The sequence below is a fragment of the Rattus norvegicus genome, chromosome 5 (genome assembly GCF_021556685.1).
Source record: "Rattus norvegicus strain SHRSP/BbbUtx chromosome 5, alternate assembly SHRSP_T2T, whole genome shotgun sequence".
NCBI lineage: Eukaryota > Metazoa > Chordata > Mammalia > Rodentia > Muridae > Rattus > Rattus norvegicus.
Genome location: NC_141538.1, coordinates 159,731,848 through 159,873,445, shown reverse-complemented (window position 1 = coordinate 159,873,445; position 141,598 = coordinate 159,731,848). Strand labels below are relative to the sequence as shown.

Below are 141,598 nucleotides of genomic sequence, written 5' to 3'. Positions count from 1 at the left end.
GCGGGCCTTGAACTCACAGAGATCTGTCTGCCTCTGCCTCCTGAGGGCTGGGATTGTAGGTGTGTGCCACAGAAAAAATGCAAGAAGCTTTTCTGATTCTCGGCCTTTTTCTTCCAGTCACGTGCATAGCCGTTAAGTTTATCTAACCAATTCTGTGCTCCTGACCGGCCATACTCTAGCACCCGCCCAAGAGCTACCTGGATTCCAGAATGAAAGACTCTCTCTCTCTCTCTCTCTCTCTCTCTCTCTCTCTCTCACACACACACACACACACACACACACACACATACACATGCACGAGTTAATTTATTTTTTGTTGCCCTGGCTCCTTCTGGGTGACCCTCTAGTCTTTGCTGCCCAAGACCCTTCTGGGCAGCCCTTCCGGCGGCCGCATTCCTTCTCACCTACATTTCAGATAATTTTCCTTCTGCAGCTTTAAATCTAATCCATCTCCCTCCTTCCTTTCTCTCAGTTCCTAGCCCTCACAAATCTAAAGGTCTTGCCTCAGTCTATCTGCCCGGATATTGGCCCTTGGCTCTTTATTGATCGATCAAAAACCAATTGGGAACAAGGACTGTTTGGACGCGCAGATTCCCAATTTCGGGGCCCTGATTAATTCAAAGCATTAGATTCAATCCCCAACATGTGTGGTCACCTCCCAGTGTGCGGTTTGTCTCTGAAGGGTCAGACTTTATGGTCACTCATACTGGAGACAAAGTCAGAGAGAAGGCCAAAGTATGTCCTCTGAGCCTTCCGGGGAATAAAGGCAATGTCTTAAGTCCTATTTTTTTGTATATTGGTGTTTGGACTGTATATATGTCAGTATGAGGGGTGTCGGATCCCTTTGTAACCATGTTGAACTATTTAGGGTCTTCCACCAGGCAAGTGTGTGTGCAGCCACAGGGGAAGAGGGCAGAGGCTGGAGAGATGGCTCAGTGTGCTGCTCTTCCAGAGGACCCCAGTTCAGTTCCCACCTGGCGGCTCATATACGTAACTCCTGTTCCAAGGGACCCGGTACACTCATCCTGACATATATACAGTCAAAACACCAATATACATGAAATAACAATAAATTATTATTATTTTTTTTTCGGAGCTGGGGACCGAACCCAGGGCCTTGCGCTTGCTAGGCAAGCGCTCTACCACTGAGCTAAATCCCCAACCCAATAAATTATTTTTTTAAACGAATAAAGGAAGGCCGGCTGCAATGCCAGTTCTCGGGAGGCAGAGGCAGGTAGATTTCTGTGAGCTCCAGGCCAGCCACTAGAGCTACAACAGTGAGACCCTGCCTCAAAAAATCAAACCAAAAAAACCAGCGTGTGCTCTCCACCCAGAGCCGTGTCTCTTCAGCCCCAAGTAGGGCAGATTTCTAAAACTATTCCTGCACCATAGGCCATGCCTGGGGCATGCCAAGAGCTAAGTCCCAGTCCTGTGTTTTTCCTTAATCTATTGAGGAGGAGGGTGACTGGGGAAGTGACCCTGGACAAGCCACTCTCGTCCCTGCCTTCTATCTTGGGGCTCCTGGCAATCTGAGGAGCCTTCCTCAAACCTACTCATTGAGGTTGATCCTTTCCCCAGAGGCAAACTCGGCCTTTCCCCAAAGGGGTGGACTCCATTGGATTAGCAGGTTCTAGGAGTGGACGGCTCATCACTTTAGGCCAGTGGTTCCCAACCTTCCTAAGGCTGCGACCCTTTAACACAGCTCCTCAGATTGTGGTGACCCCCCCGACCAGAAAGTTATTTTGGTTGCTACTTCGTAACTGTTCTTTTGCCAAGGCTTCCAATTGTAAGTTATCTGTGTTTTCCCACGGCCTTAGGTGAAAGGGATCAGTCATTCAACACCCTCATACCCTATGGAAGGGGTCCCAACCCACGGGTTGATGGCAACAGCTTAGGAGTGTAAACACTGGTAGACTTTTTTTTTTACATTGCTTTTCTTTTTTTTTTAAATTTTTATTTATTTCATGTCTGTGAGTACACTGTCACTGTCTTCAGACACACCAGAAGAGGGCATCAGATCCCATTACAGATGGTTGTGAGCCACCATGTGGTTGCTGGGATTTGAACTCAGGACCTCTGGAAGAGCAGTCGGTGCTCTTAACCTCTGAGCCATCTCTCCAGCCCCTACATTGCTTTTCTTTTTCCTTTTTTCTTTTTTTTTTTTTCCCCGGAGCTGGGGACCGAACCCAGGGCCTTGCGCTTGCTAGGCAAGCACTCTACCACTGAGCTAAATCCCCAACCCCTCTAGTTCTTCTCTTAATATTAGAAAGGCTCTCCTGTGGCCGAGGTTGGCCTCAGACTCACTAGGAGGTCCGAGATAACTTTGAACTTCAGTTCATCCGGACGGAGCCACCACCCAAGTGCTTGGACCCCTACCGGGAGCGCCCCAGCCTGTCTAGGGTGGCCTTTTCTAAGGGAGATGAGGGAAGCTGAGGCTTTGTCATTCACTGGTTCCAGAGAACAGCGGGAACTGCTGAATCACAATGGGTGGATTACTGCCCTAGCCGGAGCTGGCAGGAAATGTCGCCCCACCCGGCATCTTAAACCAAAAAGTTTTCTGTTCTCTGGGAGCTCCTTCTTGTGCTCTGTGCAGTCACCCAAGGACTGGGGAAGTGTGGAGGGGAAATAGCATGAATTCCACAGTTCTGTAATTAGCATCTTCTTAGAAACCCTGGTTGAAAACTAGATTTCTTTTTTTTTTAAGTTTTTATTTTTAATTATGTGCATATCTGGAAGTGTATGCATGGGAGTACGGTGGCCTTGGAGGCTGGAAAGGGTGTCGGATCCCCTGGAGGCTTGACTGTCTGCATCATCGAATGGGTGCTGGGAGCCAACCCAAGGTCTCCACAAGAGTGGCCACCAAGTCCCTCCAGCCCGTAAACCAGACTAATTTAGGTAGGAGACCTAGAGAGGTTGGGTTAATACTCGTGAAGGGGGCCCCTCCAGGTCTAAAGTGGCAGGAGAGGATGTTCTAGATAGGCACTGTGTAGCTAAGGGAGAGAAACCCCAAATCTGCACACGTGTCAGAGAGCGCTAAGACAGGGAGCCCCGGAGAAAGACTAGGGAAAGAGGCTTCAGCAGGGGAAGCTCTTTGAGTTTGGGGGCGGGAGTCTTGATCCCCATTGGGCAGGGCAAGACAGAACAGAGGATCCTCCATCTTGTGCTTGCTGAGGTCATTCCAGGTTTTACTAATTGGATCTCCTTGCTGGAGAATCCCATGGAAAATGACCCAACTCTGTTCTAGGACCTGAGGACAAGATACCCCAGCGAGGGCTGAGGAGATAGTTCTGCAGTTAAGAGTGCTGGCTGCTGGGGCTGGAGAGATGGCTCAGCGGTTAAGAGCACCCAACTGCTCTTCCAGAGGTCATGAGTTCAATTCCCAGCAACCACATGGTGGCTCACAACCATCTGTAAAGAGATCCAATGCCCTCTTCTGGTGTATCTGAAGACAGCTACAGTGTACTTATATATAATAAATAAATAAATCTTTAAAAAAAAAAAAAAAAAAAAAAAAAAGAGTGCTGGCTGCTCTTCCAGAGGACCTGAGTTCAGTTCACAACCGTCTGTAACTCCAGTTCCAGAGGATCTGGCATTCCGGGACAAACATGCAGGCAGAACACCAGTGCATGTACACATAAGTAAGTCTTAAAAAACAAAACAAAACAAAAAAAAAAAAAAAACTCAGGGAGGTTGGGGATTTAGCTCAGTGGTAGAGCGCTTGCCTAGCAAGCCCAAGGCCCTGGGTTCGGTCCCCAGCTTCGAGAAAAAAAAAAAAAAAAGAAAAAAAGAAAAAAAAAAACCCAGTTAATTCTATTAACTCACCTGCTTAGGTAAAGCTCCCCTCTCCCCCTAAACTGCTGAGCAGGATACCAGGAAGTGCATTAAGGGCCTTTAAGAGCCCTTTCCCCAAATACCTGGGGCTGCTGCCCTTAGTTCTGAATTCCCTACTGTACTCCCAGCCTTCCTGAATAAAGGCTTTCTTTCCTTTTTTCCTTCCTTCCTTCCTTCCTTCCTTCCTTCCTTTTGATTGACTGTTTCCTTCTGCTTTGGTTTTCAAGACAGGGTTTTTCTGTGTAGCCCTGGCTGTCCCAGAACTCTAGATCAGACTGATCTCAAGCTCACCTAGATTCTCCTGCCTCTGCCTCCAGAGTGCCAGGCTGAAGGTGTGTACCAGGACACCTGGAGAGGAGAAAGGTTTTTTTTTTTTTTTTTTTTTTGGTTCTTTTTTTTCCGGAGCTGGGGACCGAACCCCGGGCCTTGCGCTTCCTAGGTAAGCGCTCTACCACTGAGCTAAATCCCCAGCCCCAGGTATTTTTTTTTTTTTTTTTTAAAGAGGCGTGTGGTTTAACCCATATAAACACTTCCTTCAGTGTGGCTGACTAAATCAGGCTATGTAATCTGGAGTAAGGAAGGGTGGAAGGGTTGGGCCAGCTGTTGCTAATAAAAGGGTGGATCCCTTGATTGGCAGATGACAGCCAAAGAGATTTTGGGGTAGAAGCTGCTGCTCCCTTGCAGCGGAAGGCCAGGGACAGAGCTTGCCAGCCAGGATGAACCCAGAGGCTGCTAACCAATGCAGCAGGAGACTCCGTGGAGCTCCTGGAGGGCCTTGAACTTACAGATATCTGCCTCCCGAGTGCGGGAATTAAAGGCTATTTGGCTTTTGAGACAGTCCCACACTGAAGCCCAGGCTTTCCCAGAAGCAGTCCTCCTGTCTTGGCTCTCCCAGCAATGGGTTTGCAGGAGTAAGCCACCACATGGCTGTGCAGGGTAGATGCAGGCTTATCTGAGAGTTACAAACAACTTTACACCATGGGCTACTGGTTGGTCTTGAACCCTCGACCTTCCTGCCTCAGCTTTCGGAGGGCTGTGATTACAGATGCGTGTGGCCATGCCTGGTTTGGGGGGGAGATTAAGCAATTAATTTGAAATCTTTAAAACTTTAGTCTGTCTGTCTGTCAGAGAGTTTATGATCCACATACCCATGTGGAGGTCAAAGGCCAGCCCTGTAGTGTTGAATCTCCACCCCCCACAAACATGCACACCTTTGGGTGAGGCCCAGAGGTCAACAGGCTTGTGAGGCTAACACCTTTACCTGATGAGCCTTCTCACCGCCCTACCCCCACCCCCAGTCTCCTGGGAATTGCTAACAGGCCTGTTGAATCAGCAGTGGAAATCTTCAAGATACTGGAAAACAGGGGAAGAGGAGTCTTCAGAGAAAACAAAGCAGAAGCCCAGAACATTCTTAGCATTTTTTGGTCAGTGTCCAGAGAAGTCACACTTTTTGAGCTAGAACTCAGAGAAATCAGTCGGGCTTAGAGGCAGAGAATTGCGTAAAACTGCTGACTGGAATGCTGTGGTTGTTTTACTTGATTAATTCTCTGTGTGTGTGGGTGCCGTGCGCCCTCATGAGAGTGTCCGTAGAGGCCAGAGGAGGAAGCCGGGTGTCCTGCTCTACCCACTTGAGACAGGGTCTCCCACTGAGCCTGGAGGTAAACTGGCAACTCCAGTGAGCCCCACCCCCACTGCTGCCTGCCCCATGCCAGGGTCAAGTGGTGTTACATGTATACACAGGTATCCATGGTGACCTTCGTGCCTTTATTTGGGTGCTGTGGTTTCACCATTGTCTTCTCTGGGGCTATTCTGAGCCCAGCTCTTACATCACTTAGGCTGGTCTCAGTGGCACTTTTCAGCTGAGGAGGGCCTTGAGTTTACTTCTGATCATGCGTCCTCTGACTTGGAAGACTGACAGGATTTATTCTTGGGTTTGTTCTTTTTATATATTTACTTTTACCAGGCAGATGGAGCACATTTTCAATGCTGTTTGGTTTGGGGCGGACTGAGGTGCATATTTTACATATCAAAACAGACCTAGCTTCCAGGTTCTCCCAGTATCCCTCAGTCCGGACCTGGCAGACCCCACCGCCAACCTTGAACTTTCCAGCCCAGTGCCTGGGCTACCCTTCCCCCAGAGGCTCCTCCCTATATAATCCGGATTTAGTTTTGGTCTCTCCCTCTCTTCTTTCTCTGTGTGTGCCTGAGGGAGCAGGAGCCTTTCTCTCTTTCCCCACCTTTAGGGCCATCGAACTCGCCTGAGAACAGCTTTCCAATAAACCTGCCTTCGATGTATTTAATCTGCCTTGAACTGGCTCATTTCTCCGGTCGAGAGATAGCCTATCAAATACCAGCAAAGGCGGGCATATCTCTGTGAGTTCGGGGCTCTATAAAGAGGGTTGGTTCTAGGCCAGCCAGAGCCACTGAATGAGAGGGAGAGACTTTACTTTTAAAATATATAGGTATGTTGCTGGGTGCTGGTGGTACACACCTTTAATCCCAGCACTCCAGAGAAGAGGATCTTGGTGAGTTCGAGGCCAGCCTGGTCTACAGAGCAAATTCCAGGATAGCCAGAGCTGTTACACAGAGAAACCCTGTCTCAAAGAGGGGCTGGGGATTTAGCTCAGTGGTAGAGCGCTTGCCTAGCAAGCGCAAGGCCCTGGGTTCGTTCCCCAGCTCCAAAAAAAAAAAAGAAAAAAAAATAAAAGAAGAAAAAAAAAGAGTGTACGTATATATCTGGGTGAAAGTGCACCTGAGTGCGGGTCCCCTTGCCCCCTTGCAGTCCTGCAGCTGGATTGTTAGCATTGTAGGAGTGTGTCTTCAAGTCTGGCAGTATCTATGTTTTCTTCTTTTTTTTTTTTGGTTCTTTTTTTTCGGAGCTGGGGACCGAACCCAGGGCCTTGCGCTTCCTAGGTAAGCGTTCTACCACTGAGCTAAATCCCCAGCCCCCTATGTTTTCTTCTTAATAACACAATAAAAAATCCAGCTCGACAGTGGCACAGAGGACTAGCATTTGGAAGGCAACGACAGGCGTATCTCAGAGTTCAAGGCCAGCCTGGTTTACAGAGTGAGTTCTAAGAAGTCAAGGTTTATGTAGAGAGATTCTGTCTCAAAAGAAATTAATTAATATAACACACACACACACACACACACACACACACAGAGGCTGGAGAGATGGCTCAGTGGTTAGGAGCACCTGTGCTTGCAGAGGACCTGGATTCAGTTCCTACCACCCACCCAGTGGCTCACGACTGTATCTCCAATTGCTGGGACTCCAAACAACCCCTTCTGGCCTTTGAGGGCACTAGGCAGGCATGCAGTGCGCATGCACATATGAAATAAAATAAAATAACAAATCTTAAAAAAGGCAAAGCCATAAAAGGAGTGAAGCTGGGCATGGTGATTTGTTCCTGAAATCCCAGCTTTCGGGGGTTTGAGGTCAGAGGACTGCTTCAAGTTTGGGGCTAGCTGGGGAGACTACTGGGCTACACAGGGACTTCCAGATCACCCTTGAAAACTTGTCTCAAAAAAAAAAAAAAAAAAAAAAAAAAAAAAAACCAAAACCAGAAAGTAGACGAACGAAAGTGTTTTGCATTACCACGACAATGACCTCTTGTGTGTCGCATGCATCACATGATTCAGCTCCTTTCCACTTGGCTACCTGGGTTCTTCCTCCCGCAGGTACATCTGCTACCTCCAGAGGGCAGCACCAGCCAGCTTGAGTCCAAAGTCCACCTTTGAATGGCAACAAAAATGGTTACGGGGTTTTATCTCGAGAGTAAAGGAAAAGAGAAAAGGCCAGAAAGGGCTGGAACTGCCCGTGATGACGGCCTATTGCACTCGCGCTAATATAAATGCAACGATTTTCCTAAAGACATTTAGCCCGACTAAAGGCAAAGAAGCCGAGTCAGTGGCAAAAGCCAGCCCAGGCTTTCAGAGACGCCCACAGACACTTCTGTCTGCAGAGTCCTCGGGACGCACGGAGCCGGGGCCAATAGTCTCACGGGCTCAAAGCCAAACGGTAAGCAGGTGAGTGGAGCTGCAAACCTGATCCAGGTTTGCCCTTCCTCTGAAGACAGAAGAGATGTCCAATCAGAAAACGGGACTAGCAGGGCTTGCAGCTCCGTATCAATGAGGTGTTGGTAGAGCATAATTAATGCTCGCAAAGTCGCTGAGGTCCTTCAGGTGACAAAGTGCCCTGTGCACAAAGCAAGGTGAACTGGTGTTGCTCTGAGGGCAGCCATGTTTTGTGGGCGTCGCCGTAGCTGTTATTTGCTGAGGCACCGGGGGAAACAAAGTAGGTTAAGATCACGTGGGCACCGTCTTACAACGTGACCCAGAATTGGGCCACAGGAAGCCACGCAGACTCTCACATCAGGTGGTGGAGGGAAATTTCACAGTAAATAGCCGAGATCCCCAGAGGCTAAATGCTTGGCTCCGGCGTTACACAATCGCCTAGAAAAATCTGCTGGGGCCAATTAGAACACACACCGGGCTTCTGGCTTTACGGGAAGGGGACCCATCAGCATTACTCAGCAAACCTCTCCCCTCAGCCTGCGATTGGCTTCGGCAGTTTTCTGAGAACTGGGCGTTTGTTTCTAATTAATCCTAAAAGGCCTGGTGCTGGGTAACAGCAGGTAGTCTAATTAAGCATCCCCGCGTTGCCACACTTAGGAACACATATGGGAACCCCCAAAGAGTTCCTAATGTCTCCTTCCTAAATTTAATCCTAAACTGTTCCACAGAACCCTCTCATGTGATTTGGGCTAATTGTATAATGTCTTATTCTCCGGTGCAGAAAGGGGGGAATGGGAAAACCGTGCCCTCGGTCGCTTCTCGCAGGATCGCTCAGGACGCGACTCCTCAGAAGAGTAAAGGCTCAGCAGACAAGGAAGCAGCCTGCAGAGCTCAGCACTGAGGACTCCGGAATGCAGGACGTGGGAATGCACTGACTCTGTGTGTGTGTGTGTGTGTGTGTGTGTGTGTGTGTGTGTGTGTGTGTACGTGTACATGGGAACCCACAGAGGTCAGTCAGGGATCTTGCTGTATCACTGTGACCTTTACTCCTTTTTTTTAATTGGATATTTTTTTTATTTACGTTTCAAATTTTATCCCCTTTCCCCGATTTCCGAACACAAACCCCCTATCGCATCCCCTTTACTCCTTTTCTTAAAGATTCGCTACTGAGCAGGTCACCATTAATCCCAGCACTCCAGCCTCAGGAGGCAGACGCTGGCGGATCTCTGAGTTTGGGGCGAGCCTGGTCTACAGAATGAGTTCCAGGACAGTTGGCCCCACATAGAGACACCCTGTCTTGAGGGGGAAAAAAAACCCATAACACCCCGTGTCCTCAGGGACTGAGTTGTTGATGCGCTCACTTTCCTGCTAAATGTCTTCCTGACCTTTAACGTCTGTTTGTCAATTCTGTTCATGGGGCCAAACCATTCTTTTTTCCTTCGCTCTGTGCCCGAGGTGCCTGTATGTGTGAATGCCCCATGTGAGGGTGCACACATGCTTGTGGAGGCCGGAGGACAACCTTGACGTCGTCATTCTTTAGGAATGCGTGTCCACCTTTACCACACTCATTACCATGTGTGCGCATACCGTGGCCTGTGCAGGGGGTCAGAGGGCAGCTCTCAGGAGTCAGTTCTCTCCTTCCACTGTGGGACCACTGTGGGACCTGGGATCATACTTAAGCTTCACCTTCTGTATTTGAGACAGTGTCCAGAACAGTTGGATCGCAGAGGTGTGCGTCGACACGCCCAGCTTGTCTCCTAGGTCATAGGGAATCGAACTCGTGTCCCTGTGCTTGAGAGCTAAGGGCTTTTTTTTTTTTTTTTTTTTTTTAAGATTTATTTATTTATTATATATAAGTACACTGTAGCTGTCTTCAGATACACCAGAAGAGGGCATCGGATCTCTTTACAGATGGTTGTGAGCCACCATGTGGTTGCTGGGAATTGAACTCATGACCTCTGGAAGAGCAGTCGGGTGCTCTTAACCTCTGAGCCATCTCTCCAGCCCGAGAGCTAAGGGCTTTAACTAGCTGAGCCATCTCTCCAGCCGGAGCCAGACTGCACTTGGTCCTCGAGTTTCAAACCAATTGCCAGATCTTTACGTATCGGTATATCCCTCTAATCTAAAAAAAAAAAAGGACAAAGTAAATCCACATACAGAGTCAAGAGTCTCGGTGGACAATCTCCTTATGCTGTAGAACACAGGGACCTTATCCACATTCTCACTTACGTAACCGAAACCTAAATAACATTTCTGTTGCGACAGAGCGTTTCTACGTCATTATCTCGTGTGACTAGATAAAAATAAAGACAACCCTGTGAGGTATTAGATGATTAAAGCACATAGAGTATAGTGTTGCCATGACTGTGGAGACAGGGTCTCGTGTAGTCCAGACTGACCTGAAACTCACTGGGGAATCGAGGCTGGTCTTGGACTCTTGGCTCTCCTGTTTGCCTCCGTCCTAGTCAGGGTTTCTGTTGCTGTGATGAAACACCATGACCAAAAGCAAGTAGGGGAGGAAAGGGTTTATTTGGCTTACACTTCCACATCGTAGTCCACCACTGAAGGAAGTCAGAAAGGAGCGTAAGCAAGGCAGGAGCTGATGCAGGGGGGCCATGGAGGGATGCTGCTTACTGGCTTGCCCATCACAGCCTTCTCGGCCTGCTTTCTTTCTTTTTTTTTTTTTTTTTTTTTTCTTTTTTCCGGAGCTGGGGACCGAACCCAGGGCCTTGCGCTTCCTAGGTAAGCGCTCTACCACTGAGCTAAATCCCCAGCCCCTTTCGGCCTGCTTTCTTATAGGAACCAGGACCACCAGGGCAGGAGTAACACTGTCCATAATAGTCTGGGCCCTCTCCTATTGGTCATTGATTAAGAATATTCCCTACAGGCACGCCTGCAGCCCAATCTTAAGGAGACATTTTCTTAACTGAGGACCCCTCTTCTCTGATGACTTGAGCTTGTGTCAAGTTGACATAAAACCAGCCAGCAGAGTCTCCCCCATACTGGATCACAGGTGGACACTGACCCGCCCAGCTGCAGTACAGCACTTTTGTGGAATTGGTTTTTTATTGGTTCCTTTGAGATGTAGCCATTTAAGATGATCCTTGGGGTTGGGGATTTAGCTCAGTGGTAGAGCGCTTGCCTAGGAAGCGCAAGGCCCTGGGTTCGGTCCCCAGCTCCGGAAAAAAAGAACCAAAAAAAAAAAAAAAAGAACCAAAAAAAAAAAAAAAAAAGATGATCGTTATTTTGTGTGTCTTTTGCCTGAACGTGTGTATCTGTGCACTGTAGGCAGACCCAGTACCTATGGAGGCTAGAGGAAGGCTTTAGAGTCCCTGCAACTAGCATCATGCAAAACCATGAGCTGCCATGTGGGTGCTGGGAATCAAAATGGAGTCTTCAGTCAGATCAATCAGATCAATAAGTGCCTTTAACTGCCGAGCCATTTCTCTAGCCATAGCAGCCCAGGCTAACCTGAAACTCACTGCATAGCTAAGGATGAACTTGAACTCGTGGTCTTCTCTGTGTGTGTGTGTGTGTGTGTGTGTGTGTGTGTGTGTGTCTGTCTGTCGTCTGTCTGTCTGTCTGTACTTTATTTTTTTTTTTTCGTTTTTTTCCCTGTTTTTTGAAGCAGGGTCTTACGTAACCTAGACTGCTAGCCTTAAACTCCGTACGTAGCTCAGGCTGGCTGTTTCACCCTCCCTCGTGCTGTTGGCATTTTACAGGCTGTACCATAAGCAGCACAGATAATGGATTCCTTTCTAAAATCCAATGAATACTTAATGAGTAACCGCTGTTTGCCAGGCATTGGTCTAGAAGGAGCTCGTTTCATGTGGAATAAAACACACCGAAAACACAGCCAGAAACACTTACATAACCTACCCGGGGATATAAAAATGGGAAATCCAGCTCCTTTGACCACTGGAGTTGTAAGAGTGAAGACACATGATCATCGGGACACTCTTTTAGCCAATTAATGGAGCTTCTTACATGGATTCACTTGTCCACATCTGTGCACCAACATCTGTTCAATGCATTCTGCTTCCAGCCTTCCATGAGCGAGCTAGCAAGCTATTTATATTCCCATCTGAGGCCAGGTCCTTCCTGTAGCCAGCCCGTCTCCTTAGGACATGGACCGAGGAGCCAACTTTTTCTACTCTCACACTCAGATTAGCTCCCTTGCTCCTGTGCACTCCAAATCTGTTGTTTCTCATATTTTCCTTAAGAGCAAATGGATGCTCAGAGTGAGGAGGACTGCAGAGGCTGAGGTGAGAGATCTCTTGTTCCTAGATGGTTGATAGTAGCCTGGGCCATATAGCAAGGCAACTCTACCTCAAAACAGCAGGACAAAAACCCAAAGCAGGCGTCTGGAGGCTGGAGACTGTCCTCTTAGTATTCTGGAGGCTAAGGGAGAAGGATCCAGTTCAGAGCTACTGGACTATAAAGCCTAAATAAATATTTAAAAACTGCTGCTGAGATACATTCCCAGCCCTGCCGTTTCTCTCTCTCTCTCTCTCTCTCTCTCTCTCTCTCTCTCTCTCTCTCTCTCTCTCATTTTTCCAAATGTATTTTTTTGAATTATTTATAACAGTACACCGTAACTATCTTCAGACACACCAGAAGAGGGCATCAGATCTCATTACAGATGGTTGCGAGCCACCATGTGGTTGCTGGGATTTGCACTCAGGACCTCTGGAAGAGCAGTCAATGCTCTCAACCACTGAGCCATCTCTCCAGCCCTGTACCTAGTACTTTTACCTACTGTCTTAGTTACTTATTATTATGAAGAGACACCTTGACCACAGCACCTCCTATAAGGAAAACAGTTAACTGGGGCTGGCTTTCATACAATTCAGAGGTTAGTGCATTGTCATCATGGTGGGGAGCATGGTGGCACACTAGCAGACCTGCTGCTGGAGAAGCAGCTGAGAGTTCTACTTCTGGATCTGCAGGCAGCAGGGAGATAGATTCAATGAGCCACTGGGTGTGGACTGAGCTTCTGAAACCTTAAAGCTCTCCTCCAGTGACACACTTCCTCTAACAAGGACACGCCTCCTCATGGTGCCTTTCCCTAGAGCCTATAGGGATCGTTTTCATTCACACCACCTCGCCCCCTCAGTCATCTCCCTGGCCTGTTCCCCCCACTCCCACCCGCTCCCCTTTGAGACAGGGTATCATACATCCCAGGCTGGCTTCAACCCACTAAGTAGCTGTGGCTTACCTGCACCCATCCTCCCCCTCCCCCAAGTTCTGAGATCAAAGGTGTAAGGCACCACACTTGGATAAAGAAGTGGTTTTTCCTTTTCTGGGATGTGATGTTCATGTGGGTATGTGCCGTTGTGGACACACATCTGTGTCAGGAATCTTTCTTGACAGTGATACACTTTTATGTCTTGGTTAGTTTTTTGGTTTTTTTTTGTTTGTTTGTTTTTGTTTTTTTAAAGATTTATTTATTTATTTATATATGAGTACACTGCAGCTGTCTTCAGACACACCAGAAGAGGGCATCAGATCTCATTACAGATGGTTGTGAGCCACCATGGGTTGCTGGGATTTGAACTCAGGACCTCTGGGAGAGCAGTCAGTGCTCTTAACCGCTGAGCCATCTCTCCAGCCCGGTTAGTTTTTTGATACACTTTTACTTCTTGTTTGTTTCTTGAGACAGTCTTACTCTGAAGACCAGCTGGCCTAACACAAAAATCTGCCTGTCTCTGCTTCCTCAGTGCTTGGATTCCAGGTGTGGGCCCCCACCAGACATTGTTTCTAAATTTTTGAGACAGGATCTCTCAAGTCATCATAGTGTCTGACCTGTGAGCTACAATGTATCCACCAGCACTGCCCTTCCCCCTCCTGCTCTCCCTGTTCGTTTCCCAGTGCAGTTCACAGACAGGACTTGCTCTGCCCTCCTTTTACAGGGATGCTGGGCACCCGAACTCATATCTTCATGCTTCTGCAACTGGCACTTTACTGAGTCATCTTCCCACCCTCCAGAAGTAGTCTTTAAAAAAACAAAAACAAAAATGTGCATTCTGTGCATGTGTGTGTGAGGGCGTACACACACACGCACACACACACACACACACACACACACACACACACACACTCACCTGTGAACCTAGTAAGTACCTGGGAGGCATAGGCAAGTGAAGAATCTCTGAAGCTTAAGCCTTGCCTGCATAGCAAATCCCAGGACAGCTAGGACTACATTATAAGGCCCTGTCTCAAAACCAACAACATTCTGGGCTGGAGAGATGGCTCAGTGGTTAAGAGCACTGTCTGCTCTTCCAGAGGTCCTGAGTTCAATTCCCAGCAACCACATGGTGGCTCATAACCATCTGTAAAGAGATCTGATGCCCTTGTCTGTACCTCGTGTGTATCTGAAGACAGTTACAGTGGACTTATATATAATAAATGAATAAATCTTAAAAAAAAAAAAAAAAACCAACAACATTCAAACAAAAACCAACCCCAACCCAATGTGCACCGACTTGTAGTGGAGCTAGACCACATCCTGACGGTGGGCCATTCCTTCCAGCCTGGCTCCTATGCTGGTGCACATGTTGTTTTGAAATCAAAGGAACTGCCCAGTATCACAGGCTCAGGTATCTTCCTCTCTGAGCCCCTCTGTAGGACTTTTCTAGAGAAATTTGGGGGCTGGGGTGGGTTGATGACAAGGAATGGTAGCACGTTTATAATCCCAACAGTCTGGAAGTAGAGGCAGGCATGAGTTCAAGGCCTATCTATACAGGCCTAAACAGTGAAACCAATCCTATTTCAAACAAACACAAGCCAAATGTCTACAGATTTCCTTTTATATATGTGTTTGTGCATATGTATTGTCACGTGCATGCAGGTGCCCTCGGAAGAGGGTATGGGATCCCCTAAAGTTGGAGTTATAGAGGTTTGAGTGGCCTGCCCATGGTGCCAGATGCTCTCACTTCTCCAGCAGAATGATCCCATGACTTTCCCCCTTCAGTTTATCCCAGTGAAGGTCTCTGCCTACCTCACTAAATGCCACACCTGGCAAAGCCTTGGCCTTCCCTTTGCTCGGCAGCATCCTCGTTTCTGGGTAACAATCTCTCCGTGTTGTTCCACAGCAGATGCTGCTCTGCCCTCTCTTTCAGCAGAGGCGCTGGCCCCTACTGTCCCTTGTGGCTCCTCCCAGACAGCTCTGCTGATCCTCAGCTGCCATATCTCCCAGAAGGAGTGGGTCTAGGCGTCCATTCTTCCTTTAGCTGTCTCGATGTTGATGAGCTCACGCAGTTCCCAGACCTTCGTGCTACCTACTCAGGGAGAACGTCTTTAGACACACCCACAAACACACCCAAGCCTAAGATGTTAGATGCAGAGGTGGTGGTGGGGATGTGTCTCTGTGACCACCACTGCTAGCGGAGTGACAATCCACAGGAGGTATGAAGGTGGTTTGTTTCAATACAACTAAGTAGCTGGTGTTGGTTCAAACCTCAGACGTCTGACCTCGAGTAGTTTATTTTAGGCATATTTAATCATAGCACAATCTGATAGAAAGCTTCCTGGTGTTAATTAACTTAATAAAACATAACACCTGAGTATATTGAATTTGTAAAGTACACACAAGACATCGTCCATACACATGGGTTCTGTAGATTTACAACAGGTGGCACCTTCCATGAAGATAGGTTCTACTGAATGACAAGCTCACATAAGGGTCAGGGGGAGGAGCTAGTGAGGTCTCAGTCACACCAATAGTTCAAAGGTCACTGGATTATTAACTATACCAGCCCCCAGCCTTCTGGGCAGGTAAGTTACACATCCCTCCCTTTGAGGAGCAACCTTGTGTGTCTAACATTCTTGGTTCTCCTAGTGTTTAAGTGAGCACAGGGTGTTCCATGCATTCCAGAGCTGGTAAAGGGTGACTACAAAGGTGGCCCTAAAGATGGGCATGGAGTCCCCACCCGTAGGAGGCAAGAGGATCTCTGTGACTTTGTGGCCAGCCTGGTCTGCATAGCAAGTTCCAGTATAGCCAGGGATATGTAGAGAGACCCTGTCTCAAAAAGCCAAGAAAAAAAAAAAAGGTGGTCCCAAAAAACATGACATGGGAGTAGCCGTGCCATTTGAATTTAAGAGGGGGGGGTATTACGATGCTTCAATAGACAAAATGAATGTCCTCTCAGAATGTGTTCCCCCAGTCACTGAAGCATGAATTCGTGCATATCAGACATACACACATACAAAATATTTTATATATATATATATATATATATATATGGACATATGTACATGTATGGAACTTGCTTGAGAGCCCGGTGTGGCCAAGCACGTCTATAATCCTAACACTTGGTAGGTAAAGCCAAGAGGCTCAGTTCAAGGTCAGCCTTCACTACAGGGCGAGTTATCATCCCCCCCCACAAAAAAAAAAAAGAAAAAATTAGCCGCTGCATCCGTCCTACATGCTATCCCCGGCTTGCTTTTCTCTGTCACACTGTTTCTGCTTACATTCCCACTTGAAGGCTCTGGTTAGGAACTTTTCACTAGCCACCCACATGACTGCTCTCTGGGCTCCTGCATAAACATATACTTGCTAATAAGGTTTACCTTAAAGACCATTTAAGACCACAGGGCGCACATTACCTTTTATCCCCTGTATTCTTCCCACTACCACTTAACGTTTTGTGGGGGAAGGATACAGGGAATCAGACCCAGAACAGTGAGCACTGCACCTTACGACTGAGCTACAACCCCAGGCGCACCTCCTCCTTCTGTTGGCTTGTGGCCTCCTCCCAGTGCTCATTAGGAGACTCTGGGAGAGATCCTTGTATTTTTATGCTGATGTATTCAAAGCACCAAGGGGGCCAGGCACGGAGTGGATGCTCAAGTTATAAAACGGAGGAATTTAAATCTTGGCTCTTAGGGAAGGCTTGTTTAAGAGCAGGGTTGGTTTTTTTTCTCCAGAGGACCTAGGTTTGATTGCCAGTCCCAACTACTGTCAGGAGGCCGACAACCTTCTAACCTCGTTCCAGGGGGTCTGATTTCAATCATGTCCCCCATGGGCACGAGGCACAGAAGTGGTGCACAGCCATACATGCATACCTGCTGTTTAACGTTTGGAAATCTGTGACGATCAACTAAGTCTATTGAAACTATGGGATTTCGCTGTAGGGATGACCAATTTGCACTCAGACGGGAGGACAAACCTAGCAGGCTATTTCTATTAGATTGTCGGCTATTAAAGATTTATACTTAACTTCAGGACTTCTGAAGTGCAGGGAGGCATTTTACAACTAACTTGATGTTTTGCCTCAAAGGAGGAAAACTATTACAGCATGTAGGAAGACTAGCTGCTGCCAACGATATTTTGAAAGACTTCCCATATTACTAAAATCTCTAAAAGAGCTCATTTAATTTGATCAGGAAAAGGTTATTATTGTTAGAATTTTAAATTCCCTCCCCTGCCTGGCTTGGCATGAAAAGTTGTCTTTTCTAGAATAATGAGAAACTTAAGTGTTTCTAATGTTCAAAAGCACACACAATTTCACCAGATGCAGAAAGGGAAATAAAAAAATCCAAAGGCATGAGCTAAAGGACATAGCAGTTCTGCTCGGTAGGACTGTCTTAAAGACCTGGGTACAGCAGACTCGGAGATGGCTTAGTGGTTGCGGCCCTTTCTATCCTTGCTCAAGACAGTGGTTCCAAACTGCCTCTAACTCCGGCTCCACGAGACCCACTCATACACATTAAAAACCCCACAGAACAAAAACAACAAAACCTTGGGTATAATAATAAACAGAGACCAGAGGATCTTTAGTTCAAGTTTATCCTCAACTGCAAAGCTGAGTTCAAAGCCAGCTTGGGATACTGGAGATTTTCTCAAAAACAATGAAAAGTCCAAAAGGAATCAGAATTCAAAATTCCATCCGACCCTCCTCATCTGAACAATGAGGTGCTGGGCAATCGGCGTTTCCATCCATTAGTTAGTAATATAGTTTCCTTGCCATATTTTCTAACGTCCCACGATAAGATTTTACTGATTTCCGGTAGCTACATAGAGAAACTGTCTCGAAAACCAACTAAGCAAATAAAGAACAGAATGATTTTACCTGGTTACAAGATAAGAAAACATGACAAAGACAACATATTTTAAGTAATCACTACTAAAGGTTTCAGACTATTTATGTAATCTTAAAGACACAGTATACAATTTTATAACTCTACCCAGCCCACCCATTCATGAAATGAAATTTGAAATCTAAAAGTCTCTGTTAAATTTCTCTCATCTGGAAGTCATCAAAATCCTGATTGGTTCCCTCAACAATGTTTTTAACCTTTTCAGTCTGTCATCATAAGCTTTACCCGACTATTACAGAAAACATAATTATACATAGTGAGGGGGAAAAAAAGAGGTTTACTGTAGCCTAGACACAAATAGATGAGTCAGGATGGGCTGGTTCCTTTATGATATCAGGCTGTTGTAAAGAAAAACCACGTCAACCATTAAAGGAAAAAAAAAAAAAGCTGTCCCAAAAGTTGGAAGTCAAATTTAGCTGCGTTTCTCAAGTTTTCTGGCTTTGCTGAATAGTGCCAGAATTCTCAGCATTACAACCAAGACTCAACAATGTTTTTATTTAATATTTAAATATTTCCTAAGAAGCCGATTGCTTTTTCAGAATGTGAAAGGGCGATGCCAGGCACGTTATTATATTGTTTTTTTATAAACTCATAAGGCTTTTTGAAAATAAGTTAAATGGAAATTGATGTCGACAGACAGAAGAAAGCCATCACAACCTATTTACTGTTCAGGCTTCGGCGTCGGAGAGAATGGGCCCTGGAAGCCTTGTGCTGGAGGGCCAGCCAATGGAAGCCAAGCTCTCAGTGCTCCTCCACCTCGTGGGCTGCACGAGCCCCGCCTCCTGGTGCTCCGCTCCTCCGAGTTTCTGCACCTTTGTTAGTTTCCGGACCGAACTTGACTTTGTTTGCAGAGGTGGAGGATGCGGAGCCGGGCCCGCCCGTAGCCGCTTCCCACCGCGGCTCCCCACGCAGGACGTTATCCCCGCCCAGGGACACACCCCGCTTCCAATGGGCTCCGGGATCCCGCACGCCTCCGAGTTGCCTCTCACTGTGGTTCACACGCTGCGGCGAGGAGGAGGCGGCGGAGCCCCAGGGGCCCCAGGACCCCAGGCGAAGAACAAAGGGGCCGGGGCCGCGCCCGCCGTTGGCCACGCCCATGGCGAGCCGCGGGGCCGCGCCCCGAGCCCCTCCCCCGGGCCGCGCGAAATGGCGGCCGCGTTACAAAATGGCAGCTGGGTGGGCTGCCGAGTGAAGACCCGAGGCCTCGTCAGCCGGGTCCCCGCGGCCAGTGTTCCTTCCCACGCTGTCCCTGCGCCCTTCGCGCTCTCGAGCGGCAGGGGAAGGAGTTCGGGCGCGCGTCCCATCCCCGTTAGTCCCGGGGTCCCCGAGTGAAGACTGGCATGTCAGAGCCCCCACGTGAGCGGAGCTAAGGAGAACGGGGTTCGGGGCAACCCTAATCCAGCGCCTCCCCCGCCACCATGATCCTATCCTTCTGAATCCCGCGCCCCAGCGGCTCCTTCTCCTTCTTTCAAACGTCCCCGCCATTCCCGGTCTCCCAGTCCCGCTCCCTGTCCCCATGCTTCCTCCTTGGCTGGGAGTGTGTCGTCGGCCGTGGGCTCTGCTCAGGCCGTGTACTTTGGACTTTAAGCTGTCTTCTCTCAGACAAGGTTCGCTTCCCGTCCCCAGGTCCCCTTTGTATCCGTCTTTTCCAGAAACTTCTCAGGGTAACTCAGCCAGGAGCCACTAGGTCCGCGGCCTTCACCCCCCCCACACACCCCGCGCATGCGCCTGGCTTCAGGCACGGACCGTGGCGCGCGCCCGTGAGACTGTGAGAGTGCCGCGGGCGCGCGCGGGCCCGCGGGGGCGGTCCTCTCTCACAATGGACAGGTTTCCTCCCCCTCCAACGTTTCCCTCCGCGAGTCGCGCAGGCGCGTTCGGGCAGCCTCGCGTTCCTTTGAGGGACTGGGAGGGGATGGGGAGAGAAATGGGTGGCCTTTCCGCGCGCGTGCGCAGTTCGGCCGTGTGCGGTTTTCCGCGTTGCCTCCGTGACGAGGAGAGCATTTGAGGACCTCCCTTGTCCTGTCTTCCTTTTCTCAACACCCTCCCACCCCCACCCCCAGTCTCGGAACGGGTCGCTAGCTTGGAGGAAAGCTAAACAAAGCCGAAGCTGGGGTCTTCTTGCCCATTCTCTCTCCCGCGTCTTGTTTGAGAGGTTCCCGACTGGACTCGGGGGCCGGGCAGGCCCCGGGTGGTGCGCTGTCGCTTTGTTCTCGCTTGGGAAGCCGAGGCGAAGGTGCCCTTGCCGCCCTCGTGGGCAGGCAGAGGTCGCCGGGCAGCTCGGGTTCCCTCCGCAAAGGGCTCGCGCCGCGGTAACCATAGAGACCGCGTTCGCACTTCCCAAGAAGTGTAGTGGAAAAGACTATGGGGCTGTGGGTTCTTAGGGGGCGGGGAGGGGGGAGACCAAGAAATCCAAAACCCCACTTGTCATGGAATCCATCTGTTTGAACCTAGAGTTTGAAGTGCAGTCAGAGAAGTTGCCTTTAAAATCACTGGCCTGGGACGGAGTGTGGGATGGAGTGTTAGCTGGGAGTCTTCGTGAAGAAGGCACCCTGGCTGTGACAATCACACATCGGGGAGACCCCAGCCTGCCTTTGGCCCTGCTGCTTCCCTGGGTCGGGTGGGGTTGGGGTGGCGGAGCGGCCTGCAGGTGTGCGAGCGCCCTTGACCTCCGTGAGGTCAGCCGACCGGGCTCTGGGCGGAGCCGGATCTGCCTTCCCGGTGGGAACCTTGAGCTGGTGACCGGTTCCTCCCGGAACGATTACTGTGGAAAGCCAGTCTAGAGGCAGAATTCTATAGCAAAGCTGTAATACACGGGTTGCAAACGAACACTGAATCATGCATTCTGTAAATTTGGACAATTCCTGCCGCACATTTCTCTGAACAGAAATTATAGTCTTTTTTTTTTTTTTTTTTTTCTTTTTTCTTTTTTTCGGAGCTGGGGACCGAACCCAGGGCCTTGCGCTTGTTAGGCAAGCACTCTACCACTGAGCTAAATCCCCAACCCCGAAATTATAGTCTTTAATAGGGTCTTTCAAATCACTCTTCCTCCAGTAGGAAAATAAAGCAAATACTGAGTTTTTAAAGTCTCCTAAAACCTTTAAATTTTTTGATTACATTGGCTTTTTTTTCTTTTTTTTTTTTTCTTTTTCTTTTTTTTTCGGAGCTGGGGACCGAACCCAGGGCCTTGCGCTTCCTAGGCAAGCGCTCTACCACTGAGCTAAATCCCCAACCCCGATTACATTGTTTAATAACTAGGATTTCTAGAAATATCCTTTGAATCTTTTGTTTTATTTTTTAAATTAGTGTCTCACTGTGTAGCTCTGGTTGGCCAAGCTAGACTGGTCCCTCTGCCAGGTGGTGCAACTACTAAACTGATCTTAAGGGGACATGTCCTTTCAGGACAACATTTTTAAGACGAGTTTAAAAAAGGGGTGTTTGTGTGTTAAAATTCAGATGTGCAGAGATGGGGAAAACACACTAGATTTAGGGCTCTTTTTTATTTTATGTGCATTGGTGTTTTGCCAGCGTGTATGTTTATGTAAGACCGTCAGATCATGCATGCACAGTTTTGAGCTGCCGTGTGGGAGCTGGCATTTGAACTTGGGTCCTCTAGGAAGAGCAGTCAGTGCCCTTAATCACTGAGCCATCTCTCCAGCCTCTATTTAGGGCGTTTTTGTCAGTGACATTATAAATAATAACTCATTGTTTTAAAACTCTTTGTTTTAAGTATTTTGAAGTTAATCTAGGCTCCTCAAAGAAAGTTATCCTGAAACATCTTTGCATCCTTCAAACTAGAGTCAGCTTTCTAAGAGGAGGAATAGAGCTGAAAAACTTTAAAACTTCAAGAAACGTCAGCACACACCGTAAGCAGCTGACTACATTTTAGTTGATACTTTGATTTCTGATATTCCATCAAGTACACTTGGATAGTCTCTGAATGGGTCAAAAGCCATGATTTGCATGACTTATATTCTGTTTGTTTTTCTTTTGGCTTAAATGTAACAATTTCCTAGATCTGAGGTATTTGGACAATATGTATCATTTATGGCAAAGAGTTTCTTTAGAGTTTGTTTGTTTCAGACAGGGTTTTTCTCTGTAGCGCTGGCTGGATGTAGACCATTCTGGCCTTAAACTCAGAGATTCACCTTCCTTGGTCTCCCCGAGTGTGTCTATCACCACTGCCTGGCTTCCTTGGTTTTGTTTTGTTTTGTTTTGTTTTGTTTTGTTTTGTTTGGTTCTTTTTTTTTTTTTTCCGGAGCTGGGGACCGAACCCAGGGCCTTGCGCTTCCTAGGCAAGCGCTCTACCACTGAGCTAAATCCCCAACCCCCTTGTTTTGTTTTTAACATGAAGATTAACACTACTTTTGGGGTTTTAAAGGATAAATGAGGCAGCATGCGGTAAGATGCCATTAATCCCAGCAATGGCAGAGGCAACTGGGAGGGAGTCCAGGCCTGCTCAATCAATCAATCAATCAATAAAATAAAAAAAAAATCTATGAAAATGAATGTTAGTAACATTCCTTTGTTCATATGGGATCTATTGTACATAGTGATTAATCACAGTCAAGTATTAACATTTCAGAGGAAATTTTAATTGATTCAGATGCTGACTTCCAAGGGGGAAAAATCATTTAATTGGGCTGAGGGCAGAGATGAAATGGCAGGCATGGAAACTCTGGGTTTGGTCCCCAGCACTACACTGCAAAATAAATAATCCCAAGGTATATTTGTTATGACTTTTCCGATTATAAAAGTGAAGTTTAGGGGCTGGGGATTTAGCTCAGTGGTAGAGCGCTTACCTAGGAAGCGCAAGGCCCTGGGTTCGGTCCCCAGCTCCGAAAAAAAAAAAAAAAAAAAAAAAAAGAACCAAAAAAAAAAGTGAAGTTTAGAAAATACAGGAGAGCCTAGCAAGCGCAAGGCCCAGGGTTCGGTCCCCAGCTCCGAAAAAAAAAAAAAAAAAAAGAAAAGAAAATACAGGAGAGTATGTATCTATGTCTCTCTCTCTCTCACTCATCTATTTTGATATTTTAAAATGAATTTCTTTGTATAACTCTGGCTGTCCTGGACCTCCCAAGTGCTGGGACTAAGGGTATGTGCCACCACACTTAGCCAAATAGTTTATTTTATTTATTTTATTTATTTATTATATATGAGTACACTGTAGCTGCCTTTAGACACACCAGACAAGGGCATCAGATCTCATTACAGATGGTTGTGAGCCACCATGTGGTTGCTGGGATTTGAACTCAGGACCTTGGGAAGAGCAGTCGGTGCTCTTAACCACTGAGCCATCTCTCCAGCCCCTGTTTATTTAACTTCAAATTCTAGCTGATTAAAGTGGCTCACTCCCCACACTTGAGAAATAGAGGTCATCCTGGGCTACATGGAAACTTTTGGCCATTCTGAGTCATGGGAATCTATTCTAAAAGAAACAAGAAAAATTCAGATTCCCTTACCTAAAACAGCAACCACGATTTACATTTATAAGTATCCCTCTAGTGTATTTCAGTTTAATTCTACAAATATTAGTTAATTAATATTCTGGATATTAGACACAGCCACAGCATTTGTACACAGAGAAATCTCCCCAACAACTGTCCTGGATAAAGAAGGGAAGAAAGTTATGAACCAATTCTCTAATAAATTATTAAGTTATTCTATTTTTCTGGAAAACTAAAAACAGAGAATACATTATTTAACTCTCTTAGAGTCATGGACAGCAGACTATGACGTGTTAGTTCTTGTAAAGTCTATAGGTCTAGGTAGACAATGTCCAATTATGGTGGTTCTGGTAACTATAACAATAATTTCCTCACACCGTTTGCTAGTTTGGCAATAGATTGTGCTCTCTCTTACCATTAGACTCTCAGAAGCATCAAGGATTCAAATACTTTTAATTATTGATTTTATTTTGTTTCTTTTTTGGGGGGGGGGACTCTGATCATAACAGGCTTGTCTGAAATTGTCATTGCCCAGTTTTCATGTGCTTAGGGCTTTGGTCATTTTAGCGCTGGATAACATTTTTTTTTTCCGGTGCTGGGGACAGAACCCAGGGCCTTGCACTTGCTAGGCAAGTGCTCTACCACTGAGCTAAATCCCCAACCCCAGGAAAACATATTTTTAAATGGTGGCTTTTAGAAGAAATACATATATTTTAAGTACATGTCTTCCAGCATTTGTAACTATTTTTTGTATCAATTTGTTGTTAAATATCCGGTGACTACTTTGTCCTTCTGCCTGAGCAGGTATATTAATTTGCCCACTCTAGTGACGAGGTTAATGCTCAGAGCCTGAGTCTGAAGCTCAGAAGCCTTCCCCCTCTCAGCCTCCATTCCGCATGACTGAACTCTTTGAGCATGTCTAGCAAGCTAAATACAGCAGCTCTTCACAGTGTGAAAATAGGAGTTGATTAAAAGCAAATCTATTTTAATTCCCCTCTGCAAATGGCTCTGCTTTAATGTCACCTTCCTGAATTCTCTTTAATATTCAAATGAGATGCACTTGATCCATTTTCCACAGTTAAATCGCAACCTACATTTTTGTGATTTGCAGTGACGGGGATGGGCGGTGCATCATGGATAAATGGCGTTAGGACCTAGAAGCCTTCTGGTTATTCTTTTGCCATGAGTATCAATTGCTGCTGCTGCTGCTGCTGTTGTTGTTATTACTATTATTATTTTATTTTGAGACAGGGTTTTACTATATTGCCTTGGCTACTGTAGAAGTCAACTTGTAGACTGGATTCTAACTCACAGAGACCTACTGGCCTCTGCCTCCCAAGTGCTGTGATTAAAATTGTCTACAACCATACCTAGCCATTACTAAGCATTTTTTAAAGTTTTATTTTTACCTTATAATTTTTTTAAAAAGTATATTTTTGTGATAGGATCTTTCTATGTAGCCCTAGCTGTCAGGGGGGACCCACTATGTTCACCAAGCTGGCCTTGAATTTACAGAGATTCACCTGCCTCTGTCTCATCCTGAGTACTGATATTGAAAGTGTGCACCACCACGCTGGTCTCTGTTTTTATTTCTGTGTATGTGTGTGTGTTTCCTTTTTGGGTTTGTGCAGGAAGGGTGCAGATGTTCTTAGAGGCCTGGGCTAGCTGGGGAGTTAAGACTTACAGGTGGTTGACTGGGAGCCATACTGTGCTAAGACTCCAACTCAGACTTCTGAAAGAACAGGAAATCGCTCTCCACTGCTGAGTCATCTTTCTATCCCTGATCCCAGGTTCTTTTTAAAACATCAGAAGATTAGATTGTCTTTCTGTCAGCTCCTCTCTGTTTTGTTTCTTTCTTCTATAGAAACTCACAAAGATACAGGTTCATGAAGAAAACTCCCTTAAATATTTTGTAACATAGTTGGAAACAAGGAAACAGCTTTACCTGTTTCCTGATGTGTTGCCAGCAAAAATGCAAAGCACCGAGAGAAAGAAACCCCCGATTTGGGCTAGCAAAAGGCACTTGCTTGTCTCTTGCCTTGTGATCAACAGCATTTGCACTAGAAATGGAAATCAGAAAGCAGGGATTCCTGAGCCCACTTATCTCTGTGTTTTGTTGCCTGGCAGCATCCATTTCCCAGGGTGTGTGTGTCACACTCTGTGGGCTTCTCTCCTCCCATGGTGTAAGGTTTGGGGCTTGATGGCAAGCCAACTTTACCTGCTGAGTTTTCTTATCTTACAGATTTTTTTTTCTGCTTTTTTTTTTAATTTTTTTTTAAGACAGGGCATCACTATGTAGCTATGGGATTAAGGGCCTTGCCACCAGGACTGGCATCAGTACCACAATCATAAACCCTCCAGCTAATCTAGAAGGATATTTTGTAAAATAATCATCATCATCATCATAATCATAATAATAATCATCTAGTTTTGGGGCTGGAGAGAGGGCTCAGGAATTAAGGGCACTGGCTGCTGTCCCAGAGGTCCTGAGTTCAATTCCCAGTATCTACATGGCAGTTCACAACTGTCTATAACTCTATTTCCTTTTTTTTTTTTTTTTCCTTTTTCCGGGGCTGGGGACCGAACCCAGGACCTTGCACTTCCTAGGTAAGCGCTCTACCACTGAGCCAAATCCCCAACCCCTCTATTTCCAGAGGATCTAACACCCTGGGACAGACACATGTAGGCCAAATGCCAATGTACATAAAATAAATTATTTTTTTCAAAATCTAGTTTTAGGGGGCTGAGGCAAGGAGATTACTGGGGTTATATAGTGAGACCCAGTCTCAGAAACGAAAAAGAAAGGGGTGGGAGGATGGCTAATGCTTGAGAACACTGTGCCTCTTGCAGAGAATCCGGGTTTGGTTGCTCACATCCACATGATGCTCACAACCACCCCTAACTCCAGCTTCACTGGTTCCCTTTTCTGAACTTCATGGGCACCAAGCGCACACACGATGCACATCCATGCAAGCAAACCAAGTAAACCAACACACACACACACACACACACACACACACACACACACACACACACACACTCAATGACCAAATAATAAAAAGGGAAACTCTACTAAGTTCACCTCTTGTGGAACAAAAGAAACTATTATGTGACCCCAGATATTATTGCCATTGCTTATGATTTTTCCGATTCAAAATATTGCCTGTTCAGTTGGTGCAGCAGTATGGTAGCCCAGGTCTACAGTCTCGGTACTGGGAGGTGGGCGTAGAAGTTTGAGATTAGCTTGAGCCTATATGAGACATTTTCTCAAAAACATAAACTGTGGGGGCTGGGGATTTAGCTCAGTGGTAGAGCGCTTACCTAGGAAGCGCAAGGCCCTGGGTTGGGTCCCCAGCTCCGGAAAAACAAACAAACAAACAAAAAAAAACATAAACTGTGGCTCCGGAATACCCTTCCAAATTAAGCTAAATAAATAAAACACTACCGAGAATTGGGAATGTAGCTCAGTGATACATTACCACTCCTTGTCAGACGTGGGGGATGTCCTTAGTTAGAACCCTAATTTGTGTGTACTTGCACTTTGTAGTACCTAAGGGCGCTATGAAAAAAAAAATCTATAGGCTGTACCTAAAGCACCATTTTTTTTTTTGTGTTTGAAAAACTAAAGTACGAGTTGCTGACGGTTTTAATGAGCTAGCTGTTGTTGTTGTTGTTGTTGTTCTACAGTTGCCTTTTGCGGTTTTATCTTTCTGTAAACCGGCCTTATATAAAAGGTCAACTGCAAGTTTCAAAGGTCTGGAAGGCCCGGAGGTCTAATCCTGTTTAAAAAATAAACTATTCCAAACCTTCTGAGGGGAACGGTGTGAAATGTCTGTATCCTTTCAGCTCTAGTTCTTGTACACCGTAACCATGAGCAAAGGCATCTTACAGAAGGTTTCGCAAGCTCCTATATAAAAAGTTGCTTAATGTTACAAGCCAATGATTTTTGGGAGGGATAGGTTTCTCTGCAGCGCTGGTCCCTTGTCTGGGCGGTGAAAAGGGCGGCCTGGTTCGGACCACTTTCCCAAGCAGGCGGGGAATCTAGGCGTCCGGAAACGGTCAGGGGCGGTCCGTAGGGCGGACAGGCTAGGGACTTTGTCCTCTAGAAACCGCTTGGCCTCGAAACTAACCGGGTTCTCTTGTGTTTCCCCAGAGCAACGCCTGATCGCAGGGAGAAGCGGCCCCACGCTCCCCCCCCCCCCCCCCCGATGCCTCGGGCGGCCGGCCTCCCGCCCCCCGTCGCGCCTGCGTACTAAGCTGACTGCGCGAACGCCGCTTCCCGGCTCCGCATTCCTCCCCCTTCGGGACTCCGCGCGCCTGCGCGCCAGCTGGGAGGAACTCGGCGTCGGGGCGGGAGGACGCGCGCGCGCCCGCGGCCAGGGGGCGGCGGCCAGGCGGCGGGAGGCGGGCCGCGCGCGCCGGTGGGAAGCGTCCGGCAGCCACAGCGCCGGCTCCGTCGTAGTCGCGGCCGCCCGGGTCTCGCTCGCCCCTCCTCCCGCTCCCCCGCCCGCCGCCGCCCGCGCGCATGCGCCGCCGGAGCGCGAGGGTCGGCTTCGGGTGTTTGGTGGCGGCAGAGCGGAGCTGCGAGGCCCGAGAGTCAGAACCTGGGGGAGAGGGATGGTCTCTGCACCGGGGGGAGCCGGAGGAGCCGCCGCCGCTGCCGACGCCACCGCCGCAGCCGCCGCCGCCGCCGCCCCGGCGCCCGCCTCCCTGCGCTGACGGCCGCGTACGAAGCCGGCGAGGGGGAGCCAGCCACGGCGGTCGCCGGCACACCGCCCAGCATGGTCCGGGAAACCAGGCACCTCTGGGTGGGAAACTTACCGGAGAACGTGCGAGAAGAGAAGATCATCGAGCATTTCAAACGGTGAGTGACACGAGGCCCGGGGCCGCGCTGGCACCTCGGGCGCCTCTCCGGCCCGTTGCTGGCCACCGGCAGAGCGGCGACGCGCGGCTGGCTCCGGCGCTCTGGGCGGGCGGCTGCTGTGCGGCCACCGAGGGAGCGGGAGCGCTAGGGGCTGCGGGGTCGCCTCTTTTTGCGCGCCGCCTCGCCGTCCAGCGCGGCCGGCCGGGGCCCAGAGCGCCCGCAGAGCCGGGGCTGTGCGGACGCCGCAGCCGCGCCTGGCATCGTGCGGCACCGGGAGGTGGCAGGCACCCGAAGCCGGGGCCGCTCTCCGAAGATTCGTGCAGCGGCAGATGCTTCTGTCTGTGCGACTGGGCGGAGCGGGCTGCCTGGCGCTCGGTGGCGGCTAGATGGGCTGCCCGTGTCCTGGGGCTCGCGGAGAAGGGAGCGCGAACGCCAAGGCGCTGCGGATGCATTCCCGCGCCGCGCTGGTGACCGAGCGGTTTTTACAATAGATCCTCCACCCTCGAATTCGTTAATGAAGTAGCGAAAAAGTGCAAATCTTTAGCGGTTGGGTGTGACTTTTCTGTTTCTCTAAATACTTTTTTGCTTGTGTAAGATGAAAATAAATGTTGCTTTTTATACGCGTTGGTAGCATTCCGCGCTTATTTGCTCCCAGAAATGCGTGTCCCGTAGCGTGTCCCGTAACTGCTAGAGGCCTCAGCGTGCAACCCCACTTACAATGAGAATTTATTCATACTTTCACACATCGAGAAACAACAGCATATCTGCGATCGCCTGTGAAAATTCATTTCTCCTGATAATCCAATACCCTGGAAGGTTCCAAGTTGGTCGTACTCTGAATTCCCACTATCCAGTGGGTGCAGAGAATATAATTAGGAAAACGATCGTCCTCATTAGAGTCAACCGGAGAAAATGGGTTGTGTCGCCCGGTCTGGTCTGGAACCTCTTTGGTGAGGCCTGGGAAGCGTGAGCGCCTTTCTGGAGGGCCATTGATTCTGTTGGCCGTTGCTGTTACCGGGGTATTAAATCTTCGCCTCTGGGGCGCGCGTGTGCGCGTGCCCGCGTGTGAAAAGGAGCTGGGCATAGTGAGGCCATTCATAACCTGCCGGGATGTCCTCCGCAGGCCTGGGGGAGGTGCGCGCTGCCTGGGACTCCGGGTGTTTACTACGTTGTGCTTGAGACACCGGAGAGGAGGAGGTCCGGAGTGATGGCCAGGGTGCCTGGGGATGAAAGGGGACTGCGGCCGCTGGAGCGCCAGCAAATGGGAACTTTCTCTGCCGGTGCTGCTCCACCCCTCCTCTCAGCCTGGGTCCCTGCCCTCTAGTAGCACATCCTCAGCGTGGAGGAGATAACACTCAGCTTGCTTAGGTCTTGGAGTGGAAACCCTCAGCGCTGTACCCCCTTTAATCACCTGGTGGCTCGTCTGTGGGTCTTTGCATGGGAAATTGATACGCACCGACATGCAAACACGTGCACTGCCTCATTCGCTCTGCTGTGTTGGGTGGTCAGACTTGACATTTCACATTATGCAGATTTCATCACTGCTTGCCTCAGACCTGGAGTTTGACCCCCTGTGCAAGACGAGGGAGAGGGAGAGCAGCGAGGGAAGTGGCTGGGGGCAGTCCTGGGAGGCTTGCACGCGTGGTGCCGCGGTCCGGCTGGTGTGAATGACTCTCTAAGATGGCGGCCAGGACCCACTTTATGTGGGAATCTGCGGAGCCGCTCAGAATGCAGGAGAGGGAGGGAGGAGGCGCACAGGAGGGCTGTCTGGAGAACCCGAGGAACGCGGCTCTAGCTGAAGGCTCACGGGCACATTGCTGACCCTGCGTTTACAGCAAGCAGCGTTTTATCTGTGGTAGAGCAAAAGCAGATGCTCTTGGTAAAAAGATTATTTGAAGCCTCTGCAGACATGTGTCCCCAAAACAACTCTATCGTAAACGCGACAGTTCTCACTTTGAAACGAATGGATTTTATTTGGTTAGTACACCTTTAATGGTTGCAGAGCAGGACAAGGTAACAGAAAGTAATCTCCCCTCACCCTTGACCCTGGAATTCCCAGTTCTCATGCCCCCTCCCCCACCGCCCCCAAACAGGTACTCTCTGTTTCTGGTCTCTTGCTTATCTTTCTACCTGGAAGAATGTTTTTTTGTTTGTTTGTTTGTTTGTTTGTTTTCGTTTTTTGCCGATCCAGTTTTGGAGCCAAGTATCTATTTATCCATATAGAAGAATGTGTTTTGTTTAATATGTGATCGATACTAGGAAGGAAAATAGAATTTTAATCGTTTAAACGAAAGGGATGAAAAGGCACTAAAATGATAAGAAAACTTAATGGCGTTCAACCTCTGCCCTGTGGACCTCAGAATGAGAAGAACTGTGAGAGATGCCTGTATTAAACCGAACCTGAGTGCCTTTTCCTACCCTTTTCCCCAGCTGATTACAACTAATAACTGTTTTACAGGATTAAGAGGTGTACACTGGGAATACATTACATAGAACGCGTCAAAGATGAATGTTCTTTTAACAGTGGTTAGGCTTTTGCAGTAGGTATTTAGATAAAAAGGACAACAAAACACCGTGGAGGCTAAATCAGACAGCTGCGGAGGCAGAAATAAAGGTCTCCCTCCTGCTCGCTCGGGGTTTTGACCGGTGCTTTCACTGCACAGCAGATGTAGGAAGGGTGTCGATCCCTTCCCCTCCCCTCCCCTCCCCTCCCCACCAGTGCTGAAGAAAGGCCGCCCGAGAACATAGAGTATTTTTAAAAATTGGCTGTACCTTCCTGCATATAATAAGTCTACTGTGTTCATTTTCTTTACAGCTTTCCATTTGCTGAATTAAGAAAAACCAAACGACTGTTTCTGAACAGGGTTTTAGCTAACAAAGATCCATTACAGAGCCACAATGGAGAAAGCCCTTCCTTCCCTTTGTATGTTAGCCGAGCTGAAGGGTTGGAGGGGGCATCACACAATTGCTTGCTGTCTTGTAGAGCGAGGTGTGTGCCAGGGCTCCCTGAGTTAACAGAGGAATAGAATCCCTCAGAGACTAGCCCTTCTCTCTGCTTCACTTTCAGGGTTAAATACATTGCATTTTCCTTGCTCACCTATCACTGGTACTTTGCAGATAGATAGGGTAAATATTATATAGTAGTTGACTAGGGGAAGTCTTTTTTTAAAATTGTCAAAGAACGAAACTGGATAAAAATCATATATATATATATATATACACACACACACGCACACACACACACACACAAGGTTTCTTAGAAAAAAATTGTTTTAGCACAGCGGTTTTCCAGTTAAAAGCCATTACATATACTTTTTGGTCACAAAAATTAGATAATACCACAGCTTCTTCACCGTTCCGCTCTCACTGAGGATCTGTTTAGAGGCCATCCCTGCTGTGTCCTTTCTTTATTGGAGCCCAGATGATGTCTATGAAGTCACCTCTAGTTTTGAATGTTGTGCTTCTGAGTATATTTTTTTTTCTTTTTTTCGGAGCTGGGGACCGAACCCAGGGTCTTGCTCTTGCTAGGCAAGCGCTCTACCACTGAGCTAAATCCCCAACCCCCTGAGTATCTTTTTTTTTTTTTAAAGATTTATTTTATTTATATGAGTACACTGTAGCTGTCTTCAGACACACCAGAAGAGGGCATCGGATCCCATTACAGATGGTTGTGAGCCACCATGTGGTTGCTGGGAATTGAACTCAGGACCTCTGGAAGAGCAGTCAGTGCTCTTAACCACTGAGCCATCTCTCCAGCCCCCTGAGTATCTATTTTAATGATAGATTTTGTTGCATATTTTAAAATCTCAGGAAAATTCAGTCATCTTGAAATAGCATTAAAATTAATACAAAATCCTTAAAATGTATTTTATTCCTTGAAAAAAAAAAAAAGAATGTATGTGGCAGACCTCAGGGAAACATGGGGCTCCTTTCAAGGAGCGTCCCCTTCTGTCTTGGAGAAGGGACCTTCACAGCCACCTTTGTTTCAGCCTCCGGGTTGCTTGGGATTCGACTGCTTAGTGTGCTTACCTAGGAAGAGGTTTCGGGCCGGGTTTATGAGACAGCTTTAGCTCTGTTAACACTGAAGCGTGGGGAAATGTATGTAGAACGCTATAAAGATGGCGTGATGAAGCATGGCGTGGTGGCGCTCACCTTTATCCCTGTCCTTTGGAGGGCGAGGCAGGTGGACTCGAGTTCAAGGCCAGCCTAGTCTACAAAGAGTTCCAGGATAACCAGGGCTACAAAGTGAGACCCTGTTTCGAAAAGCCAAAGAGAGACAGACAGACAGACAGTGGTGAAGGCGGCAAGCCTTTCTATAGCCCAGGGCGGTTTCTCTCCCCCCTGGTTCCAGGACCCCGCACCTGATCATTTACCCTCCGTTACTTTTTAAAAAAAGTATTCACACTATTTCAGGAGGACTCGGAACGTGCAGTTGGAGATTATGTATTTCCTTTCTACTATTTCTACCCCCCTCCCCTTTATTGCAGCTGAGGATGGAACCCAGAGTCTCACATGGCAAGTTCTTGCTGATGGGTCCTTGGGTTTAAGCTCTTGCACCCAAGGAAGTAGCGCTGGTTTGAGCTGTAGCCAGCTATTCCAGTGTTTAGAATGAGCTACGAAACCTGTGTGGTAACAAAAATTGAACTCCTAGACTTGGCTATGGGATGATTTTTATTTTATTGTACTTCTTTGTGCTCGCAGGGGTGTTTGTCTGTACCACATTTATATCTGGTGCACATGGAGGCCGGAAGACGGTGTAGATCCCCTGGGACTGGAGTTACAGATAATTGTGAGCCACCATGTTGTTGCTGGGAGCTGAGTTCCAGTCCTCTGGCAGAGCAGTCAGTGCCGAGCCACCTCTTCCTGGGTCCCTGCTTGGGATTTATTTTGAGTGATAGGTAGCTGGTTTTCAGTGTGTGGAAATATGCTCTGTGTAGTTCAGATTGTTCTCCCACATGTGTCCCCGTCCATGATGTCACATGTCAGTGTCAGGGCCGGGTGTGGTGCTGAACTGCTTTAGCCCCAGTCATCTGCAGAGGCAGGCAGGTCTCTGAGCTCCAGGCCAGCCAGGGCTGCTGCACAGTGAGACTTTGCCTTAAAAAACAAAACCCAAAACCAAAACATGTTTGTGTCTAAATAGTCTACAGGAGAATGACTAAAATCCTAACTTAAGTTGGGTGGAATTTTGTTTGCCTTTTTTTTTTGTTTTTGTTTTTGTTTTTTTGTTTTAGATTTATTTATTTTTCATGTATATGTGTACACTGTCGCTGTCTTCAGACACACCGGAAGAGGGCATCGGATCCCATTACAGATGGCTGTGAACCACCATGTGGTTGCTGGGAATTGAACTCAGGACCTCTGGAAGAGCAGCCAGTGCTCTAACCACTGAGCCATCTCTCCAGCTCCACCTTTTGGTTTTTTGAGACAGGGTCCCTTTTATATACCCTAGGTTGACCCTGGTATTTGATAGATAGACCAGGCTGGCCTTGAAGGCAGGGATTCCCTCTTTCCTCTTCCTCACAAATGCTGAGCCGTCATGCTGGGTTGCTTTTTAGTTTTGAGACACGCTCTCCCGAATCTTAGTCTACCCTTGAATTTGCTAGAATTCTTGATCTTTCAGCCTCTATCTTCTGAAAGCTGGATCATAGTATGACCTATCAGACTGAGTTTACATGGTGGACTTCAAACTTAGGGCTTCATGCATGGTAGGCAAGCAGTCTATTTAAATGCAGCTACCTTTCTGACTTGCGAATCTGGATTGGATTATTTATGATTTTAAGTGTAGAAAACTCACGTTTAAGTATAGTAAAACGTGTGTTTTTGAGAGTCTCACTATGTGGAACCAAGCTGGGTTTTCATGGAAACCCTTTCCTCAGCCTCCCTCCTCAATGTCGGGATTATAATCTTTCAGCTTGTGTGTTTTCATATCTCAGGAAGTTAGAACATTCTGAGATAATGCCTGAGTAAAAATGGCCTGCCTGTCTCACTGTAGTCTTGTTAGCTTTGAACTCCCCACGAGCCCTGGCCTCAGCCTCCTGAGTGCTGGAATTGTAGGTGTGTGCAAACATGCCCTCCTGTGCTCTCTTTTGATCCAGACTATCCAGTATTGTGGCCTCCTCCTTTTAGTTGTCTGGGCTCTATAGCCTCCGTAAGTCTCCAGCGTTAACCTCCCTCCTCCGAGCACCCTTATCTCTGAGCTCAGTTTTCTAGTCCACCCGCACCTTAGTGTTAAAGATCACAAATTCTCCTTCAGGATAACTGGGTTTCTCTGGCCCTTGGCTTGTGCTGTACTTGGCTCATCACTGGTTTTTTTTTTTTTTAAGGTTTATTTATTTTTTATTGCATTTGTGAGTGTATGTGTGTGTGTGCCTGGTGCCTGAAGAGGTGGGAAGGGGGCATCAAGTCCCGGGAACTGGAGTTAAAGATGGAAAGTTAGCCCTATGCACAGGATGATAAGTGTGTGTGCGCAGCCAGCAGCACTGTGCTCTTAGGTTTGCCAGGCTAGGTGAGGCGTGGTGACACTCTACTGTGACCCCAGCTCTAGGGAGGCAGAGGCAGAGGCAGAGGCAGAGGCAGAGGCAGAGGCAGAGGCAGAGGCAGAGGCAGAGGCAGAGGCAGAGGCAGAGGCAGAGGCAGAGGCAGAGGCAGAGGCAGAGGCAGAGGCAGAGGCAGAGGCAGAGGCAGGTAGATCTCTGAGTTTGAGGCCAGCCTGGGCTTCAGAATGAGTCCTAGGAACTCTGTAGTTCTAGGACTATGCAGAGAGATCCTGTCTCAAAACAAAGAAAACAAAGTTTGCCTCTGGGAAGGTTGGTGTTGTTCGTGGTGTCCCCACCCCCTTGGTTTGTGACAGGTGTTTTGTGGGAGATTCCCTGGGACTGACTATCCTGGCCCTCTCTCTGTCAGTCTCAGCCTTAGCACTGGGTGAGATTCTCCCTCTGCTCCCTGCCTGCCACTGTGACTGCCTTCCTCGGAGGCTGAGGCCAGAGGATGAATTGGCGCTCTGGACAGGCTGTGAAGAGAGCCCTCCCTTTGGGTGGTGATCAGCTGCTGCCGCTCCTTAGCCTTCATGGCCCAGGCATGGCAGGAGCTTCTGTTCACCACAGCTTTCTACATTTCAGTCCTGGAAGAAGCCTTTTTTGCTATTGGTGTAGTTAGGTAGAAATCAAAAACCTTAAAGGTTTATTTTCAGTTATTTACTGCGAGTGTCTCTGGGAGTCTGTGAAGTGAAGGTGTTGGCGGAGGCCAAAAGCATCAGATGTTCTCTGGAGCTAGAGTTGTATGCTTAGTTGTGAACTTCCTGCCTCAGGGAGCTGGGAATCAAACTTGGATCTTTAGAACACCATGCTCCGTTAACGGCTGAACCATCTCTTCAGCCCCAGAAATCAAGGTTTAAGTGCTCAGAACTGTGATTTTCTTTTTCAGAGCTGAGATGTGTCATTTGTACATGCATGTATGAACACGAAGGTGCTGTTGTGTCTTAATTTACATTTGTGTGTGCTCATGTGAACTTACAGTGGCAGTGGTCAGGATGGCTTGCTGTTCTTTCCTCTTACCGTGGGAATTGAATTTAGGTCGTGTAGCAAGCACCCTTTCCTCACTGAGTCATTGCACCTGTAATCATATATACTGAGTTGACCTGTTCAGTTAATCAGAAATTTTATTCTACCTATTACCAATTATTTGTATCATTATCGATATTTTATAGGTGTATGCTATGTCTGAGTACAGGTCTGACCATGGTGTGGAGTGTGTGTGTGTGTGTGTGTGTGTGTGTGTGTGTGTGTGTGTGTGAGAGAGAGAGAGAGAGAGAGAGAGAGAGAGAGAGAACACGCGCGCGCGTGTGGGCATATGTGTAATATATAGGTCAGAAGACAACTTTTGGGGTTATCCCCAAGCTCCCACAGCCCCTTTACCCACTAATTTGTCTCAAGGGGATGATGAGGTTTCTAGCTTTTCCCTTTCATGTTTATAACCCTTCTAAAATAGTGAGAGACCTGACTCCCGTCCTTTCATGCACAGCGCTGTTCAGTAGTTACTGTCCTTTGTAACTCAGTTCCCAGGGGCTCTGCCGTCCACTCCTGCCACTTGTGAGGACATGGCCCTGGTGGCTCTTAGCAAGTTCTTGGAACCCAACACAGTGAAGCTGGCAGAGTAAAGAAGGTGGCATTGGGAGTGGCTTTGCTGGTTTTGCCCTTTTCTCTTCTGTCAGAGGTGTTCCTCTGGGGCGTGAACAACAGACTCACCACTACCTCACTCACGACCTCAGGGTCTTGTCTCTGCTCGAACTGCTGCTATTAGGTTTGGACCTAAATCAGTCTGAGGTGTGGTTTTCTCCTGCTCGTCATAAACTCATTCGTCAACTTTCTTACGTCAAGTGGAGAACAGGTTTTAGGATTTGTTGTGGTGAAGTAGCCTTACACTGAATCAGGCAAGCAGCAACCTTTAATGTGGACGTGGGAAAACGGTTTCCTGAAGTTTATACAGAGAGTATAGAGCGCTGTAGCCCCTGGTGGCTTAGAGCTCACTGTGCTCTAAGAACATGAACTCTTTTTTTCCTTTCCTTAACAAACCACCCCACTTCTCTCAGAGACAGGGCCTCACTCTAAAGACCAGGCTGGCCTAGAACTCATAGAGATCCCCTTGCCTCTGCCTCGCATACTGGGGTTTAAGAGCGGCACAAACCAAAAGAGAGGTGCCACTTTTTAAGAGGATGTATTTGCTTTAAGTTCTGCATGGGTATTGCCCGCGTGTGTGTATGTGCACCGTATGCATGCTGGGTACCCATGGAGGCCAGAAGAGGCCATTGGATCACTGGAAATGGTGTTATAGGTGGATGCCGGGAACCGAACCCAGGTCCTCTGGTTTGGTAGATGCTCTTAATAGATTTTTCTATCTCAGCCTCCCAGAGTGCTGCTGGGATTTTAGCTATGAGTCATCATGCTTGGGTTGGGGCGGTTTTTTCCTGCAATATTGGTACACCTGTTCCCTGGCATAAGCCTCACAGTGGGGGTTTGTTGCTTCATCGTCATCACCACCATCATCACCATCACCATCATCGCCACCATTACTGTGTGTGCCAAGGTCTTGAGGGTTGTCAGATCCCCTGGAGTTGGGTGCTGGGACTTGAACTCCCAGTCCTCTAATGCAAGAACAATCTACTGTCTCTTGTTTAGATTTTGTTTTTGAGGCAGGGCTACACAATGTTGCTCTTGCTGGCCTGGAACCCACTGCAGAGACTAGCCTGTTCTCCCTCAGAAATCACCTGCCTCTGCTTTGTAAATGCTAGGGGTTAGAGGCATGGGCTATTGTGCCCAGCCAGTGCTTGCTCCTAACCGAGAAGTCTTCTCTCAGGTCTGGATAACGGTTGTTCTGAACCAGGTCTCAGTTGTCTCGTTTTCTCCACTAGTATTGCAATACTTCCAGAAGGTCAGACTGGTTAAAGAGAGCACGGAACTAGTATCATAATCACACCACAATGACCGATTCTTGCTTGTTTTCAAACAGCAGTTCAAAGCTCTCATACCTTAAAGATCACGGCGCTGTAGTGCAGGTGTCTGAAGAGGCCAGAAGAGGGCGTCAGGTCCCCAGAGTCGGGAGCCTCGGGACGTGGGTGCTGGGAACTGAGCAGCCGTTCTTCTCTGCTGCGCTGTCTGGCCAGCCCCAAGTGCAGTTTCCCCCTCGCATGCTGGTGATTAAACCCAGAGCTTCACACACAGACTCAAGCTCCTTCGTGGAGTCCTGCTCCCAGACCTGTTGTCTTCTGTGGCTGACTTATTTAGTCTCTTCCTCCTTTTCCTTGGTGGGGGTGGGCGGGGTCACTTTTCCTTTGGAGGTAGGGGTTTTCCTGTATTATCATCTTAGCTGTTTTCCCAAGGTTGTGCACTGCAGCCCAGTGGCTTTGCCCTGGCAGAGGGACATACATCACAGACAGTTGTAAATCCTGCTCTGTTCTGTTCTTTCCTGTCACTCCAAGGGCAGGGAGCTCCGGAGCCCGGAGGGAGGCCAGGAGCCCAGTTTGTTAGCTCACACTTGTAACCCTGACACCCAAAGGCCAAGAGGGGAAGGAAGATTGGGTAATTAAAGGCCAGCTTGGTCTCCATGGTGACCTCTCGAAGCCAGAGCTATACAGCCAGATCTGTCCCAAACCCAAGAAAAAGAACCAGGGCTTATGGTGGACATTGTGCTGGATTTAGGGATTTTGAGGAGGGTGGTTGTTGTTTTTTGAGTCAGGGGTTTCTATGCGGCACTGACTGTCCTGAACTCCCTCTGTAGACCAGGGTGGCCTCCAATTTAGAGATTGCCCTGCCTTTCCCTCCTAAGTGCAGAGATTAAAAGGGTGGGTACCACCATTGTCTGTTTTTAACCATCTTTAGTAATTAAGTTTTATGAATCAATTTTATATATAAATTAATTGCACATTGGATGTTTTTAATATCACCATGAAATAGTTGGCCATTATCATAACAAATTACTACTGTAATCAGGTACACTTGAAGTCGAAAATGCCTTTCAAGTGTGTCCAGTTTCAGAAAGTGTGTCAGTTGACATATAGTGAGGTAAGGTAGAGCCTTTGCCTGCCTGCCTTTCTTTAATTTCTAGTGTTTTTTTTTTTTTAATTTCCGTATTTTATGTGTATGAGTGCTTTGCCTGCATGTATGTCTGTGTGCCATGTGTGCACCTGGTGCCTAGGGGGTCAGGATCAGGTTCCCCGGAACTGGAGTTACAGATGGCTGTGGGCCACCTTGCGAGTGCTGGGAACCAAAACCTTCTTTTCTGCAAGAGTAACAAGTGCTCCAGCCACTGAGCCCTCTCTCCAGCCTCGGAATCTTGTCTGTAAAGTGAAGCCTTTCAGGGCTTGGTGAGCTCCCATTGGCACCCCAAGCACTCAGAAGGCTGAGAGGTAGGAGGGTCACTGAAGTCAGCCAGGCTACTTTGGAAGGTCTTGTCTCAAAATAAATAAATAAATAAATAAATAAATAAATAAATAAATAAATAAAGCATCAGCAATCAAAAAAAAAAAAAAGTCTTGTTTTGCCAGACAAGATGATCCCTCCCACCCCTCTTTGATCTATAATAGGTTATCACGCAGCCCAAAGTTTGAAGTTTATGTCGCCAAGGGTGGAATGGCCGGCCTTCCTGCTCGTGCCTTTCGAGTGTTGTGAGGTGCACTTTCACTACTGTGTGGGTTTGTTCTTCCACTCCTTTTCCACCCCTTTAACACCCTTTAAACCCCCTAACACTAGATAAGAGAGAAGATGGGAGGGGGCAGGGCACTGTTATCGGTAGATTACTTCCTGCCGATTAGGGCCTTCACGGTTCAAGTTCCTTGGGGGAAGTTTGATCTTCCACGTCAGGATAGCTAGTTTCTTCTTTGCACATCTACTCCGCCATCTAACAACCCATCAACCATCTTGGGGCCCCGGCATTTATATGTCTTCTCAGAAAAAGTCCCCAGAATGCTCAGGGTCACACAACTGCAGAAACTATGCAACCGGCAAAATCACTCCCCTGCTAGAGCATGCGGCAAATCGCTGTGGACAGTCTGAAGCAGCCCATAGCCCCACCCCGGGGTTAAAGAGCATCATTCTTACCTGCTTTTTTAAAGGAACCAACGTTTTCACTACAGCGTCGAGGTCATAGATGTGCATCATGTTGGGCGTTTTGTTTATTTTGAGAGGGTCTTGCTGTAGCACCGCTCATCCCTACCATGTTGACCGTCCCACTTTAGCTTCCAGGGTACTAGAAATTAGAGGGGCAAGGCTGTGCTTTTTAAAACTCTCTGTGTGTACACATAAATATATACACATACATGCTATTTAACTATATATACTATATAACTATAATATATATGCAGACACATTTAATTATTTTAAGTGCAGGAGTGTTTTGCTTGCCTGTTTGCTTGTATGTCTGTGTACCACTTGTGTGTCTGGGGCCTGTGGATGGAGACCAGAGGAAGACACCAGACACCCTGGTTGTGAGCTGCCCTGTGGGTGCTGGGAACCAAACCCAGGTCCTCTGCAAGAGCAGCCTGTCCGCTTACTCAGTGGACCATCTCTCTAGCCTCTAAAAATGTAAATTTAATTTTAAACTATATGTGCATAGTGTATGTGGGTATGTAATGCAGGTGCCCATGAAGGCCAAAAGAGGCCACCAAATTCTCTGAAACTGGAATTATAGGCAGTTTTGACACAGGTTGTGGGAGCTGAGCACCTGTCCTCTGTAAGAGCGATGCATGATTTTAACCCCTGGGCCGTCTCTCTCCAGCCCCACAGTATGACTTTTAAAGGCATGCTGTCACTGGACCATAGATCCAGTCACCTCTTATTGTCTCTGGCTTTTCTTCTATGTTCCTGAGTTCTCAAATACATAATCTGAGGTTATTAACATACTGAGGTGACGACATTCCTCAGGGCATCTCTAAGGACTGCTAATGCTTACTGTAGACAGTTCAGAATGTTGAAAGACTAAGCTTGACAAAACTTGACAGGATTTTGGGTAGTTTTTCATTCTGCCCCGAAAACTTAGATGAATAGTCAGCCCTCTATGTTCAGCCAGCTAGGGGTGGAAAATGGTGTGTGTTAGGGAAAAAAAAGTCCTCTCTCGGGGTGGGAGAGCCAGTTCAGCAGATAAGAGAGCACTTGAAGATACAGGAGTTCAACTCCCAGCTCACACCCATCAATAGGTGCCTTCTTAACCCTTCTTCTAACCTCTGCAGACACACACACACACACACACACACACACACACACACACACACACACACACCCTGTACTGCCGTCTTATCCTTTCTTCTAACCTCTTCAGGCACCAGGCACACACATACTGCACACACTGCACACACATATATGCAGGCAACACACACACAATAAAAAAATCAAAACATGGCTGAGAAAACATGCTCAGTCTCAGCACTCAGGAGGCAGAGGCAGGTGGATCTCTGAGTTGGAGGCCAGCCTGGTCTACAGAATGTGTTCCAGGACAGCCAGGGCAACACAGATAAAAAACCCTGTTTCAGAAGACAAAGAAAAAAAAAAAAAAAAAAAGAAAGAAAAAGAAAAGGGGGGAGAAGAAAAAGAGAAAAGAAAAAAAACTTTGTTTGGGGTTGGGGATTTAGCTCAGTGGTAGAGCGCTTGCCTAGCTCTACCTGGGTAAGGCCCTGGGTTCGGTCCTCAGCTCTGAAAAAAAGAAAAGAAAAGAAAAAAAAAAACAAACTTTGGGCAAGGTGTCACCTTTTTTTTTTTTTTTCCCTTTTTTTTTGGAGCTGGGGACCGAACCTAGGGCCTTGCGCTTGCTAGGCAAGCACTATACCACTGAGCTAAATCCCCAACCCCGGTGTCACATGTTTTTAGTCATAGAACTCAGGAGGCAAAAGGAGGGCTTGAGTCTTTAGAAAAGTCAGGAGCCAGCTGGATAATTACAGTGAAACATCTAAATTTCTCCCCTTCTTCCCTCTCTCCATACCTCCCTCCCTCCTGTCCTCCCCCCTCCCTCCCCTCCCCTCCCCTTTTCTCTAACAGGCTCACCTGGAATTGAGGCTGGCCTGGAATTTACCATATAGTGAAAGTGATTTCCAGCTCTTGCCCCTGTCTCTACCTCCCAGGTATTGGGATTACAGGATCAGGATTATTCTCGTGTGGCACCCATAGGAAGTCTATTTTGTCAAAGTCTGTTTAATAAAAACGTGAGTTTAGCCATGCATGATGACACGTGCTTTATAGTCCCAGCCCTTGGGAAGCAGAGGCAGGCAAGAGTTCAAGGCTAAGTCTGGTTTACATAGCAAGTTCTAGACCAGTCAGGGCTACCTACTGAGTCTCCCCTCCTCCCCCCCTTTTTTTAAAAGTTAAATTGTATGGTGAGTTTTTTTTTTTGTGTGTGTGTGTGTGTGTGTGTGTGTGTGTGTGTTACAGACTCAAGTCTCTTGTCATATATTTAAAAGGTATTTTGTTTGTATGGGAAGACTCATATAAATATCTATTAAACTTTCCCCTAAATCACAAAGAGCCCAACTCTGTTCTCTCAGCTTACGGGTGTCTCCCCCCCCCCCCGTGTGTGTGTGTCCATGTGTCCGTGTGTGTGTGTGTGTGTGTGTGTCCGCCCTCGCACATGTGCTTGTGCAGCACAACAGAGGATAGCCTTCTGGAGTCAGTTTTCTCATTGTGTCTTGTGGTTCTTGGGTCGAATTCAGGTATGTGACCAGTCTTGGCTAGCTTTGCCTGCTGAGCTGTCTCACTGGCCCTCATCAGTCAGTTGTAACAAATAACTTGTTCACCTGTAGAACAGTTTTCTGAGAAGACAGATTTTGGTACCACAATTCATTTTTAAGAGTGACTCAAATGATCATAGGACTGGAAGAGATCTGTTTTCTGGTAATGTTATTCTTTTTGGGGAAATGTCAACTGATGGTTGGAGATTGTCAGCAAGTTCATGCTGTGTGAGAAGTGCCGTGCCTGCCTCTTTTCTGTGGAAAACACACAGAAGGCTGGTGTTCAGTTCCCAGAGCTGCCCAGAGTCACGGAGGTGGTGGTGGTGGTGGTGGTGCCGGACAAGCAGGAGTATTACAAGCCCCCCTCTTCCACCCTCAAGAAGAAGCCGGTGCGATGGCTGAGTGGGTAAAGTGCATGCAAGCCTGACAGGCTGCATCTCCTCAGAACCCACACAGCAGACAAAGGAAAACCGACTCTGGCCATCACCTGCTTATGGTGGCCTGTGCACATCTACAGGAACACAGAGACTGAATAAGCAGGAGATTGTCTTGGTCATTGATGAAATTCAGGCTTCCCGTGAGTTCTAGAACTTGCCATGTAGCCAGTCTGGCCTCTTAACTCTCTCTCTCCTGCCTGTCCCCAGAGTGTTGGAACTGCTGCCACGAGCCACCACATCCCACTCCGGTGTTTTAAAGCCACTGTGATTTTATTTTAGGTTTACTCATCTTTACAATCTGTGAGGACAAGCAGGAGTATTGTGTGTGTTTTAAATGAGAGTTATTTAAATAGCCATTTTGGGGACCTGGGAGATAACTCAGTTTGTAAAATGCTTGCTGTTCAAACATGAAGACCCATATGTGTTCAGTCCCCAGCATCCTCACGAGAGCTAGACACACTCTCGTTACCCGGATCACGTCTAGCCAGATCACGTTCACAGGGCTAGCCTGTCTCAGCAGTGAGGAGGTAGACCAAGGCACGTGACACAGAACGCTGCCTCTCCACACAATAAGCACATAGAAACAGTTACCTCCAACAAAACTACTTTGTAGGTTATGTTCTGTAGATATATAATAAATTACCTTAAAAGGAAACATGTTAGAAAAAAAATTTTATGGAAAATTATTGATATAAATAATTTACTTCTTTTTCCCTCCTAGATATGGCCGCGTGGAAAGTGTCAAAATTCTCCCCAAGCGGGGGTCTGAAGGAGGAGTGGCTGCCTTTGTGGATTTTGTGGACATCAAAAGTGCACAGAAAGCTCACAACTCCGTCAACAAAATGGGAGACAGAGACCTTCGCACGGATTATAATGAACCAGGCACTATTCCGAGTGCTGCTCGGGGACTGGATGATACAGTTTCCATAGCATCTCGTAGTAGAGAGGTTTCTGGGTTCAGAGGAAGTGGTGGAGGGCCTGCTTATGGCCCCCCACCATCACTTCATGCACGGGAAGGACGCTATGAGCGGAGACTCGATGGGTAAGTTCCAAGGTTTCAGTAGGCAGGTATTGTATTTGATGTGGTGAGAAACAGAAACTCGTATTTAGGGGCCCCAGATGGATTTAAAGTTTTGGGCATTCTCAATGTTTCCTCTTTTGGGTTGGAAACGGAAGTTATTTCTATCCCAGTGGCTGGCACCTCACTGAGGAATATCATAGAGGATATTTCCTGCAGCAGATTGGATATCCCTGGTGAGATCACATGGCGGAAGGAAGAGTTCCTGAACAGCTTCAGTTTTGGGGTTACCTGGCTTCCAGAAGGACGTGTCCTCCTCTTGGATATTATCAAGGCTTTCCTTGGATATATCCTTACTACAGATGGAGCTATTTGGCTGCCAGCTTTGTCTTCGGGCTATTTGGAATATATCCGGAGTATCAGAGCCTACAGAGCTTTTAGAAGCTGATAAACACCTCTCGGTTTTCAGTATGTGAAGCTTCCACAGATTGGATTGTCACAGAATGTCTCGCAGGCCACTGATTCAACCACTTGGATACTACAAACAGTGCTCCAGGGTGGAAATGTGTGCGTGCGTGCGTGCGTGCATGGGTGAGGAAGATCAAAGGCTTCGCTTGGTTTCCCATTTTGGATCTACTCACTTTCCGTGGAATTACACTTGATGGAATTGGGGAAACAGGCGATGGACGTTTATAAATCCTGGATATAGCTGCTTCTAACTGCCGGGATGTATGGGATGCTATGAGCTCAAGACCCAGTAGCCAAGGGGAAGAGGATTACTGTCGCTTCTTAAGCAGGTTACTGCCCTGCTGAGGGGACTTTAGCTTTGGACTAGATGGTCAGTTGTGGATACAGCAGTCAAACTGACTGGGCTGGATGTCTACAAAAGCGAACAGCTCCCAGCGACTTTGTTCCTCATTGGTTGGGATTATAGAAAAATGTTCCTCGTTGCCAGCTGCTTGGTTCCTCTTTAGGGATGCAGATGTTTATGAATGTGGATCAATTTATAATTGTCTACTCTCTCAAGAAAGAAGTCTGGGGGTTTAAGAGTTACACTTTGTTTGGGACTACTTGCTTCCTGTGGAATTATTTGTCTGGTCACTAAGATTTTTTTTCTTGTGGTTCATCTAAATATCATTTGACACCCTTGCCCACTAAGAAGGTGGATTACCCCTGTAAGAGGGGCCAAAATTGGGGAAGTTATGTTCACAATTCTCTCCCTAGATTTAATTGGGATTATAGGTCGTGTTTCCACAGTGGAAAAGGTTGGTATGTCCTGACCTGTGTATATCAGCCCCTCTTCTAACCCAAGTCCTACTCTCTTCCCACTAACTCTAGATGCACAGCACTAACAGATGACTGAGACTAGCAGTTAGCCGCCAGCTCTGCTCCTCCCGTGCCTGCCTCTGTCTCTTCCTAAGATAAGAACTGCACATACTGTCGAGTAGCAGCTGTAGCTGTGACTGCCCAGAAATGTTGCTTATGGCTTCACCGATTAACACTTGGCAGCGTGCAGAAACAAATGTTTTCTTGTACATCTCAAAGAAACCTTCTTGTTAGACATTGGAATAGTCAAAATTTGGAATTATGGTTAATGAAAAAGCAAAATAATGTCATTTAATACACTTAAAAAGGAAATATCCCCCCCCCCTCTCTCTCACACACACACACACACACACACACACACACACACACACACACACACTCTCACACTGTACCAGCTTCGAAGTTTTCCCATGATGGCAGCAGAAGCAGCCAGAGTAGCTGATTGTAGTCTGAGGGGACGGCTCGTCCGTGAGATGCTTTCCATGCAACCAGAGTCCTGAGTTCAGATCCTATGCCCAGTGACAGCCTGGCACAGTGATTGGCAGCTGTTGCCCTCACTGGAAGCTGGAGACAGGGCGCCCCTGAAACTTATTTGCTTGTCTGCCTAGCTCAGTTGGTTGGCTCCACCAGGTTAAGTGAGAAAATAAGGTCTGGGTTGGGTGTGGTGACACACACACACCTTCAGTCTCAGCACTGGAGGCAGAGGCAAGAGAGAGTCTCTGAGTTTGAGGCCAGCCTAGTCTATACGATGAGTCCTAGATCTTACAAAGTGTGAATAAAGAGTAAGGGTCAGAGTGGTCAAGGAAAACGCCCAGCTTGCCCTCCATGTGATCTTGAATATGTGCAAGTGTACATGCATGCACAGATGTGTGCACGCACACAGCCTGCACATGGCACTGAGTGAACCAGAAGATGACCAGCCCTGTTGGAGAGGCGGGAAGTCTAGAGGGGACTGAGAAGATGGCGTAGGTTGTCACAGACTTTGAATCTAGCCTCGTAGGAGAGGTTCTAATTCTTTATCTTTCATGATTCCTTATATCTTTGATAGATTATTGATAGGGGTCGAGGTTGCAGAGAAGCTCCAGTGGCCTGTTCCCTGCAGAGTAGAGAACTTAAAATTTCTTAAGAGTAGGGTCTGTCTGTCCTTCGTTCATCCTCCCCCCTCCCTCCTTCCCTTCCTTTCTTTTCCTTTTCCTTTTCCTTCTTTTTTCTTTTTTCCATTTTCTTTTTCTGAGGCTGGGTTTCACTGGCCTCACACTGAGACTCACTTATCTCTGCCTCCATAAAAGGGTGTGGGCTGCCATGCCAGATGCCTTAAATTACCACAGAAGTGCGTAAGTGCTGTCCTACACGCACACGCACACGCAGTACTGTGCTCTTGAGTTGGTGACCATTCACATCTTAACTAAGAATGTTAAGGGGACTGCAAATGTCGCTCAGTGGTAGAACATTGCCCCAACATGTACAGGGTTCTGGATCAGATCCCAGTGCTGCAAAACAAAACCAGTGATGTCAGCTCATTGCTGATGGCTGCTCAGAGTAGCTCTCAATCGCCAGCATGACTGGTTTCCTCTCAGGTACATTGAGTGCAGTAAAAGCCAAGAAGACCCGTTTCCTTCAGTCACTGAGCACACATATGAAGAAAATGAACCATGGAATACATATTTAAAAATTATGTAACGGTGGCTGGGAGCAGAAGGAGATAAAACACCTTTTATTCTTAGCTAAAGTTGTGCAGACTCTGTTAAGTAACATCCCAGGATTTTGATGTCCTAATTGCTCTTAAGATTCCTTTTCATTTTTAAATATAATTATTTGGGCAATTGATGTAGCTTAGTGATTTATTTAGAGTACCTAAGCAGAAAAAATGGCTGAAAGGCCTGAAGGTGGCTCATGCCTTGGAGTTCCAGGTCCTGGGGAGACTGAAACAGATGGCTTGAAAGTTGCAAGTCTGTCCTGGGCTACACAGGAAGACCCTGTCTGTCTCCAAGGGAAGGAAAGTTCAGGAGTAAGAAAATGTTACATCTGAATTTTTTTCTCTTTTTGTTTGTTTGATAATCCTTCCACTGCAGACATGGGCTGTCACAGGCCCCAGCGTCTTCCCAATGCAGTATGCAGATGTGTCCCAAAGCAAACTGCAAATAATTAGAAGCATAGTACGTTTTACTCCGATGAAACTGCAAAAAACCGTTAGCATTAGGTGGGGCCTGGCGGGTACACCCTCTTAATCCCAGCGCCCACAGGCAGAGGCTGGCAGATCTTTGAGTTTGAGGCCGACCTTGTTTATATAGATCTAGGCCAGTCAGGGTCACACAGTAAGACCCCGTTTAAAAATAAACCTCAGCTAAACATATAACAAGGAGCTTTCGCATTAAAATCAGGGTGCAAGCTGGGCGTTGTGCATGCATTGTGGCACATGCCCGTCATCCTGTGTCATCCTGTTGCTTAAGATCAGAAGTTCAAGGTCATGCTTATCTGTATAGGGAGTTTGAGGTTACCCTGAGCTATAGGAGACTAAAAAACAGAAAAAAGGCTCGTGTTACAACACACGCACACACTCGCGCACACACCCACACCTTTTAATACAAGTTGGAAAACCCCCAATAAAGGGATTACCACCAGGGAAGACCCATTATATAAAGGAAGTAGCGACGCTCATTAGTGAGGTTATGGAGTCAGGTAAAATGGCGAGCATGTCAGTGTTTGCTTATACTAAGGCTTGTGCTGTCCAGAAAGGTGAGGCGTAAAGGCAGCTCTGACGTGAATGTTTGCATGATTTGCACTCAGTTTTGCTTGCTTCTTTCTGATGAAGTATTTTCCCCTCCTAAATGCAGGGCTTCAGATAACAGGGAGCGTGCTTATGAACATAGTGCCTATGGACACCATGAACGGGGGACAGGAGCATTTGATCGGACAAGACATTACGATCAGGATTACTATAGAGACCCTCGAGAGCGGACTTTACAACACGGGCTCTATTACACTTCTCGGAGTCGAAGTCCAAACCGCTTTGATGCTCATGACCCCCGATACGAACCTAGGGCCCGGGAGCAGTTTACACTGCCCAGTGTGGTACACAGGGATATCTACAGGGACGACCTTACCCGGGAGGTACGAGGCAGAAGGCCAGAGCGCAACTACCAGCACAGCAGGAGTCGCTCACCACATTCATCCCAGTCTAGAAACCAGTCCCCGCAGAGGCTGGCCAGCCAAGCGTCCAGACCCACCAGATCCCCCAGCGGCAGTGGCTCCAGGAGCAGATCCTCCAGCAGCGACTCCATCAGCAGCAGCAGCAGCAGCAGCACAGACAGGTAGGTTCTCAGCTGCTCACCGGCGAGCTCGCAAACGCTCAGCATGGTTAACTTAATACTTCCTGTTTAACCAAGCCATCCTGGATTTTGTGTTTAATGGGCAACACGGTGATACCGAGTTAGCCAGAGTCTAAGCGATGGTTTGTCAGAGCTGTTGGGAAAATTCAGTTGCTGGAAAGGAAGAGAAACAGTGATGGAAGTCTGGTGAGACAGACGGGATCCTGGATCTCTGGAGTTTCGTTGTAACTTAAGAGTGAGGACTCAGCTTCTCCATGGGGCTAGTGTTTCTGAAAGCTGTTGGGTAAATGTATTGCTGGAATACATCATGGTTTATTATCAGCAAGCGAATCAACTTTAAACAGACTTGAACACCGCAGTGTGCGTTACCGGTTTTATAAATGCGTTCTTAACTCTTGTTCGTTGGGCTGTTTTGGATATGAAGGAGTTTTATGTTAGAGACAGCAACAGTAAATTGTTGGTAATTAACAAGGAGACTTAGAGCTTAGGCTGTAAGCAAACTGCTCTGGCACGTGACGGGTTGAAAGCAAACCTTAGGTAATACTGCGTAGTTTTCCTTGCGACTTCTGGGCCCCCACTTTCTCATTGCTTATGTGACTCTTACTGTAGAAGTAGGAATGGCAGGAGGCCATGGCAAGAGACTCTGGATCCTGCCTGCACCCCCTCCCCATAGCTGAAGAACTCCAGATTCCCAGAAAACAAATAGTACTCTCATTTATTGTGAATAGTGAGACGAAACGGCTCTCGACTCGCTTACTGCGCGTCTCTATAGTAACCCCCTTCCTAGTGGGCAGGTGCCACTTGCTTCATGGCCGAGGCAGGCTTTGTGCATTTCTCCTCTCTGTTTCTTATTCAGACTTTAAACAAGGAGCCCTATGTTTAAATTTGGGTGGCATGTATTATGAACCTAGAACACACAGCTTCTGTGACCTGATTAAGAAGTCCAGAATTTTCTTTCAGTATTATGTGCTTACATTTAGGAGAAGCAAATGATCATGTGATTGGATAGCTCTCTTAGGTTTCCTAGATTGCCTAATAGTGAAGTGGGAACTTTTAGCCCCATTTTTTTTAAAGATTTATTTTATTTATTTTATATATGTGAGAACACTGTCTCTGTCTTCAGACGCACCAGAAGAGGACATCAGATCCCATTACAGATGGTTGTGAGCCACCATGTGGCTGCTGGGATTTGAACTCAGGACCTCTGGAAGAACAGTTGGTGCTCTTAACCACTGAGCCGTCTCTCCAGCCCCTAGCTTCATCTTCTTAACTATTAGGAAATTGTCACGTTAGTGAACTGGTGCTTACTGTAGGAAGCCAGAGAAGTCGGACTGGCCTGCCAGCTGGATGAAGAGTGGATGAAGTTCGCTTGAATCCTAGGAGCGGGCTATAAAATCTTGCCGTGTCTCACTCTCCTTTATAACTTCTCTAGGCCCTGCCCATTAAAGGAACCCCTCAGCATTTCAGGGGTCGGTGCCTGACTGAAAGTGTATGCGGTGTGGATGTTGGTGTGGTGTCAGGCCCTGTGCCAGCTCTATACTGAAGGCCATGGTTACAGTCTGGACGAGACACAAAGCTGACACACACGTGTGATCTGATATGCTCACCAAGCTAATCTGCTCAAGTAGATGTTCAGATCTGTTATCTGACAGTCTGAACATGAAGAAGGGCGGGATGTACCTGGAAAAGTCCTGCGGACCAAGTCTTAGGGAGAATGTGGGTGAGCAGGGAGATTCCGAGGTGACTGCTGCTGGTGACCCTGTCCAGGATGTCCTGATGACAGAGAGAACAGGAGCTGGAGGGTCAGAAGGTCATGTCTGACCGACTGAGTTGTTGAATTGGCCCTGTTCATGAGGTGTTCTGTGAGTGTAAAATGTAAACTTTTGTGCTCTTTGTACTGCTGAGGCACATGTGAGCAAGGAGGTAGGGATTCTAGCCTGCCACCAGAGGACAGCACCCCATGGGCTTGGGAATGTTGACATTACAAGTGTGTGATACCGTGCCCTGGTTTATGGGGTTCTTCAGGTTGAGCCCAGGCTCTCTGTGTGCAAGGCAAGCCGGCTACCAACTGAGTCCGGTCTTCAGCCTGTTTGTTTAACCCCTTTGAAGACGTTCTAATGCATTTCTTTTCTTTTTCTTTTTTTTTTTTTTTTTTTCCCCCGGAGCTGGGGACCGAACCCAGGGCCTTGCGCTTCCTAGGCAAGCGTTCTACCACTGAGCTAAATCCCCAACCCTGCTCTAATGCATTTTTTGACTTATTGCTTCCTTTTCATATGTAGTAATACGCAAGTGTGCATGAGGGTGTGTATACTTACAAATATATACATACATTTATTGTGTGTGTGTGTGTGTGTGTGTGTGTGTGTACATGCATGCACGAGCACACATACTTTTCTTTTCTCTAAGCAGAGAGAACATAATTGTGGTTACAATTCCTTTCTGAACCTGGTGTATTTCAGCCTTGCATATTTTGCTTTTAGTTCATTACCTGAACCTAACGTGTTAGCTTTCTATTGCTAGCAGTGTGACGGCTGCTTTGTGATAAGTGCCGGGTATCTATGTATAGAATGGTGGGAGAACCCCGAGACCTAAGAGGGGGCATTGGTCAGGCTGTGCGGAGTATGTAGCATGTAAGGAGAAAGGCATTGTATGTAGCATGTAAGGACTTTTGTGGGCAGAGGAATGATCTGAATGTTTTGAGATCAGCAGATAGTTGTGTGTGACAAGGTCTCCCTACATAGTATTGACTGACCTGAAACTCACTGTATAGATCAGGCTGGCCTCAAATTCAGTCACCGCCTCTGTATCCTGAGTGTTGGCATTAAAGGTGTGTGCTACTATACCTGGCTAAGACCAACAGATAATTTAAAAATGGTTAAACATGTTAATAGTTTAGAATTGTATTCTTTAAAATGTAAGTTTTTAGGTGTACTTGTTTTATGTGGATGAATGTTTTGCCAGCATGTATGTGTGTGTGTCGTGTGTGCCTGTTTTCCACAGCGATCAGAAGATACAGACAGCGCTGTGTATCCTGGAACTATAGCAGCGGACAGTATACATCATGGTGTGGGTGCTCAGAACTGAAGTCAGGTCTTCTCCAAGAGCAGGGAGCCGTCTCTCCAGCCCCGGGGTTTTGCTCCATGTGCAGGGATAAGCGCTGAAGGATTCAGAAGGGAGAGAGCTGGTAAAAGCAGCCGCTGGGCCCGCTCACTTGGTAGTGCTCGCCTAGAATGCTTCAGGCTTTGTTCTGTAACACACAGCAAAAAACAAAAAAAAGACCCCCACACCCGTAAACCTTTACTACCGTGCTCCATAGAGAACCCAGTCAGCCAACCAAACAACTCCATCAAAACCATGGGAGGTGCCTGTAAGCTCAAAGTAGAATTCCAGTGTTAGGTCCTTGGGGAAGGAGAACAGGCTGTGCCGGAGAGTGCCTGACTGGGGATGGGCGGGCGACAGTGTGCTAAGGTTGAAGACTGAGAAAGAGCCTGAGCCAGTCATGAGCAGCACCACAGGCTCTTTGCCCTTTCAGAATCATCTGGAAGACTCAGATGGGGTTCTTCGCTAACATGAAGAGGAACGCAGAAGCCTTGGAGATAGGTGGGACCTTTGGTCCTGTGGTCACACATGAAGTTAGGGTTGGTGATACTGAGAGGCTCTTAGCCTCCTGTTCCTTCATCCGATGCTCCTTTCCCTCTAGTTAACATGCAAAGTACTATTTTGAAATGTTACACAAATTTATAACGGCTTAATTTCTTTTTGGGAAGAAATAGCTCTTTTAAGTCAGGCGTGGTGTACACATTCATCATTTAAACAGGAGACTCAGCAGTTCAAGGGCATCCTCAGCTGCATAGTGAATTCTGAGGTCAGTGTGAGATGCGTAACCTGTTGGGAAACAGACTGAAGACCTGCCTTCCTTTAATTCAAGTACTGGGGAGGCAGCAGCAGGCAGATCTGTGGAGGTCCAGCCAGCTTGGTGTGCAGAGTGAGTTCCAGGACAGCAGGGTGTATAGCGAGACCTTGTCACACCTTCCAACAAATGCAAAACCAAAGCCCCAGACAGAAACAAGGCCTTCCCTCTCCCTTCCTAGATGATTTTTAAGTGTAATAGTCCCAAAAGCTATTTAAAGATGTTTGAAATTAACATTGTTTTGCATGTTGTACAGTGTAAGTTGTCCACACTGTAAACAATTTCTCTCCTGTCATTTTGGCTGACTTGGAGACCCACCTTTGACTTCTGTGATTAGGGGTGGCAAGACTTCTAGCAGCCACCTGGAGCGAGCCCGCCCTGCTTAGTGACTATGGTTGTGCCACTTTCCTGAAGAGCTTTTCTCACAGCTTTCACTGCAGTTGCTGGTGAGAAGCAGCCCCCTGGGTAAGCCCCACCCCCGGGCTGCTGCAGGCGCCTTTCTTTATTGTAGCCCCACCCAACACACCGCTTTTCCTTTAGCAGAACACTACTGGTTTTAAATTTGGTGTGTGCGCATGCCTGTGTGTGAAGGCTGTGCGGCCTAGGGTGCTTGTTGAGGTGTTGAGGTCAGAGCACAGCTCTGTGGAGTTGGGTCTCTTCCCCTTCATGTGGGGGCCAGCAGTGAACTCCAGTGCTCTATCCAGCCACTCTGTGATGCCTCAACAGAATTCCATTTGTTCGTTTGTTCGTTCGTTCTTTTTTTTAAAGATTTATTTATTATATATAAGTGCACTGCAGTTGTTTTCACACACACCGGAACAGGGCATTGGATCCCATTACAGATGGTTGTGAGCCACCATGTGGTTGCTGGGAATTGAACTCAGGACCTCTGGATGAGCAGTCATGCTCTTAACTGCAGAACCATCTCTCCAGCCCCCTCATTCATGTTTTTAAGGTTTCTCTGTATAGCCCTGGCTATCCTGGAACTCTTGGAAGACCAGGCTAGCCTCAAACACTGAGATCCACCTGCCTCTAACTTTCCATGTGCTGCAATTAAGGGCCTGCAGCACCACCTCGGGCCAGAACACTCTGTCTGTCTGTCTGTCTGTCTGTCTGTCTGTCTGTGGGTCTGTGACTTGGCATGGGTCTTTATTGGCCATAGCTACTTCATGGGGATGAAGCAGGAGGAGTGGCTGGCATCACTTTGAGACCAGCCTCGATTCAGATTCATGGCTTCTAGCAGATCACCCCCCCCCCCCCCCCCCCGGAGCTGGGGACTGAACCCAGGGCCTTGCGCTTGCTAGGCAAGCGCTCTGCCGCTGAGTTAAATCCCCAACCCAGCAGATCACTTTTAAATGCATTAAGTTACTTGAGTGTTTGAAACCAGAACATTTACCACGTGACCTTCTCAAAATGAACTGGATGCTACAGTCACTGCCCACCGAGGTGTGGGTGCCTCTTCACTAGGCCCATGGCCAGGTCTTCATGAGACAGCGTTGGGTGCTTCGTTGGGTACTGTGGTGCTAGAGACACAGACCAGCAAATCAAGCTTCTGGGGAACCTTAAGTCCTGGGCAGGCTCATTAGTGAAGTGTTTGCCAGGCGTGCACAAAGCCCTGGGTTTGGTCCCTAGCATCTCACCCCGGCGGTGGTGATGTCACTTCCCACCCTGGCTGTGGTGCTGACACCTCCTTGCTTGACACATTGCCTTGACAGAAGAGTAGTTTACTTTTTCTTGAAAGGAAAATTGAAAGAAAAAATGTTTTGGTTGGTTTTAAATTGATATAGAGTTTTACTGTGTAGGCCAGGCTGGACTCAAAGGCAGAAAGATCTGTGTGTCTCTCCTGAGTGCTGGGATTAAAGGTGTGTGCCACCACACTTGGCTAAAAGTGTAAATTTCACGAGATTAACTTCATGTGTTCGTATGTATGAGCACATGTATGTGCATGGCCCAAGGGTGCCAGAAGAACCTCAGATTGCATGGAGTGGAGTTACAGGTGGTTGTAAACTTTTAAGAAGCAGCTGGTTGTGTGTATGGGAGTGGCGTTTGAGCAGCACAGCTCCTGTGGAGCCCTGAGGAAGCCACACTTGCAGGGTGTGGATTTTATCGCTCCTCCCATTGAGCTTGTGGGGTTTGGAGCCAACTTTTGTTTAACCACATTAGTGGTTTTGCTGTCCTGGAAACATTTTTAAAGTTTTTTTCCCCCTAGGGATATTTATAGATGTATTTATTTATTTATTTTTTAATACTTTATTTATTTATTATGTATAAGTACACTGTAGCTGTCTTCAGACACACCAGAAGAGGGCATCAGATCTCATTACAGATGGTTGTGAGCCACCATGTGGTTGCTGGGAATTGAACTCAGGACCTCAGGAAGAGCAGTCGGTGCTCTTAACCACTGAGCCAGCTCTCCAGCCCCTAGATGTATTTATTTTAAATAAGAATGTTAAAAGTTGTTTATGAGTAGCATGGTCTTGAATGATGTTGTCATCCTAGGACTTGTGGGGTGACCAGGCATTCAAGGCCATCCTCTGTTTACATGTACACTTGGGGTCAGCCTAAGGATACACGAGCCCCTGTCTGAAGTGTAAAGCTGTCTGTGATACCACTGAGCTCCTCTACTGTTGGACAGTTTGGAATTTTATCTTACCTGAATTTTGGGTAAAAAAGTTTATTGAATACATTTTAGATCCTCCCACCCCATCCCCACTGTTGGGGAGCTGAGAAGACCTTGTACCACTGAGATATATTTATGGCCCCTCAATGCTTCGACACCAGGCATAAAAAGGTAATAAAAAAGAAGGCTGTTGGCCCTAGAGCATAGCATGCTAGCATGATGTAATCCCAGTACTTTGGGGCTCAAGGCAGCTTAAATGCAAGGCTATTCTGGCCTGTATAGTAAGATATTGCCTCAAAAAACAGCAGAAGCCGGTCGTGGTGGCACATGCCTTTAATCCCAGCACTTGGGACACAGGGGCAGCAGATCTTGAGGCCAGCCTGGTCTACATAGCAAGGTCCAGGACAGCCAGAGCTATACAGAGAAAGCCTGTCTCAAAAAACAAAACAAAGGCCAGAAATGACCCTGGCATATAATCTTATTTACCTGTGAGGACCGAGTCTGCACAGATCACAAGTGGCTTTGTAGTTTTACCCCTACAAACTCTTAACGTTCACTGATTTAAGTTGTGAACGACAGCTTTCTCTCCAGCTCACATAGACACGCACGTGTCCAAATTTGCTGTCTCTTGTAGAAAGGATGTGTGGGGAACCCTGGGGTTGGTGACTGGTCTGTCCCCTGACACCTTTGTTTTGCTTTGGTAAGTGTGCTTTTTTTAGGGTTAGTTAGGAGGATGAATTTGTGCGCGCGCGCGTGCCTGTGTGTGTGCGCGTGCGTGCGTGCGTGTGTGTGTGTGTGTGTAGGTACACTCCTGCCACAGGGGACATGTCTGTCCTTCCTTGTGTGTGTGTGCGTGTGTGTGTGTGCGCGTGCGTGCGTGCGTGCGTGCGTGTGTGTGTGTGTAGGTACACTCCTGCCACAGGGGACATGTCTGTCCTTCCTTGTGTGTGTGTGCGTGTGTGTGTGTGTGTGTGTGTGTAGGTACACTCCTGCCACAGGGGACATGTCTGTCCTTCCTTGTGTGTGTGTGCGTGTGTGTGTGTGTGTGCATGCGTGTGTGTGTGTGTGTAGGTACACTCCTGCCACAGGGGACATGTCTGTCCTTCCTTGTGTGTGTGTGTGTGTGTGTGTGTGTGTGTGTGTGTGTGTGTGTGTGTAGGTACACTCCTGCCACAGGGGACATGTCTGTCCTTCCTTGCCTTCCATCTTGTTTGAGGCAAGATCTCTTGTTCCCACTGCTCCTGCTGCTGGCCTTAGAGCTTGCTGGCTTCTCCTGTCTCCACGTGACAGCTCTTAGGGATTAATACATCCATGGGGATGTCTGGTTCTCGGATGTCTGGTTCTCGGGATCGAATCTAAAGTCCTCAACCCTGACGTCTCTCCAGCCCTTGTTTGGTTTTTGGAGGGAGGCTCTTGCAGTGCCCCACTCCTGTGTGCGAGCACATAGGTGTGTGCGAGCATCATGGTGGGCTTGGGTAATGCTTGTTATGACAGTATCATAGATAACATACCATTATAGTTATATGAGTGTTTATTTTACCTGGTCATGCAGTTTGCTATGATAATGTATAGTTTACTAGAAAGTACCATGTGTGGGAGCAGCTTCCTAAGTGTGTGAACTAAACGTTTCTTGCCGCGTGACGGTACACACCTTTAGCCCCAGCACACTGAAGGCAGAGGCAGGCTAGCCTGTACTATGTAGTGAGACCCTGTACCCAAAATAAAAATAAATAAATAAATAAATACTAAGTTTAAGATGAATTGCTTAGGTTGGAATGTTATTTTTCCATGTGGGTGTTATGGAGACAGATGCCTGTGTTGGGACCATTGAAACAGCCTTGTCAGTTGCAAAAAGAACTACACACGTGAATTTGTGAAAGTCAGTAATTAGGTTTGTATTGCTTATTTTGGACTAACAAATGAAATAATGTGTATTTTGGAGCACTCAGGAAGGTTTCAAGTAAAGGTTTAGAGAATTCTTATTTTACGCCGCCAGTGTCAGAAACTAAAGCTAGAGGGTTGTTTTTTTTTTTTTTTTTGGTTTTTGTTGTTGTTTTTGAGGAGGGGATATTGGGTATGGAGCCCAGACCCTTTGCGTGCTCTCACACGAAGCTCCACTCTCTATCCAGTGCACACTCTTAGAGGGGTAGCTCTTAGTTTGTCTCCTGGCCTGCGTTTTCACCTAGAATGCAGATATCTGCACTCATACAAGCCCAGGTAAAGCGCTACATTCCCTTACCCATATTACTGGAGCCTCTCCAAGGTTCAGAAACCGGTGTCAAAGAAAATGCTGTGAACAAAAACCATAATCTTGACTGTGGGCCTTTAGCTATTAGGGGAAGTTTCTAGCTTGCAGCTTCCTACTGTTGGTGATGGGATGCGGTAAAAGTCCGTTCATGGTATTATGCGGTAAAAGTCCGTTCATGGTATTACCCATCAGTTAGTCTGTTTCTTTGAAGTATGGTATCCAGATTTCCCTGGAAGTTCTCGTCAGAGCTGATAGTCAGTGCCTAGAGCTGAGGGGCAACAACTCCTTGCCTCCCTGACTCTCCACCCCTACCAGAGTGTTTGTGAACTGTAGGGCTGTTTTTTCTGGTGCAGACGGGCTCTGCAGGTTTTCCCTTCCCTTCCATGCCAGCCTGCAGGGGTCGCAGCAGAGCCAGTTTGCAGATGTTCTGTTTTGGCCGCTGCTTGCTTTGCTTGCCACACAACCTTGTGCCTTAAGGCGGTGGGCGTGGCTGGGCTGGGAGTGGTGTGTGCTAAGTGTGGAAGGAAAGGTGGGTGCCTAGTTTGGACTGTGGTGATCCGGGAGCAGGCGCATTTCCTAGCTGGTTTCCCAAAAATGATGTCAAGTCTACAGTTTTAGTAACGCTTAAAAGGGGTGCATGTGTGTGTGTCTGTGTCTGTCTGTCTGTCTCTCTGTGTGTGTCTGTTTGTCTCTCTCTCTGTGTGCATCTGTGTCTGTCGGTCTGTCTTCTGGTGGTTTTAGGGCCAGAAGAATAAATAGGTCTTCAGTTTGGGGCTTAGATACTGAGCTGACTCGGGTTTGCTCTGCCACTGGGGAAAAGAACCCGCAGTCTGTGGCCGAGTTTTCTTTGAGAAGCTAGGAACTGTGTATTTTGAACCAGCCTGAACTGGAATTATCCAGTTTGAGTTGGCTGTTTGCCACCTCCTGAAAGCTTCCTTGTTTTGCCAGTGTTTGCCTTGTTTGTGGCGTTGCTGGGCGCAGTGGGCAGAAACTGCTTCTGGGACAAGCCAGCCTGGTGGTGTAGGTGTGGCGTGGGCATGCTCACAGGGGGGTGGTGTCCACCAAGCCCAGAGGTGGGGCCACCAGCCGCAGTTGTACTTCAGTGCTCGGTCTTCTTGTGCCCCCCCCCCCCACTGTTCCAAGCCCCAGCAGCTAGGGCGTCCTAGCCGCTGCCTTGCCGCACCAGTGCATTCTCTAGAGCTGGTGACTGGAGCTCCCTAGAGCCGCTCTGGCCTTGTCAGACTCTCAATTCTTTGTACCTTGGACTGAGCAAGGGTTGATTCTGGTTAGGTTGAAAATAATTAAAACAAGTTAGGGTAAATCTGTGTGTTGATAGAGTGTGGATTTTAACATTGATGTAATTTATTTTTAAAAGATCTATTTATTATATATAGTGTTCTTTCTGCATATATGCCTACAAGCCAGAAGAGGGCACCAAATCTCATTATAGATGGTTAGAAGCCACCATGTGGTTGCTGGGAATTGAACTCAGAACCTTTGGAAGAGCAGGCAGTACTCTTAACCTCCGAGCCATCTCTCCAGCCCCTAAGATTGATGTGGTTTTTGTTCACTTGTTTGTTTTCGAGGCAGGCTCTCACTCTGTAGCCCTGGCTCTTGGAACTTACTGTGTAGACCAGGCTGACCTTGGAACTCAGAGATCCACTTGCCTCTGCCTTAGGTGCTGGGATTACCATGTCACCTTTGTTCTATTCTCGATACGAGGTCTCAAGTAGCCCGAGCTGGCCTCCACTTTCCAGAGGATGTTCTAGAAATTCTGGTCCTCATCCCTACTCCTGAGTGTTGGCCTACAGGTGTGAAAAACCTGCCTCGCAACTCTTTTTTTTTTTTTTTCTTTTTTTTTCGGAGCTGGGGACCGAACCCAGGGCCTTGTGCTTGCTAGGCAAGCACTCTACCACTGAGCTAAATCCCCAACCCCGCCTCTCAACTCTTTATGTAGTAATTCCTTGCCACATTTTTCTTTTAAAAAAATTTAGTGCTCAGTGGTAGAGCGCTTACCTAGGAAGCGCAAGGCCCTGGGTTTGGTCCCCAGCTCCGAAAAAAAGAACCAAAAAAAAAAATTAGTTTTCTTTTGTGCGTTGGTGTTTTGTTTGGACGTATGTCTGTGTATGAGGGCATCAGATCTTGGAGTTACAGACACTTGAGAGCTGCCGTGTGGGTGCTGGGGATTGAACCTGGGTCCTCTTGACCCGGAGGTATGTATGTGCTCTTTACCTCCGAGCCCTCTCAGTGACCCTAACTTTTTTTTTTTAATGATGGGGATGGAAGCTAAGATTTAATACCTGCTGAGCAGGATTAACAGTATAGTTGCCATGTCCCCTGACAGAACCTCACTCTGTAGCTTGGACCTGCCTGGATTTGTGTGCGTGCATGTGCGTGTGTATGTATTCGTGTCTGCTTGGGGGCTAGAGGAGGCATCCGACTCCCTGGAACGGGAGTTAGGGTTTAGGGTTGTCTGCAGGATTCCTGGCTTACATCAGTCCTGAGGTCTGAACTGTGGTCCTCAAGCTAGGGCCGCTAACCATTGAGCACCTCTCCACTTCTGGGCCTCCACACCTGGCTAAACTTACTGCTGATCAGGAAAAGGTTAACGTGAAGGTTATTTTAAAGTGATGACTGACGTCGTCTTCTTACTGTGTGTCTGTGACTGCAGTGGAGTTGTCTGTGCTGCTCCAGAACTCGGTCCTTACATCAAACCCGAGGCGCTCCATGGGTCTTCTTTATTCTCAGCAGGCGCAGCTGCTTTTGACTGGGCCGTCACAGCGCCACGGCCATGTACACCATTGCTTTGTGTCTGCGGTGAAATTCTAAAGAAATGGTTGCATTTAAAGGGAACAGCTGTAGGCTGAGGTTTCTCAGTAACAAGCCAGCACCCCAAGTTGTAAAGCTGAGCTGTCTCTGAGTGCTTCAGTGCCTTTCAGACTCTTGGGCCTGAGGCTTCTTCTAAAGACTGTTCAGAAGCAGCCACTAGCAAGCCGCTCTCGTGTTCTGGACAGGACGGAGAGGTAGCTGTAAAGTTAAATTTGGAAAGAATGAAACCTCAGAGTATATTGACGGGCATTGGCACAGGCTGCATCAGGCGTGCCCAGTTGGATTTCATTTGGAATTAAATATCCCACATTTTGGTGGGTATAGTTAGTGGCTGACACCTGAAATCATTGTACTCAAGGGCCTAAGGAAGGAGGATCTCATTCAAGCTTGAGCTGTAGAAGGAAATCCTGAATACTTAAAAAAAAAAAAAAAAGGTGGGTCATGGCAAACAGCATGGGAGAGTCAGAGGCAGGTGGATCTCTGTGAGTTCAAGGCCAGCCAGGGTTAATTACAGAGAAAGCCTCAGTGCTTTGGATGAGAATAGTCCCACATAGGCTCATGTGCTCGGATGCGTAGTCCCCCAGTTGGCGGGACCATTTGGGAAGGATTAGGAGGCATGGCCTTGTGGGCGTTGAGGTTTTGAGAACCCTCTGCAGGCCCAGCCTTGTTCAGTTTTCTGCCTGCGGATCGGGGTGTGAGCTCTCCGCTCCCGCGGCAGTGCCGTGCATGCTGCCTGCCTGCCTGCCTGCCTGCCTGCCTGCCACCATGCTTCCACTGTGGTCTTGGATTGACGTTTACTCTGAAGCTATGCGCAAGCCCCCAGTTAAATGCTCCCTTCTGTAAACTGCCTTGGCCATGATGTTTCATCACAGCAACAGAAAAATAACTAAGACAGACCTTGGTATAAAACAAAACAAAACAAAAGACACCTTCCAAAAGAACCCCAAAGCAAAAACTCTCCCCACGTTCTATGTGATCTGTGCGCTGCCTTGGTTCAGGCTTTCTAAGCATTTTAGTTGATTTTACACTTTACATGGTCAGAGAATAAGCAGATCCCACTGTGAGAGTCTTATCTGTCTCCTGACTGTCGGGTCCAAAGGAAACTCCCACTTCCCCAAACTCTAAAAGGCAGCCTGAGTGTCCAGAAATAAGAGTCCTGACCTGGCTACAGAGGGTTTCTGGTGATTAGATAAAAGCCAGCTTGGGGACCTGTAAAGCTGCTTCTCACTTAGCAAACGGTCATTTTTCTTACCTCTGGCAAAGGGACATGGCTCTCCAATTAATACCTGCGTTGTTTATCAGTGCATCAAGGTTCATGTTAGCCCCCAGGCTCCCTCAGTCCCTACTTACAAGTACTTGCTACACATTTATTTCAAAGACCCCGTGGCAGCCCCCTGCCTCTGCGCTCCCTCCCAGCTTTTCACCCAGCTCTTCTCAGCTCCTGCAGTTCTCACTCCAGGTCCTCCAGTCTCCATCCCTGCTGGTCTCCCCTTTCTCACAGATGGCCACGGGTCATCTTTTTCTCACTCCACTCTGCACTCTTTCAGATGATGTCTCTGGCTGTTCTCTCTTTCCCATCTACCATAAGAACCATAACCATTACTGGCAGCAGTCCTGTGGGCAGTTTCTTTACTGCACACCCACGATGCACTGTCTACCCTGGCACCCTTTGGATGTTCTAAATGCTGCTGCTGTGAAGATGGCTTTTCTTGTTCTTCAGGCGGACTTGCTTTGACTGTGGAGAGAGCAGTTGAGCTCCATGCTTTTGTAACTTTGTTTTTCTTTTCTTTTTTAAAGTTTATTATTATTATTATTATTATTATTATTATTATTATTATACAAGTACACTGTAGCTGTCTTCAGACACACCAGAATATGGCATCAGATCTCATTACAGATGGTTGTGAGCCACCATGTGGTTGCTGGGATTTGAACTCAGGACTTTTGGAAGAGCTGTCAGTGCTCTTACCCACTGAGCCATCTCTCCAACCTCTGTAATTTTGTTTTTTAATTTTCTTGAGACAGGGTCTTTCCTTATAGCTCAGGCTACCCTCAAACAATCCTCTCACCTCAGCCTTCTCTAAGTGCTTGAATTCTAGGTGTGTTTCACCATAGTGGGCTGTACTGGGGTCTTTTGCTTTGAGGGTACCCGAGAAGGAGCTTTTCTGAAGAATGCACGGCCTGGTGCAGGCCAGGCAGGTGCTGTGGCGTGCTCTGTGCTCCTAACCTGCTTTCTGACTCTCAAGAGGGATTGCGACTACTTTTGTCCGTCCTCTTTGGAATTTAAACTGAAAATACTCCAGGAACAAGGTTGTTTGTTTCCCAAAAGTGAGACAGTGCTCTTAACCACTGAGTCACCCCTCCAGCCCCACTTGTTTTGTTTTTGTTTTTGTTTTTGTTTTTGTTTTTGTTTGAGGCTGGATTTCTCTGTGTAACAACCCTGGCTGTCCTAGAACTCACTCTGCAGACCAGGCTGGCCTCAGACTCAGATCCAGCTGCCACTGCCTCCTCCTGGGTGCTGGGCTTAAAGACGCACACCACTGCCGCCCTATTGGAGCCTTTTCACTCAGTTCATTTCACCTAGCTTACTTTCAAGACGCCTCACTCTGTTCTATGTCACTCCTCTGTAAGGCTGGACAGCATGTTGTTGTTGTTGTTGTTGTTAGAAGATCTTGCTGTGTAGATCAGTCTGGTCTCAAGCTTGCAGTCCTTTTGCCTCAGCCTCCCCAGTGTTAGACTGTTACAGCTGTGCCCAGGTATAAAGATACCTGCTTGCCTGATTCCTCCAGTCCCCTACTTCCTTCCTTTGATCTATTTCAGCGAGGCCTGATGGGAGGCTAAAACAGAAGGTCCAGTGTTCCACCTATGTATGCAGGAAGTTCAAGGCCAGCCTGAGCAGTATAATAAGACTGTGGCTCAGAAAGGTGCCTGTGGGAGGAAGGCTTGTGGCTTAGTGGTGGAGTGTCCCCTAGCACGCAGCAGTGCTGAGCTCAGTGTGCGTGCTCAGGGCTCAGAAGGGGATCGTGGTTCATTCATTCTGTTGTCTTGTGCTGCTAGAGGTTAAGATCCGGGTCTTGGCTCTTCTGGGCGGGGGAGGGAGGGAGGGAGGGAGGGAGGGAGGGAGGGAGGGAGGGAGGGAGGGAGGGAGGGAGGGAGGCAGGCTCCATTGCTGGGCAGCACCGCGCTCCGCTGTGGGTTTTAGTCTCTCGCTTATTATCCAGCTCTTTGTGGTGAACTATTTCTATATTTTACATAACTTCAGAGATAATCATAAGCTTTAAAAAACCGGCTGCAGCTGTCGCTGCCTTCTGAAGAGTGAAGTCATGGTTACCCTTTTGTGAGAGCTAAGTGCACATTTTTAAACAGCACCTTCTGCTAAAATCAGATGCTCAAAGTCCTTGGCCTGGGGAATGCAGTTTGGGGTCCAGCACCTGCCCAGTGTGTGGGGGGGGAGCCTGAGGTCTGTCCCCAGTCCCTGATAAAGCACAAACCCTTCACTCCAGGGTAGATTGTCACTGTTTGCCTGTCAGCAGGAGTTATTACATGTGGCTGCTTGGTTTGGGTCTGACACACAGCTGCGAGTTTCCCTCTGCCTTCCTCACCATTCCTCTTCGGGTTGCTGTTAGGTCTGGTTTTTCTCAGTGAGGTCTTATGTGAAGAGCTGGGCTCTGGGGTGTCATTTCCATCACTCAGGCCACCTTGCTGCTCCGCTCTTCTTTGCTGAGTCACAGCTTTCTCAGGCAGCAGCCAAGTTAAAGAAACTTGGAAGACAGAGTGTGAGACCCCCTGAGACTGACTAAAAAGCGGTAGGAGTTACTAACATTCTTTTTTTTTTTTCTTTTTTTCCCTTTTCTTTTTTTCCAGAGCTGGGGACCGAACCCAGGGCCTTGCCGCTCTACCACTGAGCTAAATCCCCAGCCCCGGTTACTAACATTCTTAAGAAACAAAGGGAGCGCTTATTACTGTGCGGGATGCCTCAGGATAAACAAGAGCACTCTCCATTTCAGACATTTGAGGTTCTGTGGCAATAAGTTTTCCACATCAGCTGACCTGTGGCATCTCCAGAATTTTCCTACCTTTCCAAACTGAAATACTTTTAAAAAAAATTAAGATTTATTTTATGGGCATGGATATTTTGCCTTCTTGCACCTGCACATAGCGCATGTGGTACTCAGGGAGGTCAGGAGAGCTTTGGATCCCCTGGAACTCACTTATGGGTGGTTGTGAGCCGTTGTGTGGACACCAGGAATTGAACTCGGGCTCTCTTCAAGAACGCCTGTTCTTAACCGCTGAGCTGCCTCTCCAGCCCTCCAAACTGAAATGTAAAGGTACTGTCTATTAAACACTTTCCAGACTGGGGAGGCGACTCAGTCAGTAAGCTTGCCAGGTAAGCAGGAGGATACCAGTTCGGATCCCCGTACCCATGTAACAAGCTGGCGGTAGTGGATGTGGAGACAGGATCCCTAGGACTTGCTGGCCAGCCATTCTAGCAGAACCAGCCAGCTCCTAGCTGCAGTGAGACCCTTGCCTCAAAGAATAAGGTGGAGAGCAGTTAAGAAAGGCGCGCGTAGGGGTTGGGGATTTAGCTCAGTGGTAGAGCGCTTACCTAGGAAGCGCAAGGCCCTGGGTTCGGTCCCCAGCTCCGGGGGGGGGGGGGGGGGGGGAAGAAAGGCACTCGTACCACTCCCCACACATGTGGGTCCTTGTGAATGTGTGTGCGCACACACGGTCCTCTGCCTACAACTTTGACTACTCTGTCTAGTTGGAGCCATAAATGTGCTTTTGTGTCCACTCTTTCACTCAGCATGGTGTCCTCTAGGTTTTTCACATCATAGATTGTGTCAGGCCAAATTTACTTCCTCCCTAAGGCTGAATAATAGCAGTACTAGTGTGTGTGTGTCCACTGCACACTGCATTTTGTGTATCCATTCAGCTGTCTCGCTCTTGGTTTTAAGTGCCTACCTTTTGACTGCAGACCATGCTGCGTGTGGATATACAGATCCCAGGAGTCTCTAGGTACGTATTTAGGTACATGGGCACAGTGGAAACGTTGGATTATGCAGTGCTGATCACTTCTCCCTGACTGTGCTATTTTCCCTGCCCTCCACCTGCACAAAGGGCTCCGCATTCCCTCCATCCTCACCGTCTGGAGACAGAGCAGTGGACCCCAGCTGGCCTTAAACTCTCCACCTCCCTCTCTCCGCCTTTTGCGTGTTCCGTCTACACTTGAAATAGCTTATGGTTGAGGCTGGAGAATTGCTGCAAGTTTAAGGCCAGACCTGGCCTAATGGAGGGAAAAGTCTGCCATGTGGGTTTGCTGTGTTTGCGTCTAGTTCCAAAGTTTACACTTCCAGATCCTCTGGTCCTCCGCATCCTCCCATCCTCCTGCTGCCTTGATTTCCAGTAGTTCAAGTCCTTTCCAATTTTGGGACACGCTCCCCTACACCTCACCGTCCGATGGTTTGAGTTGTATCATTTTTAAAAAGGCAAATTGAAAATACCTCATTCAGGAGCTGTGTTAGTCAGGGTTCTCCAGAGCTACAGGATTTACAGAACGAATCTCTCTGTGCAGGAAGGGAGTTTATTAGGGTGGTTTATAGGCTACAGTCCAGGTAATTCAACAGTGGCTAATTATGAGCGCAAAGTCCCAAGAATCCAGTAGTTTGTCATTCCACAAGGCTGGATGCCTTCGCTGGTCTTCAGTGGACTCCAGAATCCTGAAGGCGTAAGCAGCAGGCTCTAATGCACTGAAGGAATGGACTTGCTAGCAAGGCCAGAGCAAGAGGGCAAAGAGCTAAAGCATCCTTCCTCTGTGTCCTTATGCAGACGTCCAGCAAAAGGCGTGGTGGTCAGATTAAAAGCGTGTCTTCCTGGGGTTGGGGATTTAGCTCAGTGGGTTCGGTCCCCAGCTCCGAAAAAAAGAAAAAAGAAAAAAAAAAAGCTTGTCTTCCTGACTCAAGATCCAGGTTAAATGTGAATCTTCCTACTTCAAATGAAGCAACAATCCCTCCATTTTTGGATTTGAGTTAATTCCAGATGTAGTTGAGTTGACAATCAAGAACATCATCAACGGGGGCAGGAAAGACAGCAGCGGCGGGGGAGCTGGGCTTGCAGGGACTCAAGCTCGGTTCCTGGCACCCAAACTGCATAGCTCACAGTCTTCGGGAGCTTCAAGAGATCTGTGTGACATTTTTCTTCTGGCCTTCTCAGGCCCCTCACACATGCAGCAAACATGTGTGCTTGTGGCACACACATGCATACACACAAATAGAAATAGGGATACGCTTTGATATGTTAGTTATAAAGCACAATAATGTAGTCACCTTGATGTACAATATAGATAGTGTATTAACTTCTTATTTACATTTTTGTGTGCATGTATGTGCACACCTGCATGCCATGGCCCTTCTTACACATGAAAACCAGAGGACAGCTTGTGATACTTAGTTCTTTTCCTCCACCATGCGTTTGTCAGGCCTGGCAGCATGTGCCTTTGTACCCACAGTAAGTGCCATCCTATGGTTAATGTTGAGCTTTGAGGGCTGGGTATGGTGACACTTCACATGCCTTTAATCCCAGCACTCAGGAGGAGGCAGAGGCAGATGCATCCCTGAGTTTGGGGACAGCCTGGTCTACAGAGTGAGTTCCAGGACAGCCAGGGCTACACAGAGAAACCCTGTTTTGAAAAAAACAAGATACTAATAATTGCTGTGGCTGTCACTGTGCTTTCCCTGAAGTCTTAGCTCAAGTGGAAAAAGCTACTGCAGAGTGCGTGTTAAGTGATTATGCTGGCTTTCCTTCACGCCAGCTTTGTTAGCGGTGTTGTTTATTTTGCTCATTATTTGTTTCAAAATTATAAAATAATTTTATCTGCAAGCTGCATGTGGTGGTGCCCAGGTTGGGGGCTTGTCTGGAAAACGAACAAACCATCTACAGAGTTTTTTGGCCTTGCTGTCAATATAAGGAGAAACTGCATTTTCCTTTTCCGGTTTGCTGTGATCAGCTGACATCAGCATAGTTTGAGACCCGGCTTTTTCTTCAGACTAGATTTAGACTAACAGGAAGAATGACAAAGACCTCTGAGAATGTCTTCATCTCTGCACACATTGTGACATGCTTGTGTGTACACACACACACACACACACACACACACACACACACACACACACACACAAAGATACCTTGTCCTTAACTAGAGATGTGGAGAGATCATTAGTGCTGTTGGGGTTGGAAAGTTATGAGAAGCAACCAAGAGGAAAAGCCCAGCATTGCCGCGCACGTGCATTACCAGCCTGAGAAGTGGGAGAATTTGGAGTGATCTTTAGCACATAAAGAGTTCGAAGTCTGTATGGATTACCTAAGGCCCTGTTTAATGCTGTATATCTGTACCCCCAGTACTCTAGCTTGCAGGGGATTAGTGAGTTACAGTCTATCCTGCACTGTGTAAAGAAACCGTGTCTCAAAACAAGGAGGGGGGTTTCCTCTTGGTGCAGTGATGCATTTTACAATGCAGACAACTGTTGTGTATCTGAGGGAAGTGTCGGCAACTCTGGTCACAATTTGAAGTGTCATGAAAAGACCACTCGACACACTTCCCCTCCTGATTCAAGCTTATGAGTTACGTAGAGGAGAGAAATGACTGGTCACCTGATGAGAAGAGAAGTCATTTTATTTATTTATTTATTTTTTGGTTCTTTTTTTCGGAGCTGGGGACCGAACCCAGGGCCTTGCACTTCCTAGGCAAGCGCTCTACCACTGAGCTAAATCCCCAGCCCCAAGAGAAGTCATTTTAAAAGCACTGATTCAGAGCTGGGGATGGTGGCATGTGCCACCCTGACCTACATGGTGAGTTCCAGGGCAAGTCTGTGTAGAGAGGCTCTGGCTTTAAAAACAAATGGTGGTGGTGCAGGCCTTTAATCCCATCTCTTGGGAGCAGAGGCAGGAGGATCTCTGTAAGTTGGAGGCCAGTGTGATCTACAGTGTGAGTTCCAGGACATCCAGGGCTGTACAGGGAAACCCTTTCTCAAAAATCCAAACATAGTTATTGTTTGAGATTCTGTCTTATTCCCTGTCTCAATAAAACAAACAAACTGGGCCAACAAGACAGCTCAGCAAGTAAAGGAGCTTGCCGCCAAGCCTGATGACCTGAGTGGGATCCCGGGACCTACATGGTAGAAGGAGAGAATCAACTCCAAAAAGTTGTCCTCTGACCTCCACACGCACAGACCTCCTCGGTATAGAACCACAGCCATCACTGCCAGGCTTTCTAGAACATTCAAGCTTAAGTTTTCCCATCTTAAAAACATGACTTCATTATATAAGCAGTATCTTGAATAGGAAACTGTTGTCATGGAAACTCACATTAACTAAGATCATAGCTTTTTTTTAAAAAAGATTTTATTGATTTATTGTCTATGAATACATTGTAGCTGTCTTCAGATACACCAGAATCCATTACAGATGTGAGCCACCATGTGGTTGCTGGGAATTGAACTCAGGACCTCTGGAAGAGCAGTCAGTGCTCTTACCCACTGAGCCATCTCTCCAGCCCCAAGATCATAGCTTTTTAACTAATGATGCCTATATAGGTAAGAAAATAAATATTCTTTAAGCAACACAAGTCACCACAACCACAATATTGAATATGCTACCCAATATCACCTGCAATTCCATCTGATCACAAATAACCATTAAGGGGAGACATTTTCACCCCAGTGTTATGTAGACCCAGACTCCTTAGCAGTGAATAAATGCGTGAGCACCAGGTGTACTGGCAATCGTGTGGTCTATCGGGGATCATGGACAGGTTCTAGGTCTAGTCAGATCTACACGGCCAGATCCTCTCTTAAACACAGCGACAACTAAGTATGGATAGGACCTCAAATCCTGGTGTTGGAAATGAGCAGGCAACCACGGGTTATAACAAGATCACACAAAGGGACAAGGGGGAGGGGGTCACTGAGGTAGCCCAGCAGGTTAAAGGTGCTTGCCTGATATAATATCCTGGGATCAGTCCTGAGAGCTATGTGGCAGAAGAGAGGACCAGTACTGCCAAGCTGTCCTCTGCTTCCACAGGTGTAGACCATGCATGTGCATTCAGAAGGCAGCAGCAGGGGGATGTCTATTTGCTGGAGGCCAGTCTGACACAGTAAGACACTGGCTCCAACAGAACAGAACCACCAAACAGACCCTCAGCAGATAGAACCTGTCAGGTATAGTGGCTCCAGTATCAGGAAATTCCAGTAGAGTTCGCCAGGGAGTGCCAGGCCTCAGACCGAGATGCTGCCTTTAACTTCCATGAAGGGAGGGAACCTCAGGAGCTAGAGCCTGCTCCACCACTCCTGGCTTCCTTATTAAGCTTAAGAAAATGCACCTTTCAGGGGTTTGGGATTTAGCTCAGTGGTAGAGCGCTTGCCTAGCAAGCACAAGGCCCTGGGTTCGGTCCCCAGCTCCGAAGAAAAGGGGAAAAAAAAAAAAAAGAAAATGCACCTTTCTCAGTGTGTGTAAGGAGCCTTGTTGTTTAATTGACCAGCTCCCTTTCTGAGGATTTTATTAAAATGAAGGAGAATAGCAAAGTCTATTTAATTAACTGTCACTTCCCCTTCACCCACAGAGAAGCCAAGCTGACAAGGAAGGCTCAAGTCAGTCAGTGTACTTCATCCACAGCCACTCGAGTCTAGAAGGCAAACTGATATGCACACTTGCGTTAGAGACAGTAAGGGTGGACACTGCTCTTACCAGTGACTATCCTAGTTTGAAATTCAAACTTGGAATGTACCAAAATCTGAAACTTTGGGGCCAGTATGACATCACATGTTGAAAAGTTTGTGTATGAAGTTTGTTTTATGCATAAATTTTTTTCTTAAGATTTAATATATATATATATATATATATATATATATATATATATATATATATATGAGTACACCGTCGCTGTCTTTAGACACACCAAAAGAGGGCATCAGATCTCATTACAGATGATTGTTGGCCACCATGTGGTTGCTGGGAATTGAACTCAGGACCTCTGGAAGAGCAGCCAGTGCTCTTAACCACTGAGCCATCTCTCTAGCCCATGCATAAAATTCTTGAGAGTCCTGTATGCTGTCTGTTATCTTGAGGCTGTGTGTGGTATGTGCTTGGAAGATGAACGCTCTGAGTTGTGTATCTGTAACAGTGACAAGAACCTAAATGACCTGTCCAAGTCCTGAACCAGTATTTGGACTTTTATCTGTAGAACCAACTCCCACTGTCCTGCCTCAGTTGTCACTGTTGATATTCTAAGAGAATTGCATACAGTAGTGTTTCTTTGCTTTTTTGAGGTAAGGTCTTGCTGTGCAACCTATGCTAATCTGGAACTCTCAAATCTTAGTGCTACCGCCTCTAGAAGGTAGAGTTACGGATGCAGTGATCTGAGGGGACAGTTGCAATCAGTTGTGGAAGGTGCAGTTGCCTTTGGTGGCCTGTGTGGTGAAAGAACCCTAACTTTTCCTTCTAGACTCAGCCACTGTGAATTGCCCTCTGTTCCTCTCTGAGGACAGATGTGGACTCCAGAAACCTTCCTTCCGCATAGTCCATGTTTCTCTTCTCTGTCGTCACACTGATGTCTGTCTCCCTGTTTGTGTGTTTGCCCTCTGCTCTGCAGTAGTGATTCCAGCAGCACGTCCAGTGACGACTCCCCAGCCCGCTCCGTCCAGTCAGCGGCAGTTCCCGCACCCACTTCCCAGTTGCTTTCGTCTCTTGAAAAAGATGAGCCCCGGAAAAGTTTTGGGATCAAAGTTCAGAATCTTCCAGTACGCTCTACAGGTAAGGTTTGTATGAGTGCCGTTTCCTCTCAGCTGCTGAGAGAGAGATGGCAGCGCTCACACGGATGAGCTGGAATGGGCAGTTTACACGGTCTACTTCTCTGGTTCATTAGCATTTGGTGCCGTGAGCAAAAGCAAGTGATTATTATAATTGTATGTGGCTGATTTCCTAAACACTGAGAGCAAACTTCTCAGCAGGAGGGGGAGGAGGGAAGTCAGGCCTTGAGGGAAGCAGGCAGGGTCAGCATGGAACCATCCTGAGGCAGTAAGGAAGCTAGAGGCTGGGGGACGGCAGGCTTAGGATTCCCATTGTATGCACAAAGATAGAAAGATGGGGGCAGCCATTGGACTTTGGAGTTGAATCTCAGAAAGGCAGGCACAAGAGCTACCACGTTTTATTTATGGGCAATTCTCTCTCTCTCTCTCTCTCTCTCTCTCTCTCTCTCTCTCTCTCACACACACACACACACACACACACACACACACACACATCACAGATATAGGCAGAACATGGTTTGCTTTGGAAATGGATATTTTTCTAGATTAAATGTCTTGGTTTGGGGAAGTGGTTTGCTCTGGTGCTCTGGATACAACACAAGAAAATGTGCTTGTTTCTGTTTGGCTACATAGATACGAGCCTTAAAGATGGCCTTTTCCATGAATTTAAGAAGTTTGGCAAGGTGACTTCAGTGCAGATCCATGGGGCCTCCGAGGAGAGGTACGGCCTGGTGTTCTTCCGGCAACAAGAGGACCAAGAAAAAGCACTGACTGCATCAAAGGGAAAACTCTTCTTTGGCATGCAGATTGAGGTGACTGCATGGGTAGGACCAGGTAAGACCTCAGAAACTGACTTCAGTTAGAAATCACTTCAGTCAGATTGTGAGTGGTGGTTACTGGTTGGCACAACCTGGGTTTCATTTCTTTCTTTCCTTTTTTTAAAAATATTTTTTCTGAAAGATTTCTTTATTATATAATAAATAAGCACACTGTTGCTGTCTTCAGACACACCAGAAGAGGGCATCAGGTTCCATTACAGATGGTTATGAGCCACCATGTGGTTGCTGGGAATTGAACTCAGGACCTCTGTGGAAGAGCAGTCAGTGCTCTTAACCCTTGAGCCACCTCTCTAGCCCCTGGTTTCATTTCTTAATTTACTGGCCCAGTGTCTTAGTTTTTAAAAGGTAGCTGAGTTCTTCAGTCACCAAGTTGCTTCGTGAGGGCACTGACTTGTGCTTTTGTCATGGGGATACCCATGCATGCAGCTCAGGTCACATGGGGAGGCAGCCTCCCTAAAAGAAGGCAGTGATTGCCTACAAGGTGAGACCACAATTACCTTGCCTTAGAAAACAAACCCTAGGGCTGGAGAGATGGCTCAGTAGTTAAGAGCCGGAGGTCCTGAGTTCAATTCCCAGCAACCACATGGTGGCTCACAACCATCTGTAATGAGATCTAGTGCCCTCTTCTGGCCTGCAGGCATATATGCAGGCAGAATGCTGAATATATAATAAATAAATAAATCTTAAAACAAGAAAAAAAAAAAGCAAACTCTATTTGAGGGAGCCATTTGTATTTTGTCCAGCATAAATTAAACCTGCTATTCTAGGTGACTGTTCCAGATTTTGGATTGTCTCCTTACTGGATCAGAGCTGGACCCTGGTGGTAGCCACCATCCTCGGAACTTGTTAGTGTGATAGTGAAGAGCAAAGGGCTCAGTCTAAGAGCACCCACCCACCCACCTGCCCACCCACTCACCCACCTGCCCACCCACCTGCCCACCCACTCACCTGTCCACCTACTCTTGGAGAGCCACTGGGATTGGTTCTCAGTACCCACAGTAGGCAGCTCACAAACCACGACTCCATTTGCAGGGGACCTGCACCCTCTTCTGGTCTCGGGGCACCCACGTACACATGGCACACATTCACACACACAGAGACACGCACTCACATACACACACACACACACACACACACACACACACACACACACACACACACGATGAAAACTTTTAAATGAAATGAGAAGCAGAGAAGGGAGACAGCGCATTTTTCAGTGTCTGTATTGAGAAGACCATGGATACCCTAACACCTCATTTTTCTCCAGGGTCATGACGTGAGGATTAGAGTTTGTAGAGGGCAGAAGGTGCACACACAGCTACGCAGCCGTGTCTTTAGAGATATGAGGATGAGGACGGTTGGCGTAGGTGTGAGTGGCGTAGGTTGAGAGTGAAAAGGAAACGCTTCTGTTAGCTTGGCCCTCCTGGAAGACCCTGCCTGTGAGGCTGGAGGTGTCTTGTGTGCCTCCACTCAGCTGCTGTCCCTTTCAGAAAGCATGTAGTGCTGTCCCCACCACAGCTTACCTGATTCATGGGTTGGATGTTTAAACAGACTGTGAGCATTTTAATAGAAGTATTAGACAGTGAGTTTGTGAAGCTGAGGAAAGTGAACTTTAAGACTTTGAATAGAATTTATAGCCCATTTCTAAGGTAAATCTTAGACTGTTCATCTTATTTGATTCAAAAAAAGAATATATATGGTCATGAATATGTAAATAATAAATCGAGCATAATATTGGTAAAGTGGGTATTGTAAAGTTACATTTATATATCTAATTTACACACACACACACACATATATAATTTTATAATGACATTTTAAAGTGCAGTTTGGGTATATTGGTAACTTAAGTGAGAAAGGCCCTGCTTTGGCTCACAGCTCTGGTGTCTGTCTTGAGGTGTGGTAGAGGCAGTCTGGATCTCGGGGTGCCTGGTCATATGTGGCAGCACCTGAATGCCACTGTCACCCACGTTTAGTGTCGTCTTCCTACCTCGGTTGCCCACTGACACCTCCAGATACTTCTGTGATAGTTCTAAGTCCTCTCACATGACAGTCAGATCCTCAGAGAACTTCTCCCCCATTACCCACTGAGCTGTAGGTGTGCTGCCTCACATTATACTCAACTAAGGGCAGCTCATGAGCTCTTCCTTGTTTTGTTTGAGACAGAGCCTCACTCTGTAGCACAGGCTAGTCTGAAACTCACTGTGTGTAGTCCAGATTTCCTTTGAACTTAGGGTAGTCCTCCTGCCTCAACCTCTGGAATACTAGGTCACAAGTGAGCCTCACCACAGATATCGGTTGTGGTGGACATTCCGCACCTCGTGAGAAATACTCAGTGTGCGCCTAACCTGTGTGGTCTCAAACCATCATCAGTCAGCTGGTACCTAGTGAAGAGCTAATTCGGGGGCGTTAGGATACTTTAAGATGTTTAGTGTGGAAGGCCTTGGTGTGTGGCAATCAGAAACTGTTGGGTTGTCTGTCATTCACTCTTTTGAGACAGTTTTATCATGTAAACCAGGCCAACCTTCAACTTAACACCTCTTACTATGGTTCCCAAATGCTGGGGTTAGAGATGGGGCCCTTGTGCTCAGTTCATCCTTTGTTTGTTCAAGACAGGGTTTCCTAGAGCCCAGGCTAGCCTTCAGTTTGCTATGTAGCAAATACTAGCTTCAGATTCCTGTTCTTCTGCCTCCACCTGCTGGGTGGGGTTGGAGGGCTATGCCTCCCTTCCTGGTTTCCTCATGTGCGCGTGTGTCTGCGTCTGTAATGTTAGGGTTGAGCACAAAGTTTTGCGCATGCTACACAGTGCTCCACTTCTGAGCTATAGCCTCAGCTGGTCTACTTACCTTAGTTCTTGTTTGTTTTTTAAAGACAGGGTTTCTCTGTGTGGCCCTGGCTGTCCTGGAACTCACTGTAGACCAGGCTGGTGTTGAACTCAAAGATCCACCTCCCTCAGCCTCCCGAGCTGGGGCAGTGGGCATTGCAGTTCTGAGCTAAAATATCATCAAAACCTTGAGTTTCTATGTCTCAGAGTTAATAAGTGGAGCTTTAACAAAGCTGTGATTAAATTAGACGTTAAAGCATTTATAAAAAAAATTTTATTATAAAAAAAAAAAAAACAAAAAAACTCGCAGATGTTGCTAGGGAGCATATAACACCAAAAAAAGAGCCCACAAAAGCCACCGAGTCACTCTGTACATAATTACTCTTACATCTGGAAGGTTTTGTTAGTGTAGTATTCGTATGGGTCTTGTGCCTGCATATATGTCTGTGTACAAGTGTGTGCCTGGTATTCGTGGAAACTAGAAGGTGTTGGATCCCTTGGAACTGGTCGCTGGGACCTGAACCTGGGTCCTCTGCAAGAGCAGCCAGTGCCTAGCTGCAGACCCATCACTCCATCCCACAGAAGTCTTGATGTAAACATTTGCATTACTACATCAGTGGTGTGTACGGGAAATGCTCAATATCGTTAACATCTTGAAGGTAAATGGAACTAACCAGTGACTGGTGCTGTGATCGCTGGGCTACTGCACTGTCGAGTGTGTGCGTGGGCTTTGCTGTTGTGTTGTTTTGAGATCAGGTTGCCCTGTGCAACTCACAGTTGCCTGAAACTCTCTATATGGCACAGGCTGGCTTTGAACTCTGAACTCTCCTGGATTACAGGTGTGTGTCACCACACCTAACCAGATTATGGTTTCATACTCCCTCTATGTTCAGATCAGAGGGTAAAATGCACTTGTCTGCTGACCTGAGTCTCCCCCTGGAGCCCTTGTAGAGTGAATGGAGAGAACCCACTGACAAAGTAGTCCCTTGATCTCCATTCACAATGCCCACACTCATGTCACGTACATACACTGTAATAATAAATGTAGCACGGTCATGGTGTTGTATGCCTTTAGTCGCAGAACTCAGAAGGCAGAGACAGGCAGATATATATCTCTGAGTTCAAGACCAGTCTGGTCTACATACAACTCCCAGAATTATCTGTGTGTTGAAGACATGGTGGAAGCCTGTTTCAAAACAAACCCAAACCAGCTAACCAACCAAAGGAACCACAGAAAAACAAACAAAACCTTTTTTTTTTTTTTTTTTACTAAATTTCTCTGTGTGTGAGAGCGAAAGCTTCAGTTTCTGCAGGTTCCCCATTTTCTGAAACTGTCCCAGGCTGGTCTTGAGCTCTAGGCCTGTCAGTGCTGTCTGCTGACTGCTGTGGCCAGTCCGCCCAGGGTAAGGCAGTTGGTCAGCCGTGTGTTGGAGAGTGTGTTAAAGCAGCACTCTGTTCCGCTCTGCCCTACCCACCCACAGAAACAGAGAGTGAAAACGAGTTTCGACCCTTGGACGAGAGGATAGATGAATTCCACCCCAAAGCAACGAGAACGCTTTTTATTGGGAACCTTGAAAAAACGACTACTTACCACGACCTTCGAAACATTTTTCAGCGCTTTGGAGAAATTGTGGTATGTTGCTTTAGTGATAAAATGCCATAGATCTCTGTAGAACACAAGCTAGGGCATGGAGTGGATGTGGCTATGTGATATTTAAGGATAAATTCAAATTTCCCCTTTGCCTTTCATTCTTTTTTATCTTTAAAGACTGGTGTCTCGGGTGCTCCACCCTGACTGATAGTCTTTCCTCAGCCTCCTCAGTACTAGGATTCAGGGTCTGAACTGCTTCTCCCATCCTCTCATCAAAAAGATTAAGAGACTCATAAAAAAATAAGTGTGCATATGTGTGTTTTGCCTCTACCTGTGTCTGTGCACTGTAGAGGACAAGAGAAACCGTGGACTCCCTGGAGCTGCCAGGCACCTACTAGAAACTAAACTCAGGCTCTCTACAAGAGCAGCCAGTACTGTAAACACTGAGCCATCTCTCCAGTCCCCCTTTAAAAAATGTGACAGTCTTGCTGTGTAGGCCAGCCTGGTCTACACAGTGAGTTCCAGGCTAGCCAGGCTACAGGTTTTTGGGTTAATTTGTATTTGTGATAATATAATTATGTATATGTCTGTGTTTCTGTGCCACTGAGGCCAGAGGTATCAGAGGCCTTTGGAGCTGGGACGAAAGGCAGTTAGCAGTAGCCAGAAGTGGATTCTGGGAACTGAACTCGGCTCCTGTACAAGCGGAGCGAGTGCCTGCTTTTAACCACTGAGCTTTCTCTCCAGCCATAGACTCTTTTTCAAGAAGAAATAAAGACTTATAATTTCAGATAGCTTTTTAAATTGTTGTTTGTTTGTTTGTTTGTTTGTTTGTTTTTGAGGAAGGGAGGCTGGAGAGATGAGCCGGTGCTTAAGAGCATTGGCTTTCATGGTGTGAGGTCATTATACCTGCAGTTTACAGTGCGTCTGGATACATGGTCCATCTAAGACGTTACTGAGGAACTACTTGTAGAAATAACCATTCTCCAAGGACTTGGCTTTTTGTTGGCACATTGCTAAGTGATGTTGATTGGCTCTTCCAGGACATAGACATTAAGAAGGTGAACGGAGTCCCTCAGTATGCGTTCCTGCAGTACTGTGACATTGCCAGTGTGTGCAAGGCTATCAAGAAGATGGACGGAGAGTACCTTGGGAATAACCGGCTCAAGGTGAGCGTCCGTCTGTCCGTCTATCCATCCATCTGTGGGTCATAGCTTACTGCTATTGATTTTCTTTAGAACTTTAGAACCTCCCTATGCCAGGGCTGCGGAAGGACAGCTACACTTACACATTTGAACAGTCAAGGGTGTGGCTCCTTGGTAGGTGACACATGTTAGCATGTGTGAGCGCTTGGGTTCAGTGACCCAGGTCGTTGCACGCATACACGCATACACGCACACATGCACGCATGCAGGCACTCACAACCAGTTCAGCATTTCTATAGAAGACTGGCTTTTTGTAACTTTGTAATTGGATAGTAATTATGATCTTGGTGATAGAATTTTCCCTTTTAATTTCAGCTGGGTTTTGGAAAGAGCATGCCTACCAACTGTGTGTGGTTAGATGGGCTTTCTTCAAACGTGTCTGATCAGTATTTAACACGGCATTTCTGCCGATATGGGCCTGTGGTAAAGGTAGGCGCTTGCTTTTGACTTTGTTTTCTTAGTACTCTGTCCTTTGGTCTCTCGTTCTGTTTGTCCCCCTTCCCTTTTCTTCAATAATGTATGTCTTAAAATGCTCTTCAGTGGGTCTGCAGAGAAGCCCAGTGCTTAAAAATGCTTACTGCATTTCCAGAGGACCCAAGTTCAGTTCCCAGCACTCAGGCCAGGCGACTCAGCCCTGTCTGTCTGTGACTCCAGCTCCAGAGATCCAGCTCACTCTTCTGGGCTTTGCAGGCTCCTGCACATTTTAAAAAAAAATAAATTTAGATTTATGGTCCGTTGGGCCCGGCTCTGGGTTTAGTCACTAGCACTGCAAATCATCAACAATAAAGCTACTTCCCAAACAGGCAAGATTCTAAGAAAATCTTAAACTCCTTTTTATATAGTTAAATAAAATAGGATTTTAGGGGGCTGGGAAGATGGCTTGGCAAATACTGACTGTCCTTCCAGGGGTCATAAGTTCAATTCCCAGCACCCACAGTGTGACTCACAACCGGTTGGGATGGAATGGGACGCCCTTTTCTGTGCAGACAAACTTGCAGGCAGAGCTCTCAGACTCAGAAGGAAGTGTGTGTGTCTGTCTGTCTTGAGGTGGTAAGAAAGCCCAGTGCACAGTTGTTCTCTTACGTCGATGTCTGTGGCGTCCCTACCAGCTTATACACAGCATTCATGCAGACACACACCACTGCTAATAGGAAAACCCAGTCTAGAGTTGGAGAGTGATCTGAGGGGATGAGATTTCTGAATTCAAGTCCTTAGAAGCCACATAAAAGCCAGAGATCACAGCAGTGTCCGGTCTCAGCACACCTCCAGGATGGGCCATGGGGTCAGGAGAGGCCGGGACAGTCACTGGGTATCCAGTTTGGACTTAGGGGCATAGATACAACAGTCCGTGGCAAAGGAGTTGGAGGCAAGGGCTAGCACCTGCATTTGTCCTTTGACCTCCACACACACTCTGTGGCACACATAGGCCAGGTTCGAGGCCAGACCTGGTGGCTCCTGGCTGTAATCTCAGCGTTAGGTAGGCTTCGGAGGAGGACTGCCACAATTGCAAGTGCGCCCGCCCAGCCCATGCTGCCCAGCCCGTGCCGCCCAGCCCGTGCTGCACATAAGACCCTGTCTGAAGTAATAACAGCACAGGGCTGGAGGAGGGAGCGGGGAAAGAGAACTTACATCCAAACCACAATGGAGTCAGTGTTGACCTCCGCTCTGTTGTGGTGCTGGAGACCGATCACTGGGTTGTGCAGGACTAGGCAAGTGTGTGAGTTTTGTCCATCGGCTTGATCTATGTTTTTAAGTACATTCAGCAAAATTTTCACCTGACCAGTATTTGCCAGGTAGCACCCATAAAGAGCAGGAAAAGGCTCTCAGGATCAATTCTGTGGTCTTGTCATCATTTTGAGCCTTAGATAGAAGAATGGTCTCAGTGCAAGAAAGACAGTAAAAAAACAGTAAAATATAGAAAAACAAAGGTTGGATAAATGTGAAGCCTCAGTAGTACCACGATTCCTGTGTCTCTACACCCTGAACTTGGTGTGTTTATTAAGACATGCCTCTTCTGGGAAAGCCCACATTTTTCTGGAATACTCTAAATGCAGTACTTTTCTTCGTAGCGTCCTGTGACTGAGGATTTGTTGGGACTGACACTCACACCAGCAGATCAAGCTCTTGACTGGCTGTTGTTTGTTTTTTGCAGGTGGTGTTTGACCGCTTGAAAGGCCTGGCTCTGGTTCTCTACAGCGAGATTGAGTACGCGCAAGCCGCTGTCAGGGAGACCAAGGGCAGGAAGATTGGTGGGAATAAGATTAAGGTGTGCACGGTGACTAACAAGCCAGGGGCTTCCTGTGCCCTACACCTTAATCCGGAGGTCCACATAGCATGACACGCCTCAGACATTAGAAGCAACAAAACAAAACAAAATAGAAAAACCAGAAGCCTCACAAAAGTCTGCTCAGACCTCTCTCTACCCATAGTTACATCCATAGGTGGCCAGTGTGGGGGGCGCTTTGTAAGACTCAGGGTTAGGGGACACGCTAGGATTTTCATGGTTGCTATTTGTGGACACAGCCCTGGAGCCTTCCCTATACATTTTATATATACATTGTCCGCCCCTTCCACCCTTCCACACACTTCTCCTCTCCTCAGTGTCTGGTGTTCTTACCTGTATTCTTGGTGCAGGACCCTCCTTTTCCCATTACAGTGAGTGAGTGAATGCTGTGGCTCATTTAGTCAGTCCCCTTCCAAAAGGAAGATACCTGTGACTGTATGTGTGTGTGCGGGTGTGTGTTATTGTTTATAAAAACTTGCTCTTCATTGCCTGTTTGGCATAATTATGTCGTTAAGAACTCTAATGATTAGATTAAAATAGAATTACTTTTTGGCAACAGGACATAAGGTTGGTGCTTGGCAGCCTGTAACTGGAGCCGTGCTGTCCTCTGTGTCCTGTTGTAATGGTTCCCTCCACAATTGACCTGCAGACTAGATTGCCCACCATTCACCAACTCAGAGTTCTGGGAGAGATTTGTGTTCGTGTTCTCTCTCTCTCTCTCTCTCTCTCTCTCTCTCTCTCTCTCTCTCTGTCTCGTTTGAGTTGCAGGGGAAAAAGATCTGTGTCTCTCTTGGGCATGCGGGAGGGAAGGTCTCGCTGTGTGGCTGGCCCCCAGCTTGTGACTGCTAACATCTGGTCTCGGCCTCTCTCCTCAGTTTGGAAATTGCATCAAGTTCATCCCTCTCACTCCTTCCTTCCTGATTGGGTTCTGGGATCTTAAAACTTATCTGTCAATATTTGTATAAAATTTCAGGGTTTTATATTTTAAAATTTTTTTTCTCCTAAACTTCAAAGTTGGCTGGGCATTGAAGAGCACACTTTTTTTTTTTTTCCTTTTTTTCGGAGCTGGGGACCGAACCCAGGGCCTTGTGCTTCCTAGGCAAGCGCTCTACCACTGAGCTAAATCCCCAACCCAAGAGCACACTTTTTAAAGAAAATACTATTTTTAATTTTCATTTATTCTCTCATACAATATACCCCTACCACAGCTTACCCCCCCACCCCCCTTTCCAATCCTCCCTTCCCCACAGAAAAGAGCAGCTCTCCCAGTGACAGCACTAAGCATGGCACAGGATACTGTGATCCCAGGCACAAGCCTCACCCGAGGGCTTAAGAGCAAACAGGCCAAAGATATGCCCAGTCCAGCCGCCAGGTTCCCTGTGTACCAAGCCCATGGCCATCACACACTCTTGGAGTGGAGTACTCTGCAGAGCCATGCAGGCCGTGGTTCTCTGCGGCTGTTCCTATCAGCTGCCACAGTCTCTCTGAGGATGACTGGACTAGGCAGCTCTGAGGAGAGCAGGGAATCATTAGCTCTCTAGGCCACCCAGCTTCCAGTTCCTGTCACCCAGGCAGTGTTAGGCATGGGTCTCAAATTAGACCAGTTACTGGTTTGCCTTTATCCCTAACGCTAGGAGGCAGAGGCCAGAGGAGCTCTGTATTCAAAACCAGCCTGGTCTACAGAGTGAGTTCCAGGAAGCCAGGACTACACAGACAAACACTGTCTTGAAAAACTTTCCAAAGCTGAAATGTGAAATTTCTAAATCATTTATTGTTTATGTTTTTTCTAAATATGTTCATCCTATAGTAATGGGCTTTATTATGAATTCTCTCTTGTTTTAAGGTGGACTTTGCAAACCGGGAAAGCCAACTGGCATTTTATCACTGCATGGAGAAGTCTGGTCAAGACATGAGAGACTTCTATGAAATGTTAACAGAAAGAAGGTGGGTGTTTCTTCCGTCTCGTGTTGAGCCATCGGTCTTGGAGATGCACCTCAGAGCCAGCCCAGCCTTCGGTGCCTTTGGCAGCCCAGACCTGCCAAAATGGCCCGGGCTCCCGTTGATGTAGCCTGACATTTTGTTTTTCTCTTTTCTGCTTCTGCCCTACCCTCCCCAAACGCATTTTTAAATGTGTCATACAAAAAGCAAAGGTTTATTTTTATAAATCTGGTTTTTATGTAGTTGAAGTAGGTTGGGTTACCTTGTCTGTCCTTGGCCTCAGTCCTCACTGCGTGCCCTTCTGTTAGGAAGATTTGTGAAGTGTGACTCTTATAAATAGAGCAAGTCAGATCATTCACTTATAAACCTGTGATTTTGGCAGTGCAGAAGGTAAGCAATTTTTTTAGTCATGGTGATACCATGTTTGATATTTTTTCCTTCTGTTGATTAGATAAACTATTGTTTATACCAGAGTGAGCTTTCGCAGACGCTGGTCTGTGCTGGCCTCCTGGAGTGTCAGCTTTTGTTCCACACCCCACCCACCCACATCAACGGCTTTAGACAGTGAAGGTCAAGGCCTCTGGAACCCTGGAGACTAGAACCCCGCACGAGCCTCCCATGTGCTGCCACAGCTCCGGGTTTGCTGTGGTGGAGCGCACAGCAGGATCTCTTCGAGGCCTTTCCTAACTGGCTTTCCTGCTAAGTTACTGAATTCCTGAGCTTCTCAGTGACAACGACCCCCACTGCCACACTGAAAAGCTACGACTCTGACAGTCACTCATAAATCGATCCGAATTCAAACTGCAAGACACGGAAATGTTCAATTCTGCAGGCCAGAGAGCCAGAGGGCGCCTCTGTCACGGCCTCTACCATCAGAGGAAGAGCAAACTGCACAGAATGTTCTCCGCCCCAGCTCCCAGGGTAGTGGTTTGGAGTCATTGGTTATAGTTTTATTATTTGGGGTTTTGTTTGTTTGAGAGAACGTCTTATAAAGCCATGCCTTAGCCCCAGGCTTGTTTTATAGCTGAGGATGACCTTGAACGTGGTCTCTACGTGTACTGTAAGTGCACTGTGTGTGGTGTGCGCTACACCTGACTTAGGTGTGCGGGGAGTGGGGGGGTGTCTGACGTGGCCTTACCCTTGCCAGGCCTCACTGTGCTGGCTGAGCTGCTTCCTAGGATGCTGTCATTATATCAGTTCTTGAAGCAGTTCTACCTGAGGGTGGGGCGGAGGCAAGGGCGGGGCAGGGGCAAGGCGAGGCGAAGCGCCTGTTGGAGGCTTTGTTGCACTTGAGGCATGAGCAGTTGTTCTGGTCTTCTCTGTGTACATTAAACATTTCAACCGCAGTGTCTTGGGAGGGTCGGGTGATGTAGTAAAGGAGTTGGTTCTGTATAGTACTATTAAGACTCACTAATTCTAGTGAGGCTCTGGCTCTGTTCCTCAGTTCATTTCCATGGTTATTTATTCCCTCTAACGAACTTATCTCCAACTGTAGGAAGCAGAGGGAGAGGTTCGTTCCTGGGTGTCACTGGGCATGGAATGCATTCCTCACAGTCACGGACAAGGACCTTCCTTCCCTCTCTAGAAAGTGAGGGGAACTCTCCCCCCCTGAGTTGGTGGTGCCTTCTGGGAAAGATGCTTGACTCCCATGATTCACCTTAGGATTGCGCACACACACACAGGAATACACACACACGTACACACAAGCACGCATGCACTGGTTCCATGGAGCTCGTCCCTGCACAGAGTTCTATGCCTTTTGCTCTTCATGTCTCCCACTGGGAGGCAGCCCTTTGGCTTGGTTTCAGGTGGTAACTGCAGGTCGGAGAGCTTTTGGTGATTTGTTTGTGTCCCTGCTGCTGGGCACGGGAACACAAGATTTTGCATCAGTAGGCAAGCACAGGACCACTGAGATGCGTCTACGTGCTTTAGTCGTGTCACTTTATATCACCGAGGTCACAGGACGGCTCTGCCCACAGTTCCTGCCCGCCCGTGCAGGAACTTTGAGCTTTGCCCAGTCCCAGAAAGCTTCAGGATGAATTTACATAGTCAAACAGGTCTTCCTATCTTAACTTGAACAGAGTTTTCTCCAAACCTGACTGCCACAAGTTCTTGCTTGACAGGCAAGGCATCACGTTTTCAGTAGGATGAGCCCTCCCTTCTGCGAGGAGGGCAAGTAGCCTTGGGTGGATCCACCGTGCTGATGCGTCCCAATGTTCTGTTCTGTTTCCTGCTGAAATTAGTGAGATTCACGGACCCAGCAAAATAAGTTGTTGCCGTGTCTGTCCACGTGCGTGTGCGCGCGCGCACTTGAGCATAGGATATCAAGGGCAGAAATCAGCCCCTGTGTGTGTGTGTGTGTGTGTGTGTGTGTGTGTGTGTGTGTGTGTGTGTGTGTGTTATTGTGTCCTGAAACTTGCTCTGTAGAAAAAGCTGGCCTCAAACTCAGAGACCCGCCTGCCTCTGCCTCCTGAGTCTCCTGAATGCTGGGCTTTTTCTCTTTTCTTTCTCTTTTCTTTCCTTCTTTTCTTTCTTTTTTTTTCTTCTTCTTTTCGGAGCTGGGGACCGAACCCAGGGCCTTGCGCTTGCTAGGCACTACCACTCTACCACTGAGCTAAATCCCCAACCCCTTTTCTCTTTCTTTCTTAATTTCTTTCTTTCTTTCTTTCTTTCTTTCTTTCTTTCTTTCTTTCTTTCTTTCTTTCTTTCTTTCTTCTTTCTTGTATCTTACTTACTTTGTAACCCTCACTAGTCTGGAAGTTTCTGTGTACACAAAGCTGGCTTCAGTTTCAGGGACCTGCCTTTCTCTCCCTCCTAATAAGTGCTGGCACGAGAGGTGTTCAGCACCACATCCAGCCCCGGGTGTGTTGTTGATCTGTATTAGTGTGTTCCCGTGAGCCAGAGTGCTGTAAGAGCTGGGGAGAGTGAGGCTCGCAAGGCCAAGCCTGTGCGGTCGGTGATGTTCACTTGCTAGAGTGAACGAGCCTCGCCCACCCAAGACAGCAGCTTGCCGAGGCTGGCTGTTAGCCAGAGCCTGATGATTGATCAGTGATTGCTTGGTTGTGGGTAGCACTGAGGATTAAAGCTTAGGTTTGGCAGTGGCATCTCCAGGTCTCATTGAGTTCATTGGCTTTGAGCTTACTCTGCAACCCAAGATGGCTTAGAACCTGTGATTCTCCTGCCTCAGCCTCCAGGTAGCTGGGGTGGCAGGGTTGTGTCCTCACACCCAAGAGGACTGTTGGTCTGTAATTATGTAATGTGGACTCTAAAAGCGAAAAGTGACAGTCGCTTGCTTTCGTGTAGAATTGTATGATTATCATCATATTTTTGTGTACCACAGGCTGACCTTGAACCTGTGGTCTTCCTGCCTCCACCTGAGCTTATGCTTTGCTTTAAAACCCTAGATGTCAAGCTTTCAGGAGCTTGGCACTTGGGGACACTTTCCACTTAACATTCTCTAGGTTCTCAGTGAGACGCTCAGCAGGTGTGACCCGTGCCATGAAGGCCTGAGCTTGACTTTGGTCCCTGCAAGCTGGATGGAGGCAGGACCGAGGCTGCAGAGATGTCCTCAGACATCACACACATCAGACACACAACCAGGAGGAGTGCTGGGGAATGTGAATAATTCACTGTCCCTCTCGTGAGAGCACACTCAGTTTCCGTCGTGAATAACTCTTGTTCTTAGTACACTGGGCAAGCGGCTGGAGGGAGCGTCTCCGAGTGCTCAAAGCCAGCCTTGTTGGCTGGGAAAGTTTTAAATAAACAGAAAGGTTGAAGCTTTTTATTTCTTAAGATTTGTTTTATTTTTATGTGAACTGTGCATCATGGGTGAGTGTGCATCACCCAGTACCCAGCTAAGTCAGAACAGAGCACTGGGGCTGGAATAGATGGTTATGAGCTGTCTTGTGGGTACTAGGCATTGAGCCCAGGCTCTGTGCAAGAACAAATGCTTTTTTTTTTTTTTTTTTTTTATATGTATAAGTACACTGTAGCTGTCTTCAGACACACCAGAAGAGGGCATCAGATCCCATTACAGATGGTTGTGAGCCACCATGTGGTTGCTGGGATTTGAACTCAGGACCTCTGGAAGAGCAGTCGGTGCTCTAACCACTGAGCCGTCTCTCCAGCCCGAGAACAAATGCTTTTAACTGCTCAGTCATATCTAGCTGTGAAGCATATATTAGAGAGAGAGGGGTGGGTGGGGGGAGAGAAGATACTGTTTTAACATACAATCACTCGGGAGGCAGAGGCAGGCAGATCTCTGTGAGTTTGAGGCCAGCCTGATCTACAGAGTGAATTCCAGGACAGCCAGGGCTACACAGAGAAACCCTGTCTTGAAACAACAAAACCACCACCAACAAACATTTATTTTTTATTGTTGTTTTGGGGGGATAGGATCTCACTATATAATCTCGGTGGCCTAGAATTTGCTTTGTGGACCAGGCTGGCCTCCGACACCCAGAGATCTGCTTGCATGTTCCTTTATTTTATGCACCGAGTGTTTTACCTGCATTTTAGTCTGTGCACCGGATATCTCTGGTGCCCAAGGAAATCAGAAGGAGGCATCTGATCCCTGGAACTAGAGTTCCAGGTGAGACACTCTTTGGGAACTTACATAACCAGCATGTGCCATTTATTTGTGATGTTGAGTTTTTGTATAACTGTCAGTGTCAGTGCTACGGCACTGTTCCCTTAATCCCAGCACCCCAGAGGCAGAAGCAGGGGGTCTCTGTGACTTGGAAGCCAGCCTGGCCTACAGAGTGAGTTGCAGGCCAGAGCTTAATGAAAACATGAGAATTTTATTTAGGCGGCCAGCCTTAAATCCTCATGGCTTCATTTGGCTTGGGAGATCCTGCTGGGCACCTACGATTGGCCAAGTGACTAAGTAAACACTGAGGATTCCTGAGATCCTGGTGTAAGAGTTTGACTGTGCACTGCAGGCCTTCCTGCAACTTGTACAGTTGAGCCAGGTCTCAGTGCCCTCCTCCTACCTCTGTGTCTTGAGGGCTAGGATTGTGGAGGTGGGGGCTGCAAGGGTAAGAAGACAGAGGAGCTAACGTCGTCTTTCTCATGTTTGTCAGAGAGGAGCGAAGAGGATCCTATGACTACAGTCAAGACCGGACATACTATGAAAATGTCCGTACTCCGGGCGCCTACCCTGAGGACTCCAGGCGGGACTACCCAGCTCGAGGGAGAGAGCTTTACTCGGAGTGGGAGACGTACCAAGGAGAGTATTACGAGTCCCGATACTATGATGACCCTCGAGAGTACAGAGAATACAGGAGCGACCCTTATGAACAAGACATTCGGGAATACAGCTATAGGCAGAGAGAGCGGGAGCGAGAACGGGAGAGATTTGAATCTGACCGAGACCATGAGCGGAGGCCCATTGAGCGAAGTCAGAGTCCCGTGCACTTGCGTCGCCCACAGAGTCCCGGGGTGTCTCCTGCACATTCGGAGAGGTTGCCGAGTGACTCTGAGAGGAGACTGTACCGCCGGTCCTCAGAGAGAAGTGGAAGCTGCAGCTCGGTGTCTCCCCCACGGTACGATAAGCTGGAGAAGGCACGGTTGGAGCGCTATACAAAAAATGAAAAGACAGATAAAGAACGAATTTTTGACGCTGAGCGGGTGGAGAGGGAGAGGCGAGTAATCCGCAAGGAGAAAGTAGAGAAGGACAAACCCGAGAGGCAGAAACGGAAAGGAAAGGTGCACTCCCCTAGCTCTCAGTCTTCAGAAACAGAGCAGGAGAACGACCGAGATCAGAGCCCTGAGAAACCACGGGCTTCCACCAAACTGAGCAGAGACAGGACTGACAAGGAGGGGCCAGCCAAGAACCGCCTGGAGCTGGTGCCTTGTGTGGTTTTGACCCGAGTAAAGGAAAAGGAGGGTAAGGTCATCGACCACCCGCCCCCAGAGAAGCTCAAAGCCAGGCTTGCTCACGACACTGCCAAGTCCTCAGTGCTGGACCAGAAGTCCCAGGCTTCTCAGGTGGAGCCTCCTAAGGCAGACTCGTCTAAGGTGGACGCTGCCAGGGGGAAAGCGCTGAGGGAAAAGGCTTTTTCAAGCCACGCAGAGGTTGTGGATAAGGAGGGCAGGCCAAAGCTCAGGAAGCACCTCAAGCCCGAACAGGCGCCTGAGCTGAGTGCCCTGGACCTGGAGAAGCTTGAAGCAAGGAAAAGGCGCTTTGCAGATTCCAGCCTGAAAGTAGAAAAGCCAAGACCAGAGGTCAGGAAAACCAGCCCTGAGGCAGAGGACACTCGAGCGCTGTTAAAGAAGCAGCCTGACACACCGAGGGATGGTATTTTGCTGAGGGAAGGAGAGTCTGAAAGGAAGCCTGTGAGAAAAGAAATCCTTAAAAGGGAGTCAAAAAAAACCAAGCTGGAGAGACTTAATTCAACCCTCAGCCCCAAAGACTGCCAGGAACCTGCTGCTGTCTCTGCGGGGTCTGGCTCTCGGCCTAGCTCAGATGTCCACGCAGCCCTGGGAGAACCAGTACATGGATCTGTGGAGACCCAGGAAGCCCAGCCCAAAAAGGTCATGCCCTCAAAACCTCGGCTCAAACAGCTACAGCTCCTGGATAGCCAAGGGCCCGAGAAGGAGGAAGTGAGGAAAAACTACTGCCGGCTTCGCGAGGATCCAGTGGAGCACAAAGCAGGCCAGGAGAAGCCTCATGGAGTAAATGCTGAGGAGAAACTTGGCATTGACATCGATCACACGCAGAGCTACCGAAAGCAGATGGAGCAGAGTCGCCGGAAGCAGCAGATGGAGATGGAGATAGCAAAGTCTGAGAAGTTCGGCAGCCCCAAGAAAGATGTGGATGAGTATGAAAGGCGCAGCCTTGTGCACGAGGTGGGCAAGCCCCCTCAGGATGTCACCGACGACTCCCCGCCCAGCAAAAAGCGAAGGACAGATCACGTGGATTTCGATATCTGTACCAAAAGAGAGAGAAATTACCGAAGTTCACGGCAGATCAGCGAGGACTCGGAAAGAACCAGCTGTTCCCCCGGCGTCCACCACGGCTCCTTTCATGAAGATGATGATCCCATAGGCTCGCCTAGGTTAATGTCAGTGAAAGGGTCCCCTAGAGTGGATGACAAAGGTCTCCCCTATTCTAATGTAGCAGTGAGAGAAGACCCGTTCAGATGTACTCCTTATGATTCTGGCAAGAGAGAACAGGCAGCAGACATGGCCAAAATAAAGCTGTCTGTCTTGAGTTCTGAAGGTGAGCCAAACCGTTGGGACCCTCAGATGAAACAGGACCCCAGCCGCTTTGATGTCAGTTTCCCAAACAGCATAATTAAAAGAGACAGCCTGCGAAAGAGGTGTGTGCGCGATCTGGAGCCTGGCGAGGTGCCCTCTGATTCTGACGAGGACGCCGAGCACAGAGCCCAGTCACCCAGAGCTTCCAGCTTCTACGACAGCCCTCGGCTGTCTTTTTTATTGAGGGACAGAGACCATAAACTACGTGACCGAGATGACAGACTCTCTAGTTCTTTAGAAAGAAATAAATTTTATTCTTTTGCACTGGATAAGACAATCACACCAGACACTAAGGCTTTGCTTGAAAGAGCCAAATCCCTCTCGTCCTCCCGTGAAGAAAACTGGTCTTTCCTCGACTGGGGCTCCCGCTTTGCTAATTTTCGAGACAACAAAGATAAAGAGAAGGTTGACTCCGCCCCAAGACCGATTCCATCCTGGTACATGAAGAAGAAGAAAATCAGGACGGACTCAGAGGGGAAACTGGACGACAAGAAGGACGAGCACAGGGAAGAGGAGCAGGAGCGGCAGGAGTTATTTGCCTCTCGGTTCTTACACAGCTCCATCTTTGAACAAGATTCCAGGCGGCTGCAGCACCTTGAGAGAAAGAGCGAGGAGTCTGACTTCCCTCCCGGGCGGCTGTACGGCAGGCAGGCATCTGAGGGTGCGAACAGCACAAGTGACTCAGTCCAGGAGCCAGTGGTTCTGTTCCATAGCAGATTCATGGAGCTCACTCGGATGCAGCAGAAGGAGAAGGAGAAGGACCAGAAGCCCAAAGAGACTGAGAAACAGGAGGGTCCAGAGACTCCCAAGACTCCAGAACCCACCACTGAGACTAAAGAGCCGGAGCCCAAAGCCCCTGTTTCCGTTGCACTTCCTGCCATCACCGCTGTGACGCCAGAACCACCGCCACCAGCAGCAGCAGCAGCAGCAGCCGCCGCCGCCGCCGCCGCAGCAGCAGCAGCAGCAGCAGCAGCAGCAGCAGCAACAGCAGCAGAGAAGGCTGAGGAAACATCAGAGGCTCCTTCACTGGCAGGAGAGAGGCCCGAGGAGCCCACTCCTGTCTTGGAAGAAACAAAGCTTGTGTCTGAGCCGCCTTCTGAATCCGTGGAACAGCGCAAGCAGGTGGACTTATCCCCTGGAAAGGACAGCCATGACAGCACTGCTGTGGTAGCCTCCACTCCTCCAGAAAGCACAACTACTGACACTGTCCCTTGTGTGGACGCCGAGCCTCTGACTCCCGGAACCACAGTTTCCCAGGTAGAGAGCAGTGCAGACCCCAAACCCAGCAGTCCCCAGCCCCCTTCAAAACTGACTCAGAGGTGTGAAGAAGCTGAAGAGCCTAAAGTGGAGAGGCCAGAAACAACTGCAAGCATTGAACCTGACGCCACTGAGAAAGCCGAAGTCGTGCCTGAAGTTCAGCCCCCAGCTTCTGAGGATGTGGAAGCCAGTCCTCCCGTCACAGCAAAAGACCGGAAGACGACCAAAAGCAAGCGTTCCAAGACATCAGTCCCGGCAGCTGCCGCAAGCATCGTGGAGAAGCCTGTCACCAGGAAGAGCGAGAGGATAGACCGGGAGAAGATGAAGCGGTCCAGCTCTCCTCGTGGAGAAGCACAGAAGCTGTTAGAACTCAAGATGGAGGCAGACAAGGTCACGAGGACTGCGTCTAAAAGCTCTGGGGGCGACACAGAGCACCCTGAGCCTAGCTTGCCTCTCAGCAGAACCAGGCGCCGAAATGTAAGGAGTGTTTACGCCACCATGGGTGACCACGAAAGCCGGTCTCCAGCCAAAGAGCCTACTGAGCAACCCAGAGTGACCAGGAAGAGATTGGAGCGGGAGCTGCAGGAGGCTGTGGTAGTTCCCGCCACCCCTCGGAGGGGAAGGCCTCCTAAAACGCGCCGGCGTGTCGAAGAGGGCGGTGAGCAGGAAAGAAAAGAACCAGCAGACACACCCAGGCCTGCTGAGGGGCGGAGGTCTCCCAGGTCTCAAAAATTGGCAGCTACAGGTGGGCCCCAAGGGAAAAGGGGGCGGAATGAGCACAGGGCCGAGGCCGCTGAGGCCACTGCCCAGGTGAGCGCGAGAGAAGGGAACGCTAAGGCCAGGGGCGATAGAGAAGCAGCAAGTGAGACAAGGCGCGACAGGAAAGACCCCAGCACAGACAAAGACGGGCCTGACATCTTCCCAGTTGAGGTAGAGAGAAAACCTCCAGAGAAAACCTACAAATCAAAGAGAGGCCGTGCTCGTAGCACCAGGTCAGGGATGGACAGAGCTGCACATCTGAAAAGTCTGGAGATGGCCAGGCAGGCAGCAGACAAGGAGGCAGAGCCTGTGGCCGCCTCCCCTGAGAAAAACGAGAGCCCCCTGGAGGGAAGTGGCGTCTCTCCTCAGCTGGCAGACAACCCAGCCGACCCTGACAAGGAAGCAGAGAAGGAAAGTGTGTCTGCCTCCACGGTGTCCCCAGAAGCCAGGCAGCTAACCAAGCAGATGGAGCTGCAGCAGGCTGTGGAGAACATTGCAAAGGTGGCCGAGCCCTCAGCTGCTGCAGCTGACAAGGGCACAGCCACAGCCGCGTCTGAAGAGCCCGCCGCTGAGGATGGCCACAAGCCGGCACACCAGGCAAGCGAAACTGAATTGGCTGCGGCCATTGGCTCCATCATCAGTGACAGCTCTGGAGAGCCAGAAAACTTCTCTGCTTCTCCCTCTGTCCCCCCAGGATCTCAGACACATCTCCAGGAAGGAATGGAGCCAGGGCCCCACGAGGCCACACCAGGAATCTTGGAGACAGAGGCAGCAACAGAGTCTTCTGCCCAAGAAGCCAGTGCCTCGGACCCACCAGCAGGCTCTGCGGACACCAAGGAAGCCAGAGGAAATAGCAGTGACTCTGTGCAGCAAGCCAAGGAGGCTAAAGTGGCAGTCACTCCTCCCCGGAAAGACAAAGGGCGCCAAAAGACGACACGATCACGCCGGAAAAGGAACGTTAACAAGAAAGTGGCCGCTGCCACAGAGACTCGTGCCTCTGAGGCTGAGCAGCCACAAAGTGAGAGCCCTGCTGCTGCTGCTGCCGCCGCCGCCGCCGCTGCCGCTGCCGCTGAGGCTGAGGTGGTGGTGGCAGCAGCACCCCCAGAAGAGCCCCAGGAAGAAAAGCAGAGTGAGAAGCCTCACTCCCCTCTCAGGGAGTGCACTTCTGACCCCAGCAAGACCCCACCTGCTGAGAGTCTGTCCCAGGAAAACAGTGTTGAAGAAAAGACTCCATGCAAAACCCCTGCCCCCCCTGACCTGCCCCCCCTTTCACAGCCAGCACTGGTGGATGATGAACCCCAAGCCAGGTTCAAGGTGCATTCAATCATCGAAAGTGATCCAGTGACCCCACCCAGTGACTCCAGCATACCTCCACCCACAATTCCTTTAGTGACCATAGCAAAGCTCCCACCTCCTGTCATCCCTGGGGGAGTCCCACATCAGAGTCCCCCTCCTAAGGTGACAGAGTGGATCACAAGACAGGAAGAGCCTCGGGCTCAGTCTGCCCCCTCACCGGCTCTTCCCCCAGACACAAAGGCTTCTGATGTAGACACTAGCTCCAGTACACTGAGGAAGATCCTCATGGACCCCAAATATGTGTCTGCCACAGATGTTACTTCCACAAGTGTCACTGCGGCCATTGCAGAGCCTGTGAGTGCCCCTCGTCTGCAGGAGGCGCCGGCCCCTCCCTGTGAACCTAAGCGCCCTCCCTCAGAAGAGAAGGTAGCAGCCGCAGTACCACATGCCGACACACAGGCCTCAGAGGTTCCAGTCGCTGCTGACAAAGAGAAGGTGGCCCCTGTCATCGCCCCTAAAATCACATCAGTTATTAGCCGGATGCCTGTTAGCATCGACCTGGAGAACTCACAGAAGATAACGTTGGCAAAGCCGGCTCCGCAGACCCTGACCGGCCTGGTGAGCGCCCTAACTGGCCTGGTGAATGTCTCTCTGGTCCCAGTGAATGCCTTAAAGGGGCCTGTGAAGGGCTCTGTAGCCACCCTGAAAGGTTTGGTGAGCACCCCTGCTGGGCCTGTGAATCTCCTAAAGGGGCCCGTGAATGTCCTCACCGGTCCTGTCAACGTCCTGACCACTCCAGTGAGTGCCACGGTGGGCACAGTGAGCGCTGCCCCTGGTACCGTGACTGCTGCCTGTGGTGTGACTGCCACTACAGGCACAGCAGCCATGTCGGGTGCAGTGCCTGCCCCAGCAGCAAAGGGCAAGCAGAGGTCAAGCAGCAACGAGAACAGCCGCTTCCACCCTGGGTCAATGTCCGTCATCGATGACCGCCCAGCAGACACAGGCTCTGGCGCAGGGCTGCGTGTGAATACTTCAGAAGGGGTCGTGCTCCTGAGCTACTCAGGACAGAAGACGGAAGGCCCTCAGCGCATCAGTGCTAAGATCAGCCAGATCCCTCCGGCCAGTGCAATGGACATCGAGTTCCAGCAGTCAGTATCGAAGTCCCAGGTGAAAGCCGACTCCGTCACCCCGACCCAGGCTGCACCCAAAGGCCCTCAGACCCCTTCTGCCTTTGCAAACGTGGCTGCCCACTCTACCCTGGTCCTGACTGCCCAGACATACAATGCCTCTCCCGTGATCTCCTCTGTGAAGACCGACCGTCCATCCTTGGAGAAGCCCGAGCCCATTCACCTCTCCGTGTCCACCCCTGTCACCCAGGGGGGCACAGTGAAGGTTCTCACCCAGGGCATCAACACACCCCCAGTGCTGGTTCACAACCAGCTTGTCCTCACCCCAAGCATCGTCACCACTAACAAGAAACTTGCTGACCCTGTCACTCTGAAAATAGAGACCAAGGTCCTTCAGCCGGCTAACCTGGGGCCCACCCTCACTCCCCACCACCCCCCTGCCCTTCCCAGCAAACTGCCGGCCGAAGTGAACCATGTTCCTTCCGGACCCAGCAACCCAGCAGATCGAACCATTGCCCACTTGGCAACCACAAAACCAGATACTCATTCTCCTCGACCCGCTGGGCCTACACCAGGCCCATTCCCAAGGGCCTGCCATCCCAGCAGCACGACATCCACAGCGCTTTCCACCAATGCAACTGTCATGCTGGCTGCAGGCATTCCAGTGCCACAGTTCATCTCCAGCATACACCCAGAGCAGTCTGTCATCATGCCCCCCCACAGCATCACTCAGACCGTGTCTCTCGGTCACCTGTCCCAAGGCGAGGTGAGAATGAGCACACCCACCTTGCCCAGCATCACCTACAGCATCCGGCCAGAGACCCTGCACTCTCCTCGGGCCCCTCTGCAGCCCCAACAGATAGAAGCAAGGGCCCCACAGCGTGTGAGCACGCCCCAGCCAGCCACAACTGCTGTGCCCGCGCTGGCCACACAGCACCCTCCCGAGGAAGAAGTTCACTACCACCTCCCTGTGGCTCGAGCTGCAGCCCCTGTGCAGTCAGAAGTGCTGGTCATGCAGTCCGAGTACCGGTTACACCCATACACCGTGCCCCGAGACGTCCGGATCATGGTGCATCCACATGTGACTGCTGTCAGTGAACAGCCCAGGGCCACAGAGGGCGTGGTGAAGGTGCCACCAGCCAGCAAGGCCCCCCAGCAACTGGTGAAAGAAGTGGTTAAGACTTCAGATGCCAAAGCAGTCCCAGCTCCAGCCCCCGTCCCGGTCCCTGTCCCTGTCCCGACCCCTGCCCCACCCCCTCATGGTGAGGCCCGAATTCTCACAGTCACCCCCAGCAGCCAGCTTCAGGGGCTGCCTCTGACCCCGCCTGTGGTGGTAACCCACGGGGTGCAGATTGTGCACTCCAGCGGGGAGCTGTTCCAAGAGTATAGGTATGGCGACATCCGTACCTACCACGCCCCTGCTCAGCTCACACATACTCAGTTTCCTGTCGCCTCCTCCATCAACCTACCCTCCAGGACCAAGACCTCGGCCCAGGTGAGGAAGCCAGGTTCCGGGACACTGTAGATCTCAATAAAGTAAGTTTGGGGGATAGGAGAGATGACTCAGCAGTTAAGAGCACTACTGCTCTTCCAGAGGTTCTGAGTTCAAATCCCAGCAACCACATGACGGCTCACAACCATATGTAATGGGATCCGAGGTGCTCTGCTGATGTGTCTGAAGACAGCTACAGTGTACTCAGGAACATGAAGTAAATAGACCTTAGAAAGGCAGGGGGACAGTCGAGGTGGGGAGTGGGTCAGATACTTTGTGCAAGGGCTCCTACCTGTAGGGTGAGAAGTATGTTCGGTGCTTCTTAACATGAGGTGAGCTCCACTACCCGTGAGACACAGGTGCCTCTCTCTGGGCCCACTGAGCTCTTGTTGGGAGCAGGGGCTTTTGTACAGCCAGTTCTGACTGTCCCTTTGTCTTCTTCCCAACTCCAGGGCCCCCCCGAAAGTGAGCCCTTGCAGTCTACGCAGCCTGCACAGCCTGCCCCATCTACGCAGTCCACACAGCCTGTACCACCTGCCCCACCCTGCCAGCCCTCCCAGCTCAGCCAGCCTGCCCAGCCACCAAGTGGCAAGATTCCTCAGGTCTCCCAAGAAGCCAAGGGGACACAGACAGGAGGGATAGAGCAGACTCGCCTCCCAGCCATGCCCACGAACAGGCCGTCTGAGCCACATGCTCAGGCTCAGAGGGCACCGGGGGAAACCCCCCAACCAGCCCATCCCTCCCCCGTGTCAGTCGCCATGAAGCCGGACCTCCCAACCCCTCTTGCCTCTCAGGCTGCCCCAAAGCAGCCATTGTTTGTCCCCGTAAACTCAGGCACGAGCACCCCACCCGGACTGGCTCTGCCTCATGCTGAAGCCCAGCCAGCCCCAAAGCAAGACTCTGCTCCACACGGGACACCACAAAGGCCCGTGGATATGGTCCAGCTTCTGAAGGTAAGATGGCAGAGGCTGCTCAAGACGTGCTGACCTGGTTCTAAGTGTTAACGCAGACCAGCAGGCTGCTGAGGGCCATGCTGGACAAGCCGTGACCCTGTTTCTCTTGTTTGTCCTGCTAAGCAGAAGTACCCCATCGTGTGGCAGGGCCTGCTGGCCCTCAAGAACGACACAGCTGCTGTGCAGCTCCACTTTGTCTCTGGCAACAACGTCCTGGCTCACCGCTCCCTGCCCCTCTCTGAAGGCGGCCCCCCGCTGCGGATCGCCCAAAGGATGCGACTGGAGGCCTCGCAACTGGAAGGAGTTGCCAGGAGGATGACAGTAAGTGTGGGCCGGGTAAACACCCATGCACTTCACAGGGAGGGAGGGACAAGAAGACACAGCAGCGACAACTCTGGAAGCAGACAGTGAGAGAAGCTCTGCTTGGGTAGAGACCTCAGGACCGCGAGAGCGCTCGCACGCACATGCTCTCAGGGCACACACGTGTTGTGACAGCCATCTTAGATAGAGCACCTTGGCTAGTCAGGAGATCCCTAACCATTCCCCTTTGCTGCAGGTGGAAACAGACTACTGCCTGTTGCTGGCTCTGCCCTGTGGCCGTGACCAGGAGGATGTCGTAAGCCAGACCGAGTCCCTCAAGGCTGCCTTTATCACTTACCTGCAGGCCAAGCAAGCAGCAGGGATTATCAATGTCCCCAATCCTGGCTCCAATCAGGTTGGTCCATTGTCCTATCCTACCCCCAAGTAGAACCGGTTTAGGGCAGGGCAGGAGGGCTGGTCTACCAGATAGGGTGGATATTCTCGTACTAACCAGAATACCCCAGGAGTTGCTAGAGGAGGTGGGCATGTAAGTAACATGGGTAATGGCCACCAATTGCCCATCCTGGAGAGGGGGGCTAGGGGACAGCTGAGGGAGGGGTAGTGTACACCTTGAACTGTAGAGCTGGTAACATGGCACCAAGCCCTGATGCCCTGCCTACCAGGCACAAGCGGGGTGGGAGGGTCACGGAAGATGGTGGTTCCCACTCTCTCTCTCCTTCCCCAGCCCGCCTATGTGCTGCAGATCTTCCCACCCTGTGAGTTCTCCGAGAGCCACCTCTCCCGGCTGGCCCCTGACCTCCTTGCCAGCATCTCCAACATCTCTCCCCACCTCATGATTGTCATTGCCTCAGTGTGAGGCTCCGAATGGTCGCCACCTCAGGGCGTTTTCCTGAGGCTCTGCTGCAAAAAAATAAATAAATAAATAAAATAAAATAAAAAAATGAACACAGGACAGAACCATGGACAACCCAGCCAGGCAGAGGGGAAGCTGCTGAGGGGCAGACTGCCAGGCGCCACCAGCTGCCCTCGCCCTCGTGCCCGCCCAGCTCTATGGATCGACCTCCTCTGGGGGTGGTGCTGCTTGTATGTTTACATGAAATTCTCGCCCAGGACAGACCACCGACCCATGGACTCGCAGAAACCTTAGGGGCTGGGTTTCTCTCCTCACCTGGAGAAAAGGAACCGGGCTGTGGGATTCTTCTGTTTTGTTAAACAGAATGGATCAGCCTTTGCACTAAGTTAGTGACTCGCAAGTCAACACGGGCTGCGATGCTCTGGCCGTGTACTTGAGCACGCCGTGGACTCATGCAGGACTTGGGACTTGTGCTGAAACCTTGGGGTCAGGAACATTTCATTGGGTTTTTGCCCCATCCCCTCCTCCTCCCTTACCCTGCTCATCAGACAGTCATCTTTCTTAATTCTCCTGCCGCCGCCGCCGCCGCCACCTTCAACTCACCGGATGTACAGTTTACAGTTGAGTAAAAGCGAACAGAAGGATTTTCTTTCTTGGTCGGATGTGCAGAACTTGGGGTGTGTATATATAAATATATAATATATATAAATATATATAATACTGACTTAAATCAAATTTCCCTGACATACATTTTTTTTAATCTGTGCCAAAAATGTGTTTTCAAAGAAAATCTTATTTTCATACTCAGACTTTGTACCGTCACTCATTTGTATAAGTGCGTCGTCACTGCACGGGTCCTGTCCTGCAACATAGAAGAGTCACAGCACCTGTACAAAGACCTGGCCACTCCACTCCCTCTCCTGTGACCGGACCTCTCCCTGACTCCTAACACTTATTAATTTATGAAACTGTTTTCCTCAGCGCAGTTTTGTTCTGTGTGTCCATTGGATTACAAACTTTATTAAAAAATACAAAACACTTCACGTGTGAAGGTGGTTGTCACTCTGGGAGCTGCGAACAAGGACCCTGTCTGCTACCTAAACTTTGCCTTGTGCTCAGCCTAGGCCACTGGGTAGGCGCCCCAGACCACATACAGAGACCCTTTCTCCACCCCCTTGCAAGCCCCTGCCCCTGCTGGTGCCTTCTCCCCTCCCCGGGCCAGGCTCCTGGTAGTTGGCAAGGAGCCCACTATTCCTGCGGCTGTTAATCCTGTGCCCGCCTCAAGAAGGAGCTAGAGCACCGAGCATTCTCTGGGGGATGCAGTGGGGACTACAAAGCAGGCCTGTCCAGTTGGAGCTGGCTGCTCCCCTCCTGTCTCCTTGCCAGCCTGGTAGCACACTGCAGCAAGTCGGCATTGGCTCGGCATGGCGCTGAGTTGCCTGGGCATGGTCAAGCAGGTACTAGGCCCTACTTTACTGGGAAGCCAGCCAGTGTCCTGTACCTGCATTGCTCTGGCTGCATCCGGGCAAGTCAAGCCACAGGGTGCCTGCCGCCCACACCCTAAATAACTTGTACAGTATGGGGTCCACTTCCCACGAGGGACAGCGGGCCATCCCAGGAAGCATGGTCCCCGAGTTACTATTAAACTGTCAGCTGTATAGGCACCCGTTCCCCACCCCCAACTCCCCACTGGTGACATAGGGACCACAGGCGACATTAGAAAATAATCAAATTTATTCTCTCTAGGGAATGGGGCAGGAGCACCGGAATTCGAGTCCTGGGGTGCCACCCATCCTTAAATAAACAGTCAGAGGGCCACCTGCTTACTCGGCAGGTGGTAGGCAATCAGGAGCTGTGGGTGGAGTTTCTGCCAGTGTGGGCTGGCCCTCAGTCCCATCCCTAGGACGGAAGACCAGCTCTCCAGCCTGCAGCATCTGCCCGGCTGGCCACGCGCCACCTGGCCCGTACTGCTGGTAGAAGTCCGCATCCGTCTGGAACATGACCAGTGCCTGTGCTGTGTGGATCCGAACGTGCTGGGCCAGGCTATTGGCATCCAGGAACTTGTCCCCACAGGAATCACACGCATACAGGATGTGGGTGTTGGGATCTGTGGAGGTGGGCTGTGGTCAGGACAGGAAGGACCTGGGGTCCACTGGCCTTCATGCCCCAGACTGCCCCTCTCACCTTCTTCCTGCACTTGCTTGACAGCTTTGCTGATCTCAGCTTTGAGAACCTCCGTCTCATCAGCTGTCACTGCGGCCCCGACTGGTACCACTGTGGGCAGAGTCAGCAGGGCCTGAGGCACAAGCCACAGGGACCTACCCCATTGCTGCCACCGAGGCAAGCTTCTGTAGCTGCCCTCTGCCGCCCTGCCCACAGTGCACACCTGTGAGCTGAGTGACCGCTGTCGCTGCCAGTGCCTCAGTGGCCAGTGTGACCATGTCGTCCACAGTGACCACGCTGACCTCACCACCCTCTTCTGGCTCCAGGATCTTGATGCCCGCCTTGCCCTGATGCACGGTCTTTACGTGAGAACGCAGGTTGTCTACCCGGTTGAAACCACGGCCACACTTGTCACATAAGTAAGGCTTCTCTCCTGGCGGGGAGGCAAGTTACCATCCTGCGGCCTGCAGGCCTCCCTCTATCCTGCTGCCTCCCAGCCTCCCAGCACCCAGCTTTCCTAGAAAGAAACTCTGAGGCAGCCACCGGGGTGAACGCACCGCACCCCCCTCCTGGAAGGCAGGTGGAGTCATTTGTACCTCAAGGCTACCTGTTAAGCAAGGCTACCTCCAACCCCCACCCCCCCACCCCTGGTCCTCCAGAATGGGCTGGGAAGGAGCACTCAGGTGGGCAGTGTGCGCTCACCAGTGTGGATGATAATGTGCTTGGACAGGTCCCCCACATTCACGAAGGCCTTGCTACACACGCTGCACTTGTGTGGGCGGATGTTGTCATGGTGACGAATGTGATTGGCCAACTGGCTTGACTGGACAAATCTACAAGGCCACAAATAAGGCTCGTGGTGACCCACGGGAGCTTCAGTGTGGAGGGATTTGAGGGTCCCCACCACTCTGGGACACAGACTGAGATTTGGCCTCATGCTCCCTGGGGTGGGGGCAGGCTACTACCTCTTGCCACAGCGTTCACAGACATAGGGCTTCTCCCCCGTGTGCTGGCGTACGTGGGCGATGAGGGAGCTGGCTTGGGTGAAGGCCTTGCCACATATCACGCACTGACACGGCTTCTCACCTGGGGCAGAGGCACACCGCACTAGGACCCGCTCGGCTCCCTGTGCCCCTTCCACAGCCCACACAGGGCCTCCTCACCCACCCGTGTGGATCCGTACGTGCCGCTGCAGCGCGCCTGGGTCAGCAAACTGCCGCTGACAGTGGGTGCATACATACGGCTTCTCCCCGCTGTGGATCCGCAGGTGCCGCTTGAGGTTCCCTTCGGAGATGAAAGGCAAGACTAGCGTGCTTCACTGGGAGGGCCTCGGGGCAAGGCCTGGGGAACCAGGGGCGCTGGGCCTACCTGAGGTGGTGAATTGCTTCCCGCACTCCCGGCACTTGAGAGGGCCGTCAGCAATGTGGATCTTCAAGTGGGCCTTCAGGTTCCCCACCTGCACCCAGACAGGGGCTCAGAAGGGTCCCCTTGGAACCTGGCTTCTCCCCAACCCCGTAGGCCAGGGAATACTGGGCTTCCTGGTTTCTCCAAGGGGCAGAGCTCCATCTTTGAAGGAAGCTCAGGTTCCAGCCCTAGACGGGAAACCAACCACAGCCCTCCAGAGTACCATCCGAGGGTGCCTGTCCTACACAGTGGCTGCTGTGTACCGACCCTGGGGCGCTATGAGGAGCCTGCGCTGCCGGCTCAGGAGGGCGCACACCTGGTTGAACTTCTTGTCACAGTGAGGGCACTTGTGCTCCTTGTCAGTGTCATGGGTCTCCAGGTGGCGCATCTTGGACGTGGGGTCGGAGAATGAACGGCCACAGTAGTCGCACTGGTAGGGTTTCTGGCCACTGTGTACCAGCTGGTGGCGCTTGAGGTTGCCGGAAGTGGTGAAGAGCTTGCCGCAGTCCCCGCAGCGGTAGCGCGCCTCCCCCGAGTGCCTCTTCTTGTGCAGGTTCAGCAGGCTGATGAGCCTGTAGCTCTTGCCGCACTCCTCGCACCCATAGGGTTTCAACGGGCTGTGGGTCAGAAGGTGCTAGGCCATAGGAAGGGGTGCTCGCAGGGTTCCCAACAGGTGCCCAGTCTCGGGGACGCAGGGTGGGTACCTGTGTGTCTTCTCGTGAGCCTTGCAGGCTGCGGGGTCCGAGAAAGCCTTGCTGCACTCCCGACAGGAGAATGGCTTCTCACCCGTGTGGATGCGGATGTGCCGTTTGAAGTTCCCTGTGTGCGTGAACTCCTTCCCGCAGTCCTGCAGGCGCAGCAGGAAGAAGTGCGTAAGGGGCTGCAGAGACCCCGGAGGCACAGGGCTGGCACCGCCCACGGCCCCCGCACCTCGCACTTGTGGATGATGGAGCCATAAGCCTTGGACTCAGTGCGGTCCCCGTAGGTGCCCGAGCGCAGGTTCTGGCCCTCCATGCCAAGCTCGTGCCCAGAGTCTGTGCCCGCAGACTCTTCATTCTCCTCAGGAGGCTCCCCGTTCTCCAGGTGAACGCCCTCTTCCTTGACCGTGGCAGGCCCTGGGCCCTCTTCCTCTTGGCCCTCTTCTCCTTTGCTGGCTGGTTCCACTTCCATTTCTGCACAGAAAAGAGCAGGAACTGAGGATGTGGTCGAAGTCCCCCCAACTTCTGTAGGTGACAGTGCCTTCAGGATCTGTAACACAGGTATTAGCGACTCAGAAAATGCACCATTCTGGGCACGTGCGTGTGGGCATTTTCAGCAAACCAAGTACTCTGGACAGCATGGCACAGCACATGTCCAGCCCAGGGCCGAGCAGGAAGCTCTAGGGCTGTGTCAGGATCTTCCAGACTAATGGCGGGAAACGAGGCGGGGACGGGGATGGGAACACGCATGGGGACAGCTCAAGAGCCAAGAGAGAAAAGATGATGTGAGGTCGGGTCCAGGCAGAACAGAGACAGATGTGACCCAGGAGGCTGTGGAGAGGAGCCCCTGGCTGGGGGAGGGGCACCTTGCTCTGAGCTCTCTGATAAGGCTTCCGCTTCTGCAGCAGCCATGCTGCTCGTGGGGTCCGGCTTGAGCTCCACAGGTGGAGGCTCCCGGGGCGCGTCGGCCTTCTCCGTCTGTTCTGCGCCTGAGGAGGGATGGGAGGCTGGATTGGGACTCTGTGCAGAGGTCAAATGGGTCTCTTCCATGGCTGGAACAAACCCTGCAGAACAAGCTGTCTGAGCTAGACACAAGCCAGAAACTTACCAAGAGCGCTGCCACCCACCTCCCAGCCACAGGCCTTTACTGTCCTGGGGCCCAGGCTGCACAGGTGATGGGCAGAACCACCGCCCCGCCTTTCAGGCAGCCAGCCCGTCACAACTCACCCCTGGATGCACTCTCTGCCTGACCACCCCACTCCTCTTTGAGCTCTCTGCCTGGGCCTGCGGATGAACTGCTTCTTGCTTGGTCCAGCCTGCTCAGCACGGTGGCGGCAGCCTTCTCTTCTTTGGCTCGCTTGTCTCCTCCTGGAGACAGAACACAACAGACTTGTTTTTTCATCAAGTGTCAACCCGCCAGAAGGGTGAGGTGGCTTCTGAGTCCCCCTCAGGACTTCTAGGTACTTCACTAGTTTGTTCAGGGGACGCCTCAGCCCACAACACTCATTTCACAGCCCTGCAGCCTCCACAGCACAAGACGGCAGTAGACACTGGGCGTGGGCTGGTGCTCAGCAGGGGAGATGACCCTTGACCTGACCCATGATAGGATTCTATGGGCTTCTGAGGACACCTAAGGACACCAAGAGAGCTTCTGAAAGGGCAGCCACAAAAGACTCTGGGCATCGAGTGCCCATGTGTGACTCCTGCCCTCTGCTGCCCAAAATTAGAAAGGGGCGGGCATGGGGGACCCTTTCCAGAAGTGCTAGCCATGCCTTACCAACACCCCCACAACGAAGGCAAGGTATATGAGGAATCTGAGACCCAGTGAGATGAGCCAGACTGAGGCAGGGGCTCCAGAAGCCATTTTCAGGAACGGCCTGCCAATGACCTCACCTTCCTCGGCCGAGGCGTCTGCACTCTCCCCAGTGGTGCTGGTGGGCTCAGCGAGGGACTTCAGGGTGTGGCAGGCTGTGATAATGTCCTGCATCTGGAGGAAGCTGGCCACAGCCAGAACATCATCCACGTTCTCAGGGCTAAGGTGCAGTTTAGCAGTGTACATGAACTCCAGCACCTGCCCCAGGCCTGTCAAGGACAGGACAGCTGTCACAGACCCACTCCAGGGCCTGCTGGTGTGAAATCAGATTTTCACCACCTGTCTGCTGGGTTGGGGAGAGCTTCTACAAAGATACACAGGAGGACTGGGTCCTCCCCACTTCTGACAATGTGGTCTTCGGACCTTGTCACCTGGTCTACCAAACCCTCAGCCATCTGACCCTTATGTGTCTGTTTCACATCTATAGAATGGGAAACTATCCTTACCCGACCATCTCAGAAACAGGTGAGAGGGCTGGTTCGTCCTTCCTCAATTCCAGACCCATCTCAAGCCTGTGCCCCAGTTAACTCCTCATTCTTTATGTAGCCTGGCTGTCACCTCCAGGACTGACACGGCCACAGAGAGGAATCAGGAAGGTCTAGGGCCTGCCTTGCTCTGTCCCTGCTAACAAGGCTGGTCCTACTCTCTCTGTGCCCTAGCATACGGTGAATCTGTCCCTCCACCCCCGCCCCTCGTCCACTCCATGTCTAGTCAGAAGAGGTTCTGAAAAGTGGGTGGGAGAAACTTGGTACCTACAGGGTCAGAGCTCAAACTCAGGTGGGACATGGCCTGCTAGCACTGGCCTGGAAGGGCCTTGCATGATGAGGCCCTGGCCCCAACAGGGTACCTGCCGCATTACTGATGTCCAGGTGCACCACATCCTTCTGGTCCACAAAGAGCATCTTGAAGTACTCGCTGCAGGCTGCCAGCACCGCCTTGTGAGCTTTGAAGTCAACGCCGTCCACCACAAAGGTGCAGTCACAGAGGAGGCCCATTTGCCGCTGCTGGTTCAGCTGCTCCAAGACACGCTGGCTGTGCTGGGGGAAGTCCATGGCTGCAGAAAGCCAGAGCCTTCTGTCAGCACCACGAAAGGACGCCAGCCCAACTCACTGCCGACTGCCAAGCAAGCCCAGGTAAGGCTCCCAGAGGAGACAGAGAGAATTAAACACTGGAGAGGCATTTCTACCACAGAAGGGCAGATGACACCAGACACTTACTGCAAGCCAAGGCAGCTCAGTCCCTCCCAAAGCTTACTCAACAAGGCAAGTTCCCTATAGCACAAAGCATCAGGACAGCCCCATATCTTGCCCCCACAGCAGAATACACACTAGGTAATAGGCTAAGGAGTCAAGACAGCAAACAAATGAAGTCAATAAGTTGTGCTGTCTGTCTCACAGAACAACTGACCATGGTTATCCAAGAACACACACTGTCAGAATAAAAGGCGCTAAGTGCGGGGCGGCTCTTCCATCGTCACGGCTCCCACAGGCCCTGGGCAGGTCCCTGCGCACACAGTGGCTGGGTTCTTTAGGTGGGGATCCTGCTGTCTCTCCCTCCAGGCCTTTCCCACCCACCCTTGCTCAGCTCCGCCCTCCCTCTCAGGTGCAAGGCGCGACCTGAAGTGGGTAAAGTCTGCTGCCTCCGCACATCTGAGTGGTGAGTCTCCCACCCTGACCCATGAGCGGCCTGGTCGGCTGCAGGGATAAGGGCCTCCCTTAATGCTGGGAAATCCCATGGCTGTCCCAAGGGCTCAGAGATGGCCTGGGTAGGTCCTCAGTCATGAACCATACAGACAGAGAAATGAGATAAAATACTCAAGCAGCCCAGCCCCACTGCAGAATCTTCTCAAGATCGGCAATCTTTTAGGGAAGCAATGGTTTTTCTTTACAGAAAAAACTTGTTTCCCAACATTTCAAAATAAAACCTGGCAGTATATGAGGCCAAGTGCGTAGAGCAGGTGTTGGCTCCAAACCCAGTAACAGCCAGACACTCCACAGCCAGGCTGCCCCCCGAAGCAGGAAAGTGACCTGGGCACTGTGCCCCGGTGCAGCAGTACTGGCTGCTCCTGACGTCACCATCCCAGGCTGTCACTGGCCTGCAGCCTGGAGCTGCAGTGACCATCTGAGGAGAGCACAGAAGTCATGCCCCTCACACTAGTTCAGGCAGTTACTTTCATGTGGTTTCTAGAAACTTCTGTGCCTGCAATCTCAACACTCAGGAAGCTGATGCAGGAGGATGATAAGTTCCAAGCCAGGCTGAGTCACTGTCTCACACAGCAAGAAAACATGGGGAGATGTACGTGCTGTTCTAAGGGGAAGCCTCTAATGGGGAGCGCAGCAGTGATATCAGGACAACTGCAAGTTTAGACTGGAGACCAGGTCCAAGCAGGGACATTGTTTTTGGGCCTGGCAGTGCCACCATCTATAGCTAAGAGGCAGCCTGAAGCAAGAGGTAGGCACAGGACATCCCCAGCAAAGCCACTGGGCACCTTCTCTAAGCCAGTGGCTCTCCACCGTGCTGAGGCTGCACCTCTTTAATACAGCTCTTCCTGCTGTGCTAACCCTGACTATAATCACATTATGGCCGTCACTACTTCTCCGTAACTGTAATTGTCTTGCTGTTATGACTCCTAATGCCAATATCTGTTTTCAAATTGTTTTAGGTGGCCCCTGTCAGAGTCATCAGGCCTTAAAGACTTCATGATCCACAGGGCAAGAACCACTGCTCTAACTCCACAAAGAGCAAACTCTGGAAGGATGAGAGGGAGAATCTCAAAAGTTGTTGTTCAGAGTATAAGGCACTGAGACGCAGGCCCAGGCCTGGGGTTAAACACCCAGGAGCACAGCCAAGGCACAGAGCAGATGAGGACAGCCCACGGCAGAGTGGTCCCAGTGATGTCTTCAGAGATGGAGAAGCTGTGGGCTCCACAGCCAGCGAGCCACTTCCTGAGTGCAGACAGGAAGCCAACATCCTGCATATAGTTTACGAGGTCCTGAGTGACTGACTAGTGCAGGCACGGAACCTGAGGGTCTTGGTGGAGCCCCAGCCTCCTTCCTTTGTCCAGGATGCTCACCTCTTTCCTGATCCACCATGACCCTGTCTTCATTCTTTCCCTGTGTTTTGCAGCCCTCACTTTGTAGCAAAGCACCCCAACGCAGTAAGTGGAACCCTCAGAGGCATCTTAGAGCCCTGTGAGGCGCCTGTATGACCGTCTCCTTCCTGGACCACCATGGGCTCCATTCGTGGGCATCTGGATTTCTTTCTTCTTTTTCTTTTTATTGAGACAGGGTCTCACTGTATAGCCCTGACTAGCTTAGAGCTCAGAGGCCTGCCTGCCTCTGCCTCCCAAGTGCTGCTAGATTAAAGGCATTTGCCATCACACGCAGCAAGTCTAAGGTTTTAAATAAAACAAACAAAAAACAGCATAAGTGCCAGTCACGGCACAAGGCCCATGCAAAGAACCTCCCTCTCAGCTCAGCCTCCCAAGACCCTGGGGGAGGGGAGGGCCATGGGGCTCAGTGACAAAGGAACATATGGGTGGAACCCATGAGAGCTGGACATACACACTCCTCAGTTCAACTGTTTTGGGGTTAAGATCCACTCTGCTCAACCTGACAAGTTCCTCCGACAATGAAGAAATGGCATCTAGTGGGTTGGGCAGCCAAAACAGCACGCCATGCTCACCTGCACTTTCAGCCACAGCTTTCCTGTTGCTGCCTCAGAGATACAAGGACCAGGAAGAATTCCTCCAGACCTGAATCCAGGGTCTGCCCCTGGCTGCCAAGGGGCCAGGGCATCTCCAGTGGAGCAAGGGCTCAAACATTCTTTTTTTTTTTTTCCCCCCGGAGCTGGGGACCGAACCCAGGCCTTGCACCCAGGCCTTGTGCTTGCTAGGCAAGCGCTCTACCACTGAGCTAAATCCCCAACCCCAGGCTCACACATTCTTTACAAGATTAATCACACCAACTCAAATGGGAGGTAGGGAGGAGGGGGGTGCCCTTAGCACCCAACAGCCATGTGTTAGCAGGAAGCAGAGAGATATATTCTAAGTGACTCTTTATAAGGCCCTGTATCACACATCCCTACATCCTTTTACTTGGGCACTCTGGGTGACTAGACTTACCCATAACCCACCATCCCTTCTAAACACAATCTGGAAAATGCCTACAACACAATCCCAGCGGTGGTGCTGAGGCAAAGGAGGGCATGCTAAACAGAGCACTTTACAGCCTGCCTGTACTGTTAACCTGAGCCAATGCCTGCCTGAAGCACCAGGGAGACGGAGCTGCATTGCTCCCTCCCAAAGCCACACGGCCTGTCAAACACGGAAACAGGAGCCAAGTCACTGGCAAGCCCTGACTAGCATGAGGGGTTGGGCCCCATCACGGCACAGAAAGCAACCTCCCTTGTGCACACACCTGCTTCATGGCTCCCCAGTGGGCTGGCTAGTTCCAGCTTCCACAGAGAGGTCACCAAAAAGAGCTCACCTTTCCTGATCCCGAAAGACAAGTGGCTCAACAGACATATATACACTCAGGCCAAGGAAATAGAAGTTCATAAAGGCCATCCCTGGGAGATTGAAAGCTATGCACCCAACCCCATTACCAACTTGTCTCTTCATGTATAACCTGGCAGAGAAATAACTATCAGCACTCCGGCCTGCTACCACAGTGCTCCTGGCCCAGCAATGCTCGCCTTGTATGGAGACTGTTTCCTCCATTGTTATTTTCTCATTATATACATGCGCACGCATGCACACACGCATGCACACACACACGCACGCACGCACGCACGCACGCACGCACGCACGATCTATCTAGAAAGATAATCCTTCAGCAAATGCTAGGGTCAAACCCAGGGTGACAAGTGTCTGGCCCCTGAGCTGCTCCCAGTCTCCTCTTGTAAACACAGATCTTTATAAAAACATCCAGGCCTGCTTGGAACTCCAGTGTCTGACACTTCACCCTCTACTGGCAGTGCTACCTTGACCTAATGTAGGTTCACCAGTCCTGAATCCACAGTGTTTTCTATAATTAGAACAAGCAAATTCCTTTTCTTCCTTGAGGCAACACAGACCAGCCTTGGACTCACTGTGCAGCACAGACTGACCTCGAACTCACAGCCCTCCTCCTCACCTCCTGGGTGCTGGGGCTGCAGCTGTGGGCCAGCAGGGCAGGCTGCCTACTGAGGTTCTCACTCACCCTCACAGCCATCGAGAAGAGCAAAGGAAGGTCCAGAGCAGGTGCTGGCCCCTTCTGTTCACTTTTACTTCTTGAGACACCGTCACATGAGTTCAGGCTGGGGCTTGGAGAGATGGCTCACCCGTTAAAGGCTAGGCTCACAATCAAAAATATAGAAGTTCAAGCTATCTTTGAACTTGTGATAGAGCCAAGGATGGCCTTGGCCTCCTAGTCTTCCCATCTCACAAACAGAAACCAGCATCCTGATATAGACTGCCCCATGTGCTATTACAGCAACGCAGGGCACACTCAGAGCAAGATAAGCATTTGAGAAACAATTCCACCAACCTGGATGGGGAAAGATCCGTAGGGCAGATCAGCTCCCTAACGCCTGTAGTTATGACACCCGGTCACCCAGCAGCTCAGAGGCACAGAGAAATGAGCAGGAGGCTCCATGCTCCTCTCTGTATGCACCTGAGGGGAAGCACTATGGCTTTGAGTCTCCCAAGGAAGAAGGTTAACTACCAATACCACATGTAACATGGCTATCAAGTGCTGTGCAGAGTCAGGTAGAACTATCTGATAGTCAGAGGGAATGGGAAGGGCCTCTCTGAGGAGGGAGAATGTAAACAAAGACCTGGAAGAAGGTGTAGGAGGAAGCTGTGTCACTTCAAACCCAGGACCCAGGACCCACTCCAGAGTCACAGGCAGATGGCAATGCCCTTTCTTTCAAAGCTTTGTGCACGGTGAGCATTTTACCCATTAAGCTACACCCACGATTCTTTTAAACACACTTTTTAAAAAAGCCTTGGGAGAATTGAAGACAGAATTGCAATACTCTGAAAGTCAGCAGCTACAGGACAGCAGGAAAGCAGGAAGACCAGCAGCCACTGCAGAGAGGGTCATAGACTCAGTGCTCCCGGAGGCAGCAGTGCTCCAATTAAGAGCATATGTTGGGTCGGAGGGTAATGGCACACGTCTTTAATCCTAGCACTCGGGAGGCAGAGGTAGGGCTATCTCTTGAGTTCTGAGTTCAAGGCCATCCTGGTCTACAGACGGATCTACAGGACAATCAGGGCTACACAGAGAAACCCTGTCTCAAAAAAACAAACAACAGCATATGCTGGAGCTGGCATAATTAGCTGTTGCAGCAGAAGTGGGCTGTAAAGGGGAGAAGTGGTTAGGGGGAGCAGAGGAGGGCACACAAGTTCTATCATGAGAGGCTGGCATGGTGACACCATTCCCTGAGAAGAGGAGAAACAAGAGCCTGTGGGAAATCACAGACTCTTCAGACCAGCTACAGACAAGGAGACAGCACTAAAGGAGGAGACAGTGAATAAAACAGGTCAGCGTATGGCTTGGGGGCTAAGCGGACTTCTACCAGCCTGATGACCTGAGTTTCACCTCCACAATTCACATGGCAGGACAGAACCAACTCCTGACAATTATCCTCTGAACCCCACCTGTACACGCACACACACATACACACACAAAATAAACACATGAATGTATTTTTTTTTTTTTTAGGAAAGAACAAGGGGAGAGTGGCAGGACATGAATGTGGAGGGACAGACTGGGCCATGACAGCCAAACTGGGGCAGCTTATCCTCCATAGGCCAAGAACAGCCAGCAGGTCAGAGGCTCGCCAACTGGTGACTGGAGATGTCTCGGCCGGCCGGCAGCGTGCTTCTGTAGCATACACAAAGCTCTGGGTTCAATCCCCAGCAATGTACAAACCCCGAGTGTCAGTACACACCCAAAATCCTCAGCTACAGAGTCTGAGGCAAGCCTGGGCTACAAGAGGCCCTGCCTTATAAAGAAAGCTGACATGACAAAACTAAATTCTCAACTGAACCGCTGGAACCTGAGAAACTGTTAATAGCCCCTGTCAACTGGACTGCTCAGTCTCTGTCTGGCTCAACACCACAGAACAGGGTGTCGAGGGGCTCAAGGCCTGAACTCAGCACAGGCCCGAGGACTTCAATGCTGAGTCACAGTGTGACTGAATCGCACTCTGCAGAGACACCCACATCCTGCAGGGCACATGAGGGAAAAAAAAAAAAAAAACAGTAAAGGCACGTTCATGGGAACGGTTGTTGCCCGAACCCTTTCTGTGTTACCACTGATAATACCCTTAAAAATTAAAGAGGAAGAGGGTGTCCTGGGCCGGTCATTTGCTCAGTCAGAGAACTTTCCCATCATAAGGGTGTGTACCACTTCTCGGGGCTGGAACCACAAGGCTGGTGTAGAATACACCTCTAAAATCTGAGCATCATGAGGCACAGTACAGAAGATTGCTGCTAGTGCAAGGCCACCCTGAGCTATCCTGTGAGGCTCTGTGTCAAAATAACACCAAAAACCATTTCCTACTTTCTATAAGACCTGGTGACTAAAAACGTCTCAACAGAAAAAAAAGATGCATTTCATATGGGAAATGGAAAAATTACAAAATTTTTTACAAAGAATGTGTTACTCAGAAAGATTCTGGGAGCAGAAATCCCTGAAGAGGATCCCCTAGCGCAGTAGACGCACAGTGTCAGGCACAGGTGAAACCCTGATATTGTGAAAGGAATCTGCCATTGCTGGAGTCACAGCTCAGGGCTTGTAATTAAAGAGCTGGTCCTTGGGCAGCAGTTCACATCCGGCTAACCCTCAAAGTACACACATCGCTAACCTCTGTTCCTTTCTGTAAATCAGGATAACAGTGGAGGCTTCTACTTCCTAGAGCTGCTGTTGGGCTCCAGCATCATGATACTACGATACTTAAAACCATGCTGGAGCAGCGACAGACCCGGAGACCAGGGGAAGCCCACTACCCAGGGGGTCACTTCTACCAGATGCAACACCAGGCAGGCTTCAGTGCTTCAGACTTCACAGCAGTGCCACCACCTCCTTTCTAAAATCACATGACTTGCACAAGCAAAGAGGCTTCACTGAGAAAAAAACACAGCATGGCCATCCACAGAGAAAGAAGACTAGAGCTGAATGGTATTCCCCCTCCGCCCCGCCCCTCCCCCACACGCTTGGTCTGCAGGATAGGAAATCAAGCTGGCTGTGAGACAGAAGCCTCCTCCCTGCCGGCTAGCCCTCATGGTGTCAGAAGGTGCTAGGAGACTACTGGGGCAGAACAGTCAGTGTCAGCCATGCTCAGCACATCCCTACGGAATACACCACTCACTGAGCAACGAGAAGAGCCCACTGCCATGACGGTGTCGAGTCTGTGATGGGGTAACCAAAAGCTTCCTGAATGACTTGGGATGCTTCCCAGAAGGGAATTCATGTTTGGTACTGTAAATCAGAAGTTTGTGGCTGGAGAGGTTGGAGAGAAGCTGTTGTTGCTGCCTTACTAAGTGTATTAGACGTGGCCATGAAATCCCCTTCTAAATACTTGTCAGTGCTCGGAGATCATTGCTGCCATCAGAAAAGTTTCTTTGGAAGTGGGCAGCAGCAACCAGCAACTCAGAATTTGTCCAAGTGAGAAAAGTCAGTCAGCCATAATTGGGGCACCTGTACCACCTTCCAAACCTCAAGGGACATCACGGGGGGGGGGGGGGGGGGGGGGGGGGACACTGACCCAGAAGGGATGTATGAGCCTGAGGAGGGTGAGGCTGTCCCTCTGAAGATCCTAAGACACTAGGGTTCCTAGGGGAAGGAAAGAAGGGTCCGTGCTCCTGTAAATAACCCCTCACCCATGTTTCTCTAAGCAACCTTAATTAAACTCACTGGGTTAAAAGAGGGGAGGGGAGAGGGGCATGAACGTAAGGACTAGCTAGGAAAAAAGGGAGGGAGTGGAGGGCAGAGTGGGAGGGACAGAATGAGGTGCTGGCACTCAGCAGACTGTTTTAACTTTATATTGTCTTAGGATTAACAACAGTTCCAGGCCGTGGTGACGTACACGTGCCATGCCAATGCTTGGCACACTGAGGCAGGAGTAGAGTTCAAGGACAGTCTGGTCTCTGCAGCAAAATCCTGCCTCAAAAACCAAAATCCAGAAGCCAGAGTGGTGATGCCTTTAATCCCAGTACTTGGGAGGCAAGCAGCTCCCTGGACACCTGCCTACTACAGAGTGAGTTCAAGGACAGCCAGGGCTATGCAAAGAAATCCTGCCTCAGAAATACAACAAGAAGGGGTTGGGGATTTAGCTCAGTGGTAGAGCGCTTGCTTAGGAAGCGCAAGGCCCTGGGTTCGGTCCCCAGCTCCAAAAAAAGAACCAAAAAAAAAAAAAAAAAAGAAATACAACAAGAAGCCAGGGCCTGGAGAGGCAACGGGGAGCTCACCACCACTTACCCTCTTGTAGCATACCCACCCAGGTTCAGTAATCGGCATCCCTCTGCCAGCCTACCACCACTGTAACTTTAACTCCAATGCCCTCTGACCTCTATAGACACTGAACACACATGGTGCCCAGACACATATGCAGGGGAACCACCACACACGTAAAATTAAATAAAAAACAATTACAAAGCAAAGGCAGCCAGGGATGAGGTGCACACCTGGGGCCCCTGTATTTGTGAGGCAGAGGCCAGAAAGACAACTGAGCCAGGCAGTGGTGGCCCATGCACACCTTTGATCCCAGCAGTCGGGAGGCAGAGGCAGGGGGATCTCTCTAATCTCCAAACTCATAGCCAGGGCTAAACAAAGAAATCCTGCCTCAAAAAAAAAGGAAAAAAGGAAGGAAAGAAGGAAGGGATAGGCCCCATGAATAGACTAAAAGTAAAGTGGTATGTTCAAAAGAAAGTACTGAATACCTGAGAACAAAACTCGGCAGACGAGGAACAGCTTTAAAGACTAAAAAGAGAGGAGCCAATCCTACCCTCGCCTGGCCCAGGTCGCAGGTGGGTCTGGAGGATCTCTCCTCGGCTTCCCAGTATTCAGGGCTGAGATTACAGAAGGCACCACACCCATTAGGAAGTTCTCTTATGGGGTTGGGGATTTAGCTCAGTGGTAGAGCGCTTGCCTAGCAAGCGCAAGGCCCTGGGTTCGGTCCCCAACTCTGAAAAAAAGAAAAAGAAAAAAAAAAAAGGAAGTTCTCTTACCTAAGCAGAAAGTGCGAGCACCAAAGAAAGGACTGAGAAGTTACATGGAAACTGAGGCTTTCTTTTCCAGTTGGAGAGATGGCTCCGAGGATAGAATCTGTGGATAGAATCTCGGTGGCTGGAATGCAGAGGACCCAAGTTCAATTCCCAGCACCCACACGGTGGTCCACAACCACCTGGAACTCCAGTTCCAGGGTCTGATGGCCTTGACCTCTGTGGGCACCAGGCATGCACGTGGTACAGATATAGATGCTGGCAGAACCTGCATCCATGAAACTTAAAAACTAAAGAAACAAAGAAGGTCTTTTATCATGGAGGGAGGGCATGCATCCCAAAGGAAAAGGCCAAAAACCATGCAGTTCCACGTCAAATAGCAAAGGGTCAGTGTCCAAGATAAACAACACAATATCCACAGATGGGCTCTGTGGCCCAGGAGCAGTGCCTGTCAACTGGGTCGAGAGTGGGTTAGGGTCCACAAAACACATCAAGAAACCAAACTGCCTGGCAAGATAGCTCACCCTGAGGACCGGAGTTCAAACAAAGGAGAGGCCATGGAAGGGTCAAAGGAGAAAACCAGCTCCATAATGCTGTCCTCTAAATATCACACGCTCTGTGGCATGCATGTATCCACTTTCACACACACACACACACACACACACACACACACACACACACACACACATCGGGGAAGTTTAGAAACTTTTTAAAAAGACAAGCAAATAGAACAGTGGACACGGGCTGGAGAGATGGCTCAGTGGTTAGGAGCACTGACTGCTCTTCCAGAGGTCCTGAGTTCAATTCCCAGCAACCACATGGTGGCTCACAACCATCTGTCGTGGGATCTGATGCCCTCTTCTGGTGTGTCTGAAGACAGCTACAGTTACTTATATATAATAAATAAATTGAAATAAAAAGAACAGTGGACACAAGATGTAAACAGATGTTTCAGAAAGACTGGAAGGAGACTGATCCTCCAGTGTAAGTAAGCGTGGCTCTTCCTGCATTTCTAAGAATCAGGAAAGTGCAAGTCAGAAAGTGTAATCTTAGAGAGGCAAGTACAACCGTGCCATACCACAGTCCAGCAGCAACGTGGACACCCTTACCACTAGGAAGACAGGAGGAGGAGTACCATCCTTTGGGGCCAGCCTGAGCTACAGTCTGGGGCAAACTTGGGCTACTGAGCTACCCTGACTTAAAAACAAACCAAAAAGTGAGTTGAAGAAAACAGTACTCTACTGAGTTTTAAAGTGTATAAAACTGGCCATGGAGCTCCATCAGCAGCTCCCAGCCCCAGAACTAAGTAGTGTTCGGAAGCATGAAGGGCAGCTGGCTCAGCAAGCTGGAGCGTCCTGAGGCCGTCAGCCCCGGCTGAGACACAGGCCTGCTGCCCTCTTCAAGCTCTGGCCTCTGAGCTGGGTGGCATGTGGCATCTGTGAGAGTCTTCCACGAGGGGCAGGAGAGTGACTGTGAGAGTGGATGGGCATGGGTGTCGGGGGCCAACCCCACTGCCAGATCCTTCAGGTTTGCTGTGACAATGAGGCACCTGACCAGCCTCAGCTCCAACCTTCCGACGGAGCCTCAGGTCTCGGGACTGTGCAGACAGGAGGAGTATTCCTCACTTCTAACCCCATCTGCCTCCTTCCTTCGCTATGAAAAACAGGCTGGCCTCAAATTCACAGCACAATGGCCTGCCTCTGCCCTCAAGCTTCTGGGTTAGAAGCACCAGAAAATCAGAGGGACTCCACCCAGCTAAGGGAGTTTAAGACAACCTTCCAGATGGAAGGAATTATGCCAAAAACTCTCTCCTTAAGAGACCCAGCAAGACTTTTCAGGGTTTGGTATGTTCTCCAAGGTCCAGAGACTAACAACTCTGATTAGAAAGCTGGGGACTCCTGGGAGAAACAGAGAGGCACAGCACAGTCCCAACTTTCCAGGTGCCACTCAGCTAAGAGGTGTCTGCCAGGGGAGGGACAGCAACCAGCCTTGATGCCTGGGCTTTCCTCCTTCAATCCTGGCTGGCTCTTGAGGATTGAGTCACCCTGCACCTGGCAGCAGGGGGCAGCAGACACCTGTAAGTAACCACAGGACACCCTGTAGATCCCATACAGTTCTCTTTTTTTTTTTTTTTTTTTGGTTCTTTTTTTTCCGGAGCTGGGGACCGAACCCAGGGCCTTGCGCTTCCTAGGCAAGCGCTCTACCACTGAGCTAAATCCCCAGCCCCCCATACAGTTCTCAAAACACCCCGAGGACAGGTTTTTAGCCCTACTTACAGATAGGAAACTGTCTTGACCATGACACAAATGGCCCCCTAGACAGAGTCACACATCAGAGTTCTCACTGTCCCTGCCTAACTGAAGGGACAGTTAGCATTAATTCAGTCTAAACTTTCATGGCTTTAGCCCAGTCCTGACATCAGGCAGTTCCCCTCTTCCACTGTGTGTGACTAGAAGAACCCCTGATTTTGTAATCCAATCACCCTGAGCACCGTGCACCAGGCAGTGCCTAATACACGATACACGCTGGGCATAGAGCATACCTCAGTCCTAGACAAGCCTGTACACTCCAGCCCAAGCACCACAAATCTACCCCTCGCACAGTGGCCTGGGGACACACCGGCCTACTCAGCCACTCACTGGACTCTCCCGAAGGTATGGCCGGCCCCATACTCCAGACCCTGTCCTGCTGGGACCAGGCTCTCAGGCTGACTCTTCTCCAGCACCACATTAGCATGGCACCAGAAGCACGGGCGAGCCTGGGCGCCCTGCTCTCTCTCTCCCTTTGAGAGACGGAGTTTGATGTGATGGCAGAACCACAAGGAGCCAGTCTGGGCTTTAAGATGGGTGCCTGCGCTTAAGCAAAGGATCCTGTTCCAGATGCAGCTCGGGACAGTGGCCTGCTCAGCCAGCTCTAGAAGGAGTATTCCTAGGCTGCTGAGGGGTGGAGAGAAATAGCTCTTACTTTAGCCACCAATCTGGTGCGGCTTCCTGGAACAGTTTCCTCATTCACTGGCAGCACTGGAGACTTGAACCCAGGGCCTTCAACAGGCTAGAACTATGGCTGAGCCACACCTCTGCCCTGTAGGAAAATTTTAGATCTCACCTAATTAAAATAAGATAAAAGCCGAGTGTGGTGACGTACGCCTTTAATCCCAGCCCCTGGGAAGCACCAACAGACCTCTGTGATTGTGAAGCCGGGAAGGACTAGACAGCCATGGGTAGAGACACTGTCTCAAAGACAAAAAAGAAGAGAGAGAAAAGAGGGGGAAAAGCATGCCTGAGAATTCACTTTAGTTTTTGCTGGCAAAAATAACTAAGTAGATCAAGCCATAATCCTGAACTCAGGAAGCAGAGGCAGGAGGATCTCTTTGAGTTCGTTCAAAGCCAGCCTGAGTGACAGAGCCGGAGCGACATAGCAAGTACCTTTAGATGCTAGTCAAAAAACAAAGCAAGGTTTTTATCAACAATTTCATAATAACACTATATAGATATATTGGTTTTTGAAGACATGGTTTCTCAGTGTAGTCATGTAACGAGCTCTGACTGTCCTGGACTGGCTTTGTAAACCACGCTGGCCTTGAACTCAGAGATCCATCTGACTCTGTATCCCCAAGTGCTGGATTCAGAGTAACAAAGAAGTGCAGCAGCATAACTGACTTTATTATAGGTTTAAAGACAAAGGTCCTGAACAGACATCTGAACCATGCTACGTGTGGACAGTGTCTAGAAGCAAACTTCCTTCCTCCGGTGTTACAGACATACATACCTCAGATCTCCAAAAAGCCGGGGGCTCTCTTCTCAGACAGTGTGCCTGTAGAACTCCAGCTCGGCTCTCTTCCTCCAGCTCATCACCTGAATCAAAGATACCGGAGAAGAAGCCCCAGTGAGACCATGAGGGAGCCCGCTCAGCCTTTAGGGTCAGCTCTTCCTTCCACACATCAATCAGGCAAGTTCAGAGGTTAGCACGGAACCAGGCAAAAGCCCTCAGCGGATGGACGGTAAATGAATGATTACCGGCCTGCTGTAGAACAGACTGAGCTGGGCCTGAGGAGCAGGGAGAATGAGGAGGACCCAGGCTCCTCTCAGCTCCTTCTGGAACAGCCCTGCCCCATTCAGCACAGCATGGACTTTCCCACCAGACGGATACTCACCCCAATAAATCCCCCCCACCCAGATGACCTCTGCTGGATGCCAGCCATAAGATCACTGCCAGAACCTCACTTCAATGGTTTTGGAGGAGTTTTGGCCTTTTGAGGCAGGGCCTCACACTACAGTTCAGGCTAGCCTGGCACTTGCAGTACGGCTCCAGCTAGATGGTAAGCTACCCACAATTCTGTCTTAGCCTCCCTAGTGCTAGGATTCTAGACGTATACCACTTCAGGCTTCGCTTCACTGTTTCTCATTCCCCACTCACTTGAAGCTAAATCTTCCCCACTGGGTGTAGTGGCACGCTTTTAATCCCAGCACTTGGGAGACAAAGGCAGGTGGATCTCTGTGAGTTCAAAGCCAGCCTGGTCTACGAACCAAGTTGGAGGACAGCCAAGCTACACAGAAAAACCCTGTCTTGGGGGAGAGGGAGTACTAAATCCTTGGCTTAGCAGGTAAAAGTGCTTGGCTTGCTGTACAAGCTGACAACCTGAGTTCGATTCCCCAGAACCCACAATGCAGTAGGGCACATCTGTGACCTCAGCTCTCCCAGGGAGAGCTGCCAGGCAGATGGGAGAACCAGGTGGAAGCAGGAAGTTAGCCTAGTATACTACACGGCAGGAAGGACAGAGACCCTGACTCAACATGGTAGATGAGAACGCAATCAAGTTGTCCTCTGATCTGCACACACTCTAGAGTTTGAAGAAGAAACGGCACAAACTTGATGACTCTGGCTTCTCACTGAAGTTAGCACCAAGTTTTATCAATTCTACCTCCAAAATTATCCCCGCCCACTCTGCAACTAATTTAAAATTACTCAAGGCCACCCTTACACCTAAATTAGTCTAACAATCACAATATCTAACACTCTCTCTCTCTCTCTCTCTCTCTCTCTCTCTCTCTCGTTTGTTTTATGGAGACAGGGTTTTTCTGTGTAGCCCTGGCTGACCTGGAACTCTCTCTGTAGCTCAAGCTGGCCTCAAACTCAGAGATTCACCTGTCTCTGTCTCTCTAATGCCGGGACCACCACTACCCAGCATCTAGTAATCTCTTAACTGATTTCAGGCTCATTCCTTTGTGACTCCTTCAACCTGCCTTAACCTGTGATCTTTCTAGTCCACAAACCGGCTTCTTAAATGCCCTCCCATTAACCTAAAAGTTAAAAGTGCTGAACTAGGTTTGCAACTTCTTAAAGACTTAGGCTGAGCCGGCTGACCTTACCACCCACCTCTGATGAAGAGGAGCTTGAACATTCTCACAAGCATCCTTCACCTAAGGATACGCTGCCTCACTCCTCCTAAGGACCCTTTAGGCTCAGCTTTCCGGGACACTGGGACTCCCTGGATTCACCTAAACTGTGTAAGGTGTCCCCGAGTTAGGCTCCCTTCCTACAGCGCAGTGACATCTGAAAAGCTTGTTTCTCTCTCCCGCGTGAGTCTGATCTCTGAATGGTGATGTCGTTGATGACAGTAACATCAAGGGACTTTCCACACGCATTCTCGCTCTAACTGTAAGCATGCTAGGCCCTGGACAATATATCACGTAACTCATCGCACATCTTAGAAGACTGATTTTATTATAACCCCTACTTTTAAAGATGAGGCAACTTAGGTGGAGAGAGTCTCCGCTTGGAGCTGAGAACCCTAGTCGCACTCGGGGACCCAATCCGCCGGCATCTCTCGCTCTGTCCTCAGATCTGTCAGGGGCGGAGAGCGAGGGAAGCGGGATGGAGGGATGGATCGGTGAATGAATGAACGGTCTGTTACGGGGGGTCAGTGAGGCTCCCGGTCTGAGACACATCCCGGTCGCCCCCGCCAGCCCCACGCCGCCCTGCACTTCGCCCCCGCGCGGCCGCAGCACGCCCACCCACCGCGGCCGGCGCGCGGGGTCAGGGGGCGGTGACAGCCCGGCGGCGGGGGCGGAGATGCCACCAGCCGGGGTGTCACCCAGCCCCGGAGGCGACTCGCGCCCCGTCGGCCGCGCGGGTGCATGGCCACCCCTCCCGGCCGCTCCCGCCGCTCCCGGCCCCGCGGCGCCCTCCGCCCGGGCCTCCCCTCCCCCACACAACCGTCCGGGCGTCCCGCGGCCCCGGCCCCCGCCGCCTCGGTCCCGACTCCCGGGACTCCCGGGCCGCCAGCGCCGTCCCGGTCTCACCTGCCATGTCCCGAACCCCACCACAGATGGAGGTGCATCACGGCCGCGAGAAGGCCGGGGGCAGCGCTTCACAGTAGACAAAGGGCGCCGCCATGTTAGAGTCGGGCGGAACGGACCTCGCTGGCTTCCCGGCTGCGACTTCCGTCGCTGGCGCAGCGCTCGTCCGAGGTGCGCGGCCGCCGGCCGGCGCATGCGCCTCGCCAGCCAAAAGTTCGTTAGTGTACTTCTGGAATTGTACCCATTTTAACCCTTGGTTTCCCGCTTCAAATAGATCTGCAGCGGCACTTACCGTGCACCAGACGCTGTGTTAAGCTCTTTACAGTTCGTTGTCTCCTTCCTCACACCATACAACCGAGTTATTTCTCTTCTCTTTTGAAGGAGTGAAAACTTAGGTGCAAAAAGGATTAGCCGCACATCTTTGTGACAAAGCCGTGATGTGGACCTACTTGTGACTCCCGTTATGGTTTGGAAAATATTTTTTTTTTTTTTGCAGTACTGGGGATCAAACCCAGCAACTTGGACTGGGTAAATGACTCAGGGGTCCAAGTGCTTGCATGCTATACAAGCATGAAAACCCAAGCTCTATCTTGAACACCACATTAAAAGGCAGGGGCTGGCAGGAGCGATAGCTCAGAGGTTAAGAACACTTTTGCTCTGGCAGAGGATTTGACTTCAATTCCCAGAATCCACATTGGTGACTCCAATTTCAAGAGATCTGATGCCTTCTGGTATTTGCAGAAAGTAGACATGCATATGGTGCACATACTTACACGGAGGCAAAATGCTCATAAAATTTAAGTAAACATTAAATAAATAAATGAATAATGATGATGGTGATGATGATGATGATGATGATGATAATAATAATAATAATAATAAAAGTTAAGAGTGGTGCATGCCTGTAATCTCGGGAATTTACTGGCCAGTCAACCTATCCTATCAAAACCTCAGGCTTCAGTGAGAGACCCTGTCCCGAAGGTTGGAAGTTAGTTTAGAACTAAAGATGTAGGTCAGTGTTAAGCCTGAGGACCCAGGCTCCGGTTTCCACTGAGGAAGTGACACAGTAAGTACCTAAGAAGATCAGGGGTGGCAGCTGGGGTGGTTTTTGTATTTAATCCATTATGCCAGGACTGAAGATAATTTCACCGAAATTTTATAATTTATAATTTCACTGAAAACTTTCAAAGAACAAAGACTTAGCTGAGTGTGGTGCACACCTCTAATCCCAGCACTGGAGTTAGGAAACAGGCAGCTCTCTGACTCTGCACGCTATGGATTTGTGGTGTGGCTCATATTCACATGGTGGCTGGGTAGGTGGATATGGAAAGAGTTATGCTTAGGAACTGGGAATAGAGATGGCTGAGTGGAACAGATGGATCTGTTGTGTCCCGAGTCCCTAACTCAATGAGATCCCCACCACCAATACCACCACCTTGTCAGTAGACGCTGTCCCTTCTCCCTTTGAGGGCAGAACTTTGCAAGGGGCTGCTAATTCCATGAGACCCGTCCATCTGACACCCTTCAGTTTCATCTAGGTCTATAAGGAGAGAAGAAGGTTCTAGGACATCCTTTGAAGCCAGCACTGTGTCTAACCAAGGAGGAGACATCTTATAGAACAGGTTAAAACAAATGAATGAGCCCTTACCAGTTAAACCAGCAGAAACCTACAGGGCGTGGGCACAGTCACTTTGAAGAGGAAAAGTCTGGACATGACCACACCTGAGAAGATATCTCAACAGGTAGAAGGCAGAGGCCAGGGCGTGAATGCAAGGAGGCTATCCTGAGCTACCAAGCTGTCGAAACAGAGAAAAAAAAATTCTGATTCTTTTTTTTGTTTGTTTATTTAATGTATATGAATAAACAGTAGCTGTCTTAGACACACCAGATCCTATTACAGATGGTTGTGAGCCACCATGTGGTTGCTGAGAATTTAACTCAGGACCTCTGGGAGAGCAGTCGGTGCTCTTAACCACTGAGCCATCTCTCCTGTGCATGATTTAATTTTTAATTAACCTATTACAAAAGACAACTATAAAACTATGGAAAAGCTTTTGTGGAGCTGGTGAGATAGCTCAGCTGGTAAAGGGACTTGCCAGGAAGCATGGTGACCTAAATTCAATTCCAGGACCCATATAGTGCAAGGTGAGAATGGATTCTCCCAAGTTGTTCTGAGTCCTTACTGTGTAAACCAGGCTGACCTGAAACTCACAGGGTTCCATCAGTATCTATCTGTACTGGAACTCTGGAATGGTGATAACTTTGTTGCTCTTAAGTCTGTCTTTTGAGACAGGATTTCTCTGTATAGCTCTGGCTTTCCTGGGACTCAATTGTAGACCAGGTTTGCCCTCAAACTCACGGAACTACCTGCTTCTGACTAAGTGTTGGAATGAAAAGGACTGGGTGACCGTGTCTGGCTTCACTGAAGAGCAAAGCCTACTTTGAAAAAAACACTGCAACTTTAAAAGACAACTATCTTTTAAGTGAATGTCTGCCTACCTGCATGTACGTGCTCACGGAGACCAAAACAGTCAGTAATTACCGCCCTGGAATTGCAAGTAGTAGTATAGTAAATTACTTTATACAGGTGTTAGGAAAAAGTTACCAGTGTCCTAAAAACACACACTTCCTGCTACAAAAATGCTAACCGAAGAAACTGTTTGTGGGTACTAATATGGTAAGCTTATGACAATAGACCCAGCATCGAAATTTTGAAGGCTGAAATAAGATCTTGCTTTACAGCCATAATTGTGTGAGAGACCACTCAGACTGCCTTCCCTCCCTCTTACCCTCCCGAAGGAGAGAAGAACGAAAAACTTCTGATTCTTATTGTTCTTCCTCCATTTCTTCTCTGCTTGAAGGAGCAAGATTTCTTTTTTTTTTTTTTTTTCTTTTCTTTTTTTTCGGAGCTGGGGACCCAGGGCCTTGCGCTTCCTAGGCAAGCGCTCTACCACTGAGCTAAATCCCCAACCCCATAAGATTTCTTTTTTGTTAATTGGTTTTTTAATTTTTTTTTCAAGCTGCCGGGGACTGGAGAGATGGCTCAGTGGTTAAGAGCACTGAGTGCTCTCCCAGAGGTCCTGAGTTCAATGCCCAGCAGCCACATGGTGGCTAACAACCATCTGTAATGGGATCTGGTGCCCTCTAGTGGCCCTCATGCATACCTGCAGGCAGAAAGCTGTGTGGTGATGTATACATAATTAATAAAAACTAAATTAAAAAAAAATGTTGGGAACAAGCAAAGGAAGCTTGTCTTAAATACTGCATCTTTGTTCTTGTACTCCATTTTTTTTTGTTTTTTTGTTTTTTTTTGTTTTTTTTTTTTGTTTGTTTTTTTTTTTGGAGCTGAGGACCGAACCCAGGGCCTTGCGCTTGCTAGGCAAGTGCTCTACCACTGAGCTAAATCCCCAACCCCTTTGTACTCCATTTAAATGATAAGGTGAAACTAAGTTGTGGTTCCCAGGCCCTAAGGGAGCTGAGGACTACCCAGTAGCCGACCAGCTTCTGTTATTTATCGTCTGTTCCCCAAAACATAATGGCATGCCAGTTCTAGAACATAATGACCGTTCCTAACCCTAAAAAGAACAAATGGATTTGATTGGTTGGACTGTAAAATCCTACATTCTGTATCAGTTGACAGAGATAAAACATGTAAGGAAGCCCTTGTCCCTAAGTCCTGATTGGTGGGAAAATGTAACTATGACTTGGTACAGATGTTTGTGGTTTTCTTTTTTTTTTTTTTAAAGATTGATTTATTATATATAAGTACACTGTAGCTGTCCTCAGACACACCAGAAGAGGGCATCAGATCCCATTACAGATGGTTGTGAGCCACCATGTGGTTGCTGGGAATTGAACTCAGGACCTCTGGAAGAGCAGCCAGTGCTCTTAACCGCTGAGCCATATCTCCAACCGATGTTTGTGGTTTTCAAGCTTAAAAACTCTGTAACACGAGCTAGAGAGATGGCTCAGCAGTTAGGAGCACTGACTGCTCTTCCAGAGGTCCTGAGTTCAATTCCCAGCAACCACGTGGTGGCTCACAACCATCTGTGATGGGATCCGATGCCCTCTTCTGGTGTCTGAGGACAGCTACAGTGTACTCATATATGATGAATAAATCTTTAAAAAAAAATCCCCTCTGTAACATTCTGGTTTGGGGTGGGTTGGGGGGAGTGTCACATGAGGTGGCTGTGGGGGTCACAGTTCATCTCCCTGGTCTGCTCTATGGTCCGATGGATTAATACTGGCTTGATTTTTAATACATTTTTGTTACCTGCACGTGCAGGTGTTTGAGTTGTGTTGCATCTAAGCTGACCCCATAACAAAGACATGGTTTCTCTGTGTAACCCTGGCTGTCTTAGAACTTGCTCTGTAGACCAGGCTAGCTTCAAACTCAGAGATCTGCCTGCCTCTGTCCTGGGACTAAAGGCGTGCACCATGCCCAGCAATAAACCAGATTCTTGAGCCAGGTGTGGTGAAGCTCACCTGTGGTCCCAACCACAGGAGGCTGAGGCTGGGGGCGGGGCGGGAGGGGCTTCAGAGAGATTTCTTCATTATCATCATTTGTTTTGCGACAAGATCTCTCTACATAGCCCTGGTTGTCCTGAACTCACAGAGTTCCGCCTGCCTCTGCCTCTGAGTGCTAGGATTAAATGTATATGCCACCACACCCAGCAAGGTAGAGCTTAAGGCCAGTTTAGCTAATTTTTCATTTTAAATGGGATAAAAAAAAAAGGCTGGAGAGCTAAGCCGTTTAAGAACCATTACTGCTCTTGCAGAGGACTTGAGCTTGGTTTCTGGGAGAGAGAGAGAGAGAGAGAGAGAGAGAGAGAGAGAGAGAGAGAGAGAGAGAGAGAGAGAGAGAGAGAAGAGGGCTGGGGCTGGATTGATGGTTTGGTGGTTACTGCATGGTGGCTCACAACTATCTGTAATGGGATCTGATGCTCTCTTCTGACCTGTCTGAATTCAGTAACAATGAACTTATATATAATAAATAAATCTTAAAAAAGAAAGAAAAATGGAAAGGCCATGACTGCCCCTAGGTATAGTGGAGGAGAAGGTTTATAGCCAGAGGCAGACTCATCTGGGAGAGCCCTGAGTAGTCTTGACCTTGAGTCATGTGGGGGAGGGGGAGGGGGAGGGAGAGACGGAGGAACCAAGTACAGCTACCGGGAGACCAAAAGTCCAAGAGAAGATAAGCAACCAAAACGCCTGGATTTTATAGGGAAAATCGTCTGGGGGAGGGCAGCCCAACCGTGGGCTGCAGAGGTCAGAAGGTAGAGGGCGAGGCATGCCAGCCATACCTTGTAACAGGTACTGAGGGATGCTGGGAGAACCTGGCATCCGGGTCTCCTTTGATATGTTAAATAGGCACCCCAGCCACCTCTGGGTTTGAAATTTAACAGTTCCCAGTGCCCCCGTGGCAGCTCACCACCATCTGCGTGCCTGCATGAGTTTATGGGCAACTGCACGCATGCGTGCGCACACGCATAAACTTTTAAGGGGTAGACTTCTGAGCTATTAGGCGGAGTGCTGCAAAACAAATGTCTGACCTTTGACATTTAGAATGACACTGTTCACCACCTTCTACAGAGTTCGTGGTTGAGAGCCACGTGATCCACTAACCACAAAATAAGTAAATAAATAATTGTGGGGGGGGGAGGAAACCTTAACGTTTGAGGTAAGAACTATTGGATTTGGGCTGTTTGTATCTATCGTCTCAGGAATAACTGTGAGTGCAGCCCTCGGGTGACAGGGCTTGCTCAATCAGTACAGAGTCTCCCTGAACTCTGTAGCCTGTTCTCGAAAATTAGCCTCACCTGAGTTGTAGGAATCTCACTTTAAAACACCTGAGGCGGGCTGGAGCGACAGCTCAGTGGCTAAAAGCACTTGACTGCTCTTCCAGAGGTTCTGAGTTCAAATCCCAGCCACCACATGGTGGCTCACAACTATCGGTAATGGCATCTGATGCCCTCTTCTGGTGTGCATGAAGACAATGCATTCGTATATGCTCATATACATAAAGTAAATAAACCTTAAAAACAAACCAACACCTGAGGCTTGAGGTTGGTATCTGAATCATGGCAAGCAGTCTTGGGAGTAGAACCCTCAACCTACAAGACCTACCATTAACTCCTGACCTTCCGATCTGAACTGACCAGAACACACAGCTACAGTGTCTACTACAAGACCGACCACTCCTTGGTGTAAGGAGCTGTTGGAGGAGAAGTGTGGGAGCTGACTGCAGGTGGAGTAACTCTGGGTATTTTTTTTTTTCCTTGTTCTGTACAAAGCTAGCAGCGGTAGGTGGGGTCTTCTCTTCCTGTCTCTCTGGTTTTCCTGTACCGCCCCACCTTCCTTTCTCAAAGGGGTGAGTTTTCCGAATTCCAGGACTCCTGGGGTTAGATGAGGCTGCTCCATGGAATCCTATTCACCAGCTCTCAAGGCCACAGCCCTAATCAGCAGGCAGAGCCCCTTCTAAGTGGGCAGGAACCAAACCACAGGGCCTGGAGGTTGGCATAGACGTCGTTCATTAGTGGGCCCTTCTTTCTGCTCCTGAACAAGGCCATTCCCCACATAAAGAAGAACCTCCCGGGTTGGGAATTTAACTCAGTGGTAGAGCACTTGCTTAGCAAGCGCAAGGCCCTGGGTTCGGTCCCCAGCTCCGAAAAAAAGAAAAAAAAAAAAAAAACAACAAAAAAGAAGAACCTCACCTCCCTCTAAGGAGCTCAGGTGCCCCCACCCCATCCCTTTTGAGTCCCAGGCTGTTTTCTAGTAGGTGACTTGGAGGTCATAACTTACACCTAGCCAGGTCTGTCCACACATCCACAACAAGCCAATGGAAAGAACTAAATTAAAAGTGGGTAGCAAAGAAAGATTTATCCTTAGGGTCACACTGGGAAGTGGGACAGAGATCCAGCAAGCCCTCGAGTTCGTCTTTAGGGACCTGAAGTAGGTCCGTGTTTAAATAGAAGTCCAAGGGTACACACCCATGAACAGTTCAGGTCAAGATGGTCACATCTACCATTAATTCATCCCCTCTGGGTGTTACTTCATCCTGTCGGTGAATTCACTCTCAGGGAAATAAGTCCATCCTGCGGCTGGTATCTTTTTCTTAGTCATAAGTGTCCTGCTTTTAATACCTCACACTGGCAAAATGTGAATGCTTTTTCTAACGAACCACTTCAAGGTATCTGTTAGAATAACTTAAATCTTGAGTAAGTGATTTAAATGTGGTTTAAGAGGCAAGAACGATTGGTGTAATTTACCCGTGTTCATAACTCTGAGGTGCCTAAGGTACCATATGTTTTCCGTGTATCTGAAATGACTAGGGCGACGCCATCTTGTTCCGACTCCATTTTGTGTTTGCCCAGACAGTTCTTGGCCTTCTGCTCCATCCTCCCAATAGTCATGTCTGCCTTGGTAACGCATTTGAGATTTTCAGGGCCTTGGCCATGACGCAGATGTATTAACCACAATAAAATTAAAGTAAGAGAAAACATCTACAAATACACAATTCAAAAGTAACTCTCATCTCATGTCTGAAGTAATTACTATGCTGTGCCAGAAACGAATATTTCAAGGTTACTCTGGCCCTCACCCGACTTTGATGTAAGTTATGGTCTTTGTGAGTTTTGCCTTTATTAGTCCTGGACCTCTGAACTTGGACACCAAGAGGCAGGAACCCCTAGCGTGGCTATCAATAAAAGGGAATTTTACTAGGCGTAATCAGCGTGGTTGTCAATAACTATCTCATGTGGGTCATTTCATAGCCTTTTGAGCTTCCATTTAAAATCACCTCATTGAAATTGATTGTCACACTTCATAAGAGCAGGGCAGGAGAGATGGCTCCGTGGTTAAGAGCACCGACTGCTCTTCCAGAGGTCCTGAGTTCAATTCCCAGCAACCACGTGGTGGCTCACCACCATCTGCGATGGGATCTGTGAATGGAAGCTTCTGAAAGGAATCTGTAGGTGGATTAGAATCTCAACCCGGTGGAGAGGTTGGAATGTTGCCCATCCAGAGGTTAATTACCCTATCGTTGGGCTAAATTCTAGCCCTTTGTAACAGCTGTCATTCTGTGTCCCAACTAACAGATTTTGTAAGAATCTATTGATTTAGCAAACAACGGCGTCCACCAACCCAAAAGCTAAGATGATACCGGATAGCGTATTGAGCCTATAGAAAAGCCCCCATCTCCCTGGTGATGTACCCACCAATGTATTTTACTTTTTTAGATTGATTGACTGATTGATTGATTGATTGATTTTAGGTGTATGAGTGCTCCATCTGCATGTATACTTGCAGGCCAGAAGAGGGCATCAGATCCCATTACAGATGGTTGTGAGGCACCATGTGGTTGCTGGGAATTGAACTCAGGAGCTCTGGAAGAACCGCCAGTGCTCTAACCATTGAGCCATCTCTCCAGCCACCGCCACCCCCCCCCACACCAATATATTTTAAACTTGCTTTGATTTATGACTTTCCCTGTTCTGTAAAACTCTCGAAACTTGGTGACATTGCTTCCACACTGAGACACGGAATTTAGGTAACCCAAATCTGCGATCCCGGGCCATGATCACTCAAAATGGCTTCAGAGTAAAATTTATTCCCATTAAAGTGAGAGCTGTGGCTTTTGTGTTGATATCTGTTACACGGCCAGGCCAGGCATAGTGGTCCATGTCTGTCATTCCATCCCTGGAAGGTTGAGGCAAGAGAATCAGAAGTTCAAGATGAGGGGCTGGGGATTTAGCTCAGTGGTAGAGCGCTTACCTAGGAAGCGCAAGGCCCTGGGTTCGGTCCCCAGCTCCAAAAAAAAAAACCAAAAAAAAAAAAAAGAAGTTCAAGACGAGCTAGCCATTTGCCTATCAAGACCCTTCCTCCCTGGGTTCAGTCCCCAGCTCCGAAAAAAAGAAAAAAAAGAAGAAGAAAAGAAAAAACCCTTCCCCCTCTAAAATAAAATAAAAATAATCCAAAACAGCCGGGTAATGACTGGTTGAGGATTGAGGCCTGGCTGAGAAGCTTCCAGAGCCAACTCACAGCGGGAAGGAGCTGCACCAGGAAAAGATCATTATCGGTCTGATAGGAAACCTCTCCCCTACACCCAACAACCTGTGGTTATAACCTTTCAGATCAAAAGAACTCCCCAAGGGCCACAAGTCCCCCAGGGTCCCTGCTGAGTATGAAAGTTTCAGCTCCAGGGTAGGACAGCTCTCACAGAAGCTGTGTTTGAGGACATTTTCAGACAGGCACCAGAGCGGAGAGCATGGCTTCCTCGAAGGACCCCAGGAGCTGGAGAGCCAGCTGTGAGGATTCTAGTGTGGAGGCGAGCTCTGGTAAGATGGGGCAGTGGCATCTCCACGCTGAGGAAAAGACCAGCTGAGCGGGAGTGAGCAGGCAGGGGGCTGATGGCTGGGGTTATGGCTGCTGTCGGTGGGTTTCCCATAGTCAGTGTATTAACCAGCCAACCAGAGCATAGTCCTCTGAGCAGGGGAGACAATAAGACCAGGTAGCAGGGGTTGGGGATTTAGCTCAGTGGTAGAGCACTTGCCTAGGAAGCGCAAGGCCCTGGGTTCGGTCCCCAGCTCCGAGAAAAAAAAAACAAAAACAAAAAAAACAGGTAGCGGGGCTGGAGAAATGGCTCAGCGGTTAAGAGCACTGACTGCTCATCCAGAGGTCCTGAGTTCAATTCCCAGCAACCACATGGTGGCTCACAACCATCTGTAATGAGATCTGATGCCCTCTTCTGGTGTGTCTGAAGACAGCGACAGTGTCATCATATAAAATAAATAAATCTTTAAAAAAAAAAAAACAGGTAGCAAGGTAGCAAAGAGATCTGGGGTATCATTTGCATAACGAGAGAGGTGACATTTTGTTGGTGTGTGTGTGTGTGTTTATGTATGTTTGTATGTGTGTGCATGAGTTGAAGAGTGGTTTTGTGTACCATGGTGGCACGCCATTAGTCCCAGCACACAGGAGACAGAGGCAGGCACACAACACATGGTAGTGATGGCTCCTCCTCCTCCTCCTCCTCCTCTTCCTCCTCCTCCTCCTCTTCCTCCTCCTCCTCCTCTTCCTCCTCCTCCTCCTCTTCCTCCTCCTCCTCTTCCTCCTCCTCCTCCTCCTCCTCCTCTTCCTCCTCCTCTTCCTCCTCCTCCTCTTCCTCCTCCTCCTCCTCCTCCTCCTCCTCCTCCTCCTCCTCTTCCTCCTCCTCCTCCTCTTCCTCCTCCTCCCCCCCTCTCCTCTTCCTCCTCCTCCCCCCCTCTCCTCCTCCTCCTCCTCCTCTTCCTCCTCCTCCTCCTCCTCCTCCTCCTCCTCCTCCTCCTCCTCCTCCTCCTCCTCCTCCTCCCCTTTCGGTTTTTCAAGACAGGGTCTCTCTGAGTAACCCTGGCTGTCCTGGAACTTGCTCTGTAGACCAGCTTAGCTTCGGAACTCAGAGATCCACCTGTCTCTTTATCCCCTACCCCATCCCTGGTGCCGGGATTAAAGGTGTATATGCACCCCCACTCCCTAGTTTAGGCGGATCTCAAAATGAGATTCCTGTACCAGGATACACAGGAGACCCTGTCTCCACAGTAATAAATAAAAACCACTTTAGATTTAGACAGTTGCTGCTCTGAGCGTTTCTTTGTGAATAAATCCATTTTGCTTGGTTCATTCTCGCTTCTACCCTGTGCAGAGCTTGGAGCTGGGAGAGCATGGGAGAGCATTTGCAACAGGGATCCCCAAGCAGACTACCTCAGATATCAATATATTTACTGTAGGGGATGGTGAGGATTCTGTGGCCACCAGCACCCTTACTGCCTGAACCTTGTTTTCCCCCTCTCTCTAAGCTCCCCCAGGTTCCCTCTTGGATCTACACCTTGCTATTTATGGTATGGCCCACAAGCCTGCAGAGAATCTAACTCAATCATACCTACTTAACTTTTTTTTTTTTTCCTTTGAGACAGGGTTTCTCTGTGTAGCCCTGGCTGTGCTCTATAGACCAGACCTTAAACTCCGAGATCCACCTGAGTGCTAGGATTTAAGGCATGTGCCAGGCACTACCTGTTCGTAGTTAGGGGTTTTCGGCTATGAACAGATACCATGACCAAGGCAACTTTTATAAGGACAACGTTTAATTGGGACTGGCTTACAGGTTCAGAGGTTCAGTCCATTATCATCAAGGCGGGAGCATAGCAGCATCCAGGCAGGCATGGTGCAGGAGGAGCTGAGAGTTCTACATCTTCATCTGAAGGCTGCTAGTGGAAGACTGGCTTCTTGGCAGCTAGGATGAGGGTCTTAAAGCCCATGCCCACAGTGGCACACCCACTCCAACAAGGCCACACCTCCAAATAGTGTAATTCCCTGGCCCAAGCATATACAAACCATCATGATTACTTTACTTTTTCTTTTAAAGATTTATTTATTATATATGAGTACACTGTAGCTGTCTTCAGCCACACCAGAGGAGGGCATTGGATACCGTTACAGATGGTTGTGAGCCACCATGTGGTTGCTGGGATTTGAACTCAGGACCTCTGGAAGAGCAGTCAGTGCTCTTAACCACTGAGCCATCTCTCCAGTCCTACTTTCTTTCTTTTTTTTTTTTTTTTTTTTTTTTTTTTGGAGCTGGGGATCGAACCCAGGGCCTTGTGCTTCCTAGGCAAGCGCTCTACCACTGAGCTAAATCCCCAACCCCCAGTCCTACTTTCTTTTTTTCTTTTTTTCGGAGCTGAGGACTGAACCCAGGGCCTTGTGCTTGCTAGGCAAGCGCTCTACCACTGAGCTAAATCCCCAACCCCCCTTTTTTTAATTAAAAAATTTTACCTTGGGGCTGAGGATTTAGCTCAGTGGTAGAGCGCTTACCTAGGAAGCACAAGGCCCTGGGTTCGGTCCCCAACTCCGAAAAAAAGAACCAAAAAAAAAATTTTTTTTTACCTTCATTTATCTTATTTTATTTTATTTTATTTTATATTGAAGTATTTTACCTACATCTGTGTATGTGCACTATGTATGTGCCTAGTGTTCATGTATTCCTTGGAACCAATGTTATAGATGGTTATAAGCCACCATGTGGGTGCTGGGAACTGAACCCCAGTCTCCAGTCTCTACTCCTCCACCATACCTTTTTTTTTCTCCAAGGGAAGGTTTCTCTGTATAGCCCTGTCTATCCCGGAACTCACAGATTAGGATAACCTCGAAGTCACAAGAGATTCACCTGCAAAGGCATGCGCCACCCCCACCCAGCTCAATACTTTTTGAGACCTACTGAACCTGATTTGACTAGGGCAACCGTCAAGCTCCAGGAGTCTGCCTGCCTCCACCCCAGCCCCAGCACTAGGATTGTAGACGTCCTCGTGGATCTGGACTCACTAGAAAGGACCAAACGAGCCATCTCCCCATCCCAGCCCTGCACTGTAATGCAAGAATTCTCCCTGGGCAGTGCACTAGCAAGATAAAGCTGAGACACACCTATGGGCTGGGCTGGAGGTTCCTGGCAGTGGGAGAGAAAGGGAGAACACAAGGTTTTAAAGTTGGAGCTAACTAATGGGCAAAGGCACTTGCTATAAAGTCCAAGGACCTAGGTTCGATGTCCTAGGCCCACAGGGAGGAGAGAACAGACTCCATAAGTTGTCCTCTGACCTCCACGTGCAGACCACGGCACATGTGTGCCTACACACACGCACAGTTGGCTGTTCTTACACACGCCTACATTTTCCTTTTAGGAATACAGCCAGCCTGCGCACACAAGGCCATCCCCAGAGCTCACATCACTTTCGTCATTGACTGTGCAACTGGGAAACGAGTCTCCCTGGCAGCACCCGCGGTGCCACCCCAAGCCTCAAGAACCAACCAGGGATGTGTCACCCCACCCATGAAGACCTTTATTATGTTCTGTGGGAAAACACCACTGCCTGGGACTCAGGACGTTTCCCTCGGTCTCGGACCCCTTGATGGAGCCAAGGATACCTTGCCACCTTATGGAGGACTTGGGGCTCCAGATTCCCTCCCTACCAGCCTACCCGGTCCCCAGAATGATCCTAAAGCCAAGACAGGCACTACTGAAAAGCGTTTGACTCGGGAGAAGGTCAAGCACTCACTGAGGGCTCTGGCCTGTCTCTGCGGGCAGGTGGAGTAGTTTGGTGGGATCTGTCAGGGGTGGGGGCAGGGAGTGGCTGGGAATTTGGGAGTCTTTGGGGCCTGAAGCCAAGGAGACATTACTAGATGCAGCAAAGGACTTAAGAGCCAGTTAGGCCTCTGTCCTTTTCCTTCTCCTGTGCCTCGCTCTCAGCTGGGGCCAGGCCTGATACCAACGTGCTGCGGCCTGTCACGGTTTTCTCGAAGCTTGGAAGGGGAGAAGGGTTGAACAAGTGACCAAATAAATAAAAGTTGTGGGTTTTGAGCAGAGCTGAGTGACCGGAGTCCAGCCCTCCTGAGCCTGGCTGTGGCAGGCCTTGCCTTGCTTCCCTGTTCCTAAGGCTAGCCCCCCCGCCCCCCAAGACTCTTCCCTTATTTAGCCACTTCCTGCTGAGGCTGACTACCAAGGTCCAGCTATCAAAGCATTGAAGTCCAGCAACCAAAAGCCGCCTTTGGCTCACCTAATTAACTTGCCCAATCAAACACCTCATCCTAACATGTGGTTTTCCCTTGTACCTTTATAAACCGCCATTTTTCTAAATGCCACCTCGGTCTCTATCCAGAGGCAGTCCGTTGTCCCCAGTTGGTGGAGGTGGGAGACAAAGACAACACCCAAAGACCACACCCCTCCTCCCTCCCCCTTCTTCCCTTCCCCCTTCCCCCTCATCTTTTTTTTTTTTTTTTTTTTTTTCTCGGAGCTGGGGACCGAACCCAGGGCCTTGCACTTGCTAGGCAAGCGCTCTACCACTGAGCTAAATCCCCAACCCCCCACCCCTTCATTTTCTATCTCCTATCCTTGCCTCTTATTCCCCGACCTCTGTTCCTTTGGAGCAAATAAATCTCCCCTGTGCTGAGAACTTGGTCTTTTGGGTCCTGTGGTAACACAGTATGGTATGAGAATCAGAAAGAGCTAGCCCTGGGGAAGTTTCCCCTTCTCACAGAATCTTCTCTACAACCACACGGATATCTCATTCCAGAGCAAGCCAGGGAGGGCTTGGGGGCATCGTCCTAATGTGTGATGGTTAGGGCCAGTGCATTAGTTTCTGTCACCTTGGCTGAGGTGGGGTCCTCGTCCTGGAGGTGACTGGAAGGAAATGGGAAAATAGAGAGGAGAACTAGGCTCAGCTACACTCAGTGCTCGAAGGAGGCGGACTGAGCCAGGGTGTAGCTCAGTTGATAGAACTACCTGGTGTGCAGAGAAGCCCTGAGTTTAGTCCCCAGTTGTCTTAGTCAGGGCTTCTATTCCTGTACAAACATCATGACCAAGAAGCGAGTTGGGGAGGAAAGGGTTTATTCAGCTTACACTTCCACATTGCTGTTCATCACCAAAGGAAGTCAGGACTGGAACTCACACAGGGCAGGAAGCAGGAGCTGATGCAGAGGCCATGGAGGGATGTTACTTACCGGCTTGCTCCCCCTGGCTTGCTCAGCCTGCTTTCTTATAGAACCCAGGACCACCAGCCCAGGGATGGCACCATCCACAAGGGACCCTCCCCGCTTGATTGAGAAAATGCCTTACAGCTGGATCTTACGGAGGCATTTTCTCAAGGGAGGCTCCTTTCTCTGTGATAACTCCAGCTTGTGTTGAGTTGACACACAAAATGGGACAGCACAGCAGTACCAGAGAAGCCAGGCATGCCAGCATACACCTACAATCTGAGCACTCAGGAGATGGGGCAGGATCATAGTCAGGTGCACTGTGAATCTGAGGCCAACCTGGGCTACATGAGAGTCTTTAAAAAGTGAGGGCGTAATATTACAAAAAGGCAGCGGAACGTCACACTAGGGGAGCTGACACATGCCTGTTCATCGTAGCCTTTGGAGGCAGAAGCAGGACCACCAGGTTCAAAGTCATCCTCTGAGACATGGGGACCTCAAGGTCAACAAGGCTGACCCTGTTTTACTTTTTATTTATGTTTTAAAGATTTATTTATTTTATGTATGCGAGTACCCTGTCGCTGTCTTCAGACACATCAGAAGAGGGCATCAGATCCCACTACAGATGGTTGGGAGCCACCATGTGGTGGCTGGGAATTGAACTCAGGACCTCAGGAAGAACAGTCAGTGCTCTTAACCACTGAACCATCCAGCCCTGCCCCTGGAGGAAAGATGGCTTGGCATGCAGCCCCTTTGGTGGAGAGCTTCCCTGGCATGCATGAAACCCCAACGCTCTGGAGGGAGATGTAAAAGGTCAGAAATGCAAGGTCATCCTTGGCTACATAGGAAGTTTGTGGTTAGCCTGGGGTATCTCAGATAAGAAGTGGAGGAAAAGGAACACGGGCAGAGGTGGTGTGGACAGCAGGCTAACACTGCCCCCTAGAGGTTCAGAACAAAATGTGCTGTTCTTGTCACAAGCAACCTGGAGAAGGTATCAAAACTCTGGGGCAAAAACTACTGTTTACTCGTTTACTTAGTCTCCATGGTATTTATTTATTTATTTATTTATTTATTTATTTATTTATTTAGGGTGTTTATTTAGGGATAGAGTCTTGCTGCGTAGCCCTGGCTGGCCAAAATTCATGACATAAATCATGACATAAATCCTCCTTGGACAATTTGACCGCTACCTTCCGAGCACTGTGACCACACGCGGGTTGGCATGCTTTGCTATGACTTCCTTGTTGTGTTTGTTTTGTTTTTGAGACACAGTTTCTCTGTCGCCCTGGCTGTCCTGGAACTTGACCTGTCGACCAAGCTGGTTTCGAGCTCAGAGATCTGCCTGCCTCTGCCTCCCAAGTGCTAGGAAGTTCTAGCAACAGAACCCAGATGCCTACTGTGACCTACTGGGCCTGGTGTGAAGGGGCTCCTCCTCCTCTCTGCTCTCTTCGTTTTGTTATCTGTGTACATGCTGCTTGTTTCCACAAATAGAAGGATCACATCGTGTGAGACCTCAAGGGCCTTCTTTAGCCTCCTTGGGCTTCATTCTCTACTCTGTGAAATGGGTACAAGATAGGGCTTCCACTGGGGGGCTGGATACAGGTCAGTGGTAGAGTACCTTAGTATACTAAAGGTCAACACACACACACACACACACACACACACACACACACACGCACACACACCATTTAAAGAATGTTTCTTAGTGACACATGCCTTTAATTCCAGTCCTTGGGAGGCAGAAGCAGGCAGATCTCTGAGTTTGAGGCCAGCCTGGTCTAGAGTTCAAGTTCCAGGACAGCCAAGGCTACACAGAGAAATCCTGTCTCAAAAAAAAAAAAGAAAGAAAGGGAGGAAAGAAGGAAGGAAGGAGGGGTTGGGGATTTGGCTCAGTGGTAGAGCACTTGCCTAGCAAGCACAAGGCCCTGGGTTCGGTCCCCAGCTCCGGGGGAAAAAAAAAAGAAGGAAGGAAGAAAGAGAGAGAGAGAGAGAGAAAGAAACAAAGAAACAAAGAAAGAAAGAAAGAGAGAAAGAGAAAGAAAGAGAGAGAAGGGACTATAGAATCCTGGCCCTCTTCATTACAGAACATGCACAGCAGGTAGGGAGGAAGCCGAGGGGCTGGCTGTTAGCTCAGGCCCAGGAGAGAGATACTTTGAAGTAACAGTGTAACATAAAGACTCATGTCCACTGTGAAAGCAGGGTACACTCTGCCTTCTCCTGTTGGCCATCCCCGAGTTGAAGAAACTTGTAGGGATTCTTGGGGAGAAGTCTGGGGCTGGGGCTGCACTTCTCCCTCCGACCAGCAGGTGTCGCCCCACCACCAACTGCGCTGTTTTCCAAAAACAAAGCCTTCGTTCTGTTCACTCCAGTCTCGAGTAATGAGTGTGGATGCCAAAGTGTGACTTTCCCGAATCTAGCCACTTGGTGACGGTTCGAGGCTCAGGCACTGTTCTTGTTCTCAGTACAGGCAGCGGTCGCTGTAGACTAGAGGCTGTGTGGTGGCATGCCACTCATGGCACTCCAACTCAGTTGTTTTTTTTTTTTTTTAACTGCCATTTTATGAATAAGGAAACAGATGCCAGAGAGGGGAAACCCTTTGCCCATGGTCACTAATTATTAAGGAGGATGAAAGAACAGAAAGAGGAAGGACGGGAATGGGAGCTAGGGAGGAGGGAGGAAGGAGAGAGAAGAGACAGGGACAGAGATAAAGGCAGGGACAGAAGAATGCCAGAGGACCAGAGAGGGAGAGAGGAGGAAGGGGAAGCAAGTCAGTTAGCAGCCTATTCCTCTTCCTCTGGCTCAAGCGGGCCTGGAGGCACCCCAGAAGACCCTACCCCTTTCCATGGCTTCCAGACTCCCACAAAGACTGTTCTCTGTCTGCTGCAGCCAGGTGCTCAAGAGCCTACTACCCGGACCGCATCCCCCATCCTCAGGGACCAAGGTTCGGACCTTGAGCTGGAGTCCTGCCGAGGCAGGGCATTGAGCTCAGAAGACATTTTTGGTCTCGGGATAGAGACTACGTAAGTAGGATTGGGTCCTCATTCAGAAGGGCACGCCAGAAACTCTCACCGAGTGTGACACAGGAGCAGGTAAGAAAGACCCATTAAGAAAGAAAAACAAGGGGCTGGGGATTTAGCTCAGTGGTAGAACGCTTACCTAGGAAGCGCAAGGCCCTGGGTTCGGTCCCCAGCTCCAGAAAAAAAGAACCAAAAAAAAAAAAAAAAAAAAAAAAAAAGAAAGAAAGAAAGAAAAACAAAACAACAAAAATTCCAAAAATCCCAAATTCCTTCAGGATGAAATCTCTAGACCTTACATTCAGAGCTACCCAAAATATAAAGGAATTAATCCAGTTGGGCCAGTCAACCACTTGGTCAAGATAGTCCCTTAGTATCTTAGGGTTTCTGCCATTGTGAAAAAAATATATATATATACATATATATATATATATATATATATATATATATGTACACACACACACACACACACACACACACACACACACACACACTGCTAGAGCTTGGCACTACCTTCACCAATAGTGATGTGTTTATAAAAAGAGAGGGGTTGGGGATTTAGCTCAGTGGTAGAGCGCTTGCCTAGCAAGCGCAAGGCCCTGGGTTCGGTTCCCAGCTCCAAAAAAAAAAGAAAAAGAAAAAGATAAAGAGAGGAAGAGGGGGGATTATGTTCTATGGAGGTGTGGTGAGGTGTGGGGGAAGGGGTGCCTCCGTGGGCTCAGGCTGAGGCATCCCCTTCCTTTCCCCCAGACACATGACAGCATAGTATAAAATAGAGTTTCTTTCAGGGCATGGGGAGGGGAGTTGAGAGGGTAGTAGAGGCAGAGAAAGGCAGAGAGAGTAGAGGAGTAGAGGCCGGCCATGAGCACCGGGAACTAAAGTGGGGAAGGGAAAAGGGACAGAGCAGGAGCAGAAAGGCAAGAGCTGGAGAGAGAGAGGAGGAGGCGAGCGGCCCCTTTTATAATGTCAGGCACACCTGGCTGTTGCCAGGTAACTGTGGGGCAGAGACAGGGCATTGGGCATTGGTAACTGTTAGACAAAATGCTAACGAGTAGCTTCTCTGGGGATCTCTTCAGGAATTCCAATTCTGCTACATGGTGCCAAGCCTCAATTTCTCCATGGGGTTCCTTCAACCCTGGGCCTTCTACTGCAATGGGCTGCACCTTCATCAGTGGCTTCTCTGGACCTCTCTTCAGGAACCCAGTGCTGATACAGTGTCAAACCGCTCTCCATGACCCCTCCAAGCCTTCAAGACCATTGACACATGGGATGCGCTTACACATTACAAAGTTTGACTGCCGGCACAAGGTAGAGCTTTGGTCCCTTCTGGACCCCCAAGCTCTGGATGCTGACCCAGAAGATTTCATCTCTATGATGCTGGTCGCTCCTAAATTACAGCTGATTGCTACAGCCCCTGCTGACCAGCATTAGCTGTGCCAGCAAAGCAAAGATTTCAAGGAGCCATTTGTTTTGAGACAGTCTCCCTAGGTAGCTCTGGCTGTCCTGGAACTCACAGAAATCTACCTGTTTCTGCCTCCCAAGTGCTGGGATTTAAGGGGCATAACAACACACCCAGCGTTTCTTAATTCAAAATCTCAAATGGACCCTGTTAGTCTTTAAGGGACTTGCAAAACTTCCTCTGAAACTTCACCAGCCAGGGGTCAGTCACTCGAGTTACTCTCAATATCTTTGAGGCTCCCACAGAACGGCCCTCTGAGGTTGAGCATCCACATCTCTTCCAGCCCAAACTTCTGATGCTACCACAGTCCTCCCCCAAAACACCACAGATTCACCACAGCAGACACAGTACCAAGCTTTGCCTTAGCTGGGGTTTACAATGCTATAAAACACTCTAACTGCTGGGCTGTGGTGGCACACACCCTCCCTGGGGAGGCAGAGGCAGGAGGATCTCTGTGAGTTTGAGGCCAGCCTGGTCTACAAAGCGGGTTCCAGAACAGCCAGGGCTACACAGAGAAACCCTGCCTGGATAAACAAATGAACAAAAAACAAACATCATAACTAAAAGTATCTTGGAGAGGAAAACTTTATTTTGTCTTAATGCTCCCAGCCCATCATCCGGGGAAGTCAGGGCTGGAGGCCTGGGAGGGGAGCTGCTACAGGCTTGCTCCCCATGGCTTGCTCAGCCTGATTTCTTATAGCACCAAGGACCACCAGTCCAGGGATGCCTCTGCTCAGTTAGCTGGGCTCTCCTGTATGAATTGTCAGTTGAGAAATGTGCCACGGACTTGCGTACAGAACGATATGAGGGGGCATTTTCTCCATTGAAGTTCTCTTCTCCAAAATGGGGCTAGCAGCTTGTGTTGACATAATCCTAGCCAGCACACATAGGAAGCCGGAGATAGGCTGAATAATTATCCCTTCAGTGAGATGACGTCCTTAGCATCCTGACCCCAGTGCAGCGCCGTTAATCCGCCATGAGGTTTGGCTGAGTTCTGACCCAGAAAGGTCCAGTTTTTCCTTTCTGTGTTTTTTCTGTCCCTCTCTTTCAGATGCTGCCCAGGGCATGAGTACACCCCATCTCCGGTACACCCAGCTTCCTTACTCTTTCCTCTAAAGCAGTCTCTCCACCATGCTGACCTCCACCATGGCTGAACTCAGACCTAACACATTTTTTCCCCCCTTGGCCTTCAATTTCCTTCTACTGAGACTGATAGCCACCTGCCCTGGGGTTTTTCTTTTGGAACGCTAATAAAATAGTCCTCTGTGCATAAAAAACTTTTTGGAAGTAGACCAGTTCTTGTACATTTTAATTTCAAGCTCACAGACACTGCCAGGTAAGAGCCAGTTGTTGGTTCAAGATTGAGGGGTCTAAGGCTTCTAGGGGTTTCCTGCCTCCACTCTAGGGCTCAGAATACATCTTCTCAGAGGGGGTCCAGGAAGTACAACATGGCGGCGGGGGGGGGGGGATTAAGCTCCACCCTCGATCGTTTTTCCCTGAATGGAAGGATCAGTTCAAGTACAGGGATGGGATAGAGACAGTGTGGTTACTCGAGAATGCATCTTCTCAGAGGGGGTCCAGGAAGTACAACATGGCGGCGGGGGGGGGGGGATTAAGCTCCACCCTCGATCGTTTTTCCCTGAATGGAAGGATCAGTCCAAGTACAGGGATGGGATAGAGACAGTGTGGTTACTCGAGGCTACAGCCCTTAGAGTACAGAGAGCGTTCCCTACTTGTTCAGTGACTAAGCACACTGTCTTGGCAGTAGAGCCAAGATTTTGATCCTAGGTGGCCAGCCTCCAGGACTGGTGAGGGACCCTCTCTCCTCTCTGGTCTGGGAGAAGAGAGCTGGACTAAGGGTTGGAGTTCGGGGATCTTTTTTTTGGGGGGGGGTTATTTTTTTTGGAGCTGGGGACCGAACCCAGGGCCTTGCGCTTCCTAGGTAAGCGCTCTACCACTGAGCTAAATCCCCAGCCCCGAGTTCGGGGATCTTTAGTCCACAATTATTACTAAACTATGGGAACACTGTTACTGTGTGGCTCTGGTGAGGCCCCATCCCTCTCTGAGCCTGGACCTCATTATCATAAAGAGTTCGGATTGGATCCCGGAGACTGAGGCTGGCCAAGCAAATGGACAGGTCGGCTTCCTGGCACCAGGCACGTGCTATTTGCCTGCTGAAACTCTGCTGAAGACCATCTGGAAAAGTACAGGCATCAGGCCTCGGTACATAAGCACAGGCTGTTTTGTTTTGTTGTTTTGTTTTAGAGAGCCTTTAATATAGCCCCAGCCTTAAACTGTATAGCCAAGGATACGTTTGGCCTTCTGATTCTCCTGGAGTGGGTCCCAGAGCGCTGGGATTTCAGACGTGCACCCCCATACCCAGAGTTTGCAAGACAGGCACTCTACCAAGCTACACCCAGCCAGGACTCTGGTTTTTGAGACTAAACTCTTGGATCTGTACGGCTTGTAGAAGGGAGTCTTTGGCCTTTGGAAGCCCAACGCCATGTGGTTCTCTTAACCCCTGGTGCCTGGGGCAGCAGCACTTGGCTTGATATCTCCATAGGCCTCTGAGGACTCCATCTTTTCAACTTCTCTTAGCTGATATACAGGTCTTTCCCCAAAGTTACAAGACATAGGAAGCCCCCTTCTCCCTGTATTCTGAAGAAGTAAGGGTTTTCCATGTCTGGGGGAGAGGGAGCAGGTCAGCCCAGATCAACAGCGAGCGAGTTTTCCTGAGCCACAGGCTCGAGTCACAATGATGGCACGTTCCAAGCTGGACGACTTTAGATCATTTCCTTGACCCCTCTGAACCTCCACATCTGTGAACGATAATACAATCTTTCTCTCAGGACTGCCGGGGGGTGCCTGGCTCATACTGGGCACTCAAGAAATAGGGCTCTCAGAATTAAGCTTCAGCAGTGGGGGCGGGGTGCAGGACCTGAAGCCAGGCCTATATTTAGTCTAGAAATGGGTGGGCCAACCCTGGTGCCCCAGCAGGCGGAGCTGAGGA

The 141,598-nt window shown here is 49.2% G+C and overlaps 3 protein-coding genes and 1 long non-coding RNA gene across 19 annotated transcripts; 2 read left to right on the top strand and 2 right to left on the bottom strand.

Annotated features, from left to right (window-relative positions):
- Positions 1 to 27,834: 27,834 nt before the first annotated feature.
- Spen (spen family transcriptional repressor) lies at positions 27,835 to 98,011 on the top strand. Of its 7 annotated transcripts, XM_087551233.1 has the most exons (19): positions 27,849 to 28,254; positions 37,800 to 37,860; positions 39,418 to 39,433; positions 40,450 to 40,469; positions 41,573 to 41,606; positions 43,613 to 43,939; positions 48,076 to 48,552; positions 70,820 to 70,980; positions 71,610 to 71,810; positions 76,121 to 76,272; positions 77,271 to 77,396; positions 77,748 to 77,861; positions 79,585 to 79,698; positions 81,560 to 81,660; positions 86,736 to 94,848; positions 95,298 to 95,798; positions 95,925 to 96,119; positions 96,355 to 96,513; positions 96,844 to 98,010. In XM_087551233.1, the coding sequence occupies exons 1-19, from the start codon at positions 27,916 to 27,918 to the stop codon at positions 96,973 to 96,975; spliced, it is 11,343 nt and encodes a 3,780-aa protein (XP_087407359.1). In that variant the 5' UTR covers positions 27,849 to 27,915; the 3' UTR covers positions 96,976 to 98,010.
- Positions 37,482 to 38,223, bottom strand: LOC148006133 (uncharacterized). Its single transcript, XR_015621297.1, has 2 exons — positions 37,778 to 38,223; positions 37,482 to 37,686 (listed from the first exon to the last, which is right to left on the bottom strand). It is a non-coding gene; the product is annotated as an uncharacterized LOC148006133 (long non-coding RNA).
- A 673-nt stretch (positions 98,012 to 98,684) lies between the features above and the next one.
- Zbtb17 (zinc finger and BTB domain containing 17) lies at positions 98,685 to 119,741 on the bottom strand. Of its 10 annotated transcripts, none has more exons than XM_087549455.1 (18): positions 119,623 to 119,741; positions 117,089 to 117,174; positions 116,285 to 116,549; positions 113,327 to 113,423; positions 103,958 to 104,164; positions 103,131 to 103,319; positions 102,465 to 102,605; positions 102,104 to 102,226; positions 101,470 to 101,711; positions 101,244 to 101,386; positions 100,856 to 101,156; positions 100,504 to 100,591; positions 100,303 to 100,419; positions 100,101 to 100,221; positions 99,838 to 99,968; positions 99,359 to 99,568; positions 99,157 to 99,246; positions 98,685 to 99,079 (listed from the first exon to the last, which is right to left on the bottom strand). In XM_087549455.1, the coding sequence occupies exons 5-18, from the start codon at positions 104,160 to 104,162 to the stop codon at positions 98,796 to 98,798; spliced, it is 2,385 nt and encodes a 794-aa protein (XP_087405581.1). In that variant the 5' UTR covers positions 104,163 to 104,164; positions 113,327 to 113,423; positions 116,285 to 116,549; positions 117,089 to 117,174; positions 119,623 to 119,741; the 3' UTR covers positions 98,685 to 98,795.
- A 9,039-nt stretch (positions 119,742 to 128,780) lies between these two features.
- Positions 128,781 to 133,008, top strand: Srarp (steroid receptor associated and regulated protein). The gene is given in 2 exon segments (NM_001399530.1): positions 128,781 to 128,954; positions 132,327 to 133,008. Coding segments are annotated over 2 exon segments (483 nt in total). The 5' UTR covers positions 128,781 to 128,884; the 3' UTR covers positions 132,740 to 133,008.
- The last annotated feature ends 8,590 nt before the right edge of the window (positions 133,009 to 141,598 follow it).

Excerpts from the sequence above, each read along its gene's own strand:
- Spen (XM_087551233.1), top strand. The coding sequence starts at position 27,916 with ATGCGCCGCCGGAGCGCGAGGGTCGGCTTCGGGTGTTTGGTGGCGGCA. Across the intron at positions 77,862-79,584 it reads GATATGGGCCTGTGGTAAAG|GTGGTGTTTGACCGCTTGAA; the intron begins GTAGGCGCTTGC and ends TGTTTTTTGCAG. Across the intron at positions 95,799-95,924 it reads ATATGGTCCAGCTTCTGAAG|AAGTACCCCATCGTGTGGCA; the intron begins GTAAGATGGCAG and ends CCTGCTAAGCAG.
- Zbtb17 (XM_087549454.1), bottom strand. The coding sequence starts at position 104,162 with ATGGACTTCCCCCAGCACAGCCAGCGTGTCTTGGAGCAGCTGAACCAG. Across the intron at positions 103,320-103,957 it reads GGACATCAGTAATGCGGCAG|GCCTGGGGCAGGTGCTGGAG; the intron begins GTACCCTGTTGG and ends TGTCCTTGACAG. Across the intron at positions 99,080-99,156 it reads CAAGCAAGTGCAGGAAGAAG|ATCCCAACACCCACATCCTG; the intron begins GTGAGAGGGGCA and ends CCACCTCCACAG.